Here is a 144,179-nt window from a genome sequence, read left to right on the forward strand (position 1 = left end):
CGCCCAAACATATTAACCATGTTCGTAGTGAACATATATTATAATAATGTTCGCAGTGAACATATTTCACATATATTAGGCATGTTCACTATGAACATACCTCATTAATATGTTTGCAAAACTTAAGTGTGTGTGTTCACGTGAACACGTGTTCACAACGAACCCATTATATATGTTCGCAGTGAACATGTCAAATTACAAAATTTTGACCCTCTTTTCTGAAAAAAAATAAAATTGGCTCTTTTGACACCTAAAATTGAAAATGATTGATCTCCTACTATAAAATAAAAAATGCCAATTTGTGTTGCTCGGAGCAAGCTTTCCAACGACTATAATTGTAATACATATTATATTCATTAAGACTTTCGAATATGGGTTTCACTCATTATAGGTTCATTACCGATTGAACATCAATTGACTTTGACACTTTCGGAAAATTAATAAATTAGGTTAATTTTTTTTTGATAAATATCTAGGAAATAAGTTATTGAGATAGCTTTCTATTCAATTTTTTTTTTTAAGATTTATGATAAATTGAGTTCAAGTTATCTGTGTCAAAACGAACGTATGTCTAAATTATGATTGGTGTCACTTCAAAACTTCATAAACTATACAATATTCAACCAAATTGAATCAAACCAAATGCATCCTCTAGATATTGATGTTACAAATCCAACGCCAAAAGAATTACCTAATTATCTTTTCTAGAAAAAAAGTTGTGTGTCAAACTGACTGTCACTCTTTAAAAATATTGAATTTTAATATGTACCAGTTTTTAGAGGAGAAGAAAAAATTGACATAATTTTTTTTTAAAATTAAAAAATATGGTTACAAAGTAGGAACAAAGTACTAGAAATCACTAGTTTATGTCATCTTGAAATTATTCATATTTTAGAGATATAGTCACTCGAACGTGAGGTTTGTTTCAAAAATATTGATTTCAGTGTCAAAATTGGTCAAAAAGTGGAACCCATTATTGTAGGATCACCCTCAAATGAGAGACACCATTTGGATGGAGAGGTTTGTAGATGTCAGGAGGGGGAATGCGCAACATTATAACAGGTCAAAGATCAACCTACACATCAAGGGAGCCAAAAGGACTAACATTGACTGAAGGAGGGGGGACTACATAAGGGAAAACTTTGCCAGATTTATTGGGTGTCCACCTTTGTGGAGGAAGGACAGTGCACTAAGCCTTGTGATGCTTATGACTTTTGCCACAAAGGTAGAAAGTGACATTATTCCCCATCTCTACCTTCTAAAACCAAAACCTAGAGGATAATGCAAGGTGAATCAATGAGGGAATGTGATATATAGCTAAAATGTGTAGTTTGGTCATGCTCTCAGAACCTTTAAGGCCCATGTTGATATTGATCACACTTCCAAGGACATTTCCAATTTGATTAAGAAAATCCATTGACCAAAATTCAAAGGGGGGGAGGGAGTTGTACAAATCAACCCAAATAGGTGCGTCTTAGAGAACAATAGTGACCAAGTTGAAAAAAGGGATCCATTCCTAAATGAAGATAGCTTGATCATCAAAGAAGCAAAGCAAAGTCTTGAGAATGTTATCTCGGGAAAGTTGTAAGAGAAAAATTATCATGAAGAATTTTGTGGGAATAAAAAGCAGTGAGGTATCACAACCCTAATGCTTCTCAACCCAACTTTGAATCCAAACATACGGATGATGTTTTTCAAGAATCTTGGCATTGACTACCATAGATTTCAATGATGCCACTCTTTTGTCAACTAGATCAACCACCTCCATAAGCAACAATGGTAAATCTGCTTTTCTGCACTCAACGAACTTTGGTAGAGTCATCATCCCCCTCTTATCTTTTTCCAACTGTCTATTGGTATGCCATGTAGAATTTTAAATATTTGATTATTAATTGGTATATAAATAATAATTAATTACTAACTAACATACTTTGTAGGATTATGTAGAGAAATAGATATACAATATCCCTTAGTATTATAAGTTGATATATTATACTGTATTATATATTTATAAAATATGTTATATACTATAGTTTACTATTATTTATCTATTCAAATACTTTTTTATACTATATTTTACTATATTCATATTTATTGATCTCCATGTTGTGTTGACTATTATTGTCAAACACTTAGTCATTTCCTAGGCAGAGTTGGTCAATCATCACTACGATCGAGCCACCCAATGAAGGCCAAATGATTATGGACTTATTTATATTCCAACGTAAGCCGAGCAAGTCTTAGGTTGAGGAGCACACTAGTATGGATTGAGTGATAGTTTATGCCACCAAGCAAAGCAAAGTTAGTGCATTTCGAGTGAGCTAGTTACTTTCAAGCATACATAAGCTAAGGGACAACATGAATATCAGTTGTGATTGAGCATCAAGGTATTCAAGTGCTGACTAAACCAATTTTGACATATGTGTTTGTGATGGCATAAACACTCATGTAAATTATTCTGAATGACCTCTACACTTGATTTATACATTGTAAAGACAAATAAGAAGGGAATTACACATTTTGTTAGAGGACATCAATCCCTAGGAAGGTAGACTAACCAATCAAAAAATTAGAAGGACTAAGCGGCAAAAGGGAGAGATCTAGATCATTGATCATGATCTAGAACCTTCTCTAGTTGTTTATTTAAGAAGGCCCCTAACCATAAATTCAAAGAGAGTGTATGTTTGTGTGTAAAAAGGATCAAGAGAGAGCAAAGAGACAAGTGTATGAGCAAATGAAGGTTATGTTTGATAATTCAGAAGCATAGATCAAATAGAGCAACCTAGCAGTGATGGGTAGAACATAGTACATCAGATAAGGAGATCAAATTAGATAAGGAAAGAAAAGATCCATAACCTAGCATGAGAGTGTTAACTGAAGGATCAAGTACTGAGACATTCTAAAAAGTGAATCAAGGTAAATCTCTTAATATAGTTGTTTTAATAAATCTATTTAAATCTCCTAATAGAGTGCTTGCTTGGTTGTAGTTTTAAATCCTTTCATTCGGGCATATTGAATAAGTCTTTTAAGCTCTTAGTAGGGCAAACCCCTCATAGGGTAGATCACCAAAAGTGATCAAACATTATAGCCTTAACAGGAACACTTTTATGTTGCAGTAGTGAAGATTTGTGGGTGTCATCCTCACCCCAGTTTTACCTTCGCCTTGGAGGGTTTCTAGGTAACCAAATCTTGTATGTTATTGTTTACATTTACTTTCATGCTTATGGATGTGATATACACTTAGACCTATTTCAATATTATTGTTTATGGTTATATGGTTTATGATCAAAGATATGAGATGGATTAGAGGTGAATACACTTGATTTGTTTTCTATTTCAAGAAGTGAAAAGTTTTAAGTAGATCCCAATTCACCCTCCTCTAAATATCATATCATCCCAATAAGACTTCCAACACATATTATATTGTACTAAATCAATTGTATTCTATCATTAGTATATATAATTAATTGAATAATAAATTATGTTATAATTTTTTATTTTATTATGATCGGTAAAAGGTTAAGGCCAATTTTTTTTAATAAAATAAAATATATTTTGTAGTGTCTTCATTTAATGATGAACTAGTAGGAAAGAATGGAGATTAAAAACCCTCTAGTATGCCCAAGATATTGTCCAAAATATTGAATACATAAGTCTTAAGGAGGCAAACCTCCTTTTACATAAACTTACTAGGGCATACCCTTGCTTATAAAATTTTAATTAGTCATGTTATCAAAGATTACCCATGCCTCATCTATCTATCTAATAGAAATATATACTACAATGTGTACAAGAGTCCTTCTCCAGCCTTATCTTTATAGAGTAGATTATATCTAGAAAACTCAAAGCATCTTGACCAAGATTATTGTTAGCTATTTAAATAAATCAAATGCATAATATTCTTATTGAAGCTAACATATCTCAAAGGTGGTTAGGTAAATCACTTGAGACTTTAATTAATTATTGTTTTCATTTATTGTGAGTTGAAACATATTATGTTATATTAAATAGGTTTATAGGTTTTCAAGGAGTCATGTTTTGATATATAATGAGATTAGATATATTAAGATAAACAGTTAGTTATTGTGGTTGAAACATAGTTTCTCAGGAAGTATATAAAATTTATTATTCTGTACTATAAATAAAATGATTATTGATTGTCTAATTGAATTCAAACCTTGTCTATCTTGATTATTTGGCAACTTTGTATACTACCATAAAAGAGTGTTGAAAATAACTTCTATTTGAGTATAATTTTTATTATGTTTCAAAATCTAATTATGTTTAAGGCTTTTATTGTTACAAGTTCGATATCATATAAATATTTATTAATATCTTATTTTCATATTTCTTGGATATTACTAATCATCTTCGAATTTTGAGTCATCCTTTTCTAAGATTCATGCTAATAGCTATATCTTCTCCATTATTGTTGCTTCAATATCTTAATCTTCTGATTTAGAATCACAATCCTCATAGAAATCTTCTTCATCTGAAACCACATTATCCAAAGGAGACTGTGAGACTAGATTAAAGTTGTATTCAATGTTTTTTAATATAATTATTATCCGTCTTATCTACCTCAACGTGGTTACTTGAGATTTTGGTGCTATTATTAATAGTGGTCTTGAATTTAGCTTGAATGATGTCTAAGGATCTAGTTTGCACCTTTAATAGTTGGGACATTTTTTTTTTTTTATTGATAGTATTAGGACCTAGTCTAAGAGGTGAATTTGGATGTGGATATATTGTCTTTTTATCATTATTATCTATAGTTTTATAATTATTTATATTTTCTTTATGTTCCTTGATAGGCATAAGAACATCCCAAGTCTTAGAAGGAGCTATAGATGTGTTGGAAATGTAGTATATACTAGGTGACTAAGAGGGGGACGAGAATAATCATGAACCAATAAAACTTGTTCTTTAATTCACCAATTAAACCTTCACAATATAATTTGATCTAATTGCATTCATGAAAGACTGAAAGCAATAAAACAGTTATAACACTTGACACAATATTTGGTAACCCACAAATCTTCCAAATAGAAAGTAAAACTAGGGTGGGGATGATACCTACAAACTTTAGTAATGCAATATAAAGTTAGCCTGTTAAAGCTTACAATTGATCACTTCCTGTGATCTACCCTATTAGGAGCAATAAGGGCTATTAGGTCCACCTTGTGAATGGATTTACAACATACAATGAAGTATGCACTCAGTTAGGAGATTTGGAAAAGACTATTAAGTCCACCTTATTAGAGGATTTGACTGATGCATCTATTAGGATGAATCTATGGTTGATCTCTGATTTGTAACTTAGTTTGTCGAATGAGATTCCTTTGAAATGCAATGATCACCTTGTTATGATAGATAAGATTTTTCTTTTCCTTATATTGTTTGTAGCCTTCTTAATTCACACTCATACTGCTTCTTTTTTGTTATACTTCGATGTATTGGATATGATAAGTTGTATTATATATATACCAATCCAATAGATTACCTTCTAGAGTCAACTATAATACCTAATTCAAACAATCTTCACTAAGTCAGCTTACTGCTATAACTCAAGTTTTGAAGACCACTCGGGTCATATTTTGACACTCAGTAACACTATCAACTTGACAAACTCTAGCATTCATTTGACATTGGTGCTTGATCCACATTGATCACTCTAGAGTAGCAGGAACTCAGTTAGCACTGGGTGACTCGTCAAATACTAAAGAACTTGGTAGACACTAAAATTCTCGATCGACACTATAGCTTGGTCAACATTGTCTTCCTTTAGCTTGGTTAACACAGTGTAGCTTGGTAGACATTGATAAACTTAGTTAATAGTATAGAGCTCAGTTAACACTAAAACCTTCATCAATTACACTGATTAGCTTGGTAGCAACTAATATCTGCTTCTGGAGCTCAGTAGACTCTACTAATCTTGGGAGACTCTTCTTTCTACATATGGATCTCAGTAGCAATGTAAACAATTGACTAAGTGTTAAGCCATTAATTGACAAATGATTTGACCTGAATGTCAACAATCTCCCCCTTTGGCATTAGTGACAAAAACACTTATCATACCAAAAATATGAATACTCAAAACATAAGTCAAAACTTCCCCTATTGACATGCTTAGGTTTGTAACTTGGTTTTGAATGTTGTTTGTTGCTCAGTAAACTTTGATTCTATTTTTTTTTCAAAATTGTGTTTGTAGACATATTTTCTACTATGTATATACATCTCTCTCACTGTACATATATTTTGTTCTATATGTATACATTCCCCTTGATTTTATTTATGATATATATATATATATATGTGATGTACATTCTTCCTTGATTTTGACACAAATGCCAAAATTGCATAACTACAAGGTAATACCAAAATGTGAAAGGAAATCACTGTGTACCTTTAGAAGTATGGATATTGTCTTGTCCCAATTCTCTTTTAATGGATATTGTCTTGTCCATATTCTCTTGTAAACATTTTAAACTGTGCAAAGCTATCTATACCTCTACTGATAGTTCCATCATGTGATCAACAATTGAGAAATTATTGTCATGGATCAACGTTTTGGCATATGCAATATGTTTTTGTATTGCATCCATTTTCGGAAGTATCATGCCCTAAATTTCTACTAGTGTTATCCTTATCCTCGCTTCGTCCCTCAACAATTCTGCATATAGATTTGTTAGATATATGCTTTTCACAAAATGTGCAGAACTACTGCAAGGATCAAGTGACAATAGATGTGTACTTTCCTTCATATCAACATCTATCTTAGATTACTTATCCTTTATTTCCTTAGTAAAATTTGATGTGTCACTCAACTTCACAAATAAAGTAACACCATTGTTTACAAAATTTTCAAAAGAAACAAGAATGGTGGACAATTCCACTTGATCAATGGTTATTTTCTAAGCCACTTTCTCCAAAACCTTACTTGAAAATTTCCTTTTTGCCCTCTCTAGAGGTTTTTCTTGTCCACTCAATTCCTCATTAAACTTATGAACTACTTCAACAAGCTGATCCAAAATTGGTTGCTTTTCATCAACCTCAATACTTAGTGCATCAACAAATATGCCCTTAATATCTTCAAGAACTTGATTTTTCTTTTTCTTCTCTTCTCTAAGCTTTTGTTGTCTGGCCCTCTCTTCCATAGCTCACCAAGGCTATCCATTTGATCAAGGGTTAGATTGGAAAGATCCCAATCTGGTATTGCAATAGCTTCTTCTAGATCAATTTCCTCAATAGAGGCTTCTAGCTCTTTACCCTTTTATTTATGTACAACAGAAGGAATAATTTCCTTTCTTTTGCTCAAGACTTTAGTGCTTAGTTGAGGGTCAGCCTCAACTGTCATTGCACTTGCCATAGTAGAAACAATATAAATAATAGGATAAACAACACTAATAGTAGGAATACTTGTAGTACCTTGCTAAGACTTGGTTTGTCATATTGTTGAGATGATTGGAGCCTATTTCTTAGTAGATGAAGTGATGGAAACAACACTCATCATTGTACTTGGTAGAGTTGCTCCAATAGTCAATTGGATGTTTTGTAAAATAGTGTTTACCTTAATTGACTCGGTAGTAGCCTTCTCTGAGCTAGGTTACACTAAGGATTTGCTCATAGAGAGTGGGAGAGAGGCCATTACCTTTGTTGCTATCTTCTTAACATCTGAGTCTTCAATACTAAGGATGTCAGGAAGATCTCCACTTGTTGTTTGATCCTCTTGATCCTCTTCATTATTGACCTCTTCATCCACATTATCAATTTCATCATCGTTTATCTCCATGTCATCGTTCTCAACATCATCTATTTGCACAACCTCCCCAATAGGTTTATTCATTCCATAGATGTTCTTCCATGCAATTGTGTTTGAATTCACAACTTATTCAATATCTCTTGATAAAATCAAGAATGCATTGAATCTAGGGGTCATCTTTTGTTCATTCTTCTTCAATGATTCCTTCACTTCCTTGTCAGAAAGATTTGGCATAAGTTTTCTCAAGGTTTGTTCTGTGATGTTCTTGAGAACATTTAATGCATTATCCCAATGATGTGTTACTACCTTCAGTAGGATATCAAGAACTTTCTTTGTGAGTTCCTCTAGGGAGTACTTCCACTTAGCCATCTTAGCCACAAAGGCTTCTTCAACTAGTTTATGCTCTTCCTTAGTTCTTATTTCATACTTCAAACACTTGAAATCAGACATACTTCCACCATCTTGAATTATTTTCAATATTTGTTCAAAGGTGAGGCTAATCTTTTGAATGTTACTTGTTGATCATCATCATCATCATCATCATGCAATTTGAGCTTCTTCCTAGATTTTATAGATCGCCTAGTGAATACAATATGGGAGGACTTTGCTGCCCTTGCTATTGTAACCTTCCCTTTCTTCTTAGGAGACTCCTCCTCTTTAGATCCTTCTTCCTCTGCATTCTCCTCTTCTCCTTCCTCTTCTTCAACTTCATCATCCTTACCTCTATCATCAGAAGAGGGGAGCTAGATGATTTGTTGTCCTTTAGAATTTTCTCCACTTTCTTTCTTCATCTTTTCATAGCCCGAGGGAGCTTAATTACCAAAGAAATTCTAGCCTTGGCTTCTTCATAGGTACCAAAACATGGTACCTTGGGGTCCACTAGCTCATTTATAAGAGCTTCAATTATATCTTTTGTATCATCAATGTTTACCTTGTACCCAAGAGGCTTCACCCATGTTATCCTTGGCCTTACTGCCTGTGTATGTACTTGTCACAATCCTCACGGAAACTAAAATGTTGTTCATAGTCTTCAACTAGCTTCTTGGGAATTTTGTATCTACTCTATATTTTCTCCTTAAAAGTCTCAAAGTATGCATCCATTATGACTTCAAAATTCTCCCATTTCTATGATGAAATCATTGATCTGATATACAATGGGTGTATCCTTCTTCCATGCCACATTACCTTTGGAAGGGAAAAAAATTTGAACATAAAATAATAAGCAAGTCAAAAGAGATCCAAAATTTCAAGGATTTGTCTTTTATGACTAGATGCTCTCCATATTTTTGCTAAGTTGATTGAGTTGTAGCTTGGTAAGGTCAAAAGACAAGTTGTTCTTCACAACTTTGTATGCTAGGTCAATAGCTTCGCAAGCGATGTTGTTCAGTCTACTCAAACTCTAGATCTTATGAGAAATCACATGTACGTCAAATTCAATCTCCATGTCTCTAACTCCATTCAATTTTATGCCTTTGCCATCCCATTCAACAAGAGTTTTCTTTGCAAGTTCGATCCGACCTAGGGTTTTAGTAGTTTTTGCTTTGTTTAGCATAGGTAACCGTGTGATTCTATGAATCGTCTTCTTAGTAATCTAAATGGGTTGATCCAACCACAAATGCATGTCATGAACTCAACTTAGAATGAATCTAATCCACTTCACTTGAAAATCTCTTGGCATGTGTAGGATATGCATCAAACCCTTCATTTCCAATTGCTTGTGCTCGAGTTTTAAACTCCCATCCACACACAACTCATTATACGCCTGCTTCAACTCCAGGGTTCCTAATTCTTGGATATAATAGTGATAGAATGACCGAATATCATGTATTAGAAGTACCTTAGGAGGAATTTGCGATTGAGCTCCAATTGGGTCAAGTTCCTCCATAATCACTGGACTCAATTTGAATGTTGGGGCTTTGCAATCGACACCTCAGACCAACATTTCCAAACCTTTCTTCACTTTGCTATTGGAAGATGCCATTATGCTCGGTGATGCTTCAAATGTAGGAATAAACTTTGACAAATTTGCTCTTAATCGCTTAAGGGCTCAAAGATACTCTTCACTCTTTGCTCTGAAAATCTACGATGAAATAATAACCTTTGATTTCTTCCTTTTAACAAAATTTTGTCTTTAAGTCATCATTAATGCATCATACAATAGTTAGCTTGGTGACAAGCTATCCAACTCGGCTAAGTCTTCAACACTCGGAAGATATCTTTGACTTGATAAAGTCTCCAACTCAACAGGGTCTTCAACTCGGCAGAGTCTTCAACTTGGTAGAGTCTTCAACTTGGCAAGAACTTTGATTGAAATTTGCATCCAAGCTTAGTTAGGTCTAAGACATCACTTGAACTATTATTCCAACTCAGTGACCCCAATGCATCTGAAATGTTGATTTGGACCTTTTGCTTACTGACTAGAATTGATATGAGATATCTTTTTAGAATTATAGTTCCATTAACCTCTATGGCTAACTAGTTTGAAATGGTTGAGCTACCCAACTCATTGACTTGGGTATCAACACTTTCATGACTTTGGCTTGCATTTTGTGGAGATTTCTTTACCCATTGCTGCCTTATTTGACTTCTGATATTTTACTTTATTTTCATCTTCAACTCTTCCTCAATTCATACAGTTCTTGGCAAGATGTCCAAGTTTTGTACATTCAAAACATCTCTTTATACTGTCTCTCTTCCTCATGTGATGTTTTATGCAATTTTCTCTAATGTGCCCATACCCACCACAATAGTGACATCTAAACCATGTGTTGTAATCCCAACTAAATATAGCTTTGACAATTTGTTCTATTGGGTTCCATTTCTTAGTCTTGCATTTTGAGGATTTGTGCCCTTGTTTGTTGCAATTGAAACACTTCCCTTCAAACTTAGATTTCTCTGCGCATTCACTTGCTCTATGTCTTGGCTTGTTACAATTGTAACACTTTCTATTGAATCTTGGCTTTCCATTGCTCCAACACTTGTTTGATGTATTTCCTATCTTTCCACAATGATTACAAGTAGATCTTTTATTCTTTTGAGCTCCTTGCTGAGATGATTCACCTTTAGCTTTATAGCGTAATCCTTCTTTACCTTTGTGTCTAAATTGAGTTTGATTGTCCAATTGATTTATGCTTTCTTGAGATTTCATCATCCTCTCATTGGTTTTATTTTCTATGTTGAGATCATTCTACAATCTTTCATTCTCTCTCCTCAAGTTGGTAAGCTCTTGATTTGCACAATTGAGTTGATCAGCTAGACCTGTTTGTTGAAGAGATAGTTGATGAATTTCATTTTCCTTTTCTTCTGATTCTTTTTTGGCCTTTTCCTTTTGTTCCATGACTTCACACATTCTGACTGATTGAATTTCTCATTTTCTTTTTAGCTATCTGACTTCTTCATGGAGAGTGAGATTCTTTTCAAGTAGATATTTGATTGTTGCATCAGCTTTATCTAAACTTCTACCTTGACAAATGTCTTCAATTCTTTCTTCAATGTAGAGATTGTCATTCATCTATGCTAAAAGGTCTTTTCTTCTTTTCAAGGATTGTGAGAGCTACTCCTTTATTTTCTTGAATTGCTCCATGGCTAATTGCAAATCCAACTTTTCATTTTCAATAGCTTTCTCTAGTCTATATACTTACATTGCTTCTGATCTTTTCTCAAGCTGCTAAACTTCTGATGTGAGAACCAATGCTTTGATACCAATTGTTGGAAATGTAGTATAGGCTAGGTGACTGAGAGGGGGAGGGGGTGAATCAAGAACCAATAAAACTTGTACTTTAATTCACCAATTGAACCTTCACAATATAATCTGATCTAATTACATGCATGCAATATTGAAAGCAATAAAACATTCATAACACTTGACACAATATTTGGTAACCCAAGCACCTTCCAAATAGAAAGTTAAACTGGGGTGGGGATGATACCCACAAGCTTTATTACTATAGTATAAATCTAGCCTTTTAAAGCTTACGATTGATCACTTCTGGTGATCTGCCTTGTTGGGAGCAATAAGGACTATTAGGTCCACCTTTTGAAAGGATTTACAACATATAATGAAGCATGCACTTAGTTAGGAGATTTGGAAAAGACTGTTAAGTCGACCTTGTTAGAGGATTTCACTGATGCATACGTTAGGATGAATCAATGGCTAATCTTTGACTTGCAACTTAGTTTGTTGAATGAGATTCCTTTGAAATACAATGATCACCTTGCTATGATAGATAAGACTCTGCTTTTCCTTATACTTCTTGTAGCCTTCTTAATTCACACTCATACTACTTCTTGCTTGTTATACTTTGATGAATTGGATATTATAATATTTATTACATATATACCAATCCAATAAATTACCTTCTGGAGTCAGATACAATACCTAATTCAAACAATCTTCACTAAATCAACTTACTACTGTAACTTGGGTTTTGAAGACCACTTGGGTGATATTCTGACACTTAGCAACACTATCAATTGTGGCATTCATTTGACACTGGTGATCGGTCCACATTGATCACTATGGAGTAGCAGGAACTCGATTAGCATTGGGTAACTCGACAAATACTAAAGAACTCGCTAGACACTGAAATGCTCGGTAGACACTATAGCTTGGTCAACACTATCTTCTTGCAGTTTGGTTAACACATTGTAGCTTAGTAGACATCGATAAACTCGGTTAACACTATAGAGCTTACATAACACTAAAACCCTCATTGATTACACTGATGAGCTCAGTAGCAACTGATATCTGCTTCTAGAGCTCAGTAGATCCTACTAAGCTTGGGAGACTCTTTTTTTTTGCATATGGAGCTCAGTAGCAATGTAAACAACTAAGTGTTAAGTCACTAATTGACAAATGATTTGACCTTAATGTCAACAAGATGTACTATCTAAGTCTAAGTTTTGGATAACCTACTTTAAGTTGTTAGATTTATTTGGATCACCTACTAGAGCTTGGGTTTGATCAAATGAGGTAGTGAAGGAACTACTAGAGGGAGATGAAGGATGAAGACTAAAGGATTTATCACATGAGATAGGTAAGGACATTGCATCATTAAGGATTTTTCCATCTTTGAGATCCTCAATTGCCTCATTGTTTTCAAGACAAAATCTCTCGTTTGCCATTTTCTTAATGTTAGTGTTTATTTGATCAGGAGTCCCAATGATTAGTTTTGAGTCTTCATAGAAGGCTACCATAATGACAGGATTTGTGAAGGTGATCTTAGATTTGATAGGGCCATCACATAAACTAGGGTAGAGATTATATATTGAATGGTTAGTAATTAACTTGGTGTGTCTCAACTCTCCACCTTTAGGGTTTCCACCAAAATTGAGACATCTTTTGATTGGTTGGAATCGATAGTTAATCCTCTAAACCCGCCCAGAGCATCCCCTATTTGGGATAAAATCTTACTATGTAGTAAATTAACTCAAAGATTAGGAAATTTGACCCACCTGTACAACAAAGTGAAGGAAACATGTGTAATAAATTAACTCAAAGATTAGGAAACTATTGTAAGATATAATATAGTTGTAGTTGCACGTAGGATTAGCCATACCAGATTGAGCCTACAAGCATAAAGAAGGGATAGTGTAGGCTTCTATTTGATTGATTATATTTGCATGGCCCAATGGCTTAGTATTAGCTCTTGTGGCACTTTTGGGAGTCTTTCTTGAGAAGTGAATTGCTCGAGTCTTATGTGGTAAGCCATCGCCGATTTCACTTCCAACATTTTGATGACCAACCCTTGGCTCCTTCGCTTGTCAATTACAAGATTTTTTAACTTTTGCAGAGCAAGGGTTTGCCTTGGTATTTAGCGAATGCTCTTCTTCCTAATTATTCAGAAGCAATGTGTTGAACGAGTTATGAACATTGATGGCATATTTAGTACATAGGCAGTGCAATTTATGAGAGTATTGAGCATCTGCTAGTTGTGAGCGAATAACCACATTAATTTGCATTTTTTAGGATGTGTGAGCCATTTTATTTATTTCTAAATTATATTGTTATTTATTTATTTAACTTTATTTTTTATTATTAAATCTTATTCAAGAACGAGGACATTAGAAATGAGTTGCTTACCATGATACTTCTCGTTGGTTTAGTTCGAGCAATTTTCCTTGACTATCTCTTGCTATTTTATGACTAAGATTCTCCTCCTTGCTAATGTATAAGAAAAGTTGGACAACTAAGACTTCCCTTCTCCCTCTCTCCTACTACTAGTACCTAACAAATTTATTACAGAAGTCACATGCTTTTGTGAGTGCAACAATGTGTTGATAGGAAAATAGATTTTGAAAAATGTGAAATAACCATTAATAATATAGAGAATGAAATATAAAAATTATAAATGATCATTTAAATATTTTATTTCAACATAGTAAAACTAAAAAATAATAATAGAAACAAAAATATTTTTAAAAGTTAAAAAGAAAAGAAAAAGTGCAAAAGTATTCAAGATTAGTAAACATAGATAAAAAAGAAAAGAATAGAAAAATAAAGATCGTAGATACCCAACATATGACGCGAGACCTCCCACTCAATCAATCAAACAAGCAAACAAATAACTCTCCAAAAATAATTTTATATCCATCATTTTATTAATAATAATAATAATACATTATTGTTCCATCAATCACATTTTAAAACACGCCTAGGCGTCCTATAGAAAGAACTGATTAGCTTTAAACCCGTATAAAATCGGCTCAAACTAAAATATGCTTTAGAAAAAACACCCGATCACAGGGAGGAGGAAACAACCAAACCATCTGATATTGGCAATGCAGGCCTTTTCTTCCTTCTCTATTAGCCTCAATTTTCCCAAATATAATGTTCCAGGTCTTCATTCAAAGCCCCTGTCACGTAAATTACCATGGTATCAGTCGGCTGTAGAAAGTAAGTAATATGCCTATTTTCCTATTTTTCCCTCGTATCTGTTTTTCTTGTACAATTCAATACCTTTTATAAATTGGCATCTGTATTTTATCAATCTCGTTATTTAGACATTGCATCTGTCCTGTAAATCGAACCCCCTGAGTAACCTATATCATTTTATCGACATGTGTTGCTGAGGGTTCATCTTTAACAGTCAGTTTACCATCATTAGAATTATTTATTACAGTACCTAGAGAAGCAACCCGATCAAATTCTATTGGATTTTTTTTACAATCTTATAATTGATCTGTCTGTAAGACATGCATTAGCTAGGACTTGAATTTAGTTGCTTTTCTCAACAGTACTACGAACTGTAGCACTGGGCCACAAGCCCTTCACAGGCCCTCCGAAGTATGGATTGATCCTTTATCATGAAGGGAATCTAAGAAGGGTGTGGTCTTTAAAATTAGAAACAGGAACGTCACCCCTAGCTCATTTGCAAAGTCGTGAGTGAACCAGCTACACGATTATATTGTGAAATCTAGAATCACGGTCAAGGAATCCTTGGTTTCTTGTCAGTTTAATGTTGTATTTGTACTTTAATGCTTATCAATAAGAAGTTTAAATGTCGTTATAATGTTTTAAACAGAGTTGTGTGTAGAGCCAGGGTCTAGCAATAAGCTGGAGAGCTTAAGACCACAATGACTCAGATCAGAATTATGGCGGGCATGGTCCAAATAGTTAAGTGGAATGTATACAACCATAATAACTAGGGTTCAAACTTTGGTAGGCAGTTCTGCATAAGTATGGGGTTTTGTTGGAATGTTTGTCGTCGTTGTTCTCTTCAATCTTCTAAGTATCTATCCAGTAAATAGAAACATCTGTTATGATAAAGCCTTAACTTGGTTGCTAGCGTTTATTCTAACTGATATATTTATAACCTTTAATTTATTAGTTATGGTTTAACGACTTTTCATTGTTCAAAGAATCCATCCATGAATTATAAGCATCTGGATTCTGTTTTGAATCTTTTGATTGAAGACCAAATCCAGCTGTTAGCTTGAATTCTATCTGCCGAGTCTGTAAGACTGTTCATCACAGGTAACACCTCTTCAGTGTTGAAATAGAAGCATATGTTTTGATATGAGTCCAACGATTCCTGGTTGCTTGCATTCTAATTGACTTCTCCAAAAGATAATTTGTTATGGGTTATTTCTTCATAGGTTTCTTGGATGACGTAAACAAGGTCAGAGAATCTGGAACTAGCAGTTTGCGGCCTTTACTTTCCAGAACACAGCCTTAGCATAAAGTGGAAGCAACATACGATGAAGAACCATCACATAGGGACACAAGACACGGGATATCTCAAAACTTATTACATCTGCCACTAGGTCTCTTAACATGCTAGGCTGCAGCCAAGGATTACAATAATCTAAAATGCAGACAACAAGCGCAGCATCACCTCCAGAAGCTCGTCTAGCCCCGCCAGAGCCTGTCACTACCTTCGGTTATGTAAAACACTTCTCAACCACCCTGCTCTAGATCTCCTCTGCCTTTTTTCTTCCTTGCCGATCTCTCATCTCTTCTCCCCATTTGAAACAATCATGTTAGCTGCTTATATATCATCCACATCTCTTCAATGGCATTCAAGTGGGCCACATATTTCTTAGTTTTGTGGTGTCCAGTCATTACATGTTCCTCCTTACCAAGTTCTTAGATTTGAGAATTTTCTTTCTAAAATAGATTCACTAGCTTGTCAAAACTGGGTGTCTATTATGTGATATTCAAGCATTAGAAACACTTTGTATGTGGAAGGCAATGCTTGCAAAGTAATGGGCACTAGAATATCATCCTCAAAACCTAATACTTGTAGGAAAACTCTCAACTCAAGAATCTTTACAAGAAAGTGTTCCAATTGTTCTCCATTCTTCATCTTCGAGCTATGTAGTCAACTCTTCAAATCTAAGATCTGATTCTGATTCTTCACCTTATATACTATCTTGTGATTGTCTTTGGCTATGGATAAGTCTTAGATAAAGGACTGAAAATCAACAAACACATCGAACATGATCATTAATTAACCATTCTATCAGGTTGATCAAATTTCCTTTCCACATCAACATAATTTTTAGGTTTCATACTAGTACCAGTAACCCCATGTCATACTTCATCAACTTCAAGTTGAGTTTTGAGTCTAGTCTTCCATATGAAATAATTATTCTCTCATAACAACTAGGAATCCAGAATAAGAAACTAAGGAGAATTTCTTTTTATTTTATTTTTACCAAAATAAAGTATTGTTTTATCTTATTTTTTGTCACCAATGTCAATAATATGCCATATAAGAGAGGGTGATATAGAAAAAGATACCTGTTAAAGAAGTTGAGAATCATACAAATTATTTTCAAAACACAATCTTACAATAACTAAGTTCAAGAATGGTTTTACAGAAACTTGTGTCAAGAGTTCTGAGTCTAGTTTGCGAATAAAATTATAGGTTCTAAATTTTGTAATTCACTTCTAGTGTTAATGAAGATACAAGTAGTATAATATGATATTGCATTTGCAAATAAAAATCTAACCTATACTCAATCAAAAACTAGTTTAGTGTCTACCCAATATATATTACTTTTCTAGTGGCACAAACCACAAATAGAATAGATTAGGATAGGCCTCACCTTGAACAAAAACCTAAGCTCAATGTTCTTGGATACTATCTCATATAATATTTCTGAGAAGAAAGTTCTCTACTCTTTGGTAAGATGTGTTAATCTATCTTTTGAATTTCTCCAAGGCTTAGAGTCTCAATGATTTCAAAGCTTACTAATTGAAATACTCGCATTCATGCATAATCCATTATGCTTAGTCATCCTTTAAGTGAGGATTAATGGTCACTGCTCACAAAAAACTATATGTAATAATAATGTTGGCTTTGCATTTTCTATGATCTCATTAGACAAGGGAAATGGAAATCCCAAGTTGATGATAATATAAAAGAGTACGTGTAAGACAATTGCTATCAATGTATATTGTTATCTTCCAAAAAAACACCCTAAACCTTATAAATGACAAATAGCAAAATTCAATTATTGACACTACAACACATGAAGAATCACTACCTCTTCAATCTCGCACCCAACTCATCTCACTCAACTCACAAAATTATATTAATAGTTTCGTTGAACAGTTTATGATAGTATATATCCTTACAGGAGTTAGGGGAACACCTCATGTAAGATGTAGATCCTTACATAAATAAGCGAAGCCTTTAATTCTAATGCTTCTTGGTATAAAAGAATGCAAGATGCACATAGATCTGTAGCATCTTGAAGTAAAGGAAACAATTCTGATTTATGTGCATATCTAGCATAAAGCAACTAATTGGTAGTATACTCTGATACATAGGCTAGATTTCAATTGTAGAGGAAGATCATTAGGGTCATTAAAAACTTTGAGTGCATGCTATTACTTCACCCCTTCATCCATTGTTATATAAGCCTATAACTCCAGTAAGATGCCATGATTTGTGCCATAACTTTTTTTTATCAGTAAATTTTGTGCTATGACAATATTGATTTAGGAACATCTACCCTTTATACTTGGATGTATCCCAAGAATAAAATGATTTCCCTTGGATCTTAGGTGTCTAATACCTTACTAGAGAAATCAACGCTACTGTTCTCTCATATTTCATGTCCACAGAAATGTCAAATATGTAGCTTATGAATGAGGAATTATGTTGTTTTAACTTTTAATTAATGCTCATAGGTTCAACCATCAAACCAAATAACCAATTACATTGTAGTTATACAATAACAAAGCTTAAATAAATCAAATGAAACCATACAGATAAATTATGGAATATGTGACATCTTTTGAGGACTGTAAAACCTTTGGTGGAGTTTTGAAGTCAATTCTAGCTAATATGTTTCACATAATTAGTATTGTTTCTTCTAGATCTTGGTAGAAATATTGAAAATGGGGTCTCAACGCCAGCTCCTGAAATTGTAAACCTCGACACATATTGTTGGGTCTCTCCTCACTTGCACATGATTCTAACTTTAAACCAATCATAACATTTGTAATTGTTGGCCTTGGTTTAGCAACATAGATTCAATGTCATTTAGTTGACTATTCTAGAACCAGAATTAGTCCATTTTGTTGAAGTTTTAAGCCAGGAATAAAAATAAGTAGCAAAACATAAGAAAAGAAAAATAGGACACATAATTTATCCTGGGAAAACCCTTCTACTCGAGGGAAAAACCCAGCCACAAACAAAAGATACTCCTTTATTTAATAATGATGAGATAGTCTCAGTACAGAGCTTACAAGCTTTGAGCTACATACAGCAACAATCTTCACTCTCATATCTGCGAATATTGCCTTCACAGGAAATGTGATAATCTCTCTATGTCAAGAAGAATGATACCATTGAGCTTAGACTTTTCATTGCCCAAAAAATTTATACCTCCCATGCAGAATCAAGAAAATGATGCTATACATATCGACAGTTGCATAGTGATCCTATATCATTTACACGAGCCTGTGTCTATCAAGAGTCAAGACATACCGATACAATACAAGAGACACCTGAATTCTGGCTGCCACAACACATGTACAAAACAGAAGATGAATAACCAATAAAGTGCCATTTCATATGTCCCTGAAGATGAATAACCACACGATCACAATATTCATTGATGCTTTAGACAAGACAATAAATGATACCCAATGAATCCCATTGACAACTCTTCTTGATTGTCACCAGCAAGCAAAATGACCTTCTAACCCAATGGCACAAGCATGCCATACTTCATTTAACAAGAGCTGTGATGGCTATGGAAGAACGTCACTTCATCTTCTATTGAATACAAATTCTCAAAGTGTGAAGAAAAAACATAATACTTATATCAGAATATGTCTCTGTTGAAGATGAGAACCAACAGAGAACAAAAACTTTAGATAACATTGGCACAATTAAGAATGATATCTCATGCAGGTACTAAAACATCAACACATCTTGCCTAGCATATTCATTTCCAGTGCATCCTATGTGCTATGGATTATCTCATCGGGGTGTATATTGACCCTCATCCCTTTTTGTGAGTAATTAGTCTTTTAAGCACCTCTTTTGGTTTTGTCTTGGAGCCTTAAAATTTTGGACCTAGATCCTTCAAACCAAAGCCTTTCTCATGGCACATGATTTTTTGTAGGAGTTTTTTCTTTCTCATGGCACATGATCTTTCTAGGAGTTTTTCTTTACATCCCTCATAAGTTTAACCAGATATGCTTTTAAGGTGGAGATTGTCTTCAGCATATGAAAAGATAGAAAGATGATTATATTTTTATTGTTCCGATAATTTATATATTTCACTTTTCCTAAAGCTAAGATTTTCTCTGATGTGTTATTGTAGTTCTAGGTGCACTTTAACAAATTTGTAGAAGAGGTTTTTTTTATATTAGTGCTCCTTGACCACAGGGCAATGTCCTATGTGTTATACCTAGAGTACCTTGTCTCTCTCCTTCTCTAGGGGTTGCTTGCCTTCTCATAGACTTGGGTGTAGGCACTCTTTTTGTTTGAGGTAATAGAGAAACTTGCTCTTAAGCTTCTCGCCTAGTTACAAGAAAGACTATAGCAATTGGTCACAGCGTGCTAGTTAGCACTCTGCTTCCTTGCCACCTATAAGAGGAAACTCCAAGTTGCCTACTGCTGGTTCTTCTTATTGGCTTAGTTCAAGTGAGTTTCCTCAACTATCTCTTGCTATTTTTCTAGCCTTTGCTATTCGTGCAGATGAAGAAAAAGATAAAAGAAAAAAATGATGATGAATGAGACCCTCTTGCAAATTTTTCAAACCTTGCTAATGAATAAGAAAAGTTGGATAACTAAGACTCACCTCCTCCTCTACTACTAATGCCTAACGACTTTCTTAATATATACACTTTTTTTAAATGTTAACCATGAACTCTTGAGATATAATTTTATATCCATCCAATTTTTTTGGATAGATTATTGTTATTTCTTATACATGCTAAAAACATCTACTCACGGAAAAAATGCCTAGCCATCCAATTGAAAGCACTAATTAGACTTGAACCTGTAAAAAATCAGCTCAAACTAAAATTGGCTTTAGGAAAATTCCTGATCACAGGGGAGGAGGAAACAACCAAATCTTCTAAAATTTGCAATGCAAGCCTTTTTGTCCATCTCTCTTAGTCTCAACAGGCCCAAATACAATTCTCCAGGTCTTCTTTCAAAGCCCCAGTCACATAAGTTACCATGGTATCAATTGGCTGTAGAAAGTAAGTAATATGCTTCTTTTCCTATATTTTCCTCTCATCTATTTTTCTTGTAGAGTTCAATAGCTTTTAAAAATTGGGATCTGTATTTAATTAATTTCGTTATTTAAGCATTGCATCTGTCCTGTAAATCGAGCCCCCTGAGTAACCCATATAATTTTATTGACATGTCTTGCTGAGGGTTCATCTTTAATGGTCAGTTTACCCTCATTAGAATTATTTATTACAATCCACCTAGAGAAGCAAACCAATCAGATTCTTTTGGATTTATTTCTTCAATCATATTATTAATCTGTTTGTAAGACATGCATTAGCTATGACTTGAATCTAGTACCTTTGATGGACACTACTACGAACTGTAGCACTGGGCCACAAGCCTTTCACAGTCACTCCAAGGTATGAATTGAACCTCCGAATGAAGGGAATATAAGAAGGGCATAGTCTGTAAAATTAGAAACAGGAGTGTCACCCGTAGCTCATTTGTAAAGTGGTGAGTGGGCCAGCTATGTGGTTAAATTGTGAAGTCTAGAACCTTGGTCACTGTTCAAGGAATCCTTAGTTTCTTGTCAGTTAATGTTGTATTTGCACTTTAATAAGTTTAAAAGTTGTTACAACATTAGAAACAGAGTCATATGTGGAATCAGGGTCTACCACTAAGCTGGAGAGCTTAAGATCAAGGTGACTTGGGTCGGAATTATGGCAGGCATGGTCCAAATAGTAAATTGGAATGTATACAACCATAATAACCAGGGTACAAACTTTGGTAGGCAGCTCTGCATAATTATGGGGTTCTCTTGGAATTTTTGTTGTCTTTGTTCTCTTCTGTCTTCTAAGTATCCATCCGGTAAATAGAAACATCTGTTATGATAGAGCCTTGCCTTGGTTGCTAGCTTTTATTCCAAGTGATATATTTATGACATTTAATTTATCCGTTATAGTTTAACTCCTTTTCATTGTTGAAAGAATCCATCTATGAATTAGAAGCACCTGGATTCTGTTTTGATTGAAGACCAAAATCGATGGTTAGCTTGAATTCTATCTGTCGAGTCTGTAAGACTGTTCATTACAGGTAACACCTCTTCAGAGTTGAATATAAGCATATTTTTTTATGAGTCTGACTCTTGCTGCTTGCTTGCATTCTAATTGACTTCTCTGAAGACTGATTTGTTATGGGTTATTTGTTAGTAAACTTATGTTTCTTGGGTGACACAGTCAAGGTCAGAGGGTCTGGAATGAGCAGTCCAACCCTGCAGCGTTAACTTTCCAGAAAACTGCCTTAGCATAAAGTGGAAGTAACCTACAAAGGAGAATCATTACCAAGGGACACAAGATGAGAGAAATTATCCTGGGAAAACCATCAAAGGGAAAGACACAGCCTTGAAAAGTTCATCCTCATTGTATTAGATCTCAAACCTGATTACATCTGTGTTGATGTCAGTTTTGTACCACTAAATAACATATGGCAATTGAATACTACATCATCTGTGTTGATGTCAGTTTTGTACCACTAAATAACATATAGCAATTGAATACTTGATATAGAATATCAAACACTCAATCCCTCTTTTGAAAAGTAAATACTCATGAAGACATGAGAAAAACTCCAATGTGCCTTAGACCTGTGGATACTAACTCAGTTATATTATTGTGATTTGCTGGTTAATCATGTAGGCGGCCTTACGTTGTTCATTCAAGGATTGTCCAACTCTCTTTGTGATGGTGATGATGTCTAACTTTGTAAAGTAACTGAGTGCCAAATAATGTTGATGGTGATGATGATGGGGGGTGTGTCTGCCAATGATGCTTCTCCTAACTTCTTTTTCGATTGAACTCCAACGACTACACTAATGCTGCCTTACTCCTACTCCTATGGATGGAAAGATTAGCAAATGGATAGGGATCGAATCTGATGAAAGCTTAGCAGTGGCTCTACCTCCATAGATGCAATGATTTAAGGGAAAAAGACTAGATTACCATGCAAGGCTTCCTAAACAGCCGCTAGGATGCTAGTGGCCTAGTTTATAGATCTCTATCAAACATCCATTAATATCACCATGCAACTATCCATCTATTCTTACTCTTAACAACTTTCTTGAAATAAAATCTATTTTAACAATTTCAATGAAATTTAACTCTAACTATTGGAAGTAGAAACCATGTAATAACACCAAATGTTTTTAATCACCATGCAAGTCACAACAATGATAAAGAGAAGCAATTTTGGTATTATCTTAAGCAACAATTTTCTTCAACCCTTTACAAATGAGAGCAAATGGCCTTATACAGGGTCTAAAATTACAACTAATAGTAGAGATTAAGAGACAAAATCAATGATCCATATCGAATCCCAGAAACCCTAATTAGGGTTGCCACCCCATCGGCCAATGAGAAGACGCCATCTCATCAATGGACTAATGAAAAAAAAAGAAAAGTGGCAACCAATGAGAAGGCACCAAAATGGTAGCCAATCAGAATCAAACACCTGTCCTACCGAAGAAGAAGGGAGAAATTGCGACTTGGGTTTACATCAAATGATCCTCTAATATAATTCTACCCTTTTCTTTCATCTTTTTAGCCAAGGAAATGAACTTCGCTAGCCCGTCGTTAACTTCCTTCATGAGAGGGCAAGGCGTATGCTTCATCTTGAGCTCAGCTAAATTCTTCATGTTGCTTGTTGCTTGCAGTGTCTTCTCGTGATCTTTTTCATAGTCTTTCACATATCTGATAATGGCATTAAGGGAGGCAAGGGTGCCCAAATGTTTCTTCTTGATGGCAACCTTCCCCAACTCATCCGATCTTGATCCAAATTCTATCTCATTGACGTTCTCTTCTTTAATATCTTCAAAATCAAGTGTAGCCCCGTCATCGCTCATCATGGTTGAAATGGAAGTGTCAACACCGGGGCTGTGTTGTGCAATCTCATTCCGTATCTCTTCAGGTATCGTCAATCTGATAGTCAAGACAACAAACCAAGACTCCACTGTACTCATTCCTCCTTCGTCTACCAACTTGGTTCTCTCCAAATATCTCTCCGGTAGCTCAATAAATGCCTGTAGCCTGGGAATGGCTAAGTCCTTGACTGGAAAGAAATCTTTCCACTCCCCTTCAAATGTTTTGAATTTGTCTCTAACAACCACCAATGACCTGAATGTCGAGATAAAGGAAGGTAAGAAATTTTGCCCATCTTGAATTATATCATGGATCCAATCTTTGACTTCGTGCAATTGAGTCGACATTTCTTCTATGTTGCTCCCGTTGTCTTGCAGAAGGGTTGCCTGATGCAATTGTTGGATAGGTTGGCAATCTCTCTCCAATACTTGTTTTTGGCCTCCAACTTTACAATCCTCTTGTTTGCCTTCCTCAACCTTCCTCTGATTGAAACCATGCCTTCCTGGATCTCCTCACATTTCATGTCATCCATGATTCTCCCCAAGTTATGTTCAATTATGTCATACTCTTGGGCTATAATCTCATCCACCGCCTTGCTAATCTTTGGTATAGCAATCTGAACCTTTCGGTGACCCTCATCATCGCTCTTGATTACCTTTGCCATTGTTTTTGCAGTTTGTTTCTATTTCTCACTATCTTCCTTTTCCACTAACCCTTGAATATCTTCAACTGTTCAGACAATCACCACCTCGCCTCTTAGCATAAGCATTTGCCTTAACCATAGCGGTGCAGTGCATCTCCCCAAATCGGGATTCTGTTCGACTAGCAAAGCATCACCAATGGCTTTGGACGCCTGGCTTATTTCCTCAATATCAATTGGCCTATCCTCTTCTTCACTAGTGACTGTCACATCATCTCCATATTGGTTCTTCAAGAGAGGAGAGTACTTGGTACTATTGTTGTAACCACTTGATTCCGAATCAGAACTCACCTCTACTGCGACCCCTTGTACACTTGTATTATCCTCTTGGCCTCTAGTCTCAATTATGCTCTCCCTTGACGGTGTTGCATTCCGTCCCTTTTCTGGAGTTTCCTGATGTTCTTTACTTTTCTTAACCTCCAAACTTCTCTTCTTGCACTTAATTACTCTTTGTTGCTAGCTACTGCCTTCACCTTTCTGTCCGACTAACTCCGCTGGACCTTCTTCTAGTTTCATCTTCTCATAAGTAAGGTGTACCTTCCGACTTTGTAATTTCCTTAACTTCTCATTGTACCACAACTTGGTGTGTAAATCAACTGCCCTTGTAACTGCCTCTAAGGAAGGATCCTGATGATCATCCCAATCCATTGGACCCAATTTTGTTCCATCTACTATATCATAATCTTCTCTTAGTACATTTTCATCATCTTCTAGCTGATCGGGAATATCAAGGCCTCTCCATCTGATTGCCCTCATCATGCCCACTGACAATCTTGAGAAAGCTAGCTTCCTCACATGAAAGTCATCTTGTGCATTGGCCCAAAAATCTTCTATAGTAGGAATATGTTAGAATGTGTTTTCATGAGATGCCTTGATAAGACTATTAAGATTGAATCCTTGTCTTGCTTTATACCATCCTAGATGATACCATTCTAACTCCTCCGTAGTTGCAAAGGTGACAGGATTGAGGCAAGTATCATTGCCTATTCTAAATGAGAAGGTAATCCCTGTCTCACCTTTAAGTTTCATCATCTTGTCATAATGCTCAAGTTGCCTAGCTAACTCCATCAAAACTATCTTGTCGGGTGGGTACCTTGGAAGTCTCTTGGGACACTGTACTTCTTGCCACTCTGATATAAGTAAATTGCAAAAATTGGATAAACCAACCCCCATACTTCTTAACCTTTGCTTTTGCTTTCGTTGAGAGCCTTTTAGTAGGTGTCCTTTGTAATATCCTTACTGTCTTCATGGAAAAGGCATCATAAAACATCTTATAATCTTTGGTGTTGTGCAAATGAAGTTGTGGATAGCACTCATGCACCAAAAATTGCCCCGCCCATTGCCAATCATTCCTAAGGCTTTAAGTCCAAGATTTTCATATAGTCTCGCAATTAGATAGAAAAGATAGGACCCCATATAGAATTGCTTTTGATTTTGCACTGTTCTAAGTTGCAACTCTAAATTTTCACTTATGATTCTAGCCCAATCAAATTTTCTCTTTTCATTTTCAATTTCATCAATAAAGTAGTGCATCTAGTTCTCGAATTGCATACCTTGAGCTACGCCCATGATTCGGCTAAGAAGCACGATAGGATTGCCGTACTTTGATTTGAAATTTGACTTGGTGAGCTTTGATGACTTGGTAACTCCCTTCTTGCCTTCGTGCAACTAATTTTGCTTTACATTAATGAAATAAGCCTCCTGATTATCTTGAAATAAGTTGGCCGCTTGATTCATCATTACCACTATCATGCCTTTATACTAGGGAATATTAAATACTTCTTCAACCACTTGTCTGCTGATGTTAGCCAACACTCTCTTCCCCTCATCAAAAATGATGAACTTAGTAACAATATCAAACTGGGATGCACATTCTATTACCAATTCCAGAGAAGGCAAGGTAGGAGGCAAAGCCGCTGCATGTACAGTTTCGCTCTTGTAGATCTTCTTTGCCATGGGGGATTGTCCTTCCTTCAATCTATCCTTCAATTGTACCATGTTCATCGTGTCGATATTGGCATCACTTATTCACCTCACTTTCGAGAAGAAGGTGGTCTTAGGCATCATATCTTCCTTGTCTTTTTTGGTATTCGTTCCCTTTGGGTTCTTGCTTGCACTAACATCTACCATTCTAAACACTTATTTCTGCCCTTTTGTTCTAAATGATACGAACTACACTTATCAATCTCCAACCTTCTTTCTATTGATAGAATCTAGCTTATTTCTACCTCTCCAAGTCTTATCTCTACACTTATCAATCTCTAACCTTCTTTCCTAGGGGTTACACTACCACTTATTTCTGCCTCTTTGTTACCTTAGGATGGACTACACTTATATCTCCCAACTTCAATCCTAGGGTGGTCTAGCTTATTTTTGACTCTCCAAGTGTCCTATCATGAAATCTACACTTATATCTCCCAACTTCAACCTATCAATGGAATGATGAAGTGGTGGATGATGAGTGTAAGAAGAAGATGATAAGGGAAATGAACCAAGCAAGAACAATGAATAGAATTTGCTTTTAAAACCAATTTTCACCTCTAAAAATGAATAGAATTTTACCTTAAATCTGCCTTTACCAGTAACCGGGCCCTCTTCAAGTTCGGATCAGATCTCGGAAATTTAAATCCTCCTTGTAAATAATGATGCCCTATCAAAAATCAGAATTTTGACTTCCATGAAATTGTCCACACTTGCCAAAAATCAGACCTTAAATCACATTTTCCTTTCACCAAATAAAATCGGCAAATTTGGAAGGAGAAATCACTGCCAAAGATGGAGAAATCAGACCTCAAAAAATTGCCCAATCTGGAAAAATATCAGATCTACTCCAAAATCGCCCTAGGGCAGAAATTCGCCCAAGCAAGGAGGAAAAAAAATGCCGCCAAGGAATGGAAAAATCTGTCCCAAAAATTGCCCAAGTCTGAAATTTGCCTTACTCTGAAGGAAATCACACATCCAAGGAGGAGGAAGAAGGAATGCAAAAATAAGAGGAGGAGAAGCCCCTCTTATACCACACTTTTTGCCTTTTCAAGTGGGCCGACTTGCCTGGAGGGAAAACAAAATTAAGTTAGTCCCTTAGTTAATGACCCAGATTTAAATGCAACATTAAAATTACTTAGCGCATAGTGAAATTGACCCATTTAATTGCTAGTTTTGATCAGAAATTGCAAAATAGAAACAATGTAAGCCTAGGAGATGTCAAAATTTACATTTAATTATGTTTTGGCAATTAAAATATCATTAAAATCAAATCTAGCAAGCCAAAATCGATTTTCAATCCCAAATTACCAATTTTCTTTAACATTTCTAAAATCCTCTAGGCAAAATTTCAACCAAATTAATGCGATTTTGCAATTTAGTCCACTTTAAATTTTGCAATACAATTTCAATTTTGTAACAAAATAAATCCCTTTTCTAGCAGTCAAAATTCAAACTCCAATTTCAATTTCACTATCAAAAATTTCCTTTTCACTGAAAAATTCAAGATTTTCCAAAACGACTAAATCTAAAAATTTCATTTTGAAAATGCTCAAGCTTATACAATTATTTCAAAATTTCAAAAAAAATCATCTAAGTCCAATTTATTCTGCCAGATATTCATTTTAACCATCGAAAAAATGTTGTTTTTGAATTCTGTTTGGCCTAAGGATAAAATTACATGTTTCAGAAAAAAATTAAGTTTAGCGCTGGGTGAAAACAAACCACATCCCTTCCCCACCCAAAGGTGTCCAAGGTGTAAAAATGCCAAATTGAAAACCTCTGGACAACTCCAAATTCGCTAAGGCAACCGAAAAAAGGGGGCCCCCAAAATTTTTGGGGTGATGGTGTGAAAACCTCACAACAATCTGCCCCTAGGGTTTTTAACATGCTAGGCCGCAGCCAAGGATTGCAATAATCTCAAATACAGGCAAGCAGCACAACATCACCTCCAAAAGCACGTTTAGCCCCACGAGCACCTGTTGTTACCCTTGGTTATGTAAAACATTTCTCAACCACTTTGCTCCAGATCTCCCCTGCCTTCTTCCTTGCTTGCCAATCTCTCTTCTTATCTTATCTCCCTAGTTGAAACAATCATATGACTTTTTTATATACCAATCACATCCCTTAAACATAATTTAAGTCGGCCAAAGATTGGCCCTAAACTTTAGGTCTTGTGTAGTGTGTAGGCAGCAACCCCTTGGTCCTATAACATCATTCGGTTTTCAAGACATGCTTAAAGGTCCCATTGCACCTCCACAGGCTTCCATTTGTTGGCGCATATTTCCCTTCTCTAGTGCATCATACCAAAGCAACACCCAATTGGCCAATTCGCCCTGTAGCACTACTTCAAATTTCTTGCTTCCGAAAAGTCCACTCCAGAAACTCTTGAATCATACACAATAAGTTTAGACATACTCCCTTTCCAAACCGCAGCTCGCACCTCAAATATGGTAAAATGGAGTACTTTGTAACACCCCTTCTGTAACTCAATGCTTTATGACAACCAATCATTCAAATCTTCCTGACGCTCCTATATTATTTGAAGTATTCTAGTATGTGTTTTCAGGTGCAGGTTTGCATATTTTAGTTTTCCCAATGTTCCAACCATCTTTGAGTTTCTGAGGACTCTGCCTTTGTCTATCTTAGCACTTGTAGCGTTAAATTACATTACCACAGAAGGCTACTTGAATGTTGACAAGCCATAGAACGATTTTGATTTGGTCAAAATGGTTGGCAGCAAAAGGGGACTGATAGAAAATAAGTCTTAATTTAATGTTATTGCATTGTTGAAAACATTATTGGAAATGATCTTTGAAATAATCTTAAGGAGAGGTGATTTCGCCTTTCCTTTTTATGATTTCTATCTGAAAGTTGTACTATGTTTCTTATTTAGTATTTGTTGGGATAACTACCATCCACCTTTTGCTCACTGTCAATTCCCGATGTACTCACAAACTTGTTCTTTATCATCAAAAGAAAATCTTCTGAAACTAATTTAGAATCTAAATGGAGCAGAGTGCTTACCCTCCTTATCAATTCATGAAATAGTGGAGGCATAAGATAGTTGTTAAATTCTGTTGTACACACTTACATTCAATCAAAGAGATAAATGGATTGTGGTGATGTACTCTATTTTTAGAGATCAATACAAATTTGGGCCATTTGATGGTGGATTTTTTCTTGCTAGGGTTTATCCATGTATATTTGGTGTTGATATGGTTTGGGTATTTAATGTATGTTTCTCCATATTTTTGTTAATTTTTATGGTTTAAATCACATGTTTAGCCGGGTCATAACTGTTTATTGTTAATAGTTTCATTGTATTGTTTGTTGTTGAGTATAATTCTCTGTGTTGTCTGAAAAGTAAAATGTTGTTAATGTCAACCATGTCATTGGTAGAGTGTGGCCGAGGGGTAGGAAGTTATGGTCGCAATAGTTCACATCGTAGCCCCTTGGAGGTTATATGTACACTCTCTCAGATGAAAGATGACATCATGGTCATTGGCATTATTGTTGTCGTTGGTATCATTGTTGTACTTACCACTTGATCTAAACATTGATTGATATTAATGGAATACATGGTGGTTCTCTGATGTTGCCTTGCATTTACTTATATCTATTATGACTCTTATTTAGTAGCATGCATTAAACTTCCTTTACCGCAAGTGATAAACATCTGGCGTTGTTGCCTCTACGATTCTAGGAAGCAATAGAGCGTGGATGGTGAATGGAAAGTGACGGGGCAATTGATAGACTATGGGGAGAGTAGCTATCAAGAACACGATGAGGAGAGCCTAAAATTGTTCGAAGGCAAACAAGAGTTGACGACTGACTTCATCTCATTGCTTCAGGCCTCCATTGAGACAAACATGTGAAGGGAAGGTGCACGAGAAGAAACACCTGAGAGGGTTGTGTGGAGTGCCCTTGGGGTAAGTCCAGTGGTTGACCATTTGATGTGCCATCCCCCTTGGTTGTTGGCATGTACATTCCTCGCACTTTAGAATCGACGAGAGGAAACCAATCAAGAGAACAAATGACAACGAGTTCTTTGAGAGTACAACCGCCAAAGGGAGAAACGTCGAAGGGAGGAAGAAGAGAGATGAAACTTGTTGCAAGGGAAACATGAAGTGAACCCTAAGAGGAAAATATGAATAAAGGAGAACCTAATGTTATGATTATGTCTATACAGTGACATATATTTTATACAAATAATAAATGAATAAAAGTATTCTTGTTCAAACCATGTATTGTTTCAATTTACATGAGAAGGATACATGCAAGACTTATTAAATAAAGATAGAAGTGGAGAAGAATGTATAAATGAGAGCAAGGCTATTTAGAGGGCTTTATCACTACAATAGCAGGCATAAAGGAGATGATTTAAGACACTTGTGGAAAGATTACTAGAAGGGTTGATAGAGTGAAACCTAGGTGGTACTGTCGAAGGTGAAGAAGGCCAAGGGGAATTGTATGGTGATACCTTGGTAGAGAATGTCGTGTGGCCTTGCATAACTACTGTATGGGTGAAAAAGGGTGTGACATGCAGTATTAGAGAAGATCGTTGAGGACATCCCAATACATAAATGAAGGGGGGGAAAAACCATATGATGTGTGAGCCACTACAAAGACCATTAGATGCACATGCTGTACAGTCTTGGACATTGAACAAACACCATCAAAAGTAGGTCATTGGAGCACAAAGATAAAGAGACGCCGAAGACTAATGACATTCTTTTAGGCCACAGTTGGGCAAAGTTAGGAAGAAGGGAATGCTGATGGAAATATCCAGTTTGTGATGCACTAGACAATGCCAATTACAGTCACCATAAGATGTCCAGAGCATGCCAAGGGGAACAAATAAAAGGGCTCAACAACAATCAATAAGCCTGGTAGGGAAACACAATTATTGAAACGACATCTTGATGTTGGAAAAGGTGAGAGTCGCATCACACGAGAGATTGGCATAAATAAAATAATGCCTACGCCGAATGTTGGAGGCAAAGGCGTTTGCATACAAGAACAACACACAACTAGTAGGCGATGGGAGTGAAGCTTGCAGGGTCAAGAATAAAAGATGGTCTCATAAGGAAGGAAGATTTGGAAGCTATGACAATAACATGAAGACATATGGTGGAAGAGACAATCGGTCCTTAAGTCGGAATACCTAACTGGCCTCTTCCGTTTTGCACAAAAAGACAAAAAGTCAACAGTTATGGATTCAACAGGCAAACATAATTGGAAGGCTAAGTTGCTAACATAGGCAAGTAGTTCCAGCAACATGGATAATATATTATTCACTTGACGATTTATGAGTTGTTTGAAGGTATTTGGTGAATATCATGTGTTGATATTTTGCAAGCCATTACCTTATTGAGTACTTGGTGAATATCATGTGTTCATATTTTGTAGGCCATTACTCAGAGTATTTGGTAAATATCATATATTGATATTCTGGATGCCAATACTTATGATATCAAAATGGTGGATATCTTCAAATCAAAGATATTTAAATTTTGCCATTCCAAATATTACCAATAGCGTAATATCTCTGTGTTCATGCTTCCTAGCTAAGAGGGAGTGCAAATGTTTGGTAGCTTTAGTTATATATATATATATATATATTTGGTATGAGATATAATTTATATATATCTAAGTATTATTATGTGAGAAATTAATATAGTAATAACTCATGGAAATCTTATATATATATATTATAACTGAAATTTATTATTATACTTATTATCAAATAAACGAATAGCCATGTCCCATAAAGGGAGATGTCTCTTCTTGGCTTATGCTAATTATAAATACAAGGGGTTGCTGCCTTTGGAAATGCAATACTTGATTGCAGTGCTATTACATTTGCTACGATCTTCTTAACATCAACAAATGAATGAATGAAAGATTTTTAATGATGTTCATGAGGCCATAAGCCTAAGGGACCTGTTGTGAGGTTTTCACACCATTGCCCCAAAATTTTTGGGGACCCCTTTTTTTCGATTGCCTTAGCAATTTTCGGTCGAGAGGTTTCAAGTTTGAAGATTTCACGCCTTGGACACTTTCGGGCCAATAGAAGAAGGTTAGATTTATTTTCACTCGATTTCAACTTGATTTTCCAGAGCCACCAATTTCATCCTTAGGCTGAACAAATTTTAAAAGAGCCACACTTGGTAGGATAAAATTGTAAATTTTGTACTTAGACATTTTCTTTTGAAAATTTGGATATAATTGTATAAAATTGGATAATTTAAAAAAAAAAGAAAATTTTGTTAAATTTGGTCTTTTGGAAAATCTTGATTTTTTTTTGTGAAGAAAATTAATTTTTGTGATGGTGAAATAAAATTGCAAAATCGATTTTTGGCTCTAGAAGAAATTTTATTTTATTTTTGTCAAATTTTTTTTTATTGGCATAGCTAAATCGATTTGGAGAGAAATTGCAAAAAAATTGGTTTTAATAGATTAAAGTTGTCTTGAGAACTTTTTGCCTTTAATGAAATTGGTAATTTAATATTGAAAAATGGCTTTTGGTTAGCCAAAATACAATTTTAATGACGTATTAATTACTAAATCCTCATTAAATGGAAGCATTTAACACCCTCAAGCCATTATTTAATTTCTTTTTGCAATTTAGAACTAATTGGCAATTTAGAAAGTTAATTTTCATCATGGCAAAATTAATTTTGGTTAAGTATTTAATTGTGGGCCATAATTTTGCATTAATTATTTGTTTTTCTTTCTCCCAGGGTCCAAGAAGAAAGTTGGGTATAAGAGGAGGCCTCTCTCCCATTTCTTCCTCACTTCTCACTTCTTCTCAAGGTGTTGGTGATTTTGCAAGAGCAGATTTGCACTCTTCTTGCTTGGCGAAATTTGTGGGAGCCGAAATTTGTGGAGGGCGAAATTTGTGGAAGATAAAATTTTGATTTTTTCAAGAGGTTGTGATTTTTGCCCTAGGTTGGGTAATTTTATTTGGAGGTGAATTGCATGATAAATTTCTGATTTGCAAAGGGATTTGAAATTCTTGAAGTCATATCCTACGTTCCGAAAAGTCGCTGTAAGATTATTGGTTAAGGTGAATTTTCATCATCTAGAGTTGCAAGGGGTCCTTAAGCTGACATCCTTTTTTCGTTCTAGTTTAAGGATTGCTTCCCTTGGTTCTACTTGCCTTCTGGTCCACCACTCTACCATCTCGTAATAGGGCGACGAGCATGGAGGATGTTAGTGCAAATAAGAATCCCAAGCAGACAAGACTAAGAAAGAGAAAGAGGATATGATGCCCAAAACGCCCTTCTTCTCGAAAATGAAGAGAATAACCGACACCAATATCGGTACAGTGGACATGATATGGATGAAGGACAGTCTAAAGGAAGGACAATCCCCCTTGGCTATATGTAGAGGTAATTTCAAATCATTTAGAGTTGAAAGGAGTCCTTAAGCGGATTCCTCTCTTTCGTTCTAGTCTTAGGATTGCTTTCCTTGGTTCTACTTGCCTTTTGGTCCACCACTGTACCATCCCGTAATAGGGCGACGAGCATAGAGGATGTTAGTGCAAGTAAGAATCCCAAGCGGACAAACACTAAGAAAGACAAAGAGGATATGATGCCCAAAACACCTTTCTTGAAAATGAGGTGAATAACCGATACCAATGGCGGCACAATAAAAGGATATACAAAAGGCAGTTGCACATCACGGCCCAGGCATCGACACATCCATTACGACCATGATGAGCGACAACGGAGCAGCCCTTGATTTTGAAGACATCAGAGAAGAGGATATCAATGAGATAAGACTTGGATCGAGATTGGATGAGCTAGAAAAGGTTGCTATCAAGAAAAAGCATTTGGGCACCCTTTCCTCTCTCAATGCTTTTATTGGATTTGTGAAAGAATATGAGAAGGATCACGAAAGGATACTACAAGCAGCAAGTGGTGTGGCGAAGTCAGCGGAACTCAGGGTGAAGCACACACTTTGTCCTCCTATGGAAGAAGTTAACGAAAGGTTAGCTAAGTTCATTGCCTTAGCTAAGAAGATGAAAGAAAAGGGAAGATTTATATTAGAAGATCATTTGATGTAAGCCCAAGTGGCAATTTTCCTTTCTTCTAGAATAGGACAAGTGTCTATTTCTGATTGGCCACCATTTTGGTGCCTTCTCATTGGTTGCCACTTTTTGCACTTTTTTCATTGGTCCATTGATGAGGCAGCTTCTCATTGGCCGATGGGGTGGCAACCCTAATTAGGGTTTTGAGGATCCAATTTGGATCGTTGATCTCGTTTTGATCTCCACCGTCTGTTGTATTTCTAGCCCCTATAAAAGGCCATTTGCTGTCATTTGTAAAGTGGTTGGAGAAATTGTTGCGAAGATAATACCAAAATTGCTCTCTTTTTCATTGTTGCAATTTGCATGTTGATTAAGAACATTGGGTATTATTGCATGTTTTCTACTCCCACTTAGTTAGATTTCCTTTCAAGTTGTTAAAGTTGGTTTCATTTCAAGTTGCTAAGTAGGAGTGAAGTAGATGGATAATTGTATGGTAGCATTGGTAGATGTTTGATAGGGATCAATACTAGACCATTAGCTTCCTAGCGGCTGGTTGGGAAGCCTTGTGTGGTAAACTAGTTTATTATTCCTTCGAATCATTGCACCTGTGGAAGTGAGGCCGTTGGTCAGCTCTCATTAGATTCGATCTCCGTCCATTTGCTAACCTTCCATTCATAGGAGTAGGAGTAGAATAGTGAGTAGTTGGGTAGTCGAAGCTTAGAGAAGCAAGTTAGAGGAGTAAGTTAAGTATCAGAGCACATCCATTCACCTTCCACAACCATCGCTTTCCCATCAACATCATCACTGACAGACACATCCTTCATCACCACCACCAACATTATCTGCCACCCGCACACTTCACAAACCGAGCCACCATCACCATCATTCCACCAAAGCCCAAGTCATCCTTGAAAGAATAGCGTAAGGCTGCCTACGTGATTACCAACAAATCACATCAATAAAATTGAGTGAGTGTCCACAAGAGTAAGGAACATTGGAGTTATTCTCATATCCCATGAGCAATAACTTTTCAAGAGAGGAGTTGCATATTTGATATCCTATATCAAATATTCAAATCCTAATATGTTATGTAAGTGATACAAAACTCGCATCAACAGGACCCACATAAAGCTCCTAGTCAGACTGATGTGATTTCTCCAACCTGTCTCTTTTGTTGTGAATCTACATAAGTAAAATGGCCCCCTTGAGGAGTCTTGGTCCTTCAAAATGGTCATTTATGTTCACTTTTAACGTTTCTTTGTGTTGGCTGTGAATGTGTATGCTGTACAATCCTTCAGATGGTGCCACTCCGTTTCCACCACACCCTCGTTGCAAATCTACAAATTCTGCCCTCCCACTCTTCCTTAGGGACCTTCCATCTACCAGTTTCACATCTCAAACTGTGGGAACCAAATCTCAATTGAGTGATTAGAATTTTTGCCTTTCCTTTGATCTCGGCTCCTACAGATTCTTTGTCTTCATGTTCGCATGCGGGATTAAATTCTTTGGCATAATAGGCTTTTTTTCTACCTAGCTAGTTTGCCCACATGACAGATCTGATTTTTCCTGCCATCCATTTTTTAATTTTAGAATTGTTTTTCGAGCATTCTAGGTAGTCAATGTTCCACTTATTGAACCATTTATCGTTTTGTTTCTTCCATGTCTTCTTCTGACGAGCCAGTTCTCCGTCAACCACCCTACTAGGCCAATGATGTGCATCCATTTTACTCACCTTTTTTAGATAGTAATCTAACAATTGCCGAGGCCTTCACCGGAAACATGCCCGCCTCTGCTAAAATAATCTCTTATGGGACTGTGGATTTGATTTTGAGATTGGTTGTGACAAAGTGTTTCTGAATTCTTTCAATTTGTCGCCATTTATGGTTTGATACGCTGCTCCCCCATACTTCGCTGCCATATAAAATAATTGGTATCACTAGCGACCCAAAGAGGGTTTTCTTAGTCTTCCAATCCCATAACTCTGCTATCTTGCACCTGTTTTGAAGAAGATAAGATGCCTTCCATCCCCCCTGTATCCTTTTTGATCTGCATGTTTCCCAACAGAGCCGGTAATGGAAATCTATCCCCAAATATTTTTATTTTTCTACCATTTCTAGCACTTTGTCATTAAATATGAAAGTGCATATTATTGTTTTCTCTTCCTCAAGGAAAAGACCATGATCTTGGTCTTAGAAGTGTTGACCTCCATCCCTACTTTCGTGCAAAAGGTTTCTAAATTCTTCAAATGTTCTCTCAACCCCTGTGCTGTTTTAGCAATGAGAATGAGGTCATCGGCATACAAAAGCAATCTAATCACATATTCAGCCAGCTGAATTCCCTCTCCATTTGCTTGGTTTAGCCATTCCTCCAACTTGTCAATATAAAGGCCAAACAAGGTAGGCGATAACGGGCATCCCGGTTTGATCCCTATGTCACTGCCAAAGCAATTTGACATGCCCACTTTGGTTCTGATTTTCGCTTTAACTTGTTTGTAAAGTTTATAAACAAAAACTCTGTACTCTGTTGGGACCTCTAATTCTTCCATCCTATTCCATAACTTATCCCTAGGGACAGTCTTAAAAGCTTTCTTAAAGTCAACGAAGCAGCAAAAGGCTTCTTTCCCTTGTTTATCCCACGTTTTTTCTATGAGGAACCTTAGGGTAATGCAGTGATTAATGGTGGAATGTTTTGATCTGAAATCCGCCTATTCCATAGCTCTTTTCCCTTCTTTTTCTGCCCATCCACTGATTCTCCACTCTACCATACTCCTGTAGAGTTTGCTTAATAGGGGGTTTACCATGATGGTGCGGTAGTTGGAAGGGTTGATGACATCCTTGCTCTTATGGAGAGGAATAACTACTGGTGCTCCACTTCGTGGGAAAGCAGCCTTGTGTGATCATATTAAAAATGTTCTTGATTATTGGAGTCAACAAGTCTGCCCCCCACTTTAGAAATTCAACTTGTAGCCCATCAAAGTATCTCACCCATTCACTCACATAAAATGGAAGCTTTGGAAGTGGTTGCATCAAAAGTAGTAAGCATAATTGCACAACATAAAACCCTAGGAGATGTCAAATTGAGAGATGATCATCAATTTCGCAAGTGCAAGGAAATGAAAAAGAGGTTATCTCTTTGTTTATCACATGTCTACATAATTGCACAACATAAAACCCTAGGAGAGGTCAAATTGAGAGATGATCATCAATATCGCAAGTGCAAGGAAACGAAAAAGAGGTTATCTCTTTGTTTATCACATGTCTACATAATTGCACAACATAAAACCCTTGGAGAGGTCAAATTGAGAGATGATCATCAATATTGCACATGCAAGGAAACGAAAAAGATGTTATCTCTTTGTTTATCACATGGCTCCAAAGAATCACGAGGATGACTGCACATCGTCACAAGGATCGTGCGTAAGAAAATTCCAAATTAGAGGTTGAATCTAATTCACATTTGGTTGAATTCATTGGAGATAACAATTCTCTTTTCCCCCTTGAAAAAAAACTTAGCAGCCATGATTGTGGAAAGGATACAAAATGCTTCCAGTCCTTCAGAAGTCACTTTGTGTAGCCCGATTCATCATATTGACATTGATAAGAAAGGGAAATTGATATTAAAGGTGGGGAGAGATGAATCTCATGAAATAATAGATACAAATAGAGGGACATCACACTTCATAGAATTAGGTGACAGCATAGGAATTGATGGTGGCTTAAAAGATTGTCCAAGGGAATCAGATAAAATAAAGTGGAAAAGCTGGAACTTAGATTTAAGAACAAAGATCAAGTTAAACTTATTCATAATCCTTTATTCAAAATCTAAATGGACCAGACATGTAGTAACCAACTCTTGTAAGTAAATGAAGAAGCTAGCTTGAAAACACACAAAGTTGAGGATGAAAAGAAGTTTTGGGATCTTGATGTGTCCTTAGTCAAGGAAATTGTAAGGTCCGTCTGGAACAATATGGAAAGCTTTTAAAATACCATCAATAAGTGTTCTTTATTCAATCCACAAAAGGGTAAAGTTCAGCAAAGGATTCCTTCCTTGAAATAAAGGTCACAAAATGAATGTTTGAACTTTATAGCAAGGAGAAGTTGCACTCTTGGATACATGTTATGCAAAACAGTTGCATCCCAGCCAAGATGATGCCAAGGGAGGATCTATTAGGCTCATAGAGGTTGACCAATCAGACATTTACCTCAATCACAACGAATAACGCTTTGATGAATGCAACTATGTTATGCAAACATGGCACCTTCAACTTTGGGATCCAAGAATCATCATGTTAATTCAAGAATAGTTGTGGGCAAGCATTTTTCAAGAATAGTTGTGGGGAAGAATAGTTGATGTTAATTGTCGAACCCATGAAGGCATTACCTATACCAAGAATAACAACTTAAGGATTGATGTGATCAGTGATTTCAAAGTGTAAAAACGATATGGCTACAGAGAATAAGACTAAACATATGGTTGTCCATATGATGAGTAGTCAAAACAATTCATGATTAGTGTCAGGTAAATCATTAGCGATAATATAAACATTGATGATGGTGGAAACAAATATCAATCAATCAACACTATGTATGGAGTGTCGCAGCTAAACATATTGATCAATAATAAGGCCTGTTATATTTCATCTGTCATATCCATATTCCCCTCTTCATTGTTGCTACTTGCATCCATATATTGTCATAACAATTTGGCATCATGCTACAATACACACGTTCATAACTACACCTGCATAGATCAAATCACATTGCATTACTATTATAGGCACTTAAATTACAAGTAATATTGTTCATGATGGTGGGATTATTAGCTAAGCCAATAACTATAATAATCATTCAATAGCTAATGTAGTTGTTAACCAATCAAGAGAGGAGCTTCTCCACACATGCCCTCTCCTTTCAAATCGCACATATATTGTGATGATTGTCATTCAATCAAGGCATGATGTGGAGAAACTAATATATTTGGTATCCTGTAAGGATCGCTTTGTGAAGAGCGTATTGTCTTTGGCATTCATTCGGTGCAAGTATATAAAGTCACAGTCAGAGATGACATCGCCTTTTGAACATATTAATATTGTCATGTTGGACTAGAGCATACTTCAAAGTAATACATTAGAGATGACTTGCATAATTTTCATATCTTTAATTGCACTTCAAAGACAAGAAGCAGTACAAGGTACTGAGATTTACCTTAGTCATTGCACGTATACTTTTCTATATCAAAAACAACAAATATAAAATTATAATCTTAATTGCTATGCTATCATAATTAGTTTGTATATGAACCATACTGCATATGCATTTGAAATTAAGCCTCATTCAATACATAGCAGATTCATTGAGAATTTGTGTGTTATATGCATTATTTTGTAAGGAATTCAAGTAGTGTCTCAAATTTAGAAAAAAAGAGACATTATAAAACAACTGCAAAGGATAAGGGTTTAGAAGACTAATCTACTCCTAGAATGCAAGAAACTGTGGTTGTCTTTGTGACTCTACTAGACTTAGTTTAGCCATTGACATCAACCAAGCTAGTACAATCTCCTAAAGTGAATGTGAAAATTTTGAACTACTGCCATTCCATTGACGCATATCGATGTGCAAGCAATAATAGAAGTTAAGCATATGTTTTTATGCCATTTGACCATACAAGACATACTTACAAGCAACTAGTGGTTTGGACCAAGTGAGTTCACCAAAGAAATATCCAAAATATCTTCCTTTTAACTAAACACTATTTCTAATCCACTCTAAGTGAGGAATTGAAGAAACCATGGAATACTCCAAGAAACTCAAGTAATCCACTGTGAAGACCGATAATGAATCAACAATTACTTTGATAACATTATGACAACAATTTCGACAAGTCTCCTCCCGTACTCTACTTCTAAGACTAATGAGTTACAAATGAGAAGGCCTTGGCCTCTTATAGTTGTTCAATTACAATGAATGGCCAAGACTGATTCAAGTTCAAGGGCCAAGATCTACCGATTACAAACCCTAATTAGGGTTGTCATCACTATCATCCAATTACATAAAGGCACCACCCAATGGGCCAATAAGAAAGTTACAATACTTTTGATAGCCAATGAGAAAATAGATAAGATAGAGGCACTAAATGCCTTCCACATTACATTTGGCATAATAGGATTGAATTTGCTTGACCATGTATAATTGGAACCTTCTGATTGGTTGAAGACAAGTGGGTGCCACCTCGACATCCTTATCTCATAAAGTCGATCAAATTCTTAGTGATGAGAAAATCTCTTGATACTCAACATTATCAAGCCTTTAATTGTTATGACATATTCCCAAATTGCTTCATCTTCACAATTTTTCTTCATTATTTCACTTGAAAAATTTCTCATTGCATTTGTTGGTTTTGGAAATCTTGGTTGTCTTGGAGTGCATAAGTCTTCTATGTAGCTAGATCTTTCCAAGTGAACTTAGATTTCCAGAGGATTTTCAAGTTGTTTGTGATTTCTGTCACTTATGGATTTGCTAATTTGTTATTTTCTCCTTGTTCTTTGCTTTCTTGAACTCCATCTTCATCTTGCCTTGAATTTGCACTTTCAGCTTTGAGCTTCACCCTTCTTGTCCATGAGCATTTCCGCCTATCGTTCAATCACCTTGGAAAACAAAAGAAATTTCATTAAGCTCACAAAATGATAAATATTCATATTAAGGAAATATGAAAGCTTGCGTGATACCAAATTGCATCTAGATTTTCTTTTTCCTTTACTAAATCAATCTGATAGAGAATTTTGTTTTTCCCAAGGCCTGTTTTTTCCTTGTTTCAATCTAGATTTTCTCTTAGCAAGTTGTAATTCTGATTTTTCTTGTTTGTTAAGCCCAGATTGCTTTCTCCATTGCAAGTTTTAATTCTGATTTTGAGCAAAATCAGAAATTTATGTTTAAAAATTTCCTCAAAGTCACCCTTTCACTCAATGAAATCAGTGCCTTCATGTGCTAAGTAGTTCACTGCCTTGATGAGGCTGATCTGCACTTGTTGAGAGGATTGATAATGTTAAAAATGAAATGAACCTCCCTCTTTATATAGAAGCTTGGGGTGAAAGGTTGCATATTTTGAGTTGAGGTCAACCTCCTTCGGGAACAAATGAATGTTTTTATTCAAAAAACCTCCTCCTTTTTTTAAGCCCAATGCAGGCCGACCTGGGCATAATTTGGTTCTAAAAGATTCAATTCAGAATGTTATATTAATCATAATAAAAAGGGGCAAGCATTGCTGGATTGAGTGAATTTTTCATTGTAAGAAATGGCAGAGGTCGACTCCTCTGTCCCTTATAATTTCGCTTTCAGATTATTTCTTTTCCGCCCTGCAAAAACAAGAATCTTCTTTCCTTTTGGTGATTTGCAGTCTCTTGCTCTGATTTTCATGATTGCAAATATAAATCGGACTTCACGAGGAGAGGAACGAGATTGATTTTGCGTTGCTTTAATCACCAAAAATGATGCCCAGACGATCTGAAATTGGTTCAAGCTGAGGTGCGAATTTCTTATGGTTTGATGCTTTAAGTGTGGGAATGAGAGAGGTTCGGAATCTGACCTTGTCTCAATCCCACTGGAACGAGAAGGTCAGAATCCGACCTCTCACTCCCTTATAACTTTGCTTTCAGCGACTACATTCGCTTTTCATTTTTGTCCGATTTTCACGCCCAGACCTTATCGTGGGGCCTAAGTTTGTTTGAAATTAAGATTGTGGTTGACTTTTGAAGTCTGATTTTCATTTTTCAATGAGGAGCTGGTCTTTAAATTGTTTTCAATCTGATCACGTTCAGGGGAAATAAACTGATTGATTTTGCCTTAATGTGAGGGTGGGGTTTACACTGTAATTTATTTTTGGGAACATGAGAAGGTCTGAATCTGTCCTTGTCTCATTCCCTTGTTTCATCCATCAATCCTCAAACTGATTAAGCACTCTTAGAGCATTGTTTCCTATATAAAATATAATATTTTAGTATAAGTTGTATTTTCCTCCTTGTGATAGCAAAACAAGATCAAATTTTCATAAGTACAGAATGAATTCTATCCAAATCTTAATTGATTTTCCCACTTTGCAGGGATGGAGGTAGAGTGTGGATGTGACCTTCAGATCCATGGATGATGTGTTGGAGAGGGAAATGTGGACTTAGGCTTTTTTTTTTGGGGGGGAATCCATACCTGGGTAGTTTTTCCCTTTTAGGGCCCTTTTTACCATTAAATAAAGTAAATAAAGGGAAATTGATAAGGTAAAGTAAGAAGCCTTTTGAAGGGTATCAAACTTTTATCCCACATTGCTTGTGGAAGGCAAATCAACAAGCTGGCCCCCCTTTAAAAGGTCGTGAACTGAGAGAAGAAATCATAAGGATTTATAAAGGAGAAGGCTAAGTGGCTGGAAAATCTGGAGCAAGCGACCAAGGTGAAGCACGATCCAATATTGGTCATAGGAGTCTAGGTGAAGAAGGAAGGTGGCTGCCATTGGAAGAGGCTTGACATTGCTAAAGTCTGAGACTTGTAGAGTGTATATTCTAAGACATTGAAGGCCATTGGAAGGCCAAGGACAAAGATTTTACAGTTCAGATCTGCAGACTTCTGAGTTTGGTAAAAAAATTTAGAAACCCATGAATATTTTTTCAGGTATCCAGATTGCCAAGTACGTGTTCTAGACCAATTCCCTTATCTTTGGGCATCTATTTGGACACCATTTGAGGGTCAAATTAGGGGCAAACAGGCCCAGATCTGAAATTTCATGAACAGGGGCGATTTTGTCAAAAAGTTCACTAAAAATCACCTTTTTCCCAACTTGTCCAAACTTGTTTGCCATGTCTGCCCCTGCCCGTTGCTCATCATTTCTAACCATTTTCGGACAGTGAAAGTCTGTGGTAAGGCTGCCGTGAGTAAAAATCTAAGGGCTGGGTCTGAAAACCTAATTTTTCTTTCAAAAATCTGGGTTTGCTTGTGTTTGCATCCCGATCCAAAGGTGATTGCAGACCTCTCCCATTATTCTTAACACCATTTTCCAGTCATGAGAGGTCTGAAAACATTGAGTTGCAGACCCAAGTCTGCAGATTTAAACAACATAGGCAATTCCCTATTCACAGTAAATTACCAGTCTTCCCGACTCATCAATTTGGCATTGTTGGGTATTCCTGATGGTTATTAGGCATCAAAATGCTAAGTTTAGTGCTTGAATTCATTCACAATGAAGCAGTTGCAAGTATGTCCTCAAGGCTCAGACATTTCAAGGTTGGCTTGGATGACGAACATAATTTTAATGCGAGATCGATGGGTTGATCATTCACTAGTGGGTTCACAAACATGATATTTTTTTCAACAAGTTGTTAGGGCTGAATCCATAGCCAATCTTTGGATTTATCCAATTTGTCCTCAGAAAATCAGATTTGGATGCAAGACTAATTTTTTAATTTTTTTATCCATGCAACTATTTTAATTACAACCTTCCAAGGGATAGGATCACTAAGTTTGCACTAAATTCATGGACTAATTCAGGGATTGTGAAGTCTGAAATTTATGATTTTGTTTGTGTTGGATTTTCAGATCTGCTGCAAATGTACTAAGCACTGCCATTTGATTTTGGTATGTGTGTTCCAAATGGCAGCGGCCTCTTATTTGTAATGAGAAAATGATAAGAAGAGACATGTCCCTTCATGGGACATGTCTATTCATTAATTTGATAATTAATATAATAAATATAACCATAATTATATATATAATTATTATATTAATTTCTCTCACATAATAGACTTATATGTAATTATATCTCATATATAATTATATATAGCCATAGTTTTATCCGACTCAGCTACCAAACATCAATACTCCCTCTTAGCTAGGGAGGATGAACAAAAGACAAATATTACATCATTGGTAGTATTGCAAAATTTAAGGATATCTCATTAGATACCTCAGAAGTTTTCCACCGTATGATATTGCATTCAGCATCATGAGTATTGGCCTCCCAGAATATCAATGATTTTGAGTATCACATCTGATATCAAGAGCATTGGCCTCCCAGAATATCGACATCCAATATTCACCAAGTACTCTAATAAGGCGTGATATCACATTTGACATCACAAGTATTGGTCTCCCAGAATATCATAAGATATTCGCCAATTACTCAAAATAAGGTTTGACATCACATATGATATCAAGAGTTTTGGCCTCCCAGAATATCAAAGATATTCACCAAATACTCCGAGTAATGGTCTCCCAGAATGTTGAGATGCAAGACATGCACCATTTACTCAATTTATTTGATCTCATAATACAAGTTATTGTAAGATCGCCACTTTGCAACAACTTCTCCAAATACAATTGACATCATTTGGAAGTCGTCACTTCTTCATGATGTACACAGGGGGTAGGCCCATTAAAATCACATAGTCATAAGGTATATTCATGAATCACAGTCCTCTTGGCTGCTATAACTTATTGATCACTAGAGAATCCATCACAACGTGGTTTACTCCCTTTGGATAAAAAATGATCAAGATCACCGAAGGTTGATTGAATCATATTCTCTATCTCACTCCCTCTCTTTCAAGGTTGCTTGAAATATCAACCTCCCTCTGAGTTGCAATCTCCCCTTTTTTCCTGCAATAACATTCTTAGAGAAAAAGATCAAAATACATAACTCTTAATAGTATATATAAGAATACAAATAAAAGAGTAATAAATAAAGGTAATTCTCAAGATATAATAATAAAAATACTTATCTCTTATTATTTTGAAAGTTCAAGTATTTCTTATATGATTCTCTTCTAACATACCTCCTTCACGTTTGTTGACCTAACTAAGCCACTTATATAAGTTGGTAATGTTGTGGAACCATTTTAATCCATTTACTAGATGTCGTGGATGTCATCAATATCCAATGCTTGCTTTCTCATATAAATTTTAGATGTCTTCTTTTTGGTATAACATTATTCTTCAATGAAACTGCTTTACCCTTGTTAAAAGCTCATTATACATTGTTGGACAAAGGCTCCGCACTTGTTTCTTTGGTAACTATTCAAGCAACCCTATCTCCATTTATCCATATTTTGCTACATTGTCGATCTTGTACTTCAAAGCAATCTTATTTATTCGATCCCAATATCACACTGCTATCTACGTATTTTTCTTGTAATAGGTATTTGGATCAGAAATTTTTATGCTAATTGATGTAGCTCGAATGCTCTTTTCAAGCACAGGAAGCGATACAAAGCATAGTCAAGACTTTCCTTGTTCAACACTTTCGTCTCCCAATGCCACTCTTCTCTTCCATGTATCAAACTACAACTCTTTAGTAAGCCATCGACAAGTGATTCTCAATGGAGTGATAAAGGATGTCTTTTTGCAAGGAAGCATGACCTCCCGTGTAATTTGTGACTCCCTCCTTACGAGTCATAGCCTCACAGGTATCAACATCAGTAGACACAAGCTCACTCACTACTAACATTTAGTTGAATCACCGCATACATCGCTTATTTATGTAGGCTAATTTGAGAAATGATGTGCACAAGCTAATTAAAATGGGATATGACTGTTGGGTGCTCTGTCACCTTTGTTTAACCTCCTTCATATTCACTTTGAATAGACTTCCACACATGCTGACCTCTCCAACTTGTAAGTATCACTGTAATTTTTGATGATATAGGAGATTTGATCTAAAAATGGCTATGCATCCAAGCATGATACTTTTCTTGGATACACAAGTCCTACAGATTATTATCTCAATTGTTAGTATAACTTAGCAACAACATTTGAGGACTCGTAAAGTCCATGCGATTCACAAAGAGTTGTGCATGCACATCATACAGTGCCAAGTATCACAGTCACACACAGTAAAATGGTTGCAACAACTCATATCAAGGTCATGAATATATTTCTTATGTCAATTCATTAATGAAATATTTCTATGAACTTTATAGGTCTTGTAGAGAGCATTCATGATTTTTCCATAACAATCAGTTTGACCTCAAAAAAAATTTGATTAATAGTTTCTCATTTGCAGCGACCTGGCTCTGATACCATGTTGGATTTTCAGATCTGCTGCAAATGTACTAAGCACTGCTATTTGATTTTGGTATGTGTGTTCCAAATGGCAGCGGCCTCTTATTTATAATGAGAAAATGATAAGAAGAGACATGTCCCTTCATGGGACATGTCTATTCATTAATTTGATAATTAATATAATAAATATAACCATAATTAAATATATAATTATTATATTAATTTCTCTCACATGATAGACTTATATCTTATATGTAATTATATCTCATATATAATTATATATAGCCATAGTTTTATCCAACTGCAGCTACCAAATATCAACAGTTTACTTCTTTAACCTTTACTAACTTCGAGCTTTGTACAGGGATGGCAGAGCCAAAGGGATTCGCAGCAAGGACGGTGCTTTTCAAGAAGCTATCCAAAGACTTTAATCTAGAGTCCTCAATAGTATCCAAGTGGGGAAAGGTCACAGACACGAACATGGAGCACATTGATTTGAAGAAGTTAAGGAGGAGAATGAATGGGCGCTGAGATTACTTACCATCATAGCTGGTAGTAAATACAGTAAAGAATGGACTTTACCTGTCACCTGGATTTCCTCCGGCCATCCAATGTAGTGAGCTTATGGTCGAATGTGCAAAGAACTATGATCCAAACACTAAGTCGATCAGGGCTTAAGGAAGAGTGCTTGCATTCTTGTGAGAGGAGGCAATAAGAGAGACTTTTGGAATCCCATATCACTTTGGAATGCGGATCAGGACTAAGGAGGAGACCAAGAGGCTGTTCGAGGAAAGGTTAGATGCTTGTAAGGATATCATAAATAAGAAATGGGTCAATGAGCCAAAGAAGCACCATTCCAAATTACCGAAGAACTTGGTAAGCAAAGATTTCAAGAATGAATATAGTGATATGGTATTCATGCTGAACAGAATTATGGATCACCCCATGGAGCCTTCTTTGATACTTGGATGGTCTACTTTATAGAGGAGATAGCCGTAGGTGAAGTAATGATAAATTGGGCAAGGATGATATGTGACAACATAGATGCACAATAAAGAGACCTAAGGAAAACAAAGCAGTTCTACATGAGTATAGTCTACCTATTGGCAAGGAACATAAAATATCCAGGTCTTATATGTCGGGGCGAAGTTGGGAATGGAAAAGGACAATTCAAGATCTATGACTGTCATCTTGAGTTGCAATTACATGGAGAAGCAAGTTACAGGAGGCTAAATGACATCTTTAGTATGAACATCACTCGCATACTTAAGGAGAAACAAATAGGAGATTATCCAAGGAGGCAATTGAATTGATTCAAAAATATGGATATTGGTATATCCAATTCCCTACCTTCACTTATATTAGGATTCGGGGATTCTCCTCCGAATTATACGGGCTCCCAAGGTACCCTACCAACAAAATAGTTTTGTTGGAGGTGGTCAGTCAACTTTCAGAATTCAATCTTATGCATAAGGAAAGGCACAAACAAGGGGTACTCTTATCCATCACTCTGGGAAAAATGCTTGAATCTTGCCCTTCGTTATAGGTAGTTTATCAGTTGGGAACATATCTACAAGGAAAGATTTTGATCTATTCCAAAAGATCCAAACCCACAAATGATTGGTATACAAACACAAGATAGATATAGAGGATTATTGGATGAATCTTATGGATGAAAAGGCCATGAGGAGGAAGAGATGGTCTAGGATGTTAGTTGATTTCGTGAGAAAATGTGGGGTCTTCCCCATTCCAAAACAAGTTAAAGATGATGGGAACATACTTTATCCAAGCTACGAGTATGAGAAGAGAAAAGCAATTGAGCCACCTAATTGGTCACAAAGGGATAAACCCTTGCATTTGAGGATCTTGATGAGCGAAATAATTAATAAATCAAGGGCATGGGTAGACGAGTAAGCAGGCTGATGAGACAGGATATCACCTTCATTTATGCAAAGATGCAAAATGAGGACTTTGATCCCAAAGGAAATGAAGGAATTGGTAGTACTTCAATATTGCCCGTTCAAAAGATAGGACAAGTATTAGGAAGTAATTGGCAAAATACTTGCTTGTTATTAATAGAGACTGAGGGGTCATTATATACTAAAGAATGGAACAATGCTTCCTTAGGACACGATCGTAAAGAATAGAAACATTCTATTCTAGCTAATAGAAAGCTAAAAAAGCTACAACTAACTAAAGCTAACTAAATGTTAGAAACATTTTAATATTTATAATAGTTTACAAATAGATTACCATTAACTAATTATAGACGATTATCTATTATCATAATACCCTCTCTTAATGGTTTAATCTATCTACAACACCAAGCCGTCCTTTGAATTTGACAAACTTATCAGGACCAAGAGGCTTGGTGAGAATGTCTTCAATTTGATCTGTTGTAGGAACATATTGCAAATCTATTGTCCCGTCTTCAACCAACTGTCATATGTAGTGATAGTGAACATCCACATGCTTGGTTCGTTCATGGAAGATTGGATTTTGGGCTAACTTGATAACGCCTTTGTTAACAAAAAACAAAGTAGTCGGTCCTGCCGGTGACATTTGCATATCCCCAAGCATCCGATGAAGCCAAACAACTTCACATCCGGCCTTAACAAGCCCTTTGTATTCGACCTTTGTAGAGGAGAGAGAAATTGCTTGCTGCTTCTTACTGGTCCATGTGACGGCACCGGATCCCAAATTGAACACATACCTAGAAGTTGACTTTTTATCGTCAATAGAGCCCACTCAATTTGAATCTGTGAACCCACTGAGTCTAGGATTAGAACTTTGAGAGTAAAGTAAGTTCATACTTTGAAGTGCCCTTCACATAATGAAGCATGTGCTTTATTGCCATCCAATGATCAGCCTTAGGAGCTGTCATAAAGCATGAGATGTAGCTAACTGCGAAGCTAATGTCAGGCCTAGTAACAGAGAGGTAGATGAGGCTGCCTACTAGTTTCCTGTATGTAGTATCATCAACAGGAGGAGAATCAGACTTGGCTTATAACTTTAGACCTTTCTTCATGGGTGCAAATGCAAGCTTGCAATCTTGAATATGAAATTTGTCTAACAGAACCCTGGCATATTTGGACTAAGAGATGAATATACCAGAAAACTGTTGTCAAACCTCAACACCTAGGCAGTAATGTATGAGCCCAAGGTCAGTCATATAAAAAATCTAGCATAAATTTTGTTTGATTCCTTGAATCAAAGATGTTGAGCTGCCAGTGATGATCAAATCATCCACATAAATAACCAGAAGGATGTCACTGCTAGTTGTCTTGATGTAAAAAGTTGAGTCTGAAGAACTCTTGAAGCCTTGATCATTGAGGTACTTATCAATTTTTATGTACCATGCCCGAGGGGCCTACTTCAAGCCATAGAGAGCTTTTACCAATTTGAGAACCTGATGGTCTTTACCAGCAACCTTGAAACCAGGAGGCTGCGTCATGTAGACTTCTTCATAGAGATCACCATTCAAGAAAGCACTCTTGACATCCATTTGATGGACCTTCCAACCAAACTGTGCTGCCATGGCTAGGACTTATTTGATGGTGCTCATCTTTGCAGTAGGAGCAAAGGTCTCCTCATAATCAACGCCCTGATGCTGAGAAAAACCCTTTGCAACTAAATGAGCTTTGTACTTATCCAAAGTACCATTAGATTTGTATTTGATTTTGTAAACCCATTTCTAGCCATTGGGTTTCTTCCTTGGTGGAAGATCAAAAAGGACCTAGGTGTTATTAATCAATAGGCTTTGGTGTTTAGATGTCATGGCTTGTTCCACTCTGGAATTCCTTTAGCCTCGGAATATGTTTGAGGTTCAAACACATTGTGAATGTTGGCCATCAGAGCAAAGTTGATAGACCCCGTATGTTTGCTCTTTTTTCGAGCAGTTCTCCCATTAATGAGCTCATCGTCATGAAGATCAACAAGTGTCTTAGCCCACTAGTTAGGTTGGAGAGGAAAATGACCAACATTGGTATCAGGAGATGCTTGGTGATCAAGTTCCTCATTAGAAGAATTTGGATCAAACTCAGGTGAAGCATCTACAAATCGAGGTGATCCTGTAGGTGTTTGTATAGGGATCATTGGTATAATTGGAGCTATAGGAGCTAGTGGAGCCCTCCCATCAGGTGGACCTAATGAAAACCTAACTCCCAAATCATGAGCCTTCATACGTTGGTCTACTGGATTAGGAACAAGAGAAATAGGCATGAAAGGTCCTCGTTGCTCAGCAAAGACTACATCACGACTGTAGATGAGACAAGATGTCTCAACATTGATTAGGCGGTAGGCTCTGTGAAGACTACTGTATCTAGCAAGCATGAGTTTCTGACTCTTGGCATCTAGTTTGGTGCGTGACGCATTAGGGATCCAAACAAAAGCAAGGGAGCTAAAAACCTTCAAGTGATTGATTCTGGGCTTGCGACCTAACCAAGCCTCTTCCAGAGTTTTAGCTTTGACCGCCACTATGGGTGATTGGTTCAAAAGATAAATTGTAGTGTTGACTGCTTCTGCCCAAAACTTCTTCGGAACATGTCTGTGTTCGAGCATGGATTGAGCCATCTTAGTGATTGTTTTGTTCCGACATTTAACTATATTGTTTTGTTGTGGTGTGTGGGGTTTGGTTAACTAGTGTTTGATGCCACGAGTATCCACGAAGCTAGAGAAATCATTATAACTAAATTCCCCCCATTGTCTGATCTAAGAGTAATAATAGATTTACCAGACTCTTTTTCAACTAAAGGTTTAAACTTCTGTAATACTAAAAATGCATTTGATTTCTTTTTAAGAAAATACACCCACATTTTTCTATTGAAATCATCAACAAAGAACAAAAAATACTTGGACCCAAGAATAGAAGGAGTAGCCATACGGCCGTGCATATCGGCATGAACAAGCAAAAATACCTGAGAAGCTCGCCATGAATCACCATTGGTGAAAGGTGTGCGATGTTGCTTTCCAGCCTGGCATGCATCACAAACTCCAAGCTGCTAAGTTTGAATCTCTGGCAATCCAAGAAAAAGCTCATCTCGAGCAAGCTGAGAGAGAGAATGCACATTTAAGTGCCCATATCACTGATGCCAAAGTGTGCTAATAGAAGATTGCCGAACAACCATAGCTAAGTCCCAAGAATCACTAGAATCAGTTATGTCGGAAAAGGCCATGATCCTCAAGACCCACTACAATAGTAGACTGAGTCCCCCGACCAGTGATGGTACACTAAGGTGAACTGAAGGTGGCATCTACCTGTGTAGAATGCCGTAGTAACTGATTGATTGAGAGTAAATTTAGTTCCATCCCTAGAATATAGTACACATCGAGGAAAGTGAGATTCCTCCCAGTAGACTGAATCTGAATGTTGCCTTTGCCGACAATAATGTACTCTTCTTCACCACCAAAAATAACAGAATCTGAATAAGGTTGGTAGTTAGTAAACCAGTTTTTGCGGTAAGTGAAATGAGGAGAGGCACCTGAATCAATGTACCAGACAGAAGACTTCACATGATCTGCAGGTCTTTTAGCCATGAAGGTGTAAAAGACAAATTCTGTCTGTTCGGTGTGCTCTGCACTGTTCACTTTGGGCTGCTTACCTGATTGATTAGATTGTGTAGCTAAGTGTTTCTGACATTCAACCTTCATGTGCCCAAACTTGTGGTAGTAGTTGCATTGAATGTTCTTCTTCTGGGAGCTATCTGATTTGGGAGTAGAAGACTTTTGCTGAAACTTGCTTTTATCCTTCTGAAAGGATTTAGCAGCAAAGGCTTGCTCTGTGAAGGTGGAGGTGGAGTTGCTACTGAACTGTTGTTTCCACCAATCTTGCTAAAGCAAAAGTGTGCAAAGATTAGTGAACTTCAAGTCAACACTAGAAGACGTGATGTTGAGAGTCGATAAAATGCTCATAGGACTTTGGTAAACTTTGAAGAGTGATAACCACAATGACCTCTTCCTCTATCTTGTGACCGATGACAAGCAATTGATCACGGATTTCCTGAATCCTATTTAGGTGTGCTTGGAGCAAGGTTCACTCATCCATGACAATAGAAAACAAAGTGTTCTTCAAAAACAAAGCTTTTCTTTTGTCAGAAGTCTCATGAAGACCTTTGAGATGTGTCCAAATCTTGACAGCTGTCTTGCCGGATGGAATATGAGGGAGCTGATCATCAACCACGGATAATTTGAGAAGCATATCGCTTCTCGATTATTTAGATCTCATGTATCTTGATCAATATTAGGAGCAATCGAACACTTTGTAACACCCAAAACAAGTTGATCAGTGTTCCGATGTTCAAAAATTGTGATGATTCGCTGCTTCCAAGTGCCATAATTTTGACCATTGAATTTGGAATTGTGCTCGAGTAGAATTTTTGTCAAAGATGCCATGACACGTTTTTCAATAATAAAAGTGAAAATTTGTGAAGACATGTTCTTTGAGGCAAAAAACGGAAGACCTAGGAAATTTTTAGAGTGACCTAGAAGAGAGCTCGAAAAACCCAGAAGGAATGTCATCGGTTTCTGGATCCATTGGCTTGAAAATCGAGGCACAAAAATCAAGGCATCCAAAAAACAGACAACCCAGTTGAGCTCTCGAAAACCCACCAAGAATTTGAAATCTAAATAATTTTTCAAGCTCAAAATTTAGGGTTTCGAGCAAAACCCTAGCCAACGGCCATGAACAATCAAAGTTGTAGAAAAATGGAGTTTTGGAGACCAAAGACTTTTGATTTGTGGTAATAAACAGCTGATCTAAGGTTGTTTCTTAGCAAAGACGTCAAAAATGACCTCAGAGAGTATTTGAGGTGCCTGTATTTGAAATAGCTTCCAAAAATTCTGAAAAAACACACGCTATTGTACACGGATATGAGACATGCGATTTTTTGTTGGTTGTGAGCAGAAAACACTAGTGTATACTTGTGATGAAGACTTCCGATTGCCAAAACAACACATATATAGTGTTTCAAGCAAGCAAAAACGGAAAACACGATTTGCAGCTCTTTGTAGATGTCGCGATTTTCAGCTCCCTGAACCAGAAAAGACTTTTTTTTTCCTAGTCAGGAGGTAAGATAAGATAATGATATTAATGTCCAACAAAAGACCAAAAGAGATCTATGGGACTGAAAAGATTACAACAGTGAAGCAAACCCTAGCAGGAGCATACAAAGATGTCTGAACAAAACAAAAACAACTAAAGAAATAACAATAAAAAATAGAGACCAAGAAAGTGCTAGGAGTCTTTCTTGGGCGAGAAGAAAACTGTCACAGAATGAAACAAATGCCAATGTGAAGAGGCACTGCCCTGTCTCTGTCCACTCGTAGACGAACGTCGCTGATGCAAGTAGTCGGAACGAGATTTGACACATCTGAAGGCCCAATAGCCCAAAGAGAGCTGCCCGAATAGAGCTGGAAGACCTTTTCACACCATGTAAAGGAGATAATGGTGTAAAGAAGGCAGTAATGAGCTGAGTAGATGAGTGCCGGTGGGGAAGCAGTGTTTGGATCGTGCTATCACGGAGCGTGGTGGCCTCACAAATATAAAGAGCAAGACATCTTTAATCATAGTAGCTGAAAAAGTCATGGAGAGAAAAGCATTCCCTGAATAAACAAAAGAATCTCCCTCTAATCTCATAGTAGATGGGACAGCGAAAAAGGAAATGAACCTGATTCTCCACCTCCCCTAAAGTACAGAGCATACAAATCCGCTCCTCACTATCAATATGATGATCTGTCTGAGCTCGAAGACGATGGGAGCCAACTTTGAAAGAACCTAAAGAGATTCGCAAAGCATGAGACCATCATCGTGAGACATAGCTAGGATAGGCAATGATCCCATTAGAAATCACCAAAAAGTGCTCCGCATAAAAAGACATATGCGGACGTAGCCTACCAGGAGGGTTAACCCAGGTAGTAATAATGTAAAGTCTATAGATATCAAGACAGACATGCTCATTTAACTCCTGACGAGAAGGGAGAAGATGAGCAGGGGCATCCAAAGAGAACTGAAAAGGAGGGAGATGAGCCATGTCAATCTCGATCGAACTCAATAGAGAAGAAACCTGCGCATACCAACAATGTGCGCGAGAACCGGTCTCGGTTTCCGCAATGGAGATAGAAGAGCAGTAAGCTAAGTAGGAGTAACGGTTCCGATCCCTAGCCGTATCAGCAAACCCACGAAGACGATGAAGGAACCAAACCAAATAAAAAATGGCTGCGAGTTTGAAAGGATGAACACCAAACTCAGCAAAAATGATACTGTGAGGAATGAACTTGTGACATCTGATGATGCGCCTCAAGAACAAAGTCTAAACCCGCTTAATCAAGGCCTAGATTGAGTTAAGAAGAGAAGGGCCCCAAACCACAGAACCGTAAAGGACAGTCGGTCGCACCAAAACGTCTAAGAGGGATAAATTAGACGAGGTATCGTGAAAGTGATGTTTGAAACACTGTTTCTCAAGCAAAGCAAGAGAACCCATTCCCTTATTAACTCTGGGCTGAATAGCAGGTCTCATACTGAAATGCGGACCAGAAAACATGACCCCCAAATAAGTGTAGGATGAAGTGATCTCAATCTCCTAACCTTGAAACATGAAGTGAAGATGAGAGGTCTTTAAACAGTTAAAGACCATGATCTGAGTCTTACCCAAGTTAACCACAAGTTGTCTCTGATCACAAAATAAAGCGAAATCATCAAGAAGACTTCAAGAGAAAGTCCTCAAGCTCATCAATATACAGCCCAAACAAAGTAGGAGAGAGAGGACAACCTTGCTTAACCCCAATAGTGCTATGGATCGGATCCGAGAAGCCCTCCAGAGTCCGGAATCTGCCAACTACAGTCTCATACAGTCTCATAATAGCGATACAAAGCATCTTAGAAATACCAATCTCCTTAAGTCTCTCAAACAGGGCCACCCTGGGAATAGAATCGAAAGCTTTGCGAAAGTCAACAAAGCAACAATAAACCTTCTCTGATTTGTGTCTAGCTTCCTCAATAATAGCCTGTAATGTGAAAATATGATCCATAGTTTGATAATCTTATCGAAAACCAGCCTGCCCTCTAGCCCTACCACCAATCTTGTCGAGCTCCATAGAAAGCAATGCATTAAGAGCTCTCACATATAGTTTGGCAAGTGTATGCCTAATCATGATGGTTCTATAGTTCCCTGGATTAGAGACAAGGCCAGTCTTGTGAATGGGAAAAATCAAATGCTTAGACTAGGAGGTTGGAAACCCAGTATGAATCACTTTATTAAAAAGAATAGAGAGATAGGGGCCCATAACTAAGGCACCAAACTTGAAAAGCTCAGCCTGGAAACCCTCTTCATCAGTAGCATGACTACACTTCATGGATCTGATAGCCTCATAAATGTGGGAAGGGGTGAAAAGGTGGGTGAAAGGAGGTGAAGGGGGGTGAATGGAAGGTTGCCCAGGAATGTTGTAAAGAGCCATGGTGTGTGAGGTGAGGGAGCGAAAGTCGAGGGCAGAGGGCGGAGTATGGGGGAAAAGAGTGCGCCAAAAGAGTTGGGGATTGCGAATCAGCGTGGAGCAAAGAGATTTGTACTTAGAAGCAACAAAGTTACGCTTCTTATTCCGAAGCAAACGGAGATAAGATGAGAGAATACTAGCAAAGTCCTTGGAGTGAACCTCAAAAGCAGAGCTCAAAAGACGATGAAAAGATTTGCAGTCCAAATCGAACCACTGGTTCATGGGGCAGTTATTACGCCGCTTGCTACAAAGGAGCAAAGGGGGACGATGAGGAATGGAGAGGGTGGTAGACTTAAGGATAGCAGACGCAAGCAAGTCAAACATCGAGGCAACCTTGCACGAGTCCGAAAAGCATGAAGGGTTGAGGAGTCTCGAAAGATGAGCGGAATAGAGCTCACCATCACCATCGAGAAAATGGAAGTGAATGGGTGAACGAGCAGTGATATAAGAAGAATGATGAGGTGACAAGAGAGGGGAGAGGCTAATATGAGTACAGAGGAGAGCATGATCAGCCAGAGGAAGGCGCAAAATGGTGAAACTGCGGATGCTCGAAATGAAGGAAGGACAGGTTAGAGCGTAATCAACGACACTAGCACCACCACCATGAGGCCAACAAGTAAAAATCTCAGAACCCGGAAAGCAGGAGAGGCCGTTCAAGATCACCAAGCTAGAGGACTCACAAAGCCGCAACAAATGTCTGCCATACCCGGATAACGGCCCACGCACATCCTCGGAACACCTCTGAAACCCTAAATAGGCAGGATCAATCTCAGTGGAACATATGGAGTCTAAACTGCGATCATAAAGAGGAGTTTGGAGCATTCTGGTTCTCGCATTGAAGTCCCCGAGAATAATAATGTCCCCTAGAATAGCGAATTGAGAAATGGTCTCACATAGATCAATATAAGGGTCCCCATCATCGGTAGCATGAATAACATAGTGAGAGGAGGCCGGCGGAAAGTAGCAAGCAGCCAAATAAAGATCTCTCTGGCGGTGACACTTACGGTCAATAGAGACCCACATAAATTTGGCAAATGTGTCTGAGTGTACAATAGAAGTGTTACCATTGAAAACCGGTAACACCTAGAAGAGGACGTGCGGGACTCTCGTGAGTCTCAGTAATAACAAGAATATCAGCGGTACCGACAGCATCACAAAGAAGACCAGCTAATGACCATAAAGAACCATTACCATTCCAACAGTTAACAAGAAGGGAGCAAGTGGGGGTCTCCCTCTTGTCCGACTGTTGGTGGGACCATCATTTGGCCTTGGGAGCCTGTCTCTCTTCCCAACCACTGGGAGCAAAATCTCTAATAATTGCTTTCAGGTTTTTGATAACTGCCCACTTACCATCCCACCTCGCATCAGCAACAACTTTGCGATCTTGTTTGAGCTCTGAAACCTAAGCCTTCATGAGATATTCATCTAAGAAGGTTTTAGAAGGAAGAGAGAAGAGCTTTCTTTTAGCACGAAGAGCTCGAAGTCTATCAGCAAGTGAAAGGAATCTAATAAAAAGAACATCACCATGACCAAACCAGCACCTATCCACTGTGATGTCATTAAGAGCAAGTTGGTCACAAAGAAAAGAGCGTCAAACAGCAAGAGGATCATGAGAAGAGGGAAGTCCACGAACGTGCAGGTTAAGCTCACGAACCTGTCTCAACCTCTCATCCTCGAACTTGCCTTGTACCATTTTATTGATATTAGCCAAAGGTTGAGAGTCTGTATTACTACAAAGAGATGCCCATGACTTGACCTTCAATTCTGTTTTCGATACAAGAGAGGAGTGTTTAGCTGCAATAATAGCTTGCTATTCTTTGATGGAATCCAATCCTTCCAGTTGTGAAATAATGGAGCTGATACTAGTTTGCAGACCAGCTGTTCTAGTAGTAAAGGTATCAGAAAAACATTGAAATCGAGCTGCATTGGAGGTCGTGGCATTCTTCAGTTCAGAAATGGTATTGGAAAGAGAGGCAACCTGTTCCCTCAACTGCAGGTTGTTTGATTCAAGTGTGGAGATCCTATCACATAGCCACCTCTGGTAGGTGTTGAGTTGCTGTCCATGGGTTTTTTCTGTATCACTACCGTCCTCGATAATGAAGCCACAGATCAAACACAGTCAAGAAAGATCCGTAGACCGATAAGAAAGAAGAGGTAAAGCACCCACGAAATGCATAAGAAAAACCCCGGCATACAGAATAGCAACGACTTGTTGAGACGCCCACGATTTGCAGAGAAAAACCCTGGCTCGATAGGAAGCAGAAGCACCCAACAAAAACCACGCTGACTGAGAGCAAAAACACTTGGCAAAACCCTATGACGTGAAGACCATGAAACACAGACGGAAGGGTGTCAGCAGGAACCACGGTATCAATGTGAAAATTGTGGCAAATGGGCCGTCACGCGGCAGACGAAGGTCATGGCAGGACAAACAGGCGGAGGTCACGTGGTAGAAGGAGGTCGCGAATACAGACCCGTGACGAAGGAAGAGAATACAACACTGCAAGAAAAAAACAAGATTTGGCAGAGATCCTCAACAAACCCTAGCCGAAATTAGGAATAATGAAGGGATTTTTACAAACAAATTACTCAAAAACGGAAACCTTAGACGGGTTGTTGAGAAAAGTCTCTAAAATAATTTCAAATTTTTTTTAGCAAATAATTTAGAAACAAATTATAAAATTTTCAATTTTTTTTGAAGTATTGGTTTTGATACCATATTACAAAGTAATGGGTAAAATACTTGCTTGTTATTAATAGAGACCGAGAGGTCATTATATACAAAAGCGTGGAATGATGTTTCCTTAGGAAACGATCGTAAAGAATAGAAACATTCTATTCTAGCTGACAGAAAGCTAAAAAAGCTACAACTAAATATTAGAAGCATTCTAATATTTACAATAATTTACAAATAGATTACCATTAACTAATAATAGATGATTATCTATTATCGTAATAACAAGTTCTAAAAGAAAAGGATAAAGGGGAAGAAGCATCACATTTGTCAAGTGGCAAAATTAGTAAGGAATTTGGGAGCCATAGGCACAAACCCACCACGCCTACTCCTATTCCTAGTTTTCATCAACTAGGGAGATAGAGACACAAGTTTTGAGTTGTGATTCAATGCAAGGTGGAGATGCAAAGATACTACCCCAAGGTAGTCAGGATGCAACCTCATCTATGCACTCGGTTTAACAAGATACAATGATATTGCCATCTTCCCCTACAATCTAGTTAGTAGTGGATTTGGATGACAACACAAGGCCACCTGATCCTAACATTCAAGAGGAGGATTATGACGTAATCTTGGCATTGAAAGGATTCAACGAGACTGAGGGAATGACAATATGGACTTATCCGAGGTTCCTGAATGGTTGAAGGAAGACAAAGAAAAGAAGAAAGGAAGAAAAGGTTCCTCCTATTGAAGATATTGACACATTTTTAAGAAGAATTGGGAAAACTAGGGAACCTGAACCAGCGAAGAAGATTCATAGGATCACTAGGGATGAGGCAGGGTCTTGCACTGTACATTTGCCCACTCCTATAGTAGATAAGAATGGGGATGAGATCACTCCTAATGATTACCATACCTCCTCATTTGATATTGGACCAACAACTACAGAGCAGGAGTTTGAGGAATTTAAGGGGGAATGCATATGCTAAAGAAGAAAGAGTGTGTAAGTTGACAAAAGAAAATGATGAGCTGCTGACAAAAGATTTGACGTTGAAAGAAATCATCAACAAATATGTATGCCCAACAAAGCATGGGGATGCAACACTTGTCCCTTATGTTCCCACTTCCCAGGATTCTCATTGTGCTTACAACATAGCAAAGAAATGGGTGGATGATATTAGAGGACAAGTGGAGGATTTTCTCACAAAGATGGTTCAAGCACATGTCAAGACCACCATAATTATAAAAAAGGCCCAAGGATGAGTGGAGATATGGAAGGTGTTTGAGCCCATCAAAGAGAAGGCTATTCCTTGTCTCAAGGCATTAAGGGCTATTCCCACATCAATCCTGATACAGGAGGGATTTATTGATAGGGGGAGCACCTATGACTTTGTTTATTGGTATCTCTCATTGTTTACCAGGAAGACAACATATGAGCATGCTTGCGTGTAGTGTCACGACATTGAGGTTCTTGTCGTGTGGATATGTTCAAAGGTCCTTATTGCAATCAAGGAGTTGATTGATCTTGATTTTGATGTCTCTAGTGAGATAGATTCAGAGGAGTTGGTGGAGAGGTTGGAATCACTTAATTTCACAAGTATGAATTCTCTTAGTGAGAGTCACTTGAATGGTTTCCTCTCCCTCATGCTCCCTATTAATGATCTATAGTAGAATTCTTCACACTAGGATAACACATTGGACACATACATGGAGTAGTTAGAAGTTATGGAGATGCAACATGGAGGCCTTCATAGCACTGACATGGAGGAACTTAGTTTTTTTTTAAGTTCCTTAATTTTGCTAGAAGGGAGAAGAGGAAAGGAGTCTACATCTTGGATGAGGACTTTTTTGATGACTATGTGGCTTTTATGCTTCTTATTGGTTTCCAAGCCAATTGTGGTGCTTCATTTCTATTGGCTACTTTTGGTTGCTCTAATTAGGGTTTGTAATAGATTAATTTGGGCCCTTGATTTTAAATCAATCTTGAATGTTCATTGTAATTAGGGCTCCTATATAAACCCCGTTCCCCTCTCATTGGGAGGCTGTTGGAAAATTGTTGCGAATTTGATGTCAAATTTGCTCTACTTTTCATTGTTGTGTCTTGCATGGTGAATTGTTGGGATCAAGTTTGCATTGTTGCATGGTTATCTACATCTCTCATGTAGAATAGATTTTCATTTCAAGTTGTTAGAGTAGATTTTGCTTTAAAGTAATTTAATTTATGTGGATGAAAGGGATTGTAGATGGTTACTTGTTATACTCAAACAAATCTGGGCCACTAGCTTCTTACGGATTGTAAGAATTGCCTTGCATGGTAAGCCGATGATTAAAATCTATAACTTCAATTGATATTGAATCTTTATTTTGCATGTATTTGATGGGACTGAAGATGAACTATTGATTTGAAAACCTTTAGTATCTACCGTAGAAGCTTGCACTAGGTGGGTGGAGTCACTAGCGAGATCGCACCTAGTAGAGTCCAAGTCCATCAATATTTCCTTGCATTTATTGTTAGGGGGGTAGAGTAGTAGCAGAAATTAAGTCTAAGTTAGAACCGAAAGCGAAACCATATTTTCATTGCATAGTATAATGCCAAATCATTAGAGTCAGGTAGACAAATTTTGAGTGAACTAGCGTAAATCTGCTTGATGATCCAGCAAATCACATCATTTCCACTAAGCGAGTGTCCACAATAGAAGAACCTTGAAGTTGCCTTGTAATCTTACTTTGCAAGCTTAGCACAAGAAGTAACTTTATATCAAGAGAGAATTGAACTTTTGGTGTTTCACTTTGAAACATTGAGCATTTGATTTTGAATGTTGTAGTGGAATAAAAATCACATCAACAATACCTTGAACTTGCATGATTTTATCTCATTGCACCCATTATACTTCAACAACAATTGATCTAGACTGAACCTCATCCATTGAATGTGCTTATTCTGCTATTCCACCTCGGTGGCCCACTAAGCCATCATGCTTTGCTTGTCCAACTTATTCAATAAGTACAACCGTTCCCTTAGACTTTCCATGTCATGCAATTGATTGTCCAATGCTCTCTGTAGACTTGGTACCAAGAATTTGGTTGGTATAATTGCTTCTTGGCCATACATCAATCGGAATGGTGTTTGGTCCGTTGTGACCTTGTATGTCATTCTGGAGTCATATAGCGTTGATGACAACTTCTCCTAGATCTCTTATGTCATTTTGGAGGCACAACTTCTCCTAGACCTTTTGTTCAACTTTGCACCCATGTAAATCACCAACACTAATATCTTTGTTGTGGCTTTTGCTTGCCCATTTTCTCTTGGGTACTGTTGATGTTAGTTTTGTACCACTACATAACATATAGCAATTGAACACTTGATATGGGATATCAAATCCTCACTTCCTCTCTTGAAAAGTTAATACTCATGAAGATTTGATATCGATGTGATTTGCTGATAGTCACGTAGGCGGGCTTACGTTGTTCATTCGAAGATAACTTGGTCTTTGGTGGAATGATGGTGATGGTGATTCGATGTGAATGCCAGCTGATGTTGATGGAGAAGGCGATGGTGATGGCGGGTGAATGTTATTATGACTTACGCCTTTCTAACTTTCCTCTTCAAAACTCCAACTCCTAACTACTTGCTATTCTACTCCTACTCCTATGAATGGAAAGATTAGCAAAAGGACGGGGATTGAATCTATTGAAAGTTAACCAACGGCTCCACCTCCATAGATGTAATGATTTAAAGGAAAATGAATTAGTTTACCACACAAGGCTTCCCACCAAGCCGCTAGGATGCTAGTGGCCTAGTTTTTGATCCCTATCAAACATCCACTAATGCTACCATGCATCTATCCATCTACTCTTAATCTTACTTAGCTACTTGAAATGAAATCTATTTTAGCAACTTTAAAGGAAATCTTATTCTAACTAGTGGAAGTAGAAACCATGGAACAAAACCAAAAGTTCTTAATCACCATGGAAGTCACAACAATGAGAAAGAAAAGCGATTTTGGCATTATCTTATGCAACAATTTTCTTCGACCATTACAAATGAGAGCAAATGGCCTTATAGAGAGGCCAAAATGTACAACCGACGGTAGAGATAAAGAGGCAAAACCGATGATCTAGATTGAATCCTAGAAACCCTAATTAGGGTTGCCACCCCATCGGCCAATGAGAAGACGCCACCTCATCAATGGACCAATGAAAAAAAAGGAAAAGTAGCAACCAATGAGAAGGCACCAAAATGGTAGCCAATCAGAATTAGACACTTGTCCTACCCTAGAAGAAAGAGAAATTGCCACTTGGGCTTACATCAAATGATCTTCTAATATAAATCTCCCTTTTTCTTTCATCCTTTTAGCTAAGGCAATGAACTTAGCTAGCCTTTCGTTGACTTCCTCCATGGGAGGGCAAGGTGTATGCTTTATCTTGAGCTCAGCCGATTTCATCATGCTGCTTGCTATTTGTAGTGTCTTCTCATGGTCTTTCTCGTACTCTTTTGCGTATTCGATAAAAGGCATTGAGGGAGGAAAGGGTGCCCAAATGTTTCTTCTTGATAGCAACCTTTCCTAAGTCATCGAATCTTGATCCAAGTCTTGTCTCATTGATGTCTTCCTCTCTAATATCTTCAAAATCAAGTGCCACCCCAACGTCGCTCATCATGGTTGAAATGGAAGTGTCGACGCCAAGGTTGTGCTTTGCAACTACATTCTGTATCTCTTCGAGTGTTCTCAATCTGGTGGTCAAGGCAACAAACCAAGACTCAACCATACTCAATCCTTCTTCATCAACCAACTTGGCCCTTTCCAAATCTTTCTCTAGTAGCCTAATGAATGCCTGTAGCCTAGGAATGGCTAAATCCTTGACCGGAAGGAAATCCTTCCACTCCTCTTCAAATACTTTGAATTTGTTTCTAACAATCACTAATGACCGGAATGTTGAGATAAAGGAAGGCAAGAAATTTTGCCCGTCTTGGATTGTATCATAGATCCAATCCTTGACTTTATGTAGCTGAGCCGATATCTCTTCTATGTTGCTTCTGCTGTCTTGAGGAAGGGCTGTCTGTTGCAGCTATTGGATGGGCTGGCAATCTCTCCAATATTTGTTCTCGGCCTCCAAGTTTATGATCCTCTCATTTGCCTTCCTCAATCTTTCTCTTATTGAAACTATGTCCTCTTGGATCTCCTTACACTCCATGTCATCTATATTCCTTCCCAAGTTTACTCCACTATCTCATATTCCTAGGCCACAATCTCATCCAATGCCTTGTTAACCGTGGGTACAACAATCTGAACCTTTCGCTGATCATCACTGTCACTCCTAATCACCTTTGCCACTATTTTTGCAATCTGTTTCTAGTTCTTGCTATTGCCCTTCTCTATTAATCCTTAGATGTCTTCCACTGTTCGAGCAGTTACTACCTCGCCTCTTGGTATAAGCATTTGCCTTAACCATAGTGGTGCGGTGCATCTACCCAAATCTGGATTTGGTTCAATTAGCCAATCATCACCAACGGCCTCGGGCGCTTGACTTATTTTTTCAATATCAATTGTTCCATCTTCTTCTCCACTAGTAACTGCCATGTCATCTCCTTGTTGGTTTTCTAAGAGAGGAGAGTACTTGGTGCTATTGCTGTAACCACTTGACTCTGAATTAGAGCTCACATCTACCGTGGTCCTTTGTTCACTTGTGTTATCTTCTTGGCCTCTAGCCTCAATTATACTTTCCCTTAATGGTGCCGCGTGCTATCTCTTCACTGGAGGTTCCAGATGTTCTTTGCTTTTTTCAACCTCCAAAGCTCTCTTCTTGCCTCTAATTGTTTCTTGTTGCCGGCTACTTCCTTCACCCCTCTGTCCAACTGATTCCGCTGGACCTTCTTTTGGCTTCAGCTTCTCATAAGTAAGGGGAATCCTTTGACTTTATAGCTTCCTTAATCTTTCATTGTACCATGACTCGGTATGCAAATTAATTGCTCTTGTAACTGCCTCCAAGGAAGGATCTTGATGATCTTCCCAATCTGTTGGATTCAACTCTGTTCCTTCTACTGTATCATAATCTTCTCTCAACACATTTCCATCATCTTCCAGTTGATTGGGAATATCAAGGCCTCTCTATCTGATATCTCTCATCATGTTCACCGAGAATCTTGAGGAAGCTAGCTTTCTCACATGAAAGTCATCCTTGGCATTGGCCCAAAAGTCTTCTATAGTGGGAACATGTTTAAATGCATTTCGATGAGATACCTTGATAAGACCATTAGGGTTGAATCCTTGCCTTGCTCTGTACCATCCTAGATGATACCATTCCAATTCCTTCTCTGCAGCTGCAAAGGCGACACGATTGGGGCAACTATCATTGCCAATTCCGAATGAGAAGGTAATGCCTGTCTTACCTTCAAGTCTCATTATTTTGTCATAATGCTCAAGTTGCCTAGCCAATTCCACCAAAAGTACCTTGTCGGGTGGGTATCTTGGAAGCTTCTTGGGACAAATTGTGCTTCCTGCTACTCTAATGTAGGTGAATTGTGGAAATTGAATGAACCAACTCCCATACTTCTTTATCTTTGCTTCTTCTTCCGATGAGAGTCTCCTAGTAGGTGTCCCTTGTAATACCCTTATTGTCTTCATGGCAAAGGCATCACAAAACATCTTGTAATCCTTCTTGTTGTGCAAATGAAGCTTAGGATAGCATTCATGCACCAAATATTGCCCTGGCTCATTGCCAATTTCTCTTAAGGCCTCAAGTCCCAAACTTTTATACAATCTAGCAATTAGGTAAAACAGATAGGATCCCATGTAGAATTGCTTTTGGTTTTGTACGGTTCTAAGTTGCAACTCTAGATTCTCGCTTATGATCCTAGCCCAATCAAATCTTCTTTTTCCTTTTTCAATTTCATCAACAAAGAAGTACATCCAGTTTTCGAATTGCATACCTTGAGCTAGGCACATGATCCGACTGAGAAGCACAATGAGATCTCCATATTCTGATTTGAAGTCTGTCACGGTGAGCCTCGATGATTTGGGGACTCCTTTCTTTCCCTCATGTAACCAATCTTGTTTTAGATGTGTGAAATAAGCTTCTTGGTTATCCAGAAATGATTTGGCTGCCTGATCCATCATCACCACTGTCATGCTTTTGTACTAGGGAATGTTAAATGCTTCTTCGATCGCTTGTCCACTAATGTTGGCCAACACCCTCTTCCCTTTTCATCAAAAATGATGGATTTACTGATCATATCAAACTTGGACGCACACTCCATAATCAATTCTGGACAAGGCAAGGTAGGAGGAAAAGCTGCTGTGTGTACAATTCCACTTTTGTATATCTTCTTTGCCATGGGGGATTGTCCTTCCTTTAGTCTGTCCTTTACTTGTATCATATTTATTGTACTGACATTAGTATCAATTATTCGCCTCATTTTCGAGAAGAAAGTTGTTTTGGGCATCATATCCTCTTTGTCTTTCTTAGTATTTGTTCCCTTAGGGTTCTTGCTTGCACTAACATCTACCATCCTAAACACCTATTTTTGCCTCTTCGTTCTAAGTGATATGTACTACCCTTATCAATCTCCAACCTTCTTTCTATCGATGGATTCTACACTTATTTTTGCCTCGCCAAGTCCTATCACTACACTTATCAATTTTCAATTTTCAACCTAGGATGGGACTAACACTTATTTCTGCCTCTTCGTGCCTTAGGATGGACTACACTTATATCTCCCAGCTTTATTCCTAGGGTGGTCTAGCTTATATTTGCCTCTTCAAATGTCCTATCATGGATTCCACCTTTATCAATCTCCAATCTTCAACCTAGGATGGAATGATGAATGCAAGAAGAACCAAAAGAAGCAAAATTAGACAAGAACAAAAGAGCTAGATCCGCTTAAGGACCACTTTCAACTCTAAATGAATTGAATTTACCTTTACCAATGGCCGGGTTTTCTTTTGAATTTTGGATTAGACCTAAGAATTTCAAGCCCCTTGCAAATATTGATGCCCTAACTGAAGAAATCAGAATTTTGTCCACTTGAAATTGCCTATGCATGTGCCAAAAAATCAGACTTTATCACTTGTTTTCTTTACCAACAAAATCGTCCAATCTCTAGGAGAAAATCGCAGCCCCTCTAGAAAATTAGAATTGTCTTCCACAAATTCGGCTCCACAAAAATCGCCTTAGGGCAAGAAATTCTGATTTGCCACAAGAAGTTGCCTAGGGCAGAAATGCAGCTTTCATGGAAAAAAATCAGATTGCCAACAAGGGAAATCCACCTTTGCAAGAATGCCAAAATCTGGAAAAAATCGCCTTCCTTAAGAAAAATCACTGCCTTCCTCAAAATTTGCCCAAGCATGGAAGAGGAGGATAGAATGAATGAGGAGGTAAGGGGAAGGAGATCCCTCTTATACCCAATTCACTTGCCTTCTCTAGTTGGCCAACTTGCACCTAGGAGGGAAAAAAAAAATATTAATTAATGCACAATTCTGGCCCGGATTAAATGATAAGCAAAAAAATTAATTTTGCCACAATGAAATTTGCATTTTTAAATTGCCAGTTAGACCAAAATTGCAAAAATAAAATAAATAAAGCCGTGGAGATGCTAAATAGTTTCATTTAATGACAATTTAGTAATTAATTTATCATTAAAAATTGGATTTGGCAAGCCAAAATTGATTTTTTCAATTTTAAATTACTAATTTCTTCAAATATTTTAAAATCTTAAAGATAGATTTAATCCATTTAATGCCAATTTTTGCAATTTAATCTAAATCGATTTTGCTATGCAATTTTAATTTTTTAACAAAAATAAATCATTTCTCTAGAATCCAAAATCGATTTTGCAATTTGATTTCACCATCACAAAATTTATTTTTTTTCACCAAAAAAATTTAAGATTTTCTGTAAAACCCAAATCTAACAAAAATTTCATTTTTTGAAAATTACTCAAGTTTATACAATTATATTCAAATTTTCAAAAAAAAATCGTCTAAGTACAAAATTTACAATTTTATCTTGCCTAGTGTTGTTCTTTGAAACTTGTTCAGCCTAAGGATAAAATTAGTTATTCTGGAAAATCAAGCTTAAAACCGGGTGAAAAATAAATTTAACCTCCTCCCTCTTGACCCAAAGGCGTCCAAGAAGTAAAATTTTCTAAGATTGGCAAATTTTGGACAACTTTAAGAAATTTTGCCAAGGCAATCTAGAAAAAAGGGGGTCTCCAAAGTTTTTAGGGCGATGGTGTGAAAACCTCACAACAGGTACTAGGGATTGGACAATGAGTGGAAGATCTTGAACTTGGTTTTGAGCATTTTGATCACATGGTACACAAAGTGTTCTTTGTGATCACTCGTGAGTTGGATAGGAATAATGTATTGAGCGGTAATCTATTTGTAAATGAATCTTGTTGTACTCAAAGATGAGTTGTGCAGTAGGGCTTGTTCATCAGCCCACTTTGTCAAATACTTTGTCGCCACAACAATATATTGACCCCTATGTTCATGATTGGTCTTATGTGGTCCGATAAAGTCCAATCCCCATCGCTTAAACAACCCCTGTGCATGCAATGAGTTTAAGGACATGAAGTCCCTCTTTAGTGCTTTCCCTACCGTTTGACAGGTATCGCATCCAACTACCCATTCTTGAGGATCACTGGGTAGAGTAGGCCACCATAAACTCACCAACGACACCTTTTGATCTGTGGTGTCAAGTCCAACCTTGCCTCTGGTGGGGCCCCCGTGTGCTTCTCTCACTACACCTAGCACCTCTTCTTCAATGACACACCTCAACACTTGTTCGGGTCCCATCTTGTAGAGCAACTTGTTAATTAATTGGAATTTTCGGTTTCTGAGGACTTCTTTCTCCAAGTGGCATGCCCCTCAGAAACTATGAGGTCAAGAGGTACTCCTTGATGCTAGTGTACCATGAGGGTAGCATAGCGTGTGAAAAGGATGAGCATCAAGAAACATGTCATTCACTCCCACCAATGGCTCCCTTGACTTAATCTTTGACCAATGGTTGACAATTATGTGGCTTTTTCCTAGTCGTACAATAATTGTGAAAGTGAACTCTTGAAGAGGAGCCACCCCCTAACCCTCTCTTGAATGATAGGTTTGTTGACTAGGTACATACGTGCCTACTGGTCCACATAAATTGTGAACAGAGTCATTAGTTGGTAGTGTTGGAACTTCTGCATGATATAGACCACCCCAAGAGATTCCCTCTCCATCGTGCTATAATTTTTCTCTGCCTTGGATAGTAATCTAGTTGCAAAGTATATGGGATGATCAAGCCCATGCTCCCACGCTTGTGTAGTGTGGCATCGATAGCATAGTTGGAATCATTCACCTGCACTTGGAATTCTTTATCCCAATTCCAGTACGCCAAGATGGGTGTAGCCACCAGCCTCGTCTTTAATTCTTCAAAGGATCATCCTTGTGCGGTCCCCCAAGTGTATAGATTGCCCTTCCATGTGAGCTTGTTAGAGGGTAGGAGAGCTCGGTGATGTTCTTATGGACCTTCATCAATACCGGATGTGTCCGAGGAAAGAGTTGGTCCCTGTCACATTGGTTGGGGATTCCATTTCAACAATTATGCTCACCTTACTCGGATTTGTCTATAGTTTGACCTTGCACACAATGTGCTCGAGAAAATTCCCTTGTACCATCATGAATGTGCACTTCTTTGGACTCAACACCGAGCGAGCTCTTTGACATTGTTCCATACATTCCTGTAGGGCAACCAAGTGATGCACTGTCCACTATAAATGGACTTATCATTGCGAAATGCCTTAAAAGTTTCCCACATACATTTTATCAAAAATGTGCAAGATAATCCTTTGAAAGGTTGCAAGGGCATTGTAAAACCTAAACATTTGGGTGCAGGCATATACATCATCTTTTACCACAACTGTGGTTTTTGGCTTGTCCTCCTCCGCAAAGGAAATCTGATTGTATTCTAAAATATTGTCCACAAAGGACTACATCTTTTGCGTTGCTACCTCCTCAAGGATACTGTTTGTGAAAGGGATCGGGACGGGATCCTTAATAGAGAGCTCATTCAGATACCAGAAGTCCACACAAATGCGGATCTGATTCTAATCCCCTCTTCAATGAAATCACTATAGGTGAGACCTATTCACCTGTCTGCATTCGAAAGATGATGTCGGCTTCCAACATCTGCTCAATCTTCTTGTTCACTTTTGTTGCATGGTTTTTGTTTATCTGGTACAAATGCTTCCACACCGGTTGGGTTCTAGGTACGAGTGGAAAATGATGTACGCACAATTCCAAAGGAACCCCTTTCAAATGCTTGTAGGTCCATGCAAAGACCCACTTATGCTCCAATTTTGTTTTTGAAGGTTGTGGCTATCAACATTGGGTTCCAATCATCTCTCATCAATATGGCCTTCTGGTTTGCTTTATCTCCCAAGTTTGTCTCCATCTTGGGTTCTTGGTACTATATGGGCTTATTTTTGTCAAATAAATGTGCAGGAGTCTCATTGACTTGCACCTCCCGTTTATCATATTCTTCATATTCGTGAGGAAACTTGTTCTTTTCTCCAAACTCCTCTTCAATCTATAACATGTTACATGATGGATGAAACAACTTGTCCTCCATTTGCCAACAAAAGAGCCCATTCATGGAGTCTACATCATCTTTCAAACAACCACTAACTCTAGGATACCCTCTTCAATCAGCTCCACCTATCATCTTCCTTCATCCATTCTCGTGGGTTCTTTTGACTCTGTTCTCGAGGAGGATGCCAACTATTCGGTCACCAATTGTGTTCTCAAATCAATGATTAAATTTTGCCCTTTGTTCTTCATGGACAGTGCATTGCACTTCCAATTATGATTCACTCAAGTAACAATGAGTCACCCCCTCTCTAGGATAGTGTCACAGCCCTTCTTTTTCAATGGAATTACTACATAGTCAAGAATAAAAGGTTGTGTACCGATCTTTACCCCTTGTGCCATTAAAGTCCTAATCGGCTCGATGTCATGCTAGTTGGCACCTAGTAGTTTAAACATTGGTGGCCACAACATCAACTTTCCAATTTCTTTGAAGCCTCCTTTGGTAGCATGTTCACCCCAAATCCTCCATCAATGATGGTGTCTGTGAGGATGGTTCCCAAGACACCCGTTCCCACCATCCTGAGGTGTCATCCACTATTTACCACCATTAGCATGGAGTCCGCCAAAGGGCTGACCAAAACTTCACTATGGTTTTCCATATGGTTTTCTACGTGTAGTGCTCAAGATGACCATCCTTAGCTGCAACATAATTTCTAGGAGGTCCTTGATTTTTGCAGGCACTTCCATCTACAACTCGTCTTATAATATTTTGTTCAGATTTTGTGTGTAGGAAGTGTTGGTAGTGTTATGTGTTTCTCTTTGCTCCGCCATCACCTCCTTCTCAATGTTGGCCTTAGCCTCTCGTAGCCTCTCTTTCTTCGACGAGGGTTTGGGTATGCAACCTTCTTTGCCTATGCCTTGTTAAGCTCACTTCCTTCTACAACTCTTGTCTTATAATATTTTGTTCAGAATTTGTGTGTAGGAAGTGTTGGCAGTGTTATGTGTTTCTCTTTGCTCCACCATCATCTCCTTCTCAATGTTGGCCTTAGCCTCTCGTATCCTCTCTTTCTTTGTACGAGGGTTTGGGTATGCAGCCTTCTTTGCCTATGCCTTGTTGAGCTCTAACGCCCCTTTTTCTCTAAACACGTAAATGTTCAACATGTTTGTTTACTTTTGGCTTTGGACAGTTTTCGTCCTCATAGTCACTAGCCAACAAAGGTTTTGGGGGCTCTCCTCCTTTTGGGAGTCACGTGCAAAGTGTCCCCATTGATTACAGACACGACATTGGATCATCAACCAACCTTTAACATCATATTGGATACAACTTTTGTTATTGTTATTATTATTATTACTTCTACAGCCCCTTAGGTTATTTTGGTATGCCCCCAGATAATGTGGTTGTGTTGGTTGATTGTTGTGAGGTGGCCATGGTGGTAGGCGTCGATACGACTTTAATTATTATTATTGCTTCTACTACCCCTTCATTTATTTTGGTATCCCCCTAGATAATGCGATTGTGTTGGTTGATTATTGTGAGGTGGCCATGGTGGTGATTGTTGATGGCTACTCTTGTCCAAAGTGTACTTGTGTAGTTCATGTCTTCATATTATATGGGCACTCCTTGGTGGAGTGTCCCATCATCTGAAAAATATCGTAGAAGGCCTTTTTTGAGGCACATGCCTTTTGTGTGGCCTTCTTCCTTGCTATCAATGCACCATAAATCTTCTTTCGTCTTGTTGCTCCTCCCCTTCATAGATTTAAGTTCCTTCATCATTTTCTGCATATCCTTTTGCAATGCTTGCACCTTCTTGTACTCTTGGCCATTGCTACTCCCTTCAGAGGAGTCATCATCATTGGACTTGTGCTTCTTTTGTGATGTCTTACTCTCACTTTCCATGTACATAGCACAGTTTATGCATCCAAATATGGCGTGGGAGGCACAACCTTCGTTTTTTTCTCAAGGAGGGTTTCAATACCTCCATAAACAAATGCTTCTTCAAGCCATCAGCTGGTTGGTTATTTTTCCCAGTAAATCCTTGAGTCGCTAGTTGCACATCCACACACTTTCATGTTTCCCTTGCTTCGTTCTATAGATTTTTGTGACAATCTCATTGTCATTGTGAAGCAGTTTAAATTTCTGCTAGAATACCTTCATTAAGTCGCTCCATAAGGCTACCTTGGTTTTGTCAACTTTCAAAGACCAATTGATTGCCATCCTATGTAGTGTTGTGGGAAATTGTGTCACCCACACATCATGATTGGTCTACCAATTTGTTGACCAGATTTTCAAGTGTGTTCTACAATACCATATGGGATCCTTGAACCCATCGCCTATATATTTTGAGAACTTCTAATATTTTGACATTGTAAACTTGCTTGCGTACCACCTTGAGTACCAGGTCCAGATGGAATGGCTCCCGAGTTTGGTGCACTTGACCCAAATAGATCATTCTAACTACGGTGCCCCTATGTCCTCTCGATGCCCTTGGCTATGACCATGTCCCACGTGTCTATCTTCTATGTGCTTCGCATTGTGTAGTCATCCAACCTTTGATCCCCTAGACTTCCTTCGGTACAACTTTTGTATTATTTTCCCTCAAAAGTATATACCTATTGGCGGTGTAAGTGTGAGATGTCTGATCTAGTGTCAAGTATTATTGATCAGTTCAAATAACTTGCTACCTTGTACCACTCCTTTTGCCTAGGCATTGCCTTTGGCGCCATTCACTTCGCACCCTTCAATACTGCCTTCGACCCATTCACTCACTTGGACACTTCCTGGGTTCCCTTCGGGTAACCATTCTTCCTCTGCAAGTAGTCCTTCAACAAGTCTTTTTAGTCGTTGTCTCCTGTCTGCTTGTTCCTCCAACTTTTAAGGCATTTTGAATGGCGTTGAACTCATCTCCCTGTCCCCTTGAGATACAATTTTGATCTTTATTCAAGGTTATTGGCATTAATTATTCCTTTTGCAAGGGTTAAGGATGCATTGTCATCTTTGGCTCTCGTCACATTCCTCCTATTCCATTTGGGTGTTCTCGTACCGCTATAAGATTCGTTGATGAAGATTTTCTTTATTGTCTTATTGTCGTGAATTACAAAGAGCAAGGAAGTATTGTGCCAATAGCCTTGGTAAGTGGCACATCAAATTGTCCATTACTGGACTCACCCCTAGTGAATTCCAGTCCACACTCGCGGGAACTTCTGTTTGTGTCGCCTGCCTTTGGATGAAAGTTTCAATAGATGCTTGCAATATGTTCACGCAGTCCATTGTCAATTCTTGTTCTCCTTGAAACAATTCTTTAATACGGTTATTCATGCCTTTGTCGCTCACTAGTTGGCTCATTATATTATTCTCACCATGTACACCCTATTGTCATTCCAAATTTTTTCTAGGCAATGACGCCAAATGTTTGCACCATAGGGTCTACGTTCAGAATAAAATAAAGTGCATATAAAACATAACAAAAGGCACAAACAAAGTATTTAGAGAACTCATAATTGTCTATTTATTTCTTCAAAATCATTACAATATATCTGAGACAATACTGTTACCACCCATAACATTTTATTACAACCACACAACCTAAAGGTAAGTACAATGTATATATAGAGAGGTGTTGGGTACTAACTGTTGGCAACCGTCGGCTAAATGTCAATCCCTCGCAACAACTCTCTGACTAACAAATGCTAATCATCCAAGAGCAATTAAATTCTTCTATTGGTGTGTAACAAAAGAAATAGGGATGGAATAAGGATACGGGTGTGATGGTCCTATTTCTTTTGCCACATTTAGACATAAGATGATCCACTAGGCTTAAGAAGGCCCAACCACTAAACGGGTACAATGATCCTTCACTTAAGTAGAAAGATGAAAATGGAAGTGGAAATGTAATGATGGGTGCAAGACTTAGGACGAAATAGGGAAGTAGATTGACTTTTAGCAAACATTGACTGATAGAAATTAGAGAGACAAATTTTGTTATCGAAACAGGATTCGAGATAGTACCTAACCTACAAATCCAATTTGGTGCAAAGTTGGAGGACCAAGTTGTTTGGGATGACTTTGTCCAAGACCAAGTCACCTGGGACGACTCTGTCTAGGCACTTTTTCTTGTTCCTAATTTCAGATTATAGGCAAGATTTTGTAATTTCCAAATCTGGTTACGAAATTAGTGCCCCCTTTTCTTGCACACAAAAAAGAAAGAAATTGTTATGCAAGAGAGGGGTTTGCCTTAGTCAAATCTCATTTGATGAATCAACCTTGAAATTGAAGTGAAACATGCTTGAAAAGAAAGTGTATTAACATAAAGAATAGGCTAAATCAGAAACATAAAGTATCTTATACCTTTTTTTGCTCCATGCCTCTTTAGAAGTGATCACAAGTGTCGGTGCAATAGCTTGACTCCTCACAAAAACCTAAAAGATATGCCTTGCATAGTGAATGTTGAAGTTTTCCACAATACTTGATATAGAGAAAGAGAATGGCTTGAATGAATTGGTTGTGATATGATCTTTGTTGACTAGGGACTCCTTTACATGGCCTTCATTGAGGGAGAGAAGCTTGCTATAATGGAGTTTACCTTGTAATGCTTGAAATGATGTGGATCTCGATCTTGCTCATGAGGTCTTTTTATTGTTGCTTGTAGTTATGAGTGCTTGGTTATCAAAATGAGCAAAGTTAGGTTGCTTATATACCTCTCACAAACATTTTGGAGCTCAAAACTCAAAGAGGGCTGATAGGAATTTGGATTTCCCGCTCAACCGTTCAGAAGAAATGAAGTTGTTTGGGATGACTTGGTCATACCATAAAGCCTCCAAATTTGGTCCAAAGGTCCCAATTGGAGTGGGGATGTTGGAATGATAAGCAGAATTGGGGCTTGAGTGCTGAAAATTAATGCGAGAGCCCATACATGCTAAAATGGGGCAAGGGTAAATGGAGAGTTACATAGTAATGCAAATCTAGAATAGTAATTTTAGCCGCCACTGTAGTGAGAGTATGAGTCCACATCATGCTACAGTAAAGTAGAAGAAAGACAGAGAGAGATATGATCATGTGCAAAATTGTGAAGAGATAAGACATCACTAAGTTCGAGAGAATAAGCCCCAAATCGAAGGATCTCAATTCTCACAACTGCATGCAATGGCAAAAAAAAAAAAGGACAAAGAACAAAAGATATCAACGAAAGGAGATAATAGTACTAAAAATAAGACTCCAAATCAACTGGTTGAAGTCCTCAATAGAGAAAATGTCTCATATACTAGTATCATGTTTGGAAAGCTATTGCAAAAGCACAAGTGGTTATATGGAAAGAGCGACAGTAGGTGTGAAAGACAAGACAACACAACATGGTCTATCCTACTAGAAACACTAGGAGATCATGGAATTGAGAGGAAAGGAGTCATGAATGTCACACACAAGCTAGGTGATTCATGAGAGAAAGAGGAGGAAATAGTCTAGTAAATTGTATTATGCTAGTTCCACCCATTATAGAGAAAGCATTGCTTGTAAGATAAAGTTGATGGTCTAACACATGCTAGTTAACCCGTCTGTTGTAATAATGCACAAGGGCACATAAAGGGAGTGCTTAAGGGCATGCAAAAGGAGTGCTTAGGAGTGCGAAGGGAATGCTCAAGGATGCCAAGGTAATGCTTAGGGGTATGCAAAAGGAACACTTAGGGGCATGTTGATGTAAGTCTAGTGACAACTCTAACATGTAGGATAAAACACTTAGTATTCCAAGATGAAACACCAAACATTGAATCTTCTCTTGAATGACACCATACATGTAAAGATTGCAAAAAGATCATAGAGGCAACTCCAAGGTTCCTATTCTTTTTAGACACAACTCAATTATATGCTATGGTTTACTCGTAACCACATGGGGACTTTTGCGATCCATTCAATGTATAATGATCAACTTCTTAAATGTGAATGATTTGGCAATGGTGGCTCTTCAATTACTCCTAAAACAACTCTAAAAATGCAGGACAATATTCATGGTGACGTGGAAATAAACCAAACCAATTCTTGCTTTGCCAAATCAACTATGCTAAGGAGGGTGTAATCTTCTAAGGATGCATGGATGATTTTCATATTGTCAACGCTCATCGAAGTAGCCAATTTTGGTGCCAATCCAAATGAACATTTTCATTTTAATTTAAATGCTTTTAATCAGTTCAAACAAACCTTACACTGTTGCTTGCAATCAACAAGTACCAAATGGTATGAAATTAAGTTTCACCATAATTCACCAACAACATCTTCCATTCATCTATTTCTACTTTATTTAACATAAAGAAAATCCTAATCTAAGTGAAGAAATGTATAAACAATGCAATACTCCAAAAATTCATAAACATTCAGCATGATAACAATAATGAGTTAGGAATAATTTTGGTAGTTTATTGGCAACAATTTCTCCAAGTCTCTCCTACTCTACTCTAACAAATGAGGATGCTTTTCCTTTTATAGTTGTTCCAAGTAGAATGAATGACCAAGATTGATTTGAGATCAATGGCTAAGATTATGCCAATGCAACCTTAATGTTACTACCAGCTACAAACATTAAATGCCATCCAATTATAACAAAGCACCACTTTGTGGGCAAATGAGAAAATTACATTATTCTGAGAACCGATGAGAAAATAACATTACTCTGAGAACCGACGAGAAAACTGGTTAGGTAGAGACATTAAGTGGATTCCACATGTATACTCGGAACAATTTGATTGGATGAATTTAGAAACGTGGAATTGGGATCCTCCGATTGGTTAAAGATGAATGGGTGCCACCTCAACATGCTTATCTTATAAACTTCATCAGTTTCACTGCTCTATCATCACTTGAAAGTCTATGCATCCTTGCAATACCTCTTGGTACTCAACATTTTCTAGTCTTTGATTGATTGTGATTTCCCATATTCCTAAATTACTTCATCTTCATGAGCTTTATCCATCCTTTTAGAAATCTTCTTGTTGCAATGGCTTGTCTAACTAAATTCTTGTCTTGTTCTTGTAGAAGTCATGTAGGTCCTTCATGTCATTGGATCTTTCTAATTGAACTTGGATTTCAATGATAATTTAAGTTTGTGATGATTTTTCGTCAGCTGTTAACTTGTTCATTATCATTGTACAACTGATTTTTTAATGTTCACATTGAGAACTTGAATTTGAACTTGGATTTACATCGTCATTTTGGCCTTCGATCTCAAGCACCATCTTGCTTGTACCCTTGATGAATGAATTTCGGGCTTGCTGATACTTGGAGTTTCTATGCTTTACTTGGCATTGTAGATCCTCATCTTTGTCTTGTTTAAAATCTTGAAAAGCCCCCACTTGAACCTTCTCATGCCCGATCCTTTGATCTTGCCATAGTCCTTTTATCCTTGAACATCTTTATTTCTTCTTGCAAAACAAGAGATTTTTATTAAGGTCACAAAATGGTAAGTGTAAACAACATTAAGATAATCTGATAATAAAAATTCACATGTTATTAACTTGGTATGAAGATGCATTCATATAACAATTGCCAATTTCTGACTTTGAATTAAGATTTCCAACTTTCCAAGTGCTAACCACACAAGGCACTCCTACCATCAACAAGAGGCTAGTGGCCCAGATTTGTTTGAGTTAGGCAAGCAACATCCACAATTACCATTCAACTAAGCTACTTCAACATGAAAATAAATCTAGTCCAAATGAAAGATTGAGGAAACCATGCAACACTTCAGAGCAACATTAAGTAGTTCAGCATGAAGAACCAGCAATGAACTTTCAATCACTTTGAGAGCATCATAGCAACAAGAGCTCTAATCGAGCTAGAGTCCCTGCCTTTTGGGGAAGAGATGAGTCAGGCACTTGTTTTCCCAAAAATGGAATCAGTCAGCTTACAAAATCAAGTGTGATTGAATCTTTGTTGGCTTGAATATAGGTGTAAAATAAGTTAAGTTGACAAAGGGAAAAATAATATGATTTTATTTTAATATAATTTGAATATAATTGTTAAGTTTTTTGTTTTTATGAAATTATCATACGTACAAACACTTCAAATTTCCAAGAAAAAATTTAAAAATTATAGAATACAATCAACTAATTTGTAAATAGTTTTAAATCAATAAAACAATATCTTGACTATGTAAACTTGCATAAATTTTAAAAATATGTATTTTTCAAATTAAAAAATAAATAAATCCACATTGGAACAAAATCAAATTATTAATATATAATTGAAATAAAAATATAATAATAAACTCTTTGGCTAGCTACAATAGTAAACTATTGGTAAAAAAAATATTCAGTTCAGACTGAGAACTTATAATAGAAAAATTAAAATTAAATAATAGCTTATCTTGATGAGCCACAATACCAACGATTTTCGGCGTGCATTTAATTTCAAAGCATTTATGTGACATGCCTATCCAACTTTCTGACACACAACAGTCAAACCCAACCCTGACAAATATTTATTTGATTCTTATCACTGGCTCATTTTTAATTTTTTTTTAAAATTCTAAAAAATATGAATATCGCCTAGGAAAATGGTCTATGGCCAATCAGATTTAAAAAATTAGAATGGCGTAAATAAATTAAAAAATATTAGATCGAAAACCTTAGCCTAAGAGAATATATTTCTGCTCAAAAATTAATATCAATTGGGGGTGTCTATGGGGAACATTAGTTCCCTGCCTTATATAAGGCAGGAACTAACAATTTCATCAAGTCTCTCCCTTAGCTAACCTAATCTATTGCTAGCTCTCTAATGTTTCTCCTCTAATCTAGTGAATCTAACCTTTTAACCCCTTCACAAATGAGAAGGCCACGGCCTTTTATAGGTATGCAATTACAATAAGGGCGAAGATCACTTTGAGATTGAGCGTCAGGAAATTATCCTACAAGCCTTAATTGGGGTTGCAAAATTTACAACCAATTAGACGAGGGCAGCACATCATTGGGCAATAAGAAAAGTGCCACCTTATCACCTTTATCTTGAAGATCTATTTATGTGCTTCGAATCCTGGCTTGTGGAATGCATCTGTTAATACTGCAAATATTTCTTGCTCAATTGTTAGAAAGTAACTTTAGTTAACTCTTTTGAGATTGTTAACTCTTGGAGATGAATGTGATGGCTCATGTTCTCCAAATTGGTTCATCTTTGAGTCTTCTCCATCCTTTGTAAGTCTTCCTCATGGCCCTGACTTGGACTTGCATCTAGAATCGGGAATTTGATTGCACTTGTGAACTTGATGTAATTCTTGATTGTTCTTGAAGTCTTCATGTGATTGGACTTGTCTTTTGATCTCTATCTAAATCCGCATTTTGGTGTTCTTGATGTTGGATTTCCCTTTTTGCTTTGAAGTTGTTGAGCTTGATTTTGAGGCATTCTATTTGCAGTCCCAAACACCCTCTGCTTCCTCGCTTCCAATCCTCCTTGCGGAAATCAAAAGAAAGAGGCATTGAGTTTGTAGACTAATAAGCAATGAACAAAATAAAAGAAAACTTTGAATTTTGCGTAATATAATTGTTACTAAATCCTTTCTTAATATGGACTTTAATCATCTCAATTGAGGAGATTAATAATTTAATTACTTGCAGTTCTCATTTTGCATTATGAGCGAAGGCATCATGCCAAAATCTGAAAATATATAAATTTGGTGAATCCAAATCTTTCTTCTTTCATTCTTCTTTCACCCCCATATTCACAGTTACCCTCTTCTAGCTGCTGAGAAAGATCACTATATTCAAATTCGCTGCCCTTTCCAACAAGAAAAATATAGGATCGTTGCCACTCAGGGGTAATTCCGCTACTCATAGGAAATTTCTGCCCCTAAGGAGTAATTTGCCGTCCCAATCACAGCAAGAAGGTTGTTTCGAATTGACAAAATGAATTCGTTCACCTCCTTATATAGGTGACATCTTGTGTTGGAGAGATATGGCTCCACATAGGCCGACTTGGCCAATGAAATTGCACTTTATAATTTAATTCCCAGCTCATATAGGCTGACCTTATTTGGATTGTTTAATGTTTTGTTAAATGTTATCCCTTTACCTTTCAAAGTTGTGGCTCATCCCATGTGGAGGCTGACTTATCAATTAATGATCAATTAGACTTGCTTTGATCCAGTTGAGTCAGCCATGAATTGTTCCTCATAATTGGAAAGCAACCTTGGGCAGACATTCCTATGTTTGAGGAATTTCCGCCAAGGAACATTGTGTCATTTGATTGGATTTCTTGCTTAATTGTAGGCCTTGATCGCCTTTCTTAATCTTGAATTTTCCCCATGTTCAATCACCTGGCTAAGAACCTTATTAAGGGAGGTAAAATTTTTAAAATTATAGGAACTCATGGGTGGAATTCTTCAAATAGAGGAATTCTGACCCAGTTATGGAATTCAATGTGCCCTAAAGTAATCGTTTCCAACACCTGGACTTCATCATACCATCACCACTCTTTACTCCCTCCTAATCAACTTCAAATCGCATCAAAATAGAGAATTTAAGGCTGGGCAGAGATTCCTTTGATAGAGGGATTTCCATGGCAGAAATCCTCTTCAAAGGAATTTTGCCAATATTCTTGGTGCTCAAAATCCTTATTTCACAACTTCAAAATTCGCCTTCTAAACTTGTCATTTCATTGCTTTGAACTCCAATCTCATCTCCTCACACTAAGTGGTTTGAATCTTCATCAAAGTTAAGGCTTTGTGGGGGGTACAATTGTTTGATTAGGAGGATTACCCTAGGGCAGAAATCCTACCACCTTCTAACATTCCTTCTCTTCGTCAAAATTCTCCATTTCCTGCAATATTTTCAATATTATTTTTCATCCACCCTTCTTCAATGTGATTAATCTAATCAAGATCGCTTCCCTTTATAGAGGTAAACTATCTAAATTTTGAGGAATGATTATGGCTGGCGGAAGTCCTCTAATCAGAGAGTTTCTGCCATCTGACTTAATATGCACAAAACCTTCAAACTTCCTTACTTAAACTTTGGCTTCAAACCAACCTCCCCGATTCCACTTCACTGCTTCCTAAAGCCTAAACAGTTGAAACTTTTTCTTTTTAAGCTCCTAAAGACTGCCTACTTCTACAATTGAAACGAAAAGAGGGGTCTCCATTTGTAATGGGGTGATGATGTGAGAACTACACGACAGGAAGTAGAACGCTTTCAGAAAACATAGATCTACAGAAATTAGATAGATGAATTTCGCTATCGGAAATAGGACTTTGAGGTAGTAATTGACTTGCAAATCTATTTCAGTGGAAAGTTGGAGAGACCAAGTCACCTCGGTGGTCAACTCTATCCAAACACTTTTGCTCCTCAGTTTAGATTATAGGGAAGCTCTTGTACTTTCAAGATTGGTTATGAAAATGGCACCACTTCTTGTATGCTAAAAAGAGAGATTGTTGTGTAGAGAGGGTTTTCCTTAATCAAATCTCAATTGAGAAATCAATCTTGAATTTGAAATGAAGTATGCTTGAAAGGAGAGTGCACTAGTATAAAGCAAAGGATAGATCTGAAATATAAAGTAACTTATACCTTGTTTTGTCACACCTTACAGCTCCGGTTCCCTTAGCACCAGACCTTGGATCAGCTCATCACGGATTTCTTTCCTTCCACGACCACTTCCTTGTACTTTTGAGATTGGTTATGAAATTGGCACCACTTCTTGTACGCTAAAAAGAGAGATTGCTGTGTAGAGAGGGGTTTTCCTTAATCAAATCTTAATTGAGAAATCAATCTTGAATCTGAAATGAAGTATGCTTGAAAGGAGAGTGCACTAGTATAAAGCAAAGGATAGATCTGAAATATAAAGTAACTTATACCTTGTCTTGTCACACCTTATAGCTCTGGTTCCCTTAGCACCAGACCTTGGATTAGCTCATCATGGACTTCTTTCCTTCCACAACCACTTCTAGGGGTAGGAAACGACCTCACTTTATTGTCTCTGTACACACCAGATCGGTCAGACCTCGGCTTGGGTTCCTTAGACAACAACACCCTACCCCCACGGTTATGCAATGACATAGACAGAGACAGTGCTAGACACAGGCCCTTGCTCGTCCTGGCCCGTATCCCTCTATATGGGAATTTTTTGTATCAAGAAAGGACTGACGATCCTTCTCTCTTCCTTTTGTTTGTCTATTTCCCCTGTTGTGCACTCTTTTTCCGGTTACCGTTTGGTGCTCCTGCTGGTTTCTTTACTTTATTGTATTATTGTATCTTTTAGTCCCTTAGACCCTTGTTGGTCTCTTGTTGGACATTAATATCATTATCTTATCTTATCTTATCTTGTGCAAAGCTTCCAAAAAAAAACCTAAAACAAAATCATGAAAGACACGCCTTGCAGAATGAATGTTGCATAGTTCATAATATTTTTTGGCTCTTGAGAAGTAATGTTAACTTATCTTGGATAAGTCATTGCAGAGAAGTTCCAAAATATCGATGATATTTCTCTATTTTATCGCTAAAAATTGCAAATTATCGTCCAATGGCCCAGAAAAGGGAAAAATACATTTTTTAAATTAGAAAAAATAGATTTGGAGAGAAGAGAAAGGACAAAGAGGAGAAAGAAGGTTCCATCAGGATTGGAAAAACAAATTTTAAGTTGCTGATATTTTCCCAAGAAGTTTCCAACTTATCTCTAATATTTTCCAATATCTGTTTTTTGCCCTCGACGATAAGTTGTTAATAACAATATGTTGAACTATAGAATGTTGTTTGCCACAATGCTTGATATGGAGAAAGAGAATGGCTTGAATTCTTGAATGTTTGATTGGATAGAGAAAATTGCCAATTGGCATTGTTGGTGCAAGCATCACATTGATAATTTGTTATAGCTTTCATGACCCCTCTCGTAATGAATCCCAACGATTAGAAAAAGAGATGGGGGCTGAAAAAACGTAAATGAAGGACAACGCTGACACTTCAAGAAGGAAATAGGCATAACAAAACATCATATGACAGGTAATGCAAGCTAAGGTTACCATGAAATTGAATGACCTTCTTCTTGCAATGCCTTAGTTACGGACTGCAATCTTAAACATGACATCATCCCCAAAGGCAGTGGAAGAGCCAGGGAAGAACACACAAGGTGGAAGTTGAACACCCACGATAGACCTAATGCTACTCGCGTTGAACATAGGAAGATACCCTGCAGTAGTCAAGATGGATATTCTCGAAACTATCCTCACGAACACCATCGTAGATGGAGGTCGGGCATAAATGTATTCCCTGAATAAACATGGAAGAAGTTGGGACAACCTACCCTATGGCGTCCTACATTCCAACTGCTCATTGCCGATCAACACATAATCAAACCCTTCAAAACTCTAATGGTGCAACCTGTAACGATAGGGACAACCCTTCTTACTTGACTTTGTAGTCATTCCTTTGAAAAGGAAAGGTTAGGACGCCATCTTCGGAAGAGGCTGGCTAGTCTAGGCAAAGGTGAAACACGATTGGAAAAGGAACACTATCCATGGAAAGAGGAGATTGTAGGTTTGTAATTGACCTACACACCCAGATGGTGGGAGAGGAGGCGATGTTGTCGAACCTCGAAGAGGAAGGAGACAATAAAAAAAAGAAACAAATGGAACCCAACAAAGAAGGAATCTTGAGACTGGAAGGAGGGTCTGACGACTTGGACTTGGACTCGGTGAATGGCCTACTCCATTGGCAAATGTAGGACTATGAACTCTTTCCGAGCTGTCACATGTTAGGGGTTGAAGAAGGGAGAGGAAACAAACAAATCTCCAACATAATACAGAGAAGTCAAAGGAGAGGCACAGATAGATGAAACACCTGCACATATATTCAGCGATGAGAAGCCTAAAATATGAAGAACCCATGGTGAAGACGGTGAACTTAGTAGATGAGGCTAATCCAAAAAACATATTTGTGGGATACGACTGGAATCTAGTTTTCAAAGCAACAACGTTTAAGATATTTATGGAGTATAAGGATGTTTTCGTGTGGACATACAAAGACCTGAAAGGGTTACTACCAGAATTGTGTGTCCACCGCATCCCACTAATACAAGGAGTTGTACCTGTACGGAAGCGACCATACTGCATGAACAAAAAACTATGCCACAATGGTCGCATACGAGATTAACTGGATGCTTGAGGCAGGCATTATTTTTCAGGTACAAACAAGTGAGTGGGTATCCGCAATTGTGATTACATTGAAAAAGGATACCACTCAAATAAGGATATGTGTAGACTTTTACTGTTTGAACACAATAACAATTAAAGATCCATTTTTGATACTGTTTACTGACAGTATTTTGGAGGAAGTTGCGGGGCATGAAATATATTTTTACAACCAAATATCCATCGCAGAGGAAGATAAGCTACAACTTTTGTGGTAGAAGATGGAGTGTATGCCTACAATAGGATGTTCGGTTGTGCAATGCCCCGATAACGTTCCAAAGAATCATCCTGCACATCTTCGACAAGATGTCAGTAGAGAACTTCAAAGTTTTCTTGGATGATGGTCAGTTTTCAGTTCGGAGAACAAGCGTTTGATCACACTCAAGGAATGTATACAAAGATGCAGATAGGCACGACTAGCACTAAACCCAAAGAAGTGTAGATTTATGGTACCTTAGGGAAAACTGTTGGGACACATCATGTGCGAAGGAGGATTAAAGATAGATCCTAACAAGGTTCGAGTAATTATGGAAATGTCACCTTTGACGGATGTGACTGAAGTAAAATTATTCCTAGGACACATAGGGTATTATCGGAGGTTTATTAAGAACTTTGCCAAAATATTTTATCCTCTCAACAAGCTAACTTCCAAGGGAGAACCCCCCTAGAAATGGGAAACAGAGTAGGATGAAGCCTTTTCGGGATTGGCAACACGACTAACCACAACACCTATCCTGGCTTATCCAAATTGGGACAAGGAGTTCCATGTACATGTCGATGTGTCAAACTACGCAATTGGAGCAATGCTAGCGTAGATAGGTGATCACGGATTGGACCACCCAGTGTACTTCGCGAGTAGACTATTGTCAAAAGCAAAAAATAATTCTAGCATGATGGAGCAGGAGACTCTCAGAATGGTGTATGTCGTATAAAAGTTTAGACACTATTGATTGGTGACCCCATTCGTGTTCTACGTAGACCACCATGCCTTACTATATCTCGTAAATAAATCGATCATTCAAGAACGGATAAGTGGATGGTTATTGCTCTTGCAGGAATTCACATCTGTAATTGTGGTACGGCCCACAAAAACCACGTGAGTGTAGATCATCTGTCGAGGATCAAATCGGGAGAACCTCTGGAGGGAGTCAATGATGACTTTCCCGACGTACAACTATTTTAGATTGCTGTACTACCATCTTGATACACGAGTATTAGGGACTATCTTTCAACGGGGCAATTTCCTAGAGAAATGCCACCAAGTGAGAGGAGGAAGCTAGTACTGAGAAGTCGAACGTTCCAATTGATCAATGGGTTACTATACGAGATGGGCCCTGACTAGATTCTACGATGATGCGTTCTGGAGGAAGAAATACCAAAAGTATTGAAAGAAGCACACGAAGGGCCCACAAGAGGACATATGGGGCTGGACACAACTGCACGTATGATACTTCTTGCAGGATTGTGGTGGCCAACCATGCACAACGACGCAAGGGAGTGGGTCATTGCATGTGATACATGCAAGAGAGCTGGGAAGCCACTAAAGAGGGATTTTGTGCAGGAACTATTCAAATGATGAGGGCTGGACTTTGTCGGGCCACTAAAGGTAAGCAAAGCCTAGAGATGCAGATATATTGTTGTAGCAACCAAGTACCTTACAAAGTGCGTAGAGGAACGAGTCCTACTAGACAATTTTGCACTAAGCATGGCGTATTTATCTACGAACAAATCATTACGAGGTATGGAATCTCAATACAACTGACAAGCGATTGTGGGGGACATTTTGTCAACCATGTCATCTGGGTACTCACCATGGAATTCAAAATCTACCATTCCCTGTTGAGCCCGTACTAACCGCGAGCAAATGGACATGCAGAGTCTACAAATAAAATCTTGGTTGTAGTAATTTACAAGTCTTGTGTAGTTGAAGGTGAAGATTGGGAGGAAAAGTTACCATTGACGTCATGGGCATACCGTACCTCTCACAAAGTTACCACGGGACACACTCCGTTTCAGTTAATGTATGGTCAATAGGCTGTAGTACCAACAGAGTTCATGGTATCAGGCTTAAGAATAGCCATCGAAAACAAGTTAGGGAGATATGGAAAGTCTCAGGGAGAGGCTGTATAACCCGAATAAACTAGATGAATGAAGATTACAAGCTACGCCATCGAGGTTTCACAGTGTAGACGCAAGGTTTGGCACAACAAACATTTGAAATTGAATAGGTTCCAACCAGGTCAATTAGTATTGTTATTGTTGTTGCTGTTTCGTCCGTGTCGGTTGTTTCGATACCCTCCTGAGGTTGTCGTGTCATTGTTTGTATTTGTTCTTGCTCCCGAGGTGGACACTTCTTGCATTAGTAGCACTTGCTGGTGTCCCTTTGTTTTCACATTGAATGGGCATTCCTTGGTGGAATGTCCCACAGTTTGGTAGATATCACAAAATTGGTTCTTAGGGAAAGAGCCCTTTGTGTGGCCCTCCTTGCAATCCATACACCATAGTTCCCCTTCCTTGTTTTGGCCAGGGTTCTTTTCATGTTTTTAAATTCTTTCATCATACGTAGCATATCTTTTTGTAATGCTTGAACCTTTTTACTTGATTCCCCATCTTTTTACTTGATTCCCCATCGCTGCTTTTGGAGGATGAGTCTTAAGAATCCAAAGATATGTCTTTCTTCTTTTTGCCGATTTTATGTTTGCTCTCTAAGTCCATTGCGCGGTTATATGCATCAATGTATGATGCTGGAGATACAATTTTCATCTTTTTCCACAGTGTTGGTCGTAGTCCTTCGACGAACCATCCTTTCTTCAACTCGTCCATTGGTTGGCTTTCCATTTTTCCTACTAGCTCCTTCAGCCTCCTCGCATATACGCGGACTGTTTCATTCTTCCCCTATTTTTGTACTGTAAATTTCCTCTACCATCTCATTATCATCCCTAAGTAGTTGGAGCTCTACTGTAAATTCTTTCTTGACATCTGTCCATGTAGTTAGCTTCTTTGGTTCAATGTCTGAAAACCAATCGATCACTACACCTCGTAGGGTAGCTGAAACTTCTACCTTCACTTCACTTGCTGTATGAGAATCAATGCTTCCCGTGCTGTGCATACATCATTTTTTTATTTTATTTTATTTTGATCTTTATTGAGCAAATTCGACATTAATCTTCATAACACATCTTTTGCACTAGGTTCGATAGGCAACTATGCCAAATGTTTATTGTACAAGGTAAACAGATAGTTATTGCATTAAGAGAATAGAATGTAACATAAACAATATAGTACTTTATTCATATAAGCAGATATATAATCACAAGTATAATGATGATTCATAATTTCATTCATATCTCCCGAAGGGGTGACTCAATCGTAATGCAACCTTTCAGACACTAACCAATCCCGTCGGCCACTATATATATAATCCAATTATAATAATCATTATTCAATCCAATTATAATAATCCATATGTATATATATTTTAACTATAATAATAATGTTTAATCCAAAACATTCCTTAGATAAAATTAATATTATATATTCCCACCAAATTATATCCAAAGATAATCAAAACACAGATGGATGCCACCCTTTGGGTCAAGGGTCACATGAAATGAGGGGAAGTTGGCCTGAAACCGCTTGGGCACCTATATATCCCACATAGGTATGGAGAGGGGTGGGAGGGAAGGAACTTTGATAGATACACAACCATTTAAAGGAAGAGACTTGGAATCTAATATGGCAGCTGGATATACAATAAAACAACAACAAAGTGACCTTTGAATAACATATGCCACCAATTCAAGGACTCTTTGAACATTATTGGCAACCGGTGAAAGAAGCGAGGACCCAATAAAGTATATAAATATTAAAACAAAAAAAAGGGATTAAAGAGGATATGGAACCATAGTTTCTCCAAACAAATGCACCCATCTAAGGAGTAGAGGGTATCGGGGAGATAGATCACACATGACAACTACTAAAGTCTAAGATAGTAAGGAATCAATATATGAGAAGCTAATCTTTATATAAGAAAAATGGTGCAAGGTTTGCCACCCTACATGTAACATCCCATTTTTCCAGCCTTAGCTATGAACTATCATATCATTGAACATAGTTACTTTTTCATATTCATGAGCATGAGAAGGCAGAATTATAACAGCTATTTTATGTGTTCATATGGAAGAGATCAACGGTAATACTAGATTAACTGAATTACCTTAACTAACAGTTGAAAGAGCATTTTCAACAAACAAATGCAATCTATATAGCAGCCATCATAACTAACCATTACTTAATGGAAGAGAGATCATTTTCTGCTAATAAAGATACATTACTTTTCATAGTCGCATGAATATAGTTTTACAACTACTTTACATATTCAGATGGAAGAGAATCAAAGGGTATAACTGAATAACTGAATGAACGAATTAACCATCTAACATATTATTAACTTGAAATTGCAAATTCATAAAAGTAAAATACCCGTTACTAGAAGATATTTGATTGCAGATCATATCTCTATTTTGTGCAAGCCTTGGCATCTGGTGGAAGAGGAGAAGCGTTGTCAGCGTTTTAACCTCTCAACCGCAGACCCTTAAGTATCCCCACACAATCTCAACTGAGAAAGGCCCTCAGTACCTGGGATTAGGCACGAGACACCCCTGTCCTGCCACAATCAACTAGACAACGAGAATCATACACTTAGACCACCATTACTTGACTTGGGTTGGTTTATTTGTTTAACTCCATTATCTATTTAGTTTGGAACTGATTAATCACCCTGTCTTACAGGTTATAATCGCAAAAACATCTGTTATCAGCCTACACCCTTCAACTCGAACTTGTTGATCATCTTGGATGAATCTTGGCATGGCTGCCAAATTTCTCAATTAAATTCTATTCACTACAATCAAGATTTTCTCACCCAACCTGGGTTTATAACAGATTCATAAAAGAAAGGTTCATGATAATTTTTCGGAACAGTTTCCTGACTCTTTGAGTGCGCTTTCTCTTATCTAAGGGCATATAGATGATGCCCCTGTATAAGCTTGCACAAAGCTGGACTCCTTCCAATTTATTTTAAGTTCAGAGAGAGAGAGTAATCATAATAGTAATGAAGAGATAAATTCAGACCCATCTCGTATGCATTTAATCAATTTGATTTATGAAATCAAGACATTCAATTTGGGCCTAGTCCTTCTGGCTCTATCTTACGTTAACAACATTCCTTCAGATTATCGAGCTAGAATTCAGAGCCTTAGAATATAACAAAAGAGAGAAGAAAATGCAAAAAGGAGTGCATGACCTGGTTGGAATAACAGAGGTATTATCACCCTCACCGCAGGTGGAAATCTGAGATGCCTAGTACGGCTCCTCAGCTGTATAAAACCGACCTCTAGCTGTGAGTATGAATGCGATGAGGAAGCATTCATAAGTGCGAAATATTCTCCAGTAAGGTAATCTAGTTGTAGATAGGAACAACTCCATATGGATGCAACGTAAGAAAAATAGCCACAGTATGGATGCCAGTCGCAGATAGGAATGAGCACAATAATAGATGCAATTGCAGATGTGAAGCAAGGCAATAAGAATACCACACGTGTATGAAACAATTCACCAGTAGTAAATCGTATGTAGGAAAATGATCTCCAATGAGGCAACCACAGATATGAAATAATGACACTATAACAATGGTGATAGGATTGCAATTATAGGTATAAACAATGGCATTTGAGATAAATCATGGCATGGATCACGACACTATAAGTGCAAGTCGCAGGTAAGAATAAGGACTGAAAGGGATGCAGCCTCAGTTATAAACCATGCTATGAACTGCAGATCATGGATGGAAATCGCAGTCGTAGAGAAGGAGAGAGATCGCTGATATCAAAGCAGTCACATGCATTGAGATTGGCTAAATGCAAGCTTGGTTCAAGATGGAGTTATGGGCAAGATGAAGAGAGGTGGTGGAAGGCATGACTTTCGTTTCTTGGTTTAAAATATTCAAGAGCCATAAAGAGGCTGATAATGACAAATGGTTGGGTGGAAGAAATAACATTATAGGCCGCTGGAAATAAAATAGAGGCCAAATGGAACAAATAATAATATTATAACATTTGTCTAAAGGTAGAATCAATGATAAACATTGACATAGGATGGAAATAATAATTTTACTTCTTATGTTTTATTATAATGATACTCTTCTTAATTAACATATATTAAATGTGTTGACCCAGTCATGGCGATCACTTTAGTATACCCTCACTTGCCTAATCTATTTTCCTTGGCCATAATGATTTAGGACTCATACTTGTTAGCTCAGTGGCAGGTGGTGCCCTCATGCCCAATTCCTTTTCTGGCAATGCCTCCCCCCCTTCGTTGCTTATCTACAAGAGAAATTTATCATGGTAATAACATATTTCTTATCTTTTTATGAAATCAAAATTATCATAGCATATGATCATTTTAGCCAACCATTTCCAATTCATATATCATCATAACAATTAAGCAATATTCCATTTTCCCATGAAATCATAACAAATAACCAACACTTTATTTTCACATGAAACCATAACAAACAACTAATTTAACCAATCTCTCAACTTCGCATGAAACCTCAACAACTAATAAGGAATATTTAAAATTGAGCCAAAATTTGGTATGTAACACTACATACAAAACTACATGCAATAAAATATTATAGATACAGGACATCATTTGAATATATTAACCAAGTGAAGTTAAGCACAAATTAAAGGGTATCATTTGAAATAGATAAGGGAGTAGAGAGTAACTCAAAAGTGGAAGTAAAAGGTAAGCTATAAAGGAGGAATATATCAATTGACATAAGTATTAATAAGGAGAAAGTACATGGAGTAAAATTAATTAAACACCGACCAATTCTATACGGGAAAATAATTTCTACCAAGCAATTGAAGTTAAACCTATCATTTGGTGGCATTTTTCTCTAAGCCTAACTTTATAATTGCATTATAAGAAACTAAGCCATGACAGAGACATTACAATAGTATCAAAGTATTGTTCCTGCCATCTTGTGAAAGATAGTTAATGCAAGCTAACCAAAGAACCCAAGGAGCATTGGAGAGAGAAAAAAGAAACTAGCCACCGCCATGAATGATCAGTTAAGAAATGAATTAAAGGCCTTCATGGAACAAATCATACATACCACCCAAGCCCTCATAAAGAAGAATAAAGAAAGAAGTCACCTCCAAGTTATTCAAAACATGAGCAATAATAACTGTAGACATAATATTTGTGAACATAATAATGGATGTTATAATTGTGTAATATATGAAGTTTATGTATTTATTAGTTTGAAGTTATTGTGGATGTGAGATTCATTTAAATGATATTATATCATTATAGATATAAATGAATTTTATCTTACATACTAATAATATGACCATATTATATTTGTGGTAATCTTATATGATGAATATTGGATTTTGGATAATATTGTGTTAGCCCATAGGGCTGATGTTGATGTTTGGTAGCTTCAGTCGGATAAAACTATGAGAGTGAAGTGCAGATATATGTGTGAGAGAGTGAGAGAGAGAGTGTGTGTGAAATATATATATATATATATATATATATATATATATATATATATATACTAATTAATTAATGAAATAATAAATTATATATATGTGATATCATATGTATATATTTATAATTATATATAATTATGTTATTATTTTAATGAATAGACATGTCTCCTCTTGATATAATCTCAATATAAATAAGTGATCACTGTGAATTGGAAAGCACATACCAAACATTATGGCAGTGCTTAGTACATTTGCAGCGATCCTGGAAACTCAACATGGTATCAGAGACATATTGCAAGTGTACGATATGATACGGTCAACCTAAATACTACAAAAGTTAATAATTATAAAGTTGTTATCATGCAAGCTGCTACTTCAACTAGATTGTAAACACTTTGTATGCTCATTCACTTTGCTAGTTCTACAAAGAATGTAAAATCTATGAAACGGTGGATTTCATATCCGGGACGTAGCAGCCATATTTCAGATATGCATGATAATGGCGGGAAGCCCATGACGATAATTGCACAGGGCATAAATACCAACAACTCAGACATGGGGTTTTCTATGTATGGTTTCAATGTCGCTGCATAGATATGTCAAAGTCTGAGGAATCTATGGCTAGGGGCTTAGCTGCATCTAACATCGATTACCAAATAGCATTCGGTGTTTGAAGAGCATAAGAGAATAAATAAATCAGACTCACGATGAAGAATATAGGCAGAAATTGGAGGACAAACCCATCTCATGAGGAGTCGTGTTAAATTCTGATAGTTGGAAGAATGCTAGGGGTGTTATTATTATAAGGTTTCTGCATTTGGAGGATTGCTTGAGTTTCTCTGGTTAGAGAGACAATGATATCTTAATCTCTTTGTGTAAGTTTTTCTCCTCGCGCAATTCATACCTTAGCTGCCCATTTTCATCTTTCCAATTCCGTGGAAGTGGGCAGCTAAAATTAAGTGCTTTGGGCATGATCAAATGAGTGATTTCGACCATTCCCTAGAGCACACGGTGGTGTAATAAAACCTGCAATTATATATATTTTATTGGGCTGTCTATCCAGCCTTCCATTTAGGTATGTTCATGAGCGAATTTACAGCTTCTCTAATGGCACCTTTTTGATGTCAGTTTTGTACCACTACATAACATATAGTGATTGAATACTTGATATGGAATATCAAACACTCAACCCTCTCGTGAAAAGTAAATACTCATGAAGAACATGAGAAAAACTCCAAGGTTCCTTACACCTGTGGATACTAACTTAGTTATATTAATGTGATTTGCTGGTTAATCACGTAGGCGGGCTTATGTTGTTCTTTCAAGGATGTTGGACTTTTGCTGTGATGGTGATGAAATTAGCTTTGCAATGTATATTGGTGCCGAATGATGTTGATGGCAATGATGGAGGGTATGACCACCAACAATGCTTCTAATTTTCTAACTTGTTCCAAGAATGAATTTCAACTATTACACTACTTGTTGCTTTACTTCTACTCCTATGAATGGAAAGATTAGCAAATGGATAGGGACCAAATCTAATGAAAGCTTACCAATGGCTCTACCTCCATAGAGGCAATGATTCAAGGGAAAAAGACTGGATTGCTAGTGGCCTAGTTTATTGATCCCTATCAAACATCCACTAATATCACCGTGCAACTATCCATCTACTTTTTACTCTTGCTTAACAACTTTCTTGAAATAAAATCTACTTTAACAACTTCAGTGAAGTTCAACTTTAACTATTGGAAGTAGAAACCATGCAATAACACCAAGTCTTCTAAATCACCATGCAAGACACAACAATGATAGGAGAAGCAATTTTGGTATTATCTTAAGCAACAATTTTCTTCAACCCTTTACAAATGAGAGCAAATGGCCTTATATAGAGGCCAAAATTACAACCAATGGTAGAGATTAAGAGGCAAAATCAACGATCCAAATCAAATCCCAGAAACCCTAGCTAAGGTTGCCACTCCATTGGCCAATGAGAAGATGCCACCTCATCAATAGATCAATAAAAAAAAGGAAAAATGGCAACCAATGAGAAGACACAAAGATGGTAGCCAATCAGAGTCAAACACCTATCCTACCCAAGAAGAAAGGAGAATTTGCTACTTGGGCTTATATCAAATGATCCTCTAATATAATTCTACCCTTTTCTTTCGTCTTCTTAGCCAAGGCAATGAACTTGGCTAGCTTATAGTTGACCTCCTTCATGCGAGGGCAAGGCGTGTGCTTCATCTTGAGCTTAGTTGTATCCATCATGTTGCTTGCTTCTTCTTTTGCATATTTGATAAAGGCACTGAGGTAGGCAAGGGTGCCTAAATGCTAATTCCTTATGGCAACCTTCCCCAACTCATCCAATCTCGACCCAAACTCTGTCTCATTGACGCTCTCCTCTTTGATATTTTCAAAATCAAGTGTAGCCCCAATATCGTTCATCATGGTTGAAATGGAAGTGTCAATGCCTGGGCTGTGCTGCGCAATCTCATTCCGTATCTCTTCAAGTATCCTCAATCTGATGGTCAAGACAACATACCAAGACTCCACTGTACTCATTCCTCCTTCATCCACCAATTTGGTTCTTTCCAAATATCTCTCCAGTAGCCCAATAAATGCCCATAGCTTGGGAATGGCTAAGTCCTTGACTGGAAGGAAATCCTTCCACTCCTCTTCAAATGTTCTGAATGTGTCTCTAATAGCCACTAATGACCTGAATGTTGAGATAAAAGAAGGCAAGAAATTTCGCCCATCTTGAATTATATCACTGATCCAATTTTTGATTTTGTGCAGCTGAGTCAATATCTCTTCTATGTTGCTCTCGTTGTTTTGCGGAAGGGCTGCCTGATGCAACTGTTGGATAGGTTGACAATCTCTTTAATACTTGTTTTTAGCTTCCAACTTTACAATCCTCTTGTTTGCCTTCCTCAACCTTTCTCTAATTGAAGCCATGCCTTCTTGTATCTCCTCACACTTCATGTCATCCGTGATTCTTCCCAAGTTATGCTCTACTATCTCATCCACTGCCTTGCTAACCTTTGGTATAGCAATTTGAACTTTTTGGTGACCCTCATCATCGCTTCTGGATACCTTTGCCACTGTTTTTTGCAATTTGTTTATGTTTCTCACTATCTTCCTTTTCCACTAACCCTTGAATATCTTCAACTGTTCAGACAGTCACCACCTGCCTCTTGGCATCTCCCCAAATTTGGATTCGGTTCGACTAGCAAAGCATCACCAATGGCCTCAGGCACCTGGCTTACTTCCTCAATATCAATTGGCCTATCCTCTTCTTCACTAGTGACTGTCATATCATCTCCATGTTGGTTCTCCGAGAGAGGAGAGTATTCGGTACTATCACTATAACCACTAGATTTCGAATCAAAGCTCACCTTTACTGAGACCCTTTGTCCACTTGTATTAACCTCTTTGCTTTTAGCCTCAATTATGCTCTCCCTTGACAGTGCCGCATTCTGTCTCTTTGTTGGAGGCTCCTGACGTTCTTTACTTTTTTAACCTCCAAATTTCTCTTCTTGCTTTTAACTGCTCTTTGTTGCTGGCTACTGCACCCACCTTTCTGTCCGACTGACTCTGCTGGACCTCTTTCTTTTGGTTTCATCTTCTCATAAGTAAGGCATACCTTTCGATTTTGTAATTGCCTTAACTTATCATTGTACCATGACTCAGTGTGTAGATCAACCGTCCTTGTAATTGCCTCTAAGGAAGGATCTTGATGATCATCCCAATCCACTGGACCCAATTTTGTTCCATCCGTTGTATCGTAATCTTCCCTTAGCACATTTTCATTATCTTCCAGTTGATCGGGAATATCAAGGCCTCTCCATCTGATTGTCCTCATCATGCCCGCTGACAATCTTGAGAAAGCTAGCTTCCTCACATGAAAGTCATCCTGTGGATTGGCCCAAAAATTTTCTATAGTAGAAACATGTTTGAATGTATTTTCGCGAGATGCCTTGATAAGACCATTAGGATCGAATCCCTGTCTTGCTTTATACCATCCTAGATGATACCATTCTAACTCCTCCGCAATTGCAAAGGTGACAGGATTGGGGCAAGTATCATTGCCTATTCCAAATGAGAAGGTAATCCTTGTCTCACCTTTAAGTTATGCTCAAGTTGCCTAGCCAATTCCATCAAAGCTATCTTGTTGGGTGGGTACCTTGGAAGTCTCTTGGGACAAACTATACTTCCTGCTACTCTAATATATGTGAATTGCGGAAATTGGATGAACCAACTCCCATACTTCTTAACTTTTGCTTCCGCTTCCGATGAGAGTCTCCTAGCAGGTGTCCCTTGTAGTATTCTTATAGTCTTCATGGCAAAGGCATCATAAAACATCTTATAATCTTTGGTATTGTGTAAATGAAATTGTGGATAGCACTCATGCACCAAACATTGCTCCGACCCATTGCCAATTACTCCTAAGGCCTTAAGTCCAGGATTTTCATATAGTCTTGCAATGAGATAGAAAAGATAGGATCCCATGTAGGATTGCTTTTGAATTTGTATTGTCCTTAGTTGCAACTCTAAATTTTCACTTATAATTCTAGCCCAATCAAATTTTCTCTTTCCATTTTCAATTTCATCAATAAAGTGGTACATCCATTTCTCAAATTGCATACCTTGAGCCACGCCCATGATTCGGCTGAGAAGCACAATAAGGTCGCCATACTTTGATTTGAAATCTGACCTGGTGAGCTGTGACGACTTGGTAATTCCCTTCTTGCCTTTGTGTAACCAATTCTACTTTAGATGAATGAAGTAGGCTTCTTGATTATACTGAAAGAACTTGGTTGTTTGATCCATCATTACCACTGTCATGCCTTTATGCTGGGTAACATTGAATACCTCTTCGACCACTTGTCCGCAAATGTTAGCCAACACTCTCTTCCCTTCATAAAAAATAGACTTGGTCACAATAACAAACTGAGATGCACACTCCATTACCAATTCTGGACAAGGCAGGGTAGGAGGGAAAGTCGCCACGTGTACAATTCTGCTCTTATAGATCTTCTTTGCTATGGGGGATTGTCTTTCGTTTAGTCTATCCTTCAACTGTACCATGTTCACCGTGCCGATATTGGTATCATTTATTCGCCTCACTTTGAAGAAGGTGGTCGTAGGCATCATGTCTTCCTTGTCTTTTTTGGTATTTGTTCCCTTTGGGTTCTTGCTTGTACTAACATCCTCCATCCTAAACATTTATTTTTGCCTCTTCATTCTAAATGATATGGACTACACTTATCAATTTCCAAACTTCTTTCTATCCATGGAATCTAGCTTATTTTTGCCTTTCCAAATCCTATCTCTACACTTATCAATCTCCAAACTTTAATCCTAGGGGTGGGACTACCACTTATTTTTGCCTCTTTGTTACTTTAGGATGGACTACACTTATATCTCCCAACTTCAATCTTAGGGCGGTCTAGCATATTTCTGCCTCTCCAAGTGTCCTATCATGAAACCTACACTTATATTTCCCAACTTAAGCCTATCAATGGAAATGATGAAGTGGTGGATGAATAGTGCAAGAAGAAGATAAGGGAAATGAACCAAGCAAGAACAAGGAGTAAAATCTGCCTTTTTAAACCAATCTTCACCTCTAAAAATGAATGAGAATCTTATCTTAAATCTTCCTTCTACCAACAATCGGGCCACTTCAAATTGAGATCTGATCTTAGAAATTTCAGTCCTTCAAAATGTGATGCCCTAGCGAATGAATTGCTTGCAAAAATCTGCCCTTTTCATCAAATTTCGACCTCCTTGCCAAAATGGCCCAATTTGAAGGAAAATCATTGCCCTAGGGCATAAAAGTCTGCCCTAAATCTGAATTTCGACTTCCTAAATCCGCCCACAATTGCAAAAAATCAGATCTCAAATCGCCTTGCCTCTTCACCAAATAAAATCGCCATAGCTGGAGGAAAAAACTTGTTGCTGTTGGAGGAAAAATTAGACCTCAAAATCGCTGCCAATCTTGCAAAATCAGATCCTCCTTCACAAATTTGCCTTAGGGCAGAAATCGCCCATCTCCAAGGAAGAAATCACTGCCAAAGAATGGAAAATTAGACTCTCAAAAATTGCTGCCAAGGACAAATTCGCCCCTTTGGAAGAGAAATCGCTCAACCAAGCAAGAGGAGTGGAAATGAATAAGGAAATAAGAGGGGGGAAGCCCCTTCTTATATCCTCCTATTGACCTCTAGAGTGGGTTGACCTGCTTGGAGGGAAACAAAATTTAAGTTAGACTCTCCAAAATGACCCAGTTTTAAATAAAACATGAAAATAACTAAGCCCTGTAGCGAAATTGGCCCTTTAATCGCCAGTTTGATCCATAATTGCAAAATAGAAACAAGGTAAGCTTAGGAGATGTCAAATTTTTTATTTAACAACATTTTGACATTAAAATATAATTAAAATCAAATCTAGCAAGCCAAAATCAATTTTCAATTCCAAATTACCATTTTCCTTTAACATTTCTAAAATCGTCTAGGCAAAATTTCAACCAAGTTAATGAGATTTTGCAATTTAATCCAATTTCAATTTTTTAACCGAAATTTAAACTCAATTCAATTTCACTACCAAAACTTCTTTTCACCGAAAAAATTCAAGATTTCCAAAACACCTAAGTCCACAAATTCATTTTGAAAATGCTCAAGCTTATACAATTATGTCAAATTTTCGAAAATCCATCTAAGTCCAAAATTTGCAATTTTATCCTGCCAGGTATCGTTTTAACCATAAAAAAAAAATGTTAAATTTTGATTGCCCTGAGGGCAAAATTACATGTTCTGGAAAATCAAGTTTCGCACCGGGTGAAAACAAACCAAATCCCCTCTTGGCCTGAAGGCATCCAAGGTGTATAAAATTGTCAATTCAAAATCTTTGGACAACACCAAATTTTGCTAGGGCAACCGAAAAATTCAAAAAATCCTCGAAAATTGCCAAGGCTTGCTCGAAAAAGGGGGTCCCCAAATTTTTTTGGGGCAATGGTATGAAAACCTCACAACACACCTGTGATGATTGGTTATCAGCACAACGATCCCCAGAATAACAGTAACAAAAAGTTGTGAGCTTTTTATAATTGAGAAGGATGGAAATTTGATTGGGAGCCCCCAAGAAGACCTCAATTAAATGATAGAGCTTGTTTGTTCTTGCTTCCAACCCAACAATGATAGAGATGAATGATTATTGGATGTTTACAAGTTGATGAATGAGTAGAGTGGTGGAGGTTTCATTGGAAGTGAGATCACAAAGCTCAGATTATCTCTGTTGAGGTAGAGCGCTTACATTGGTGAACCTTGTTTGCATTATTTGGAAGAAGCCATTATTGGCCTTCAAGTCATCGTGAAAACAATTGCAACTGGGAATTTAAAGAGATGTGTGATGGCAAATAGAGCACCATGATCCCATTGGACTGGAGTTCGATGCCCACAACATCCTTGTTGGAAGTGTTGGTAGACCAACCCAAGATTCCATGGACGTCGAAGAGCCTAAGAATTTTAGATTTTTTTGAGATGATATGATGCTTGCTTGGGGTGTAGACAAAACACATTATCTTCATTTATCAATATCAATCGGTTAAACTTTTGTGGATTATGAATGACAAAGGTATTAAAAATGATAAGGTTTGGATGCCGATCACTTTAAAGATAGTAGAAGAGGTATATTATTTTAGGTCCTTGCACATCATTTTTATGTAATGTATTATTTAATTTTCTTATATAGATATGTATATAAATGAGAATTTATAAGGTGATGAATATCTTAATTTAAGAATGATATTTAATAATAAAAAATTGATCGGTATAATGATATTTAATAACTTAATATTATGTTTTGTTACATATAAATATGTTAAATAATATAAGTTATTAGTATTATTGTGAGTTACTAATGTTGTTATTGAATTATAAATGAAAATAAATCTAAATATAATTGTAAATATTGAACTTTTAAAAGAATATGTCATCTAAGGGAAAGTCATATATATAGAAATTAAGTATTGTGTTATCTTAATTCTATTATAGAAAATGAAGAGAGATGTTATAATCATTTATGTTGTTGTTAGTAATGGGCATGAGTTAAATTACTAACATTCATGTTGACATTCTTATTTATACAACCAAGAGCTATGTGCCTTGATCTTTCCTTTTGAGAATACTATTGTAGGAAAATGGAGATTCAAAGGTTGTTTGACACATCCGTTTGAAGGAGCGGATAGAGGATATGTTTTAGTTGATCTTTGAAGATCTTGATCATATTAGAGTCAAAGGGAGTATGACACTTCATCAAAGACAACTTTGGTTGAGGAGCTCAGATGATTGATTCAGAGGGAGTTCAAAAGTCCTTGTGTGTGACTGTATGACCTTAATGAGCCTATCCCCTGTGTACATCATGAGGAAGTGACGACTTCCAAATGATTATGAATTGTATTTGCAAAAGTTATTGAAAGGTGATGATTCTACAATAACTTAATTTTCTATTATGATGGATATCTTACAATGATTCTACAGATCATGATAAATTATACTTTGCATGGTGAAAGTTTATATGGTAAGCATTACGAGAATGCGAGTACACATACCTTATAATCATTTTTTTGAGTACATGGTGATTGTTATGCAAATTGATGTTCTGTAAGGCCATTACACATAGTACTTGGTGAATATCTTGCATCTCAACATTCTGGAAGGCCATTACTCAAAGAGTACTTGGTGAATATTGAATCTCGATATTCTGGGAGACCAACACTCTTGATATCAGATGTGATATCAAAACCTTTTTGAGTACTTGGTGAATATCAAATCTTGATATTCTGGGAGACCAATACCCATGATATCAGATGTGATATCAAACATTTTTGAGTAATTGGTGAATATTGAATCTTGATATTCTAGGAGACCAATACTCTTGATATCAGATGTGATATCAAAACCTTTTTGAGTACTTGGTGAATATCGAATCTCGATATTCTAGGAAATCAATACACATGATATTAGATGTGATACCAAACATTTTTGAGTAATTGATGAATATGATATGTTGATATTCTGGGAGACCAATACTTATGATATCATATGTGATATCAAAATAGTGTCTTAAAATTTGTCATTCCTAATATTATCAATGGTGTAATATCTGTCTTGTGTTTATCCTCCCTAGCTAAGAGGGAGTGTTAATGTTGGGTAGATTTAGTCAGATAAAACTATGAGAGTGAAGTGCAGATATATATACATATATGTGTGCGTGTGTGTGAGATACAATATCTGTATATAAATTAATTAAATAATAAATATTATATATGTGTGTGTGTGTGTAATTATATATAATTATGTTATTATATTTTTAATGAATAGACATGTTTCCACTTGATATAATTTCAATATAAATAAGTGATTGCTGTGAATTGGAAAGCGCATACCAAACATTATAGCAGTGCTTAGTACATTTGCAGCGATCCCAGAAACTCAACAGCGGACACCATGGAGATTAAGGGGATCCATATCATGGGGTATGACAGGCGATAAGGTCTCCATCTGACTACCATGTCTACATTAACAGAAATCTCCATGTGCCAGAATATTTTGATGATGTCAACATATGCATATGTGATTTGCCTTGGATAGAGGATGTCCTGTCCAAGAAGAATCTTAGGGGTTGCACTTTAGGGAAGATGGTGGAATAACTAAGGGTTATAAGACCTGCTCTGGAGATTCCTTTAGGTTGGGGTATAAAATAGAGGGTAGAATAGTGTAGCTAGATTGATTATTGTTGAAGATCTAACATTTATTTTGCAGGTATTACTTGTCCCAAACTAACCCTAACCCTGCAAAGTTTTGAAAATCAGTGACTTTAATTGATTATGTTCTTGAGTCATTTTAGTTAATTATTTAATATTAGTTTTATAGTTTCCTTTTTAAAATATAGCATAAAATAATTAATTTAATCTCACTTCATAAACTCAATTTGTGAGAGGGGACATTACTGTGCAACTGCATCAAGAACAACCCAACAAACCGTCTTGTTTCTGTCCTAAATTTCCCAGAAGTTGTTTGAATGAAAATAGCTGTCTTGTTGGATTGTATAAGGTGTTTCTCACTGTAAATAGTTCTTTTTATATGTATTATAATAGATTAAATTTTTATCTTTTTTCACCAATCAACTGTCCTATTGCCATCAAATAATCTAAGTGCATTGTGATAAATCATACTTCTGTTTCTAAGTATTCCCATTTTGGTAGCATCTCAGGACTCATTCAATCTGTTTAATCAGATAATGTCTCATATTATGCAGGAAGAAGAAAAAACAGTGCTGGGGTAGTTCAATATCTTCCTGCAATTTGCCCAGATATTCTTGTTCGTGAAGCAAGACCTGAAGATTATTGGGAAGTGGCAGAAACCCACTGTAGCTCCTTCTTCCCGGACCGTGGCTTTCCCATGGATCTGGTTCTAAGAGCAGATAGATTGGTAGCCATGTTTTCTGGGTTCTCTATACCTCCAGGGTGTAGAAAACAATGCCTTGTTGCTATTGATGAGAGATTAATAGATGAAAATACTTTTCTCAATTCTATGAGACATGAAAATGTGGAACTTGAATCCAAGCTTCCTATGAATGGTGGAAGAATTTCTGGAATCTTGACAATAGACACAGTAGCTGAGTTTTTACCAAGAAGGGGCCATCTTGGGAATAGGAGGTGAGGTACCAAGCCAAAATGATGTTTCCTACCATGAAAATAATTGGGGGTATTTATTATGAAAATAAATGGGGGGAAATAGCCTTGCGAGAAACAAAATATAAGAAATTATAGGCAAGTGGCTAGTGCACAGTTCAATACTAGAAATAGTCAAATAATTTGTTTCTGATTAATCCACTAAATGATAAAAGAGAGAGGTACTTCTTTGAATTTGAAAAGCATTTGCAAGCAATGGCGGGTAGTTAGTTTTTATTATTGATGATGCCGGGGACAATTAATATGATGGTATTTTTTGTTTTTATCGGTAAGAGAACGAAGCAAAGATTAATTGTTATTGTGTGTTGTAATTAATTATTATTATTTATTAAGCTCCAGTACACTTGAACCTAAGACCTCCCAAATAAGAGGCTCACAATTTACCGTTGTGTTGTAGGCTTTTGCCTATTAATATGATGGTAGTTGATAAGCCTAGTAGAATATTAGAATATTTATTAAGGTATTAGAATATTATAATGTTCCTTTAATGATCATCTAAGTTAGTCCTTGGTTTATTTATTAGTTTCTATTTTTGTCTTTACTTAACGATTGTTTTTTTTAGAAATATCGTCTTTATAAATCCATATAAGGAGCTTCCGTCTCCTCTGTCAAACGACAACATGTATTTGCCATAACACAGCCAGTGTGGGAGTCATTTGAAACAGTGCGGTTAATATAGTATTCATTGTGGTGGGATTACCCTACAAAAACAATGACTGTCTTCTTTTTGTCTTGCTCTTTCAGTTGGGTCTGTGTTGCATTTGTTACTCCCAAGTCACTTACCTAACAGTGACAAATTTGCATGAAGTTTCTATTCTATACTGGGCCTTCTGTTAGATTTGTCTTTTATCTATTTGCCTTTTAACCATCAATGGTGCATCAATGCTATCTAGCAAATCACATTTTGAGGATTTTATGAACTCCTGCAACAAACATTTGAATTACATAGGTAGTACTTTCTAGGCATACTTTTTATGGTTTACCAGTGGCTTCTTCTCTATCTGGTTTTTTTTAGATGCTCTTTTTTCCTCTATGATGTTCGATTCTGTACCACGATATTCTAATATTTTAAAAACCAGTGCTTTTAGTTTTAAAAAAAAAATCTTTACCATTCAGTTGGTAGGTGGATGGCATATTTTCCTTTTTCTTGGTTTTAATAAGTAGTTGTACTGATAAACACCCTGAGCTAGTATTTGATAAATTTGTTTTTGTCTTAAGGAGATAATTGAATTTGTTGCTTTATACTCAAGTTGATAAGATTGTACCATATCTCTCTTCCACAGTTCTCACCTAATCTGCTTCTGAAAATATTAAAATGTTCACTGAAAACCCTTAGCACCATGTTTGTGCTGAAATTGGATTAATTAGTCCAATATAGCTCTGGCACATATCCATTTGGAATGTATCTGAATTTTATACCTTGCGTTGCACTTGTGTTTTTTAGTATTTTCTCAAATAATCTCCATACATAGAGATTGTTCCGTCTTTCTTCTTACATGAAAGTAAACGTTGCAGTAATTCTCACATTGACTTGTGTTACTGGTACTGAACCATATTTTTGCTACATTAAATTCTGCTAAGTGCAATTTCTAATAGATATCAGGTCAAGTCAAAACCCTTTATGTTTTTAGCTATGATTGGGATTAGAAAGAAGTCTTGCATGGTTGATTTTTTTCTGCAGAGCAGGTATTGCTTATATATCAAATGTAGCAGTTCGGCAAAGAAAACGGCGAAGAGGGATTGCACAGAGATTGGTCATAGAAGCAGAAGCTCTGGCACGAAGTTGGGGTTGTCGCTCAATGGCCTTGCATTGTGATGTGAATAATCCTGCAGCTTTGGCACTATACCAAAGACAGGGCTTCAGATGTATTAAGGTTCCTGCAGGAGCCAAATGGCCTCAACCAAAGGCAGTACCAGGTTCTACTTACTACTTCATGATGAAACTCCTTTCAAATCGTCATTGTTGACTTTGACTTTGCCGATTACCAGCTAACATACCCTCTCTAGAACACTTTCCAGATTTGATATTTCCACCTTTATTGTGACCGTAATGTATATGATCAACAGGTTTATGTATAATTGTACATAAAATTTGAAAAGAATTCTATGTCAGGCACAAAGATTGACAGTCGTGCTATTCCTCTCCTACTCTCGAATTTATCCCTATGTATTTTTCAAAATACAGTACAGGCAATGATGAAGTATTATAAATCACTCTGAGGATCATTCACTATGTAAAATGTAAAATCTGCATTGTATCAATTCTCTGTTATATAATTTCATGTTGTTAATTTATACTCGAGCTCTATGTGTACAATAGAATGTTCAATGCAAATGGACTGATTTGATATTTTAGTCTCTTCTCCACTGGCCTTAATATCACATTCATTTAATGATGTTACTCGACTCTGCTGTCACAGTAAGGTGAATGCAGCTATCTATTTTAAGCCAACAGCGGAAAAGAACATGAGTGATGATCTCTCTACTTGAAACTTACAGAATGGACCAGTTATGGCTTGTATGGTATCTCATATTGATATTATTTGGCAATAAAGAAAAATTTGACTGCTAAAGTTGATAAAACTAACTTGTACAAAAATCATGTAAATGAACTTTTGGGAAAACAGATGCTAAACCAAATTACACAGTTTTTGTGATTGTTTAAAGATACTTTGAGTTGTGATAATACCAATGAATGTACGACAACATACAAGTAATTGACATGGAGTAAACAGGGGTTTCTTATTCAAATCAATTAGAAATTGGACAATTTCTTAATTATGCTTTATTTGTATCAATTAGAAATCAGAAAATTTCTTTATCTCGCTTAGAATTTCTATTATAATATTGACATATTTCTTACTTTGGCAGTTCATAGCTACTTTACCTTGATGATCACTGAGGGAGGGAAACAGTTATTGAAGAAGTATGCAAACCAGAAGAGCAATCTGCACGGTGATTCTGAATTTTGTATGGGAGCATATTATTACCAGCTTTGGAGTCTAAGCAAGTTGATCATAGACGATGTGACGTGTTTCAGATCTGAAGAGCATGCTGATTTCTACTTTGGGCGTGGGATTAACTTATCATATTCATCTACCTGTCATCCATGGTGGATTGGACAAACTGAGTGCAATCAGTAGAAATACGATGAAGATGATAAAGAGGATGGTAGGAAAGAATAAGAAGTCCTCAGATTCAGAACCGAGGTTAGCATTATGGGTTGATAGAGTTGCATTGAGATAATGTACAAAAAAAGGTAACCATGGGAGTTGGTATATGACGTAAATGTAATGATGCCAATGAATAATTTGTTGCCAGTTTATTAGTTTGTTCAAGAATATGACGAGGATGTTGAAGACACAATGTCATGCAAGGTCAACCAGCTCATTGAATTGGATAAATCAAGAAGCGAGTACGAACAGTCAATTTGAGGAAGCAACAATAACTAAAACATCTTGACAAGAAAGCATCTCCTAGAAAATTTTAGATTGGTGATCTGGTATTCATGTGGAATGTAAGGTCTCAAAAGAAAGGAATTTTTTACAAACTTCATCATGGCTGGGGCCATTTATATTGTCATGAGCACTAATGGGGAATATTCGTATTTTATGGAGGATGTGAATGGAGAGTTAGTTGGAATTGTTGGTGCCTGGACGATTCCTGGAACACTATTTCGCTTGATCTTTGTTCGTTCTCTTTTGTAGAACATTTGTACAGACTTTTCCTTTGGTATTGTTTAGTTTTGATTGCTTGTGGTTCAAGTGTTTTTCCCAATCAATTTTGTGTTTGTGTTTGCTTGGTCTACATCCCAGAGTCTTTTGAATCCTTGTCATGCTTTGTTGAAGATGCATCACCATGTCGATTCTAGACTCCACATATCCATGTCTTGGTCAAGTACCCCATTTGAAAATCCAATTTTGCCCAAATGTTAGTTTTTCTGGTTATTAGCCTTTCAATCATCCATGTGCTTGCTTACTTTCTCCATTGATCCCAAAAAATAATTCATTCATTTTGAATAATAGCTAAGCTTAAAGGTTGTCGGCCTTCTGGACTAGTGGGGTTTCCTTTATATATATACCATTTCCAGTATGCTTCTGACCTTCAATCTTATTGGCAAAACCCTGCAGTCCTTGTGAAACTGTCCAGCCTTCGACATATTAGAGTTTCAAATTTTTACAGTCGATACCATATTGGTAATGTTATTTATCTTTTGCAAACTCTAATTCTCCATTAATCCCCTTGGTCTTGTGAAAGTCACCTTAGTCATGTATTCAAGAGTTGAACGCCCAAAATTTTGTTTATGTTATGGTTTCCAAGATTTCCATTACGAAGTATGACCAAATGGGCTTCACTTAGTCAAATTTGTAGGAATTTTAGCAAGAACTAGTGAAGTTATTTCAAGTTGAAGGTTTCTCTCTAATTGGGAACTTGTTTGAGGTGTTGCCTATTCATTGAACCCTAGAAGCTTTTAATAGTTGGTGTTTTTTAACACTACTACAAAGACTCAACACAATTAAAAACTTTTAACAATTTTGTCATTTATCTTAGTTATTCCAACTAACCATCGATACAAACTAAAGCATTTTGTTTCACACATGTAAACACCAGATTTATGTAAAAAACTAAGATGGGAAAAACTATGATGAAAATTGTACTCACTACATGCAAATACTTAATTTTAGTGTTCTAGGTAAGAAGCCAAGGAACTCACAATCCCTACCAATTTAGGCACACTAACAAGGATTTCACTAATTGTGAACATATAGTAAAGATAAATCTTGAAAAAAACACTATATCAACAATGAGTGAAAACAATATCTCCAGTCTATCAAATTTCTACAACCCATATCAATCTATATATATATATTTTCTTTTTGGGATCGATTGTGTAACAATTTTTTAGCACCAACGTTTTCTCTCCTACATCTTGATGATGGATCATGTACTATGATTCAAAATGTTGGTGGTAAAAAACTATTGCACAATCAATCCTAGAAAGGAAATATAAACACCTCCTAAATTGTTGTCATCACAAAATGTAGCCAAATGGGTCTCACATAGTCAAATTTGTAGGAATTTTACGAAGAACTAGTGAAGTTATTTCAATAACTAGGAACTTGTTTGAGGTTTTGCCTATTCACTGAACCCCAAAAACTTTTAACAGTTGGTGTTTTTTAACACAACTACGAAACAATTTTGTCATAGATCTTAGTTATTCCAACTAACCATCAACAAAAACTAAAGCATTGATTTCACACACTTAAAAACACCAGATTTATGTGGAAAACCAAAGATGGGAAAAACCATGATGAAAAATGTACTCACTATATGAAAATACTTAATTATAGTGTTTTAGATAAGAAGAGAAGGAACTCATAGTCCCTCCCAATTTAGGCATACTAACAAGGATTTCACTAATTGGGAACCAATAGTAAAGATAAATCTTGAAATAAAAATTGCTATATCAACAATGAGTGAAAATAATATCTCCAAGTCTATCATCTACAATCCATATATATAAGATAAGAAGAGAAGGAACTCAGTCCCTCCCAATTTAGGCATACTAACAAGGATTTCACTAATTGTGAACAAATAGTAAAGATAAATCTTGAAATAAAACTCACTATATCAACAATGAGTGAAAATAATATCTCCAAGTCTATCATCTACAATCCATATCAATGTATTTTTTTTCTTTTTGGGACCGATTGTGTAATAGTTTTTTAGCACCAACATTTTGGATCATATTACATGATCCATCATCAAGTTGCAGGAGAGAAACCAACATTTTGCATCATACTACATGATCCATCATCAAGATGCCAGAGAGAAAATTGTTACACAATCAATCCCAAAAAGAAAAAATATAAAGATCTCCAAATTGTTGTAGTGTCCCTTTGGTTTGATTCAACAATCCACACCCTAATTCAACCTTGGTTTCCTAGTTCCGCCTTTACACTTGAATCACACAATCTTTGCTATTACCTCATACTTATCTCAACCTCTTTAGCTGAAATATGTAGAGATTTTTCCATCAGAAGCATTAGCAAGGTCAGCCATAAAAGTATAAATATTATTAACACAAAGTGGATTGCCTTGAGCAAAACCACTCAATGCAGTCTAGTCTAGGAGATAAAGGGGACCCAAACCCATCATAAATGCTCATCTTCAATTGATATAATCCATCCATATAAATAAAAACTTCTTCCAAAATTCGACCCAAAAATAAATGTGTGCATATGATCTGATTACAATCTAGGCAATTATATACTAGTGAAAATTGAATCACGGTATATGATGAGTCATGATAGTGCCCTGTTTTTGTTAATCTTTTGCCTCATACATTTCCCACTTCTTTGGCATAAAATTCCCTTTTTGCTAAACTATTGATAGGAAATTAGAATATTTAAGTACTTCTCTAAAGAGGGAAGAATAGTTCCTAAAAAGTTATTAAGTTTATGAAAATGATATATTGTGATTGATGCTGCTACAGGAGCTAAGTAAAACAAGGATGTGTAAGAGTGGAGCCAGCCGTTTGAAGTGGACGAACAGTTTGAAAACTATAGTTTTACTATGATATTTTCAGCAAATAGTTTGAATGCTTAAAACAGAACAGTTTTTGGCCATATGTTATTTTAGCCAGACTGTTTTATAAATTGTTATGTATGGCCAACAGCCAAAACAAATTATTATCCATGTTTAGGAAAAAAGCCAGCGGCCATTCTAGGTAGTTTTAATATGTTTAAAGATTTTAGGCTATATAAGTGAATGTAAATTAAAAGATAAATCAATCGATAATCCATAAAAAATACTCTGTTTCGGATTATCTCTAAAGTTTTTAAGCACGATTTTCAAGTAGCAGTTGGTGTTTTATCTCTCACCTCGCGAACCAGAGGAGGGCCCCCTCTTGGGAAACTTGGTGAGATTCCAGTATATTACTTTGTAAGTATTTCTTATTGATTGCGTGTGTTTCTCTTAGTTTTGATTGTGTGCATTTATAATAAGGTTGCCATATATGTTTGCTAATCAAATTCACGTAGAGCTTGTTGATTAATCATGAATGCAATTGTTTGATGGAATTATTGACTATGATAGTCTTATAAAGAAATCGTTTGATGTTTCTGTCTATTCGTTCTGTTTCATCCTATCGCTCCATTCAGCCTTGGCACTCATAACATCATCTTCTGAATTCACTTTACTGTATCCTTTCAAATCATTAAACCATAATACTTACAACTTGCTGTCGCTATTTACAATATCCCTTGTCGCTCTTTATCAACTTCCTTCCACATCTTGTATTTTGAACCAGCCCGTTTGGAACAACTTCCTGTCGCAGTCTAAGCAAATTACATTAGACAAAAACTTTGCAACAAGTATTCATTGAAATTAATTGTTTAAAAGACTATTAATTGATTGTTAATAGTATTTGGGATTAATTAATTAGAGGAGTGTTAAAAGTATTTGTGATTAATTGTTTAAAGTGTGTTGATCTGTAATTGATTGTTAATAGTATTTGGGATTAATTAATTAAAGGAGTGTTAAAAGTATTTGTGATTAATTAAAGTGTGTTGATGATATTCTTAGCATTCATAAAGACATTGTGTTTTGTTTCCAGGTGTGAACTTTAGATTAGAATCCATTTGCAAAAGTAGTCCTAGATGTGGGATAATTTAGATAGTTCAATTTATCGACAAGTAATAATTGCATTCATAAACCTCTTGATTTATTATCTTCATCCCTTGAGCAAACAGCCGTGATATCTCTTGCAAGTCCACGATTCTCGGATTGACATTCTAGGGGTAATTTTTGATTCAACTATATCTATATAAAGGCTATCCAATTGAACCTCAGTTTTACCCAACAGTATATAGATACTTATGTCTAAAGTATAATTGAAAAGACATCACATGTTTAAAAATGACATGATCAATGGAAAGAGAGAATTATATCACTAGAGATAGAGAATGGAGAGAGAAGAGAACCAGTTTGATTTCAGAGTTCATTTGGACTAAGCGAACTACGTCTTCGGGTCTAACTCAATTGAGTGACTGATATATAATTGATGCTCCAAAAGTTAATTACAACATGTTGTAGTCCATCCGCAAAGTCATGACACAAATCTCGACTCGAACCACCTTGCATATAAGCTCTCAAGGCACAAGACTGGTTACTGAAGACTAGAGAAGACTTTGCCCGAAAAGGTGTTACTATAGAAACACAACATCATAGCCTCACATTCTCTTGATTTCTCCTAGAAGAATTCTGCTTGTCTAAAGAAAAATCTCACATTCCTCTTGACATCTGATTGATGCAAATGCGTTTAGAATGCCCTCTCTCCAATGCCTAGGAATTACCTCTCCTTTTATACAAAAAAATTGCCTAAAATAGGCTATAACCAAATAACTCAAAAATAGGCCTTATAACAAAATACAGCTTCAAATTACCCCTTGGCCATTTTTCATTTTTGGCCTTGAACCAAGTTTAGGGGTTAATATCTTAACAAATAACGAAAAAAAACCTTATTTTATAAGGGTTGGTAGTTTTTATAAAGTTTAAATTTAAACTTTGCTATAATTGTTTTAACTGCTCAACGCGGTGCAATGACATCTCTCATTTTACATGGGCTGCCGATCGAGGGTTCCAACCCTGCCGGCGGCCCCTTTTAGTGGTTGATTCTAACAGAGTTAAAAATAAATATGTTGTGTGTCATTATGGTTTTGAAAATAACCGGTGGCGCAACGACCACTAATTGTTGGTTTGGTTCCAGTGGTCGCAGGTTCAATCCCCCTGAAACACTCTTTTGCCTGAGTTGACGTGAAGTGCCTCGTGCACATGAAAACTGACACATGTCTGATCACACCAAGGTGCCATGTGGACTTGCAAACTGTGTTGACACGTGTCTCGTGTACACTGATGACATCATGCCACGTGGGCTTCCTTGCTAGACACGTGGCACCTTTTTTTGCCATGTCATGACATATGTTGTCATTATAAGCTGCCACATCACCTGCTAATACCACGCTGATGTCATCGTATGGACTTGCCACATCACTGGTCAACCCGACAACTTTGAGCACCCATAACTCTTGCATATGAACTCCATTTTTGACAAAACGAATAGTGTTGGAATCGTGGCAACAAGATCTTCGACTTGATGCCATTTTCAACTGATTTGGAGATGGTCAAAATTTCACACCAATTTTTGGTCAACCCCTAATATGCCTGTTTGACCATGACTTTGATCGAGCATAACTTTTGCGTCCAAACTCCATTTTCGACGAAATGAACATTTCCAAAAACCTCTCGATGAGACCTTCAAATTGGTTTTGAGCTCAACCAGTTTTGGAGAGTTCCAAATTTTGCCTTTTTGACGGTCTCTGGTCCAGGTTTTGACCCAACTTTGACTGGCCATAACTCGAGCATACAGACTCCTTTTTTGCCTGTTCGAGTTGCATCAAATTCAAAAATTTGAGAACTTTGACATGGTGCTAATTAGGGGAGATTTGGAGATACTTCAATTTTTGATGAAAAATATCTTCCATATCAAACCTCCCCACTAAAAAGGCTTTTGGTCCTCCAAAAGCGTATACAATAGAACCTTGAGCTCCCTTGTCATTGATCTCAATTCTATTGCCATTTTTGAAGCTCCATTGCAATGCTTGAATTAGCCTTTGGTCTTGGTCAAATACACCTGTGCCTTGATCTTGTCTATTCTGCCTTCTCAGGGTCTTACACTTTGACAATATCGTGAAAACATTCTTAGTCATATTTTTCCACAGGGGGACTCGTACTTGAGTCACACTAGGACTTTTAAAGAAAGGAATACAGTTCAAATGGAACTTGAAAACCCATAAAGAAAGAAGAAAAATTGAGCATGATAAACTTGTCGCTTAGTGCTTCTTACGACGGTAGTTCACATCTACATTCCAGCCTAGTCACTTTTGATGCTCCTTTCTTGCAAACTGCATGAGCGATGGTAATAAAGCCTCAACTTGAAACATTCATTCACTTTTGTTCTTTAGAATGGCTGACTAAAGGCATCAACAAAAAGCTCCAAATATTTGCATATGCATCAAGGTCATGATAAAGACCTGTAGGAACATCGGTCATCAATTGACCATTTGTAACCAAGTCATAAAGTGAAGAAATTTAAGGCATTAGCTAGCCATTCTCTGCAAATCTGAATCACATTAGTTGTAATAGGCACTTCTTCTGGAGAGCCTCGCACCAAACAAATTCTGCAATAAGAAGTTCAAAGTATTCTCCTTTCTGGATTATAAGAGATATGGCTTTGAATAGCTGTACAAACATCTCATCCCTAGGATTATACAACTTCATTACATACAAATTTATTTAGAGTCATATACTCATAAACACACTAGCTTCCTATCAGCAATTACCTTACTAAAAAGTTAATACCCACAAAGCTGATATCACTAGTTAGCTGAAAATTGTTCCCAACTCTTATGAAGTTGTTCAAAGGAACCTCCTTCCTTGGGTTTCTCACTGTTTTGTTGCGCTTCCACTAGGACTACCTCGGGAGTGGTGGAAACTACTGGCATTGCTTGTGCCTTGGTCTCTTGTATGGTGGTGTTAGGTACCATCTCGACTCCTACCTTGTCTACTTTGGCCTGACTAGATTCTGCAATGAACTTAGGAGAGCGTCGAAGTTTTGGGTGCAACTTCCAACACTTCTCGATCCAATGACCACTTATCAGACAATGGTTACATAAGTTTTGGATCTTTTCATGCATCTTGACCTTCTTCTTTAAAGAAGACTCAAACCTCAACATTATCCAAGGAATTTGCCTTCAACAAGGCCTTAGAACTTTTGTCGATTCCTCCATACCCCAATCCTTGCTTTTGAGGCCTTTTCTTTGCCTCAATAAGATGGGTCATGCTTTGCTCATGGATGCCTAGGCCTTTGCTGCTATACCCCATTTTGGACATTAGTTTCTTACCAATGCCCTTAGTGTGCTTCTCAAAGCTCCCAATAGAGTGGTGTTCAGGTTCCTACTCTTGTTTTGATGTAGAAGACACCTCTATCCAACCACTATGGTTGGTAGGGGCTTGGAATTGTCTTAGGTACTCCATTTGTTCGCAGAAAGCACAATGGCTTGCATTCTCCTTCGAGCCATAATTAGCCCATTTCCATGGCCATAAGGGAATCCTTGCTTTGGAAAATACTTCACAGCTGATGAAGCATTCATACTTCTAGGTGGGGTGAGTGAAGAGTATGAAGAAGTTCCCTCTGATTGCGGGCTCAATGCCCACATGCCAACACTCTCTGAACGTAGAGGACTTCTTCCAATATTCTCCCTTCGAAACATCTCATGTAGGCTTTGCTTTTCCCTATTAGCCTCTTCTAGAAGTCTTCAGAGATTTGCATACTCTAATCGAAGCTACTAATTAGCTTCTTCCAACTTTTGGACTCTCTCATCTTCTTCTTGACGGTCTTGGATGAGTAGTTCCACTTTATCTGTGATAGAGTGGATGCTTGCTACCATAGATTGAGTCAATTCTATCTTAGATGATTCTCCCTTTTCTGATGTCATTGTGGAAAGTACACCTGCAATCACTTCTTACAAAACTTGCCAAACTAGCTCTGATACCACTTGATTTGATTACGATCTAGGCAACTATATACTAGTGAAAATTGCATCAAGGTATACAGATACTTAATGTCTAAAGTATAACTGAAAAGACATCACATATTTAAAAATGACATGATCAGTAGAAAGAGAGAATTATATCACCAAAGATAGAGAATGGAGAGAGAAGAGAACCAGTTTGATTTCAGAGTTCATTTGAACTAAGCAGACTATGTCTCCAGGTCTAACTCAACTGAGTGACCAATATATAATTGATGCTCCAAAAGTTAATTACAACATGTTGTAGTCCATCCGCAAAGTCATGAAACAAATCTTGACTCGAACCACCTTGCATACAAGCTCTCAAGGCGCAAGACTAGTTACTGAAGAGTAGAGAAGACTTTGAATGAAAAGGCATTACTATAGAAACACAACATCATAGCCTTGCATTCTCTTGATTTCTCCTAGAAGAATTCTTCTTGTCTAGAGAAAACTCTCACATTCCTCTTGACATCCGATTGATGCAAATGCATTCAGAATGACCCCTCTCCAATGCCTATGAATTCCCTCTCCTTTTATACAATTTTTTTTCCTAAAATAGGCTATAACCAAATAATTCAAAAATAGGCCTTATAACAAAATACAACTTCGAATTACCCCTTGGCCATTTTTCATTTTTGGCCTTGAACCAAGTTTAGGGGTTAATATCTTAACAAATAACAAAAAAAAACCTTATTTTATAAGGGTTGGCAGTTTTTACAAAGTTTAAATTTAAACTTTGCTATAATTATTTTAACCACTCAATGCGGTGCAACGACATCTCCCGTTTTACACGGGCTGCCGGTCGGGGGTTCCAACCCTGTCGGCAGTCCCCTTTAGTGGCCGATTTTGATAGAGTTAAAAATAAATATGTTATGTGCCGTTATGGTTTTGAAAATAACTGGTGGTGCAATGACCACTGACCGTTGGTTTAGTTCTGGTGGTCGCGGGTTCAACCCCCCCGATCGCAAGAACACTCTTTTGCCCAAGCTAAAGTGAAGTGCGTCATGCACATGAAAAATGACACGTGTCTAATCACACCAAGGTGCCACATGGACCTGCAAACTGTGTTGACACGTGTCTCGTGTACATTGATGACATCATGCCATGTGAGCTTCCTTGCTAGACATGTAGCACCATTTTTTTGCCACATCACAATGCATCATGTTGTTATAAACTGCCATGTCACTTGCTAATACCATGCTGACATCATCATATGGACTTGCCACATCACTAGTCAACTTGGCAACTTTGACCACCCATAACTCTTGCATACGAACTCCATTTTTGACGAAACGAACAGCATTGGAATCGTGGTGACGAGACCTTCGACTTGATACCATTTTCAACCAATTTGGAGATGGTCAAAATTTCACACCTATTTTTGGTCAACCCCTGATATGCCTGTTTGACCATGACTTTGACTAGGCATAACTTTTGCGTCGAAGCTCCATTTTTGACGAAATGAACATTTTTGAAAACCTCTCGACAAGACCTTCGAATTGGTGTCGACCTTGACTAGTTTTGAAGAGTTCCAAAATTTTCCTTTCTGACGGCCTCTGGTCCAGGGTTTGACCCAACTTTGACTGGCCATAACTCGAGCATATAGACTCCTTTTTCACCCGTTCGAGTTGCGTCAGATTCATAATTCTGAGAACTTCGACATGGTGCTAATTATGGGAGATCTAGAGATACTTCAATTTTTGATGAAAAATATCCTTCAAATCACAACATTATTAACCTTTTGATGCTTGGCACATATTGTGTTGCTCGACATCCACTGTGAAATTACTCGGCATGAACTAAAGTTTATTGGTGCTCGACATCAACTAAAATTTTCTCGGCATCAACTATTCTGCTCAGCATACACTAGAATAAACTTTTACTAAGCTCCAAATAATTTTTTGCTTGGCTTGTAAAGATGTTGCTCGACACCTACTATCCACTTGGTCAAGCTTGGTAGAGAAACTCTGTGTAACTTGTTCTTCTAAACTTTCTTAGTGTAACCAATCTTTGTAATCTTAAGTAGATTATCTACACATCATGTCATCAATGTCTTAACTGATCCTTATACTTCATTACATAATCATAACTCAACCTTTCCTCTAGATTCTATTGTTACATCTTTTGATCAAATCCTCTTCATCGATCAAATAAATCGTAGTACGTGAATCTTATAAGTAGTTGTCTTACCAGCAAATAATAGGTTTGGCATTAGTGACAAAACAATGATTGACACACATAGTCTTCTTCAACAATCTCCCTCTTTCAATCTAGGTCAACAATCTCTCTCAATAATGATCTTTTCAATCAGATCTCAACACATAGATGCATGCATTAATGGAGGATATTTTGTTTTTCAGTGTTGTTTGGTTACTATTTTTTTCTAGTGAATTCAAATGATTCTTCTTGCATTTTGGGGGACATAACTTGCTCATTTTAGCCCCGTATTTTTATCTAAAAGAAGCACTAGAAATCTCTTCTCGAGACCAATTTGAATTCTCTATTATTTTCGTCAAAAATTTTCAAAGGCACATATGACTCTAAAATTGAATATTTTTTGATCTCTTCTTGTTCATGCATTCCTTCTAGCAACGAAGGTTTAATCTTTTGTATTTTGGCGGTGTTTTTTATTATTTTTTCTATTATTTACATCAGTAAACCATAATTTTTTCAAAAAAAATTATCTAACAACTTCTAAAATAATGATTGAGATGTCTTCTTGTCTAGATCTTTCAACCTCTCATAACTATCACACATGAAAGTCCCCGATGACATGACTTCTCTAGTCAAAAGAATTAAGGTCTTGTTTAGATGCAAGGAAACTAGTTTTATAGAGGCTTTTCGAGGTCATGCAACACAGGAACAAGATGGATGAGGCAATGAGGTCGATTTCTTTATAGGTATCTAATAGTATGTATTTTCATCTTGATGGATGCAATACCCCTCTAGCTATGTAGACCAAGCTCAATAGCTTGTTTGGTACTGTGAATGAGTTCAGGGCATTACATATTAAGACAAAGATTACCTCTCTTGTACCAGATTCTTTTCCTTCCATTGAGGAATTCTTGATGAAGTTCAAACAACAAAGATATTTATTACGATTTTGTGGGAAAAGCAAGACTAAGACTAAATTTTCAAGATTTCAAAAGGACCATACCTGATAGACTTGAGCTTTCTTCCTTTACCTTGCATTCTTTCCTTATTGATATGTAACCAAACTCTATCACCAACTTGGAGCTGATGATCGATTCGATGCTTATCATGGCGAGCCTTGTATTTTGCTTGGCTCTGCTCCAACTATGCTTCTACTGCCTGATGGATTGCTTGGACCTTTTGGATGAACTTCAAAGCCCTTTCTGCATCATGGTGTCCATTGATAATGTCATCCTTTCCAAAAGAAAAATCCATTGGTTTTTTTGGCAAGTAACCGAAGCAAGTCTCAAAAAGAGACCTCTTTGTATAAGAGTGTGCTGCATGGTTGTAAGCGTGTTGCACATAGTGAAGACTTTCATCCCACAACTTAGGATGCTTACTGCAGTAACCTCTAAGTAGATGAACCACTGTCCTATTGACTACCTCTGTTTGTCCGTTAGTTTGTGGATGGAAGGCTGTACTCTTCTTTAGCTTGGCATCCATGAGTCCCCACAAAGATGACCAAAATTCTCCTAAGAATTGAGAATCTCAATCCGATACAATAGAAGTAGGTAACCCAAAATGAACCCATACAAATTGAAAGTACAAATGAGTTGTCAGTTCAGTAGTGATTTGCTTTTTACAAGGCATTAAAATACACATTTTGCTGAACCGATCAACTACTACATACAAATAATCATGACCCTTTCTAGACATAGGTAAACCCCCCACAAAGTCCATAGACACACTTTCCCATGGATGGGATGGTACAGGTAATGGTGTGTACAAACCCAATTTCCTATTACTTGGTTTGCTGGTTGCACACATTACACATCCTTTTATATACTTGGTGACAGTTTCCTACATATGAGGACAATAACAATACTTCTATAATTGAGCCAGTGTCTTAGTTACCCTGAAATGTCTTGCAATCAAAGAGGTGCGTGCTTCACGGATTACATGTGCCTATTCATATTTAGGAATGCATAATTTCCCTAAGTGATATAATAAGTTATCCTACACATAGTAATCTTTCTCTTCCAAAAGCTACATAGATATCCTTAAAGTTCTCATCATTAGCATATTGTTCTTGAAAACTTTCATGAACCATAGAAGTATTCTGAAGGATTATCAAAGCATTCTTAATAGGAGACCTAGAGAGCATATCTGCTACTTTGTTATGGGAACCTTTCTCATACTTAATTGCCAAATGAAACTGTTGTAGAAAACCCATCCACCTAAAGTGCCTACTTTGTTGCAACTTAGATTGTGAGTACAAATATTGTAGCGGCTGGTGATTAGTGTGGATTACAATTTCCTTTCCCATTAAGTAGTGCTTCCATTTTTTAACACTCTAAACTAAAGCATAAAGTTCCTTATCATAAGTAGGATAGTTACTTACTGCTCTTGAAAAAGTTTCAGAGTGGTAGCATACTAGTTTACCTCCTTGCATGAGTACAGTTCCCATGGTAAACCCGCTCACATTTGTCTCAATCTCAAATGGTTGATGTAAATCAGGTAGAGCTAGCATGGGTGCAGTACTCAACTTTTCCTTCAAAGTGTCGAAAGCCTTTTGTTGTGGACCTCCCCACTAAAAAGTTGCCTTGGTATTGGTTAATGCGTGCAATGGTGATGCAATATAGAATATTGCAATGAACTTTCTCTAGTATTGGATTGCACCTAAGAAGCTCCTGACTTCTGTAATTGTACTTGACTTAGGCCATTTTACAATACATTCGACCTTCATAGGGTCTACTTTTAATTGACCATTCCCTATGACATAGCTTAAGTACACTAAGGATGTCTTAGCGAATTCACATTTAGACATCTTTACATAGAGTTTTTCTTTTCTCAATACATCAAGTACTTTCTTTACATGAATTACATGATCATCCCAAGAGTGACTGAATACAAGAATATCATCTAAATAGGCTATGACAAAATCATCAATAAAAGGATGAAAGAGATCATTCATGACTCTCATGAATGTAGCTAGTGCATTACAAAGCCCGAATGGCATAACCAACCACTCATAAAGTCCCTATTTTGTCTTAAAAGTAGTTTTCCAAATATCACTTTTTGCAATTCTTATTTGATGATATTCACTATGTAAGTCTAGCTTAGTGAAATAAATTGCATTTTTTAACTGATCAAGTAAATCATCAATTCTAGGAAGAGGGTACCTGTTCTTTACCATTATGTTGTTCAAAGCCCTATAGTCAATGCACATTCTCCAAGTCTCATCTTTCTTTATTGTTGTTGTCTTTTTACCCTTAATAATATTAGAAGAATTAGAATGTGTAGAAGAGGGAGAAGAGGGAGAAGATGGAGAAGAGGGAGAAGATGGAGGCTCACGATCAACGCCTTTCTTTTTCCCTTTGCCATCACGAGCTGCACGCCTTTGCATCTTCTCTTCTCTTTCCTATAACAAGACTTCTACCATTGACTGCAAATTCTGGAGAGTCTTCTAGATACTTCAATTTTCTGAACCTTGTCCACCACCTTTATCTTCCATTTGGAATGGTGGATTAGCTCTTCGTTTTTTGATCTCAGGATTATATTCTTCAAGATCACCTTCGCCTTGATTCAATCTGGATCTTGTTAACATTCAAATCTGCAATACTAGTCCAACAAAAGCTCTGATACCAAATTTGATCTGATTAGGATCTAGGACTATTATAGAGAAATGCTAGCCAATTACATAAAGTTAATTTAATACTTTTAACAAATTAAATTAACATAATTGAAAATAAATAACATCACAACATTAAAGAAACAAAATGAGCAAGAGAGAAAAGGGACACAACACATTTGATTTCGGAGTTCGTCCGGCATGGACTACATCTCCAGGTCCTGCTTTAATAGGGGGACTAATCCGCTTAACTCCAAAAATCTATTACAGTGTTACAACATCAATCCCTTTAGAATCACAACAACATCACTCTGGTGTGCAGGACTGAAAAATAATGTCCTCCAAGAAATTCCTTGATCTGGGTGATATTTTTGTCAAAATGGAAGTATCTCCAAAACTCCAACAATTAGCATCAGTTTAAAGTCCTCAAAATTTTGGACCCAACGCAATATGAACCAGTAGAAACGGAGTCCACATGCTCAAGTTACAACCAGTCAAAGGTTGGTCAAACTCTGATACAAAGGCTATCAAAAAGGAAAAAATTTAAACTTCTCAAAATTGGTCAAAATCAATGTCAAATCAAAGGTGTCATCAACAACTCTCTGACGACATTTGTTTTGTCAAAAATAGAGTTCGTATGCAAAAATGGCACCCAATTGAAGTCCAAGGTGACGTGGCGTAAAAAAAAAAAAAAAAAAAATAAAAGAAAAAATATATAGATTAAGCGTCGCTCTTTTTAAGGGAAAGAGAGTATATTTGGTGGCCGGCTGGGTTGAACCCACGGCTGTCGGGCCCCAAACCTTGGTTGGTGGCCGTTGGGCTGCCGACTCGCTTGATAAATTAAGTGGCACATCTCTTATTTAAATTTTAGAATGTCAAAAATGGGGATAAAAGAGCCACCACAGGGTTGCAACCCTCGATTGTCGGCCAAACAAAATCATTACCTACTAACGTGCCATTTGCGTGCTTGAGTATACAAATAACACAATTGTTATTTAAGTTTTAACTGCTTGCCAGCCTTATTCAAAATAGGGTTAATTTGTTATGTGATGGTTAATTTTAACCTCACATATGTAAAGGACAAAATCCCCTAAATCTGCTAAAGTGGTAATTTCAAATAGGCAAATTGTTATAAGCCCTAAATTTAAATTATATGGTTTTAGCCTAATTTTGGCTAAAATTATGTATAAAAGTGGGGGGATATTATGCCTTTTGGAGGAGACAGAAGAGACAAAATTTTTGAAGTCTTCAACTTGGAGGGAATTTCTTGGAGGAGATTATTTTGTAGTCCCACACACCAGAGTGATGTTGCTGTACTTGTGAAGAGATTGATGTTGTAACACTGTAACAAATTTTTGGAGTTAAGTGGATCGGTCCCCCTATTGGAGCAAGACCCAGAGATGTAGTCCATGCCGGACAAACTCTGAAATCAAATATGTTGTGTCCCTTTTGTCTCTTTCTCAGTCTGTTTCTTTAATGTTGTGATGTTATTTCTTTTCAATTACATTAATTTAATTTGTTTAAAGTATTAAATTAACTTTATGTAATTGGTTAACATTTGTCTATAATAGTCCTAGATCCTAATCAGATCAACATATGCATTAAAAAGTAGTCACCAGTCAGCTTAAAACACTCTATAAAGCATATAATGTGATTTTAAGCATCACAAGTTGTGGAAAAAACATCTTTAAGTCTTTTAGCACTTCCCTTAACCAAATGTTAGACCTATAATACTCAAATCAAGTCACTGCAAATAGGTGAGTTGACCAAAAGCCAATAAAGACTTTAGAAAGTGCATGATAAAACAAATCATCACCTATAGAGAAAGCTAACAAAAGATATTGAAACTGAAACACCACATGGACCATCTAACCAAGTTCACCAAGCCACATACCCCTAGATCCTATTGCAAAGCAATGCAAGCAATTCCTTGAGCCTCTTCCTTAATGTTAGCCAAACAATGCATCACATATTTATCAAATAATTGGTTGGGGACTTGTATAGATGATAGTACAAAATCAAAATAGCTAGTCATTAAATCTAGAGGAGCAAGTGGCCATCATTTCATGCATAGAAATGCAAAGCATTCTCCCAAAAAATACTTAAAATATTGTTTTCTACATGTCCTTGCTGTTCAATTTATGTCTTCTAGATAACTCATAGTCTTCCTAAGTAATTAAATGTACTCCTTAAATCTTCTTCATTTATCAAGGTCATAGTCTCAACAATTTTTTCATATCTTCTTCACCAATTAATGTTTCAACAACCCTTTCAAGTAATCTTCATCAATCAATGTCTCAACAACCTCTTCAAATCTTCTTCATCAATCAATGTCTCAACAATATTTTCTTGGTCTTAACAACCTCATCAAATCTTCTTAAAAATATTCTCTATATCTCAACAAGTTGACTTCAATGTCACATAGGTGGTTGACATCAATGGAAAATATAGTGCTAATGTTAATAGATGTTCCCATGAAAAGTTTCAAAAATGACTTTTTACAAAGTTTGACGAGTTCCAAAGTTGTTGGAATCTTTGTTGGACCTAATAAGGTCCTAGGACCATCATAAATGATAACAACTATCTTTGGAACTATCCCAATACCAACAAGGAGTAAATATAGCAAGAATAATTGTAATTCTTGATCATATCAGAATTTGTGACAGGGCAAACATGAGTAATATATTGTAAGGCATTATAAGTACATTTCAAAGAAGGGCACAAAATAAGTTTCAATTTGGAAAAGTTTGAAATTATGTGATTAAGTATAAGACCTAGTTAGATCTTGGTGAGGTTCTGAAACCTTGGGAATGCTCAACAATTTTTTTAGTTCTCATTGAACCCTTCACAAAATAATGAAGAGTAAAGAAGAAACAAGTAGGAAGAAATCAAAGATTCTAGGTGATTTAGGAACCCTCAATACCCCTAATGAGTATCAGTTTGAATTGCTAGTAGAGATAGTGTCATTAACCAAGTGGTTAGTTGTAAGCACTTTCTAGATTTAACCTATTCACTAATAAGCTTAAGTTTACTTGGAATTTTTTAATCTTTTATCTCAATATATTTGAGACTCGTACTCCCTTTTTGGAGACTTAATTGCACCTTGTCTTGCCTTTTGCATGAGCATGTCACCTCCTTACAAGAATCACATTTATGTAGGGGTAATTAGTAATTGTTACCTACCTTCTCACTTTACGTGTGTTGTAGTTAAATATTCACTAATTACACTTTACTTAAGCTTACATAGGATGCTGCATTGCCTAGTAGTTTGTCATTGAAACACCAAGGAGTTTGCACCTTAATTATGCACATGATGTTGGAGAATATTACTCTAGGTGGTGATAGTTGTTATCACATTTCACTTTATTTGTGAGATTCACCTTTAATGCACACATCACATTATCATCCTCATCGTGACACATACTTTATTGCAGAATAGAGGATGATCCACCTTTGGTGGACATGTGATTCCACATTGCATAGGTGATAGCTTATTCACTCCTTATCATTCTGTCTTATTGCCTTGCCTATATATACAAACCTTTTATGTGCATTTCAATATTGTCAATGTCAATTTCTATTACCGATAATACCATTCTTGCATCTTAATGCAATTTTAGTGTCATTATCTTGTGGAAGTTACCTTGATCTTTCAATTGATCTTAGGGGTGTTGTACAGTCGCATAAAACTCTAATATGGTATCTAAACTCTTAAGGTGTGACGACCTCTTCTATAACACCTCCCCATGAGAACCCAAGAGAATAAGGCATCTAAGTACTAAAAATGTAAGTAATTATTTTTTTATGGATGAGATGTGCATTATTTTTAAAATATATACAAACACTTTTTTGCAAAACTCAAATGTGAGATTACAAACTTATCTAAGTCCTTAGAGGTTCCTTGACATCTCAACTAAAGCAACACCATCAAACATATTTACACATGTGAAGATATACATTGCATTGTGAAATATATTAGTCTATGATCATTTTAATTGTTTATACCTTAGTTAAATGTAACTTAATCAACCATCCTTATTTAAATTATCAACTCAAGCCATTACTTCAAAACTGATCATTGAATTCATAACCTCGACTAGTATATGCTTTATATTAGTTATATTTATCCATTAAGGTAGAGATAAATATTCATTAAGGTGTACATTGTCTTATTTTCCATTCATTTCAAATATATTAAGTAAACATAAATCATTCACTAATCAATACAATCAAGTTAGTGTCTCCATTCATCACATCATAACTACCCATTGATTAAATCTAACTTTCACAAGCTATCATTCATAATACTTTGTTTGAACATTAATTTAAAAAATGATATTTTCTTTCCTTTCTATCACTCATTCAGATACATAATAGCATAACTATTCCTATGTTCATTTTCCCTTTATCCATTAGCATAAATATAGACTTCAAAAAATACCATTATTGAGACAACCTCTTTCAAATGCTCTAAAATAATAAAGTATGTTCATTTTTCCCTTTCCTTTCGCCCATAGACACCCTTCTTCCCTTTACATGTCTTTTAAATTCGTGATACAATGTCAATATGCCTCTGAGGAGTTCACATCAAATGTTACATTAAAATTATTAAACATTACATAAATTTATTCCAATAGAAATGCAACATTTGGATTACAATACTTAAGAAATATTCTTCAAGAGCTACCCAATAAGGATCTAAAATAGATTTGTCCATGAACCATGAGAAATACCTTGAAAATATTTTACCACTGAACCACATGAAACTATAAATGCTTTGCTCCCCTGAGCTAGGAGATAAGACCATGATCCACATAGGTTCTAAGGAACTCTACGGTTAAGCTTCACCCTTTCCCAAAAAAAAACACCTCATGAAAGAGGGATCAAACACAAAGGATAACTAGATGTAATAACAATATGAATGAGGGCTCAAGATACTTTTAGGTGAGTTCCATTGTTTGTTGAGATAATGGGTGTTGCACACATTGCATAATATTGTTATTTTATTATTTTATTTTATTATGTAATGTTGTGCCTAGATGGACGTGCAACATGTAAAGATTCCCATGGAATATTCTTGATGAGTTGTATTGTAACATTGTGATAATATTTCATGTAATTATTTAATATTGGGGAAAAGAATTAAATGCCCAATATTAAATGTGGGGTCAGTGGGTTAGGTAGCACATGGTTTTAGCACACGGTTTATGTAATACCACTTGGTGGTTTTGTGGGACTTGCTACTATATAAGCAGCCACAAGGGTAGTTGTTGTAGAGAGAGAAAAGAGAGAGTTAGAGTGAAAAGGAGAAGACAAAAGGCAAGAGTCGAGCGGGACAAGGCTTGACAGGTTAGCCAAGGGAGCATTTGTGAAGGTTGAAAGCATGGCATGGGATGTGTGGATTCATGCTTGTTCACATAGTTTGCTCGGTTGTGGCTATGGCCATGAAGGCTTCCATCGTTGTATGGCAATGGTATTTTTGCTGAATAATACATGATGATGGATGCTTTTGGAGGCTGGGTTTTTCCCTCAATGAGGGTTTCCTAGGGTATATCTTGTGTCACATTTTGTGGGTATGTTGTCTATTCTCTTGCATGTGGATTTTAATTCTGTGTTTATTTCAGATCTATTATGGGTTATGTGGAAACAATTATATTCTTTGTTGCCAAGTTTCCTTACATTGTTTACTCAGATTTTGGGATCAACTTCTTGAACCATTGTCACCCTGTCACATCTAGTCCTTATATAGAATGAAATATGGTTCCAATATTCCAACATGGCATATGTAGACTCATCACACTTTCCTTAATGTTGGGATCAACCTCTTGAGCCATTTTTATCTATCACATCGAGGCCTTATATAGGATGACATGTAGTCTCAGTACTCCAACAAGACAAGTATGAATCAAATATCTCTTATCTTGTGTTAATCCAAACCCCCCAAAAATATTTATTTTGTTAATGTTTTCTTGTTATTAATGTTTTCATTTTATTAATGTCTTCACTTTATTACAAAGTCACATTTAGAGCTGACCTACTCAGGGCTCTGGTCTCTACTACACAAGATTCTCTAATGACCACTTATGGGTCCGAGCACCTATGGTGAGGCACTTACGTATGACACATAACTAACATTACTCAAAATGCAACCATAATGTATGGTTACAAAAAGAAGGCACCCAAACATTCAACATGAAGGTCCAGGAAGCATTCTTGGATCCCATAGCCCTAGAATAGCCCTAACCCCAAACCCCACTATTTTGGGTTCCATACACATCAAAAGTTCACAAACACATCATTGTGCAAAGTATAAGCATGAAATAACAGCACAATAATTAACAAAAATAATAATATAAGTGCCTTTGGTATTGATACAAGATCACAAAATATCCTCACAAGGACATGCTGATGAAGAAACCATACAAAAAAGATAACACTAATGTCCCATTCAATATACATAAGTAGTTATATTACCAATTTATAAACCAGATCACATTTATACACTCAAATTGTAGACATGTGAAAATTCATACCTTTTATTACTTCTTCACATGTGATTAATATTCTTTCTATATAGTATTCACATTTTATAACATATGAAATGTTATACATTTTCAATTGTAGACACACACAGACACATGCGCGCGCGCACACAGACACACACACACTTAAAAGTCTCCTTGGTTTTAGACCCTACCTAGATTTGTGTAAAGATCCTTTCCTAAAGCCTTACTCGCCCTTTGTTCTTCCCCTTGTTGTCAAACCACCCAAATCCTTTTAACCATATCTTTCTCATCATTGAGGAAAAAAGATGTTGAACATATTTTTTTATTTCTTCATAATATTTACATTTTTTAATTCTATCTTGAAAAGAATCAATGATTATTCATTCCCCTCCCTTCGTATTTATATTTTACACCACATATATATGTTGTTGAATAGATTTCATACCACTTCAGGTGAATAGACACCACTCTTTTAAAAAAAAATTAATTTTGAATCCTAAAATTGTCTTATTTTATGTAACTAACTACCATTTAACAAGTTGTCTAGGCATATTAGAGGTATAATAAGGCTATTTTAGGGGTATATAATAGGTAAATGGTTCAAAAATGATGTAAATAATCTCTCTCCTACCATACAACCCATTTTTGTATGCCCATCACTGCATTTATGATTTGGTCTCATATTCTTCGACACATATTACTTATATCTTTTTCTCTCATTTGCATGTTATAATCATCCTTTGTATATTAGGGAGATTTCAAATTTTGCAAATATTTTTAGTCCCAATAAGAACTTAGTTAGGTATTAGATTTCACTCCTTTTTAAAATACCTATTCTTTTTATTTTACCCTTTTATTGTATTTATTATTATATCATATTAAATTTCTCTTTATTGTCTAAGTGTATTAAATATTAATCACTCACATATAATTTACAAACATGCACAAATAATTAAATACATTAATTATGTCAATATGTATATTGATATAGACATATATGTTTGCACCCATATATGCTCATATAAAGTTACCATACAAATATCATATAGGAAAAACAAATGATATTGAATAATTTAAGTTTATATCAAGATCAAGACAACTTAATATTAACCACTAGAATCCATAGATTGAATCATTAGACTAAATGGTAAACATAATCCCTAGACTAGGGGACAAAATTCCTATTATAATTTTAGGGACATAAGGGTGTCTATGTAGATCCTAGTATCATCTCCAAATAAACAACTATTCAAGAATTTTAAGGCACACTCATACCTATGTAGCTAGGTGGAGTTGATGTCTAATACTTGCACACGCCTGCAACACAAACCAAGAACACACACACACACACACACACACACACACAATGTCACACACTTCTTTGTTCTTGCATGTTCTTGTTATATATATATATATAACAAGAACATGCAAGAACAAAGAAGTGTGACATAGCGTATATCTCTTGCATGAGTGACTATGACTGCCTCCACTCATTTGATAGACACACCAAGTAGAGAGTATATATAAGATGTGATGAATTAGTAGGATTATCTTAAAACAAAATCATGAATCAAAAGAAACCATATTCACAGTTGCAACATTCATATAAATGATATGTCAAAACCATATTATGAAAGAATGGTATAAAACACGATCCAAAATATGACACTAAAGCAAGATCAAGGCATCCTTATGCAATTCTAATAACATAATAGTTCCATAAGGGTGGGCATCATAAGATACAGTATTCCTGAATCACTAACATGTTATTCCATACATGAGGGAACTATCTGAATACATATCTAACTAGTATTAATTTCATCAATAATAATCAAATTACAAGATTCTATATTTCATAATAGATGGTATATTTAGGATTGATTTTAGAGGGTTATCATGTAGACAAGGAATTATTTAAGATCATGGGAGATGCTTTGTGGTAAGTAATATTAAATATCCTAATCAATCAAACATATTATTAAACACCATCTTACAATATTGCATCTTCTTAGTCCTATCTTTGTCAAGTTGAATCACATAACATTAAAATTAGGACCAAACAATTAGACAAAAGCCTACCTTCAGATAAACCTAGTGTACTAAATATATCTCCTAGTACTTCAAATTATATGTCAAGGTTAGATGGGCAAGGCATCCTCCTCCCTTAAAATTTGACCTACCCATAAAAGCCACCATTTTCCTATGATCACTCTTATTTGCTCAAGAAATTACTTAACACAATAGGACATAGTTTCTCTTATGGATTTAATGTAGATTTTTTTGCAAGAAGTTATCATAATACTATTATAATATTTAGAATAACTAAAGAGGGGCGGGGGTTGGCGGCGGTGGGGGAGAGAGGGTGAATTGATTATCCAAGGTTCAAATGTACCAATTGAACAAATAGACACTTAAACAATTTCAGATCTTAACTTTTCATAGCTCAATTTCTACTGTAAACTTTAGTAACATTAGCTAGTTGTCCACTGTTCTTAAATAACATACTTGAAAAATGTAAACATTAATCAATAAAACATCATAATCCCATCCATACAAGTTTGACATTAGGATTTAACATGGAAATCCAATTTGAGAAAAACCACCACCAACATGTCACCAATGTTCACTTTTATGAAGTAAGCCTTGTTAGGAGCCAACACTATTCAAGGTTACAATACACACTATTAAATGTGACCTTGTTAATGGATTTAATCACCCTATTAGGAGTGGCCTTGTTAGAGGACTTTAGAACATTCTATTAGAATATCACCTGGTTAAAGGATTTACATATACTATTAGGTTTGTTGGTGTTTTTAAACTACCAAGCAAAAAAATAATTGATAACAAGATGATGAAGAATAACTTAATCTAAGGGGTAGCTATTTCCTATGCTCAATTAAGGATTTCTCAAATCTAGACCCAACTTCAACAAAACCACAAGGAATTTCTACTCTTTAGGTTCTGCATAACCAAGACAGGTGTATTCGAGGGATAAAATGATTCAATACTAGATACTATCTTCACACCTCATTCATTTATTGATATTACTTTACAACATTCATCCCTAGTAGCAGATATTTGGTCATAATTCTTCTTAAATTTACACACAATTCTGGGTAACAAGAACTAACCAAAACACATAAATTAAATGCAACCAAGTACTATCCAACTATCATATTCTTCATACATTAAAGTAAAATTTATTTGATTTTTAAGTTTTTGGTTAGCTCTTGTTACCTAGAATTATGTTTAAATTTGAGAAGAATTATGACCAAATATCTGCTACTAGGGATGAATGTTGTAAAGGAATATCAGTTAATGAATGAAGTGTGGAGATAGTATCTAGTATTGAATCATTTTATCCCTCAGGTACACCCACCTTGATTATGTAGAACCTAAAGAGTAGAAAATCCTTGTGGTTTTGTTGAAGTTGGGTCTAGAATTGAGAACTCCTTAATTGAGAATAGGAAATAGCTACCCCTTAGATTAGGTTTTTCTTCATCATCTTGGTATTAGGTAATTTGTTGCTTGGTAGTTTAAAAACACCAACAAAATGGTGACTCTATTGGGGAAATGTTCAACACATGCTGATGTGTGAAAAGTACTGCAATTTTTGGTGCTATGTGTATACATGTTTGTCAAGTAATTGCTCATGGTCATTTTAGACTTTTCTAGTGACAAACCTTGAGAATTTAGAATAGGGAGAAATTTCCCAATACCACATGTGTAGACTGACGTGTACTATCCTTTTAAAGGTGTTTTATCTGTTAAGCAGAAGATGCAGTCCCAAATTCTTTCTGATTGGTTTCTTTGTGTCTTAGATCTATTTTATTTTATCCTGTATTTTTACTCTGAGTCAAAAGCTATTTCATATTATATTTTCCCTAGAATAGGGTGATGAATCAGTCAAGGTTTTGAAGCTAGTGCTTAGTGACAAGTAATTTCCACAAATGATACACAAGAGAAAAAATACACAAGCCTATGCAAGAGCCAATCTAGAAGTACCATTGTATACTGATTTACTCCAAGGTGGTAGGAAGAACCAAAACAAGAAGAAAGCTAATTATAATCCTACATGGAAACTAAGAATTAGTATATCAGTAAACTCTCAATACCAGCCTGTGGTAGGGAGAGAATCCTCTTCATTAAGCTTTGAACTAGAAACCACTTGACTCTTACGAGGGATGTTTAGTACCCCATTACAAGAAGAGCAAGCCTATCATGATAAGAATGTTTCTTCAGTGGAAGATATGTTGTGTAAACTTGATGTGATAAAAGAGATGAATTACAGGATGAAATATAAGAATGCTATGGAAAACTCTTTTAATCCTAGACCAACCCCATATGTGAAAACAAACCTTATAGATTTTGATAATCCTATTGATTTAGAAGCAATTTTTGTTGATCCCAATGAAGTATACTTAGAGATAGAAGTTCTTAACAAATGGGTTGTAGAAGAGGATGGAAAATGCATTCATTTGGAAAAGGAGAAAGAACAATCCACCTTGAATGCTCTCATTGAGAGAGATAATTTTCTTAGGAGGATGGCTGTCTTGAAAGAGCACAACAAAAAGTTAAAAGAAAGGAATTCAGTTTTGCATGCTAATGTTTTTGGAGATGTAGATCATTTGAGATCCAAGGTTCTGGAACAAGAAAAACTCCTAATCTAGAAACAAGAACCTATTATAGCTTAGGTTAAATCCTACAAGCCTATTCAACTAGAATTAATAGATTTGATTGTTAAACCAATTGATAAGGGTAAACAAAAGGTTGTAGGAATCCATATCAATGAACCTTAACTTGCCCCTAACAAGCCAAAAAATATTCCTATGTCTATGTCAAAACTTGATCTAGAATTAGAATAGGCTAGGAAGGAGAAGGAAGATTTAGCCAAGGAGCTTAAGAAAGTGGAAAATGAAACACAAGCAGTTGAAACTAGAAGGAAAATTTAGTTTATAAAATCCAATTCTACTTTGACTTCATGGTCCAATATTTCCACCCCAGCTACAACCTTTATTCCCACTTGTGGACCAATGACTCCAATCCAAAATACATCTCAATCAACTCTTGCATCATCCTCTACTACTAGTATGCAAATCCTTGTTGTCCAAAATATCCAACAACTTTAGATTCCTACCCAAAACTAGGAAACAACAAGTACATCAAACATTTTTGGCTTTTAGAAGAAAAATATATATGTGGAAAAGTATAGACAAATTCCATTCTTAGGCATTCCTAGTTTCTGACATCCAATAACATTTGACCTTAGAGATAAAGTCATCAAATTCTTAGGTAATAATGCTATTACTAGTGAAGAACATTTGAGAAAGTTTATTAATATGCTAAATGAATGTGAGGTTGAGTATGAGGACGTGGTTATGAAGCTATTTGTACACTCTTTGATAGAAGATGCAAGGGATTAGTTTAGAAGGTTCCCTGATGATAGTGTGAGTTCTTGGAATGAATTGGAAAAGCTATTTAAAGAATAGTATGGGGAAAACATTAATGTTGGGTTTATGCTGAATGATTTTAACAACATTAAGAAGAACTCAAATGAATCCACATTGGATTTTAATGTATTATTTCAAAAGGGGATGTATATGTTATTTCAATTGATGAATCTAGGAGAAGATGTATGCCTTACCACATATTTTAATGCATTTGACTACAAAATGACCTATAACCTTCAGGATAAGTGCCCAAGGGTATTAAGAGATTCTTACAAGATAGAAATAAATATAGAAAATAATATGAAAGCCTTTGGTAATATAGGGAAAAGAGATGATCCCGCATTATTCAATCCAAAAAAAAAAAACAAGAAAGAAGTTGAGAAAACTCCTACAGGCAAGAAACCTGCAGAAGCCACAATAGATCAAGTTTTAACTCTCCTCAAAACATGAATCCCCAAGCTTTTACTACAAAAAAATATAGTACTAGTAAGAAGGCTCCTTTCAAAAATAGTCATTATAATAAGTAGCCAAAGATGCAGAATTACCTATATACAACCCAATTGAAGGATGAAAAGCCTATTCCTAACACTACTCAAGTTCATAAGGGTAAAGATACACAAGATCCTTTGCAAAGAAATTTAGTCACTATGACTAATGATGTATCATGGTGCATTTTATGTCACATTCCCCATTCTCTTGACCATTGTGTATTAGCTCAATCCCTTGTTGCAAATCAACAAACACAAAGTCAAGATGAAAATGAAGAAAAGAGGATGAAGATATAGGTTATAACATGATAAATTTATGTGACAATGGTGAGGAATCTGATTTGGAATACCCTAAGAGAGATGTTGTAAGTCAGAGAAATTTCTATTAGTGTCATCATCAAAAAGTATTATCAAATTATGAGGGTTATGATGAGGACAAAATATGTTTAGTGTCTTCAAGTGTGGATCACATAAATTTGAGACAATTGTCTAGAGAGGAGATTGAAAATATTACTACATAAATGATATCACAAGTGCATAGAAACTACAATCTTAGAAATAGAACTGTCAACACTAACATTGGCAAACTGTCTAGCATATTTATAAAGGATATTACTCATAAGATGGTAGATGATAGTCAGAAGGAAGATAAAATGACAGCTAAGGTTAAAGACAATAAAAACAAGAAATATGAACCTAACAAGAAAGTGCAATTCCAAGTAGTTGAAATAGCTAAGGCTATTGTATGAAATAAAAGGTTAGAGCCCGATGTTACAAAGTAAGTGACAGTGCCTATTGTTCAAGAAATGTTAACTCCAAGTATTTTTGCAAAACCTACTATCTGTGATTTACTTGACATGATTGCTATGTTGTCTTAGATAACTATGAAAGTTCCTTTGTTAGAGCTTTTTATTATTGAAGAACATAAGAGTAAAGCTTTATCTTGGCTAGGTGGAATAAGTAATGATATTGTTAAGCCAAAAGATATACAAAAAATTCCAATTGCAGAGAAGGATAATGGAGTGATGTCCCAATTACCCCAAATGTATTTGAACAATTCATCTATAGCTTACTTTTAGGATATAGATTTTTTTTTTCTTTAGTCTAGTTATAAAAGACATAACTCTAAATAATTGTATGATAGACTCAAGAGCACCTAATAATATCATGCCTTTCAAAGTCATGAAAGCCCTTGGTTTGCAAGTAAATACTAGACATGGTAGATGTAGGGCAATGGATGCTAGAGAAATGACTATCATAGGTACAATAAATGCATGACCTTTTAAGTTAGCCGCTTACCTTGATGTTGAGTTGACTATGGCTATCCTTGTGGTAGACATCCCTTCCCATTATGGAATGTTATTGTCTAGAAAATGAAGTGCTCTAATGGGAGGTAGTATACAATGTGATTTATCATATGCTACTTTCCATATAGAAGATAAGGCTATTAAAGTTGGTAGAGAACCAAGTTTTAATCATATTTTTGAGGAGAGTATTGAAAAAGATTCCACTTGTTTCTTAGATATTGATGTCAATGCATTCAGAGCAGAGCTGATCATTCAAGAGGTTGAGAAGTTTCCACCTTTGATTATACAAGAGGTAACATGCTGCAATGATTCACAAATTTTATGGACTATGCATTTTGATGGAGCAAGTTCTAAGGAAGGTTCAGGAGTTGGGGTAGTGTTCACATCTCTAGAGAAGAATACATTTAGGTATTCGTTCACTTTTAATTTCTCATGCACCAATAACATAGAAAAATATGAGGCAGTCTTACTAGGATTGAGAGTTGCAACTAGCCATGGAATAAAAATGCTACATGTTATTGGTGATTTTGAACTGATTATTTCTTAGATAAGAGAAACTTATGCATCCAATAATAAAATATTGAAATAGTATAGGAATGATGTATGAGACCAAATAGAACTATTTGATGCTTTTGGCATCTCTTGGATGGATAGGAGTAATAATAAGATGGCAGATTTGCTATCAAAAGTAGCTATTAAACCTAGAGATATATCTTTTGTGGGTGTATCATAGATTGAACTAAAAAATAGGCCATTAGTTCTTGATAATTTCCATAATTGGTAGGTCTTTGAAGATGATAAAGATATCATAATTTTTTTGAATTCTAGAGGCCAGTTTCATGGACAAGAAGTGGATTGCTTAGCCTATGTTGAAAGTGTTGATGGTAAGAATACTGTGTTTGGACAAGAGGTTATGCAACTGAAAACAAATAAGATCCCAAAGGGATTGGTAGTTTTAGAGACCATCTTTAACAGTCATGATAAATCCAAAAAGGGTTTATAGTGGAAAGAAATTGGCCCCTAAAATTAGACAAGAATTGATTTGTCTATTGATAAAATATAGACATGTATTTGCTTGTTCCTATGATGATTTGAAAGGATATGAAGAAGACCTCTTTCAGCATGAAGTACCATTGGAAGAGGAAGTCAAGCCTTTTAGACAAAAGCAAAGGCCAATAAATCCTATCCTAGCACCCAAGATGCAAGAAGAACTAATAAAGTTAAGAGATGCCAGTTTTATCAAGCCTATAAGGCATTCATCTTGGGTATCAAATTTGGTCCCTATTAGAAAGAAAAATGAAGATATAGGATTATGTGTAGACTTTAAGAATCTAAATATATCTTCATTAAAGGACAATTATAGATTGCATAATATGGAAACAATGCTATAGAGGGTCATTGGATCATAACTTATGTCCATGATGGATAAGTTCCTAGGTTACAACCAAGTGGTTGTCAAACAAATTGAGAAATATAAAATTGCATTTACAACACCTTGGGGCACTTATGTTTATAGTAGAATGCCTTTTGGCTTGACAAATGCTGGTACCACTTTCCAAAGGGCCATGGATGTAGCTTTTAAGGATATTATTGATAAATTCTTGTTAGTATACGAAGATGACTTGACAACCTACTCAAAGGATGCTAATGATCATTGCATGCATTTAGAAAAAGTTTTCATCAAAGCACTAAAGTTTGGAATTTATTTGAATCCCAAAAAATATGTGTTTGCTATTATAGAGGGTAAGTTTCTTGGTCATTTGTTGGAAAGGAAGGGGTTAGAATAGACCTTGAGACGGTTGAAGCAATTGAAAAGATTCAGAAACCAAATAACATGAAAGGCATTCAATCATTTTTTAATCAAATAAACTTTCTTAGAAGATTTGTTACAATTTTTTCTGAAATAAGTAGGCCTATCTCAAAAATGTTGAAGAAAAGGGTTAGAGATTAAGTGGAATGAAGAGCCAAGTATGGAATTTAATGAAATAAAATGAGCCATCAAGGATGCCCCTTGTGTTGAGAGCTCATAATTATTCTAAGCCTATGCATATTGTTAGTAAATATATTTGTTCTTTTTAATTATAACTCTTAAATGCCCATACTTGGAACTGTATCTGATTACAAATAGTTGAAAAGCCACTTAAGGATGGATTGGCTTTTCTCTGAATTGGTAGGTACAACTCCCTAGAATAGATTTGCAATGAATTATGTTTTTCTCCTAAAACTAATTTAGGGTGTGTTCTTGACCTGAGAACAGAAGAGGTTGAACCAAGCTAGACCTAAATAGGATCTAACTTAGGCAAATAATTTTTTTTGAAGATTTAAATCAGTTTATGAATCCACATGTCCTATGAACTCACAAAGCTTAATAGAGTAATAACTAGTGCTAAACTAAGTTAATTTGAATTTGAACTATGATTAACAAATAAAAAATGCTGAAGGGATTTCCCTCTAAATGAACAATGACACTACTTATCACATTCATTTGTTGCTTCGAAATAGGGGAGTGAAACTTTGTTCTTTCCTTGCTTCAATTTAAAAAAAAGAGAAAACACAAGACTAAATCTAACAGAATTGGAACATAAAATAATTGATATAAAATACCATTCAATTGTCTCTACAACATAAAGTACTTCACACCAAATTTTTTTTGACCTTCTATTAATCTTTCAATCTCATACATATACAATTTTGAGATGATCATTACAATGGAAGCTCAATCAGTTCATCTTCTTGAAAATGACAAATGGCACGGCACCAATTTGTCACATTTCAATATTTACAAAAAAAAAAACAAAAAAGGAGGCAAAATTTGAATTAGTTCGACTTCTTCACCTTTTTTGCTTTTGCTCTATAGGCCTTGGCAAAAACTATGATTGGGATGAGCTCTTCATGCCTAGGCACGTGTATATTGGTATATCTTAAGAGCCATTTGGAATGTTCTTTGGCCAACTCCTTCACAACATTCAGTTGATTTTGTAGTTCCTCTATGGCCATGCATATGCATCCACTGAGTGCCTAGAGTTTAGTAACCTTGTTTTGACTACTGGAAGATACATTAGATAGACTATCAAAAAATTTGGAAAAGTTCTCCTTCATGACATTGATCCCAATGAGTGCTTTTCCTTGGCCACTAGTTTGTGAATTTGTATGTAGTCCCTTCATGAGTTCAAATCCTTTGTCTTGTGTCTTCTTCACTTTATCCTCTATTTCTTTATGTCCTTTCTTTGTTGACTAGACCATTTCCATCTTCAACTACATGCTTTGAAGCCACTCAAATAGAGGTTTGTCTCCCTTCGACAATATTTTTGCTTCAACCACTTCCTTGGCCTTCATTTGAATGATCATCTTCAGGAGTGAGACACAATCATCACACTTCACCCTTTCTCACCTAGAGTATTGCTATTTGATATGATGTTATCCTTTTCCATTTCTAACCTTAGGATAACAATACAAATTTTCTCTATAATAGCGGCTCCTTCTGATTTGAACTTTTCAATCCATTCCTTACCAATTTGGCCAAAATGCCTATCTTCTTGAAGTTGAGAGATGAGGGCTTGGACATTAGCAATAGTAGGATTTTTGGTCATTGATACTCCAAAGATGGCTGTGAATGGAGTGACTAATTATGTGATGAACCTATTCAATTCTTCTATCTGAGCCTTCATTTTGGTCTTGGACAACTTCAAACTTTCTAATTGTCCCTTAATCACCTCATTGGTTGATTTCCACAAGCCAACTTTGGTGTTATGCCTAGCTTCTCTAAGGTCCATAGAGTACAGAGTAAAATCATTAGTAGTAATGTCTTCAATCCTTCCTCCTTTGTTGGACTTGGCTATGTCCATTGTCAGGTGCCCTATTTTTGGATCTTTCCCAAGTATAGACAAGGTTTTTTGCTTCTTTACTTTTGTCAATGTAGTTCCAAAAAAAACTATGAGGGTTATTATATCTTTGGCAGAAGTGCTTTCATCTTTTCTTTTCCTCTTTCTTTCCAGAGTATCCTCTAACTAGAAGTTAGTACCTATCACCTTGGAGGCCATCCCAAGTGATTCTATACTAAACATCTTCCTCTTAGTTGGAGTGATTGTCATAGTAGTCAAAGAGAAAGAATTGTTTGGATATCAAGAGATGAGCTTAGAAGAACTCTGAATTGTATCTACTTTTGGAGTTTTCTTTTCTGCTTCATCAGATTCAGTAGACTCACAACTACTACTCTTTCCATCACCTAAGTATACTATCTATATTGCAAAACCACTTGGTTACAAAAGTGTAACACTTGTTGGCAGAATAGGACTATGATGAGGAGAGGGAAATGGAGTAGTATGGGGAGAAGGAATTGGAGAAACATGAGGTGATGAAACTAGTGTGACATGGGGGGATGGGATTGGGGCGGCCGCACTATCCTTTCACTCCTCCATCTTCTTTTCTTTAGCACCAATTTGGATTCCAATGACTAGGAGGGAACCATCATGACACGTCTTGGCTATGGATACATTTTTTTCTGGAGGTTGATCACCTCCACCTAAAGGTTGGGCTAGTCTTTGAGTGGTAGTTATTGTCACACCTAGTGTAACACTTTGCGATGAAGAAGGCATTGTAGCTACTAGAGAGGCTTGGGTGGCTGCACCTTTACTCCAACTTGTCTTGGTTTTCCATTCAACCCACTTTGCCGTTCTCTTGATCATTCTGGCCATAATAATATCTAAATTCTCCTCAACATCTACATAAGGAAATGAACTAATAGGAATGCCTCTTAACTTAGTTAAATATGTATTACTATGCATATTTTGTCCATTTTCTTCCAAGCCTTCTACATCAAAGTTGATACCATATGTTTTAATCTACTCCACTGTGAGCCTGGCGAAAGCACAATCTTTGCTTTAAAGCTTGTCTTTACAATCCACCCAATAGTCTTTGATAGTGGTAACATGTTTGAATACACTCCCAATATACAACACATCCCTTGCATATAGTTTCAAGTCAAACATAGGTCTCACAACCTCATATGCCTCTAATTTATATTTAGCCTCAAATGCTTTGAGCATATTTTTCATGTCAAAATGAGACTCACAACTATAAGCTCCAACTTTCATAGGAAATTCATTACCTTTCTTTTTTAGGCTTCTGCTTAGCACATTTACTTGGATTGCCTACCTCACGACCTCTATCAGCATGATCATATCGCTTGGATATCTGGGCAGCTTCAAAGGAATCCATTGAAAGCTACAAGATGCAAATATGTGAAGGATGAGAATTGGATAAAATAGCTACCAAACTGACTAATAGCCACCATTGCCTCTAGGATAAACCTCCTCTCTAGGCATCCTTGGAGTTCCCTGCAAGTTCTCATCATAAATGTGTCATTAACCTTGACATATTCTACATAAATATTCTACAATTGCAAACATGGATAGAAATCATAACTTCTCACATCATCAAGAAAGTTCTCTATTCTTGGAAGGCCTTGCCACAATTGTAGAGAAGCTAGCATATAAATCAGAAAAGAAGACATATAAAAGGTGTTGTAGAACTTTACGGTGCTAAGGGCTCTAGATAGATGCTCACTTACCTCATAGGCCCAATCAACATACTATATATCTGAATAGATAATTTGTACTAGAAAGAAATACTATTCAACAAAATTGAGTGCTTCTAACTCACCTTTCAATCTATGCAAAACAACCAGGATGTCTACGATCTCAAGCTTGAGATCAATGTTGAATAGAGTTTTAGGAACCTTACTCTTGGCACCCCATGGCTTTTGAAACTAGGATCACATAATTTTTTTTCTCCACACCATCTTCTTCAAGGAGAACTCAGACATTGCTCCTCCTACTGTCAACTGAGAAAACTCCTCCCATTTTGGAACTTAGACATAATTCACCATAGTTTTCCTATCAATAGAGATTAGAACTATATGATCATGTACCAAAATTTGTCTGGTATCTGGGTTGTAGTGATTTATGCATTCAATAATCAATTTAGGAGCTTGAACTACCACTGGGAACCCAACTACCTCCACTAGCCCACTTCCTCAGAGCTTCTCGATTATAGGATGAATTCGCTCTGACCTCAACCTCCTTTGAAAATCTTGCATGTCATAGAAAAAAAGTGAGGTGTCTATGAAAATCTACAATTTGGATTTGATTCCATTATGTCTATCAAATCTAGCAAATCTAGTTGCCATTTTATCTAAGGAAGAAGTGAATCAAAACTTTCAACTTGACTAAAATGGAGATGATAGAATTTTCAAGTATAAGAGATTTGAAAATGTTGTGCAATTCAATAGCATGATAGTTCAAGAAAAAGTGGTAGTTTGAAAAATTGTTATGTTTCCCTCTATATATAAATCCTAATTCACATGTTAATTTTCAAGATTTGTGCCACACGAATGAATTGAAGGATAAATCTGTTGAATTAGTAAATGCCAGAGCCTGTAACAAATATTTTGGTGTCTTTTCATTATTTCCTTTGGCCCAACGATAACTTTCTTTCCTTTCATATTTACCTTCCCATTTTCCATTCAGTTTTAGAAAATTAAGAATAGAGTACTTCGTAAGAAAATATTTGCTTAGCTAGATTTTGTCTAGTATACTTTTCCAAGAGCGGTTAGATTGTTTCTATTAACATCTTGAGATGTCTCATGTGTAATTTGTGAACCAAATCTGTTTAAAAATTTTATTTCTTTGTGAATGCAAAACCCTCATGGGTTGAAAGCCCACCAAGGAGAAGGCGATCTTCAATTATTTTCTTAGGCTTTATTTACATTCTAACTCTTGAGTTAACCTTTTCTATGTGTTCAAAGAATCACAAAAGGGTTACGAAAGTTGAAAGGGGGCCCACTTCTTCACCTCTTTCCTTCACAATTTCTTTGAACAAAAAATGGACTTCATGTGTCACAAGCCTGCTGAGGAGAAGTCATTTTTAGGTTTTCTGCTTAAGATGATTTCAAGCATCATGATGAATCCCAAGTGTTTCTCAAAGTAAAATACTAAAATGAAAACAAAGATTTTCCATAAAACAACTTGTTATCTTCTTATCTTAACCCATGATCTTTATTTGTTAACCATAGTGGGGAATCACCTTCATGGGTTGAAAAGCCACCGAGGACAAGGCAATATTTGATTTTTTTCAAGTGTCATTCCTTCATGGGAAAAGTAAGACAATTCATGAACAAGTCTAGTTTTGTTAATAATTTCATGTAATGCAAGAATCTTCAATGAATTAGGTACTAAGCTACCCATATGACATCAAGGAGAAACCCACGTGGCTATGAAATATGAGAGAAGGAAAAGATGGGAAATTCAATGGAGAATATTTTCACCTAAGGAGGAAAGACTAGACCTAGACATAACTAGACCAAAGTAAGACTCAAAATTTTCCACTTTTGCAAAATGGGTATAGGATGAAAAGTGGGCAATAACTGGCTTTGACTGGGGACTTGGGTAGAGCATACCCAAGCAAGGAACTCAAAATATCTAGTTTCACAAATATAAAAGACGATGATCAAAACAAAACAAAAATAAGAGAAGAAGAGGAAAATAAAGGCAAGAGGAACTAACTAGGAAACACTAAAAGAAACTAAATATAAGTATAATACAATACAAGGGTTACCTGTTCTCAATTTTCAATTTGATAAATCTTCAGATCCTGACCATTATAGGTTAGGGGTAGCACTTCACCATCTTCATAAGCCAATTTGAAGGAATTATTCTCAAATGCCTGATGAATTTTGAATGGACCTTTCCACAAGGTGTCAAACTTTTTATGCATACCTTTTGGAGCACTTCACTTATCACAGAATAACACACTATCTCCTACCATGAATTTCTATGGTCTAGCCTTCTTATCAAATAGATCCTTCACTTGAATTTGGTGTTGTGTGATGTGATCCACCATTTCTTTTCTTTCCTCTTCAAGCTTGTTCAGATACTAAATTCTCTTCTCTAGACCATCTTTATAGATATCATCTTCGATCATTGTTCTAAGTTTGTTTGTACCCAATTCTAAAGGTAATGGGAGATTAGCTTCAATTCCATATACTAATTCAAAAGGAGATATGCCAATTTCTCTTTTAGGTGTCACCCTATCTGCCCACAATACCTCATGAATTCTTTGATGCCAAGTCTTTTGATTATCTGAGACCAGTTTCTTAACAATATTTATCAAATTCTTGTTACTAGACTTGACTTGACCATTTCCTTGTGGGAAATAATTAGATGAATGACTAATAGTGATTCCATACTCAAAGCAAAAATTAGTAATCTCAATTGAGGAGAAGTAGGTCACATTATCCATCACTAATTTGATAGGAACACCAAATCTGACCAATATGTTTTCCTTAATGAACTCACACACTACTTCAGAAGTAGTTTTCTTGGTCACTTTGGCTTCCACCCACTTAGTGAAGTAATTAGTTGTAGTTAATCACGTACTGGTGGCTAGCACTAGATGTTAGACTAATCAAACTAATAAAATTGAGACCCCATTATTGAAAATGTCCTTCAGTGATGAAAAGCTTTAATGGTAGAGAAACTAATTGAGGATGCTTGGTGAACATCTTACATTTTTCACACTTTGTCACCCAAGAATAGGCATCTTTGAACATTCTAGGCTAGTAATAGTAATGTCTCAGTATTTTGAAATCTGTGACTAAGGATTAAAAATGCCCTCCACAAGCTTCATCATGAAATGTTTTCAACAACTTTTCTTCCTATTGTTTGTCCACACATCTAAGAAAAGTGCCATCAATAGCCTTTTAAAATAATTTTCCATCCCAAATTATGTACTTAGCTACTTTCAACTTAAGATCTCTTCTTTGTCTTGCATTTAGGTGCTCCAGACATTCTCCATATGTTAGCAGATAAGTAATATTTTCAAACCATTAATCATGAAGACCTACTGCCAACACTAGTTGCTTTTCTCCTAATTCTTTTGATTCTTCAGCGATCTTGTTTTTTGCAATTGCTTTACACAATGCATTACCCCTTACTAGCTTGGTAGGCTTAATTTCTATATCATATTCTTGCATCTTTTCTATCCACACTCCTCTAGCATTGCAACCTCCATCTTGTTGTGTCAACATGCTTTTCATAGCTACATTTAGGACATAAAAAATAGAATGTGAATGTAAGATATAGAACCAAATTTTTTTGAGTGCTTTGACTACTGCAAAAGCACACTTCTCTATCTATGAGTATTTCAATTTGTGTTTTTTTTGGGGTATGCTCATGAAAGCTATTGGGGCTTGTACTCATTCATCATTTTCTTGCATAAGTATTGTTGATAAAGTATTTTCAGAAGCATAACAATAAATGAGGAAATCTCGCTTATAATTTGGGTGACTCAACACTAGGGCATTAGCAATAGCAATTTTTATATTCTGAAAGGCTTGCTTTCCCACCTCATTCCATTTGAAATTTGAATTTCCCTTCATCATGTCCACAATATGTTTAGTGGTCTCTGCAAAATCTGGTACAAACCTTTTGAGGAAATTCACCTGCCTAAAGAATGACTTAACCCCTATTTTATTTGAGGGTAGACTTAACCTTTGAATGACTACTTGTTCGGGATCAATTCTAATGCCTCTTGAGACACTAAATGACCAAGGAGTTTTCCCTTTGTCACATAGAAAATTTATTTCTTCAGATTGAGTGAGATTCCATGTTCTTGGCATCTTTGTGAGACTTTCCTTAAATCTTCCATGTGATATTTTTGTTTTTTTGAAAACACGATGAAGTCATCCAGATATATAACTATAACTAGTCCTTTAGATTAGCAAACATTTTTCTCATACATCTCTAGAATGTGGCACCAACACTGATGTGTCCAAAGGGCATTCTGTGATATGAAAATGTACCCCAAGGAGTGGTAAATGCTGTCTTATGCTGATCTTTCTCCTCTACCTCAACTTGATTGTAACCTAAAAAATCATCAAGCATAGACATAATTACAGATCTAGACACTATTTTTAGTAAGTAATCCATATTGGGAAGAGAAAAATTATCTTTCAGAGACACCTGGTTCAAATTACAAAAATTGACATAGATCCTTATTGATCCATTCTTCTTTCTAATTGGTACTATGTTAGCTACCTAGGTGGAGTGATGGATGGGATAGATGATTCTTGCTTTCAACATTTTATCTACCTCCTGAAGGCATTTGCAACCTTAGGATTATAATTCCTCTATTTTTTCCAAAAAAGAACTGTAACAGGTTTGAGTGGAATTTGATGTTTTACCTCCCCACCTCAATAGCTTCTTAA

The 144,179-nt window shown here is 36.6% G+C and overlaps 1 protein-coding gene across 4 annotated transcripts; it reads left to right on the top strand.

Moving 5' to 3' along the window:
* Positions 1 to 14,440: 14,440 nt before the first annotated feature.
* Positions 14,441 to 105,059, top strand: LOC149528865 (Acyl-CoA N-acyltransferases (NAT) superfamily protein). 4 transcript variants are annotated; one of them, XM_089809690.1, is made up of 3 exons: positions 14,441 to 14,657; positions 102,308 to 102,728; positions 104,446 to 105,059. In XM_089809690.1, exons 1-3 carry the CDS (start codon positions 14,543 to 14,545, stop codon positions 104,729 to 104,731), a joined length of 822 nt encoding a protein of 273 aa, XP_089665816.1. In that variant the 5' UTR covers positions 14,441 to 14,542; the 3' UTR covers positions 104,732 to 105,059. The 4 variants fall into 4 exon arrangements, with proteins under 4 accessions (XP_089665816.1, XP_089665819.1, XP_089665817.1 ...); XM_089809693.1 differs by having other exon boundaries at positions 14,442 to 14,657; positions 104,451 to 105,059; XM_089809691.1 differs by having other exon boundaries at positions 14,446 to 14,657; positions 102,329 to 102,728.
* The last annotated feature ends 39,120 nt before the right edge of the window (positions 105,060 to 144,179 follow it).

The sequence above is a fragment of the Cupressus sempervirens genome, chromosome 11 (assembly GCF_028749045.1).
Source record: "Cupressus sempervirens isolate cs-2001-9-10 chromosome 11, ASM2874904v1, whole genome shotgun sequence".
NCBI lineage: Eukaryota > Viridiplantae > Streptophyta > Pinopsida > Cupressales > Cupressaceae > Cupressus > Cupressus sempervirens.

Coding starts and splice junctions, on each gene's coding strand:
- LOC149528865 (XM_089809690.1), top strand. CDS start 14,543: ATGCAGGCCTTTTCTTCCTTCTCTATTAGCCTCAATTTTCCCAAATAT. Junction 14,658..102,307: donor GTATCAGTCGGCTGTAGAAA/GTAAGTAATATG, acceptor CTGTTTAATCAG/ATAATGTCTCATATTATGCA. Junction 102,729..104,445: donor GGCCATCTTGGGAATAGGAG/GTGAGGTACCAA, acceptor TTTTTTCTGCAG/AGCAGGTATTGCTTATATAT.